At 39.8% G+C, this 144179-nt stretch overlaps 4 protein-coding genes across 8 annotated transcripts; 2 read left to right on the top strand and 2 right to left on the bottom strand.

The window, feature by feature from the left end:
* Window positions 1-70793: 70793 nt before the first annotated feature.
* NSUN3 (NOP2/Sun RNA methyltransferase 3) lies at window positions 70794-84794 on the bottom strand. Its single transcript, XM_030234580.2, has 7 exons — window positions 84679-84794; window positions 83889-83998; window positions 82998-83048; window positions 81953-82245; window positions 80524-80678; window positions 79881-80002; window positions 70794-71413 (listed from the first exon to the last, which is right to left on the bottom strand). Exons 1-7 carry the CDS (start codon window positions 84760-84762, stop codon window positions 71143-71145), a joined length of 1086 nt encoding a protein of 361 aa, XP_030090440.2. The 5' UTR covers window positions 84763-84794; the 3' UTR covers window positions 70794-71142.
* Window positions 84795-87259: 2465 nt separating this feature from the next.
* Window positions 87260-120286, bottom strand: ARL13B (ADP ribosylation factor like GTPase 13B). Of its 4 annotated transcripts, XM_030234223.2 has the most exons (12): window positions 120148-120286; window positions 117603-117775; window positions 116082-116152; window positions 114005-114254; window positions 98069-98174; window positions 95558-95760; window positions 94475-94568; window positions 93117-93333; window positions 92666-92782; window positions 92150-92218; window positions 91410-91453; window positions 87260-89385 (listed from the first exon to the last, which is right to left on the bottom strand). In XM_030234223.2, the coding sequence occupies exons 2-11, from the start codon at window positions 117659-117661 to the stop codon at window positions 91446-91448; spliced, it is 1194 nt and encodes a 397-aa protein (XP_030090083.1). In that variant the 5' UTR covers window positions 117662-117775; window positions 120148-120286; the 3' UTR covers window positions 87260-89385; window positions 91410-91445. The 4 variants fall into 4 exon arrangements, with proteins under 4 accessions (XP_030090083.1, XP_030090082.1, XP_030090084.1 ...); XM_030234222.2 differs by lacking the exon at window positions 91410-91453; XM_030234224.2 differs by lacking the exon at window positions 92150-92218.
* Window positions 100626-112077, top strand: STX19 (syntaxin 19). The gene is made up of 2 exons (XM_018916905.3): window positions 100626-101003; window positions 109053-112077. The coding sequence occupies exon 2, from the start codon at window positions 109158-109160 to the stop codon at window positions 110034-110036; it is 879 nt and encodes a 292-aa protein (XP_018772450.1). The 5' UTR covers window positions 100626-101003; window positions 109053-109157; the 3' UTR covers window positions 110037-112077.
* A 551-nt stretch (window positions 120287-120837) lies between the features above and the next one.
* On the top strand, window positions 120838-142513 carry PROS1 (protein S). 2 transcript variants are annotated; one of them, XM_030234510.2, is made up of 15 exons: window positions 120838-120957; window positions 124459-124616; window positions 125035-125059; window positions 125385-125471; window positions 126764-126886; window positions 127017-127139; window positions 128851-128976; window positions 130983-131104; window positions 132729-132847; window positions 134292-134481; window positions 135151-135318; window positions 136336-136504; window positions 136958-137106; window positions 137809-138022; window positions 140185-142513. In XM_030234510.2, the coding sequence occupies exons 1-15, from the start codon at window positions 120897-120899 to the stop codon at window positions 140328-140330; spliced, it is 1980 nt and encodes a 659-aa protein (XP_030090370.1). In that variant the 5' UTR covers window positions 120838-120896; the 3' UTR covers window positions 140331-142513. The 2 variants fall into 2 exon arrangements, with proteins under 2 accessions (XP_030090370.1, XP_050830382.1); XM_050974425.1 differs by lacking the exon at window positions 120838-120957 and adding an exon at window positions 121204-121428.
* Window positions 142514-144179: the final 1666 nt, after the last annotated feature.

The raw sequence follows: 144179 nt of genomic DNA, 5'->3' as shown, positions 1-144179 counted from the left end.
GAATGCCTAAACACTACCCCAAATTTTAGGCTAATTCTGACTTACTGAAGAACTGATTTGAGTACACAAAGGAGTACACCCATGAAAACATGAAAGAGAACTATTCCTCCCACAGCCCTGAACAGACTTTGTGATTTAAGTCAAGCCTAAAACAAACTTACACCCTTGAACTGAATGTGGCCATAATTTTAGTTTACATTGGCAGTGCCAGACTGCACACAAAATTTAGAGATAAAAAAGTTTTAAAAAGTGTGCAAAAAACCTCACAGCAAACTCAACTTTCCAAAATTCCCCAGTGGGGAGGTTGGAGACATTTTTGTGAATAAATTTGTTCATTCAGAAATGCAGATTAAAGTTAAGAAAATAACTTTTTAACCAGTGCAAGGTCAGGAGTTGGACTTTGATGATTCTTGTGGGTCCCTTCTGATTTAGGACATTCTATGACTTTAGAAAATTGAATTGAAAGAAACATCTCCCATGAGATCAAACTGGGGAAAAAAGGTGGATTTTTTTTGCAGACACCTACTGTTCCTATTCTGTGCAGGTTTTCCTATCACCAAAAGCTCAATAGTCAAGTTTATCTTTCAAAATCTAGCATCCTCTGACTGTTTTGGGGATGTTACTGTATAAAACTGTAAACAGAGCCATGAAAAAGCACTGAAAAACTTGGGAGTCCCATCACTGTAAAAATGCAGAGATCAAAATGAAAGTGACTGCTGCAAGGGAAAAAACTGTTCAGCTCATGTGAATGAAATCACATCAGGACCCAAGGGGGAGATTGATTTATTAACAACATTTAATTAAGTGAGAAGCAGAAAATTATATATTGAGACTCAATCTGGAGATGGCACTTTCTGTTTCAGTGAGGGCTTGGTTCTGTTCAGAAGTGAAGGACTCCCAGGTATCACTGGCAAGAGAAGCACTGAGCCACACTCACAAGTTCCCTTTTATCCCCCCCTTGGCACCCCACGCTCTTCCAGAGTCACCCTCTACATCCCCAACCTCACCAGGCTGTAAATTCCCTCCTGCTCAAAGAGCAGGGATTATGCCAGCAGCAGCAAGCTCAGAAATCCCTCAGGCTCTGCCCTGCCATGTACCAAACACCTGTGGCTCAGAGGCAAGCTCTGCAAGGCATGCTCAGCATCCCAAGGAAATCCCAGCCTGGCTGGCAACACATCCTGAACAGCCTCTCCTCTGAATGACCTGGACAGAAGATGTTCTGCCAAGTGAATTTTTAAGGTTTTACAAGGATGCAGTTAGCTCATTCCACTTGGGAAGGCTTTACAGACCAAAGATCTCAACCTCTGTCTGTAAACACCAGACAAAGCAAGGGGCCAGGAGTCAAAAATCCAGCCAAGCTGTTTCCAAGTTCATGTGTGCAATGCAGAAGCACTGACCTTAAAGCTAACAGCTGATAAAATTTGATGTCTTTGGCAGATTTCAAACAACATCAGTGATTATGCACAACAAATCCCATCTCAAACAAAAATAAATCAAGTGTTTGGAGCAGGGCTGCAAACTGATGACTGTTCCCTCTGCCAAGAGATATAAGGAAAGGATGTTCTGCTCCTGGCACTCCTCCAGTCTGAGCAGGCTGAGTGTCCTTCCATCACACAGCCCTGCAGGGATCAAACCAAAGGTGCCAGAGTGTCATGTCCTCCTCCAGCTCAGCTCCACCCCTACAATACAAATTACTGACACAAGATGACATCTGAGCTGAAGTATTGAAATTAGCAGCTACTCTGTGTGTGTGTGTGAAATAAAAAATTACAACATTGGGACTAAAAAGAAAAGAGGACAATGAAAAAAAAGTGCCCATCACACTCGGAAGAAAGAATAAAAAATAAACCCAAGAATGCAACAGTTCTCTGAAAATCTAAAAATGAGATGCCAGTGGGGTCTGTAAAACTCAGAATAAGGTCACAATCTGAAGGACAGTGATCACATTGCACATGCCACATAAAAGCCCTCCTTTTTAACATCAGTGTTAACTCTTAGCACTCCTGGTAACATCACTGTTTTTATACTGAGACATGAACCTGCACATTTCCCACCTGCACATACCAGATCTTGCACTGATTTTATAGGGTTTGAGTTGATTTCCTTTTATTTAGAGAAACTTGATATCTTTGTACCACTGAGTTACCCTCAGAAAGGGAAGGCATTATTTACAAATGAGACACAAATCCATCAATCTAAGGGTGCAGAACAGCTTCCATGTGCACATCTCAGAAAGCATCCACAGGTAGAAAAAAGGGAAAATAATAAATAAAAACTAGATTTGCAAAGTCAGCAGACAAAAAAAAGGGGGAAGGGAAGGGAAGGGGAAAGGGAAGGGGAAAGGGAAAGGGAAAGGGAAAGGGAAAGGGAAAGGGAAAGGGAAAGGGAAAGGGAAAGGGAAAGGGAAAGGGAAGGAAAGGGAAAGGGAACGGAAAGGGAACAGGGAAAGGGAAAGGGAAAGGGAAAGGGAAAGGGAAAGGGAAAGGGAAAGGAAGTTTACATGGTTTCTCTGAAAACAACTGAAGGGCACTGAAATGATCATATGGAAACAGAGCAGCCACTATACTGAAATGGATTTTGGAGCAAAAATTAGCTTGAGAATTATAACTGCAGTGCTGCAACTCCAGCCACTTCAAAGCAAGCACAGATTTACAGCAGCTCTCACTCCACCTCTCCTTCTTTGTAACTTTTGTAAGAGGATAATTCAGCAAAATTAAACTGATCTCTCTCACCCTTCCCTTCCATGGCTGATTCCATGAAATCATTTAATGATGCACATTATGTGAGGCACAACTGATTAACCCAGCCCTCTTCTTAAAGGTGTTTGGAGAGGCAGCCTGTGATCTTCCTAATATTTGTGCCTCCTTTGGTCCTGTTATTTAACTTTTTTTTTTTTTTCTTAATGCAGGAACACTTAAAACCCTCAGGCCTGAATGAGATCACCATTAAACAAAGACAGTAAAATCTGCTGCTCCCTCCTGTTGAGCACAACAACTGTGGTTAAACACTGATCTGGAGACATTTCTCCCAAATGCTCTTTTTAGATAAATTCAGATGGAGAGGCAACAAAAAGCTCTGTTTAAAGTGCTTATAAAGGTTAAATATGTTTTGATTGACTGCATTAAATATGTGCACCAAAAGAACTGGTTTTGACATTTCCTCTCTCTTCTGTTTGTGTCATTTTTTTTATTACAGAGTTTAACCAAAAACACATTCTATATAAGCAACCCAAATCAGAGTTTGCATCTAAATTCAAAGTTCCATGCTCCCAAGAATGAATACATTGGTCAGCCTTCAAGCCACATGCCTGGGTACATTTGAGCAGGAGATTACTTTAATGGGAAATAATACACAGCTGTCTATAACACAAAGGTTTCTTCCTTGTTTTATTTTCAATATTGAATACACTTGTGCACAGAGCTTTTTTTTTTTCTCTTTGAAGAGTTAGGAGTCATTAGTAACTTTCAATGGCACAAGATCCAGAAGATTTTCTAAGCAGTACTAAAAGCTCTTTATTGATTTATAATTATACTTAATTTAAGTTATAACATTGTCATACTGAGTTACCAGCACTGCTCCCTACAGCTTGACCAGTTAAGCAGAGGAAGGCCAAGTTTCAAAGAGAACACACTTAACCTTTGAAGCATTTCCCAGTTTCCAAAAGTTTTATCTCCAAACTCAATCCTGGTCTAAAGCACCCATTATTCATCCAGCACTCCTCCCCTCATCCCTGCTATAGAAAGTGGAATCAGGATTACATGAGAATAACAGATTTCTCCTCTGCTCTTGATGAATACAATTTTAAATAAGTCTTGTTAGCAAACAAAAAGAAAAAAATAATCTTTGGGGAGGAAGAACCTGAGAGGTGGAAATCTATCAAGCTGTTGTGCCACCTACTGTTGTGCTGCTGCCCTCCTGCAGCATTCCCTGACTTGCACTCACTCCCCAGAGACTGAATTGAGCTCCAAGCAGCAGGTTCCATTCCTCAAGTGTCACAGGCACACAGAGGGTGCAGGAGGTGGGAGCAGAAGCACTCAGGGAAAGCTCATAAACGACACAGAACATTTGCAGGCACCACAGACCAAGGAGGATTTTACCCAGCCTTTCAAGCAAACATTGCCCACAAAGTTTATTCTGTTTCAACATCATTGTAATTGCTTGTTGCAGTTGTGAACTGTCCAAATATTGCCAGAAAAAGCAATTTAAACAATAAAGCTTTATCTCTCATTTGACATCCATCAATTAATTCCTTCCATAATTGATCTCCTTCTTTTAATCAAGGCTGACTGCATAAATTTACTTCTATTTTCCATTAGCAAAAAGTGATTTATAGGATAATTCAGGCTGGATATCTCTAGTTCAATCTCCCACTGAGGCCAAGGGCAGCCATATGGTCAGATCAGGTTGTTCAGAGCTTTAATAATTTTCATCTTGAAATATTCCAGTGCTGGAGACTGCAGTTTTCCTTATATCCTGTCTGAACCCCTTGCTTCAAGCTGAACCCATCTCTTCACCATGCACTGCTGTGAATTGTGGCTCTCTCTTCCCTAAAATCTCCATAAATGTACCCCAAACTCATCTGTCCCCTTTGCTTAACAAGCCCAGCAGGAGAATTCCTCCAGCCCTTTCAGTGTCTGCCTGCTGAACCCATTCCAGGAGCTGAGCTACACTGAGTTCCACTGCTGCACAGAGCTGTGAATAAAGTATGGCAAGTTTAGAGACACCCTTGAGTTCAGAGAGATTGGCAGCACTCTGGAGATTTAACAGACAAAAAAAAAAAAAATAGGCAAGTAAAGGCAATAGAGATTCCTGGATAGAAGAAATGAAAACAAACCCTTTTCTTTGTAAGCCTTGCACACCTCAGATTAACAAAAGAGTTAATTCAAGTCAATGTGAACCAGGGTGAGATTTGTCTCTATCCTTTAAAAACAGGTAATGAGCCACACTGACAGGCTGTGGAATTTTACTGAAGTGAAAAGCAACGTGCCTAAGAAAAATGGGCAGGAAAGTGGAGCCAAGCACACATTTTCCACTAAAAATACAGAAAGGGGGAGAAAAATTCCTTTACCTTCAGAGAACAGCATCTCTGAACAAGACAGACACGAAGCAGGCAGTTGTCTGCCTGCCTGCTGTCATTGTGGGGATGGATTTGCTGCAGGTGACACCAGCTGGGGCTGGTGGGTGCAGAGAGCTGGGGCTCCACTCCCTGCCAGACACCCACCAAACACTCTCTGCTCTGGGAGGGGTTCTAGGGGCTGTCTGGCTTTCTGTGCCTGTTGGCCAAGCCAGGGGGGCAGAGCACCTCACTCAAGGGCTCTGTGCGCTGATTCCTTGGGTTTTAAGTGTTTCTGCTCTGTTTTGGTGTGCAGCTTTTAGCTTTATGTTAAGTGTTAGTAGAGTCTCTGCACAGGGTGGTGGAGACAAAACAATCCTGTTCCAGCTGGAGGCTCAAGGACAATCTCTTCAAACTTCAGGCCCAAAGCATAAACTGAAAAGAGGAGGGTGGGCAAGCAAGCAAGGAGGATGAGACTTCATCATTTGAAGCTGTTAATTAAACATTTGGCTCCTGTATGAAAATGGACTAAAACTTATAAAAATGTGAGATCTCATGACCAAGCCCTCTTCTGCTTCCATCTTGGAGCCATCTGGGCAGAGCCAGGACTGTGGCTCTGGTCCTGCCAGGGTGTGGCCTTTGAAGGCACTTCAATAAAAATCCACTTTATTCCCCTTAACTCCATCCAGCCTCTGTGCCAGCTCCTTAAGGCATCAACCTATGAGCTACCACATCTTGCTTTAAAATCCCACCAGAACACAGGAAACCATGAGACTGTAGACATTTACCTCCTTTAGGTGGAAAACTCCAAGTTTCAGGCCAGGAGCCAAGAATCACAATCCCTCTGAGGGTGGCAGCTGCTGGATTTGTGACTACCTCACATCACCACAACAGTCACTAACAGTTGCAAGGGAACAATAAATTTGGTCTGGAAGTGTTATTTAATGTGCTTACTTCCCAAAAAAAGGAATAAAATGGAAATCTTACAGATTAACTCAGTCCCTCTCACTCAGTTATGGGCTATATCTAGAGAGATATGTCAAAGAAAAGGAAGAAGAAGGGAAAAGGAAGAAGAAGGGAAAAGGAAGAAGAAGAAGGGAAAAGGAAGAAGAAGAAGGGAAAAGGGCCAAAAAAACCCCAACCCACAGGTCAAATTTCCTCCTCCTTTACAATCACTTACACCTCTTCACAAATATATCCTTGATGGCCAAGTAATTTGGTACACCACTATGAATTAGATGGCATTTACTACAGGGAGGGAGAAAGGCAGAGGAGAAGAGAGCACTCAGATATAGAAAAGGCCATCCATTTTAATAATAAAGGCAATTACTGCAAATTTTCTTGGAACAACAACATACACCACCTTCTGTTCAGGTACTCTATTGACTTATGTGCTACCTAATAGTAACTGCAAATACTTTGCTTAGTGAAGTATGCCCCAGCAGCACCTGATATTTCTGCATTCATCTTATTCACATTTTATTAAGACGATTGCCTAATCTGCCTCTTGAATAATGGCAGCACATCCCAACCGACATGGAAGACCAGGCTTTGAAATGACAAGGCTCTGGGATATTTGTTAGCTTCAATTTATTTTCCTGCACATAAAGACAATTTAAGGATAGTTCAAGGTAGGTAGGAACTTAGGAAATTTCTAGAAACTGGTTGGAAATGCCTAGTTTTCTAGCCAGAAATTATAAACTACTTTTAATTGAACATATGACTACAACAGATCCAACTTTTTGAATATTCTTGAATAATATTTTGTTTCAAGGCTGTCTTGTTAGTAAAATAAAACCAAAACCAAGAAAACCCCAGAACACTCAACAAAAGCTCTATACTTGTCAACAGTAGAGCAGGGACTTGATGATGGTATAATCTCCACACCAATTGCCTCAGTGTTTTTTTAAAGAAAAATATGAATAGTTATCCCAACATCAGCACTGAGTCACCCACTGGATACAACCCACAAGGTCACTTAGATTAAAGCTCTGCAATGCAAGCAAAGCCCTCTGAAAGAAATCATCCTTTGAGGGATCTCACAGGCTTGGGATCACACTGTACACTCCTCATTTCAATGAAGAAAGCACATGCAGCCAAACCAGCCTGATGCCCTTGCCACAACAGCTCCCACTCCAACAGGCACTGGGACAGATTTGAAAGTTTGCTTCCTCACCACGTCCCGGACAAGCAAGAGAGAGCAGAGTGCTGATCTTTGCCAGCTTGTGCCTGATTTCAGCTGATGGCCCAGGGCTGACAGACACATTGGCACATTCCATGGCACAGAGCTGGTTACATGTGTCAGTAAATTACTCCAATTTGATGAAGACACCTTCTCACCCCCTGCTGGTATAGATTCTTTCAGCTGTGCAGAATGAATTCTGTTGACTGCTTATGAAAGGTTTCATATAAAGCAACAGAAGATTAAAAAAATTGTGTTGGCACAGACTCTCAGCTCCCTGCGTGGTGCTTTATGGCCACAAATCCCATTAGCATTAATCAAAGGAAGAAGATGGGATTTCTCACACCTCTGCTCTGGGAGACAGAACCTGCTCTAAATCTGAGAATTGGAACCTCACCGAGCAGGGAGGGTGCAGGAGGGTGGGTGAAAACCTCCCCTATTCCCCGGAGCACTGAAGATTGCAGAGTTTGTTCCCCAAAGCCCTGCACACCACCAAGGTGGGAAGAGCAACAAAATCCCAGCAGAGGAGCTGAGCTGCCACAGCCCATTACCTCCTGAGCCATGCCCAAACTCCACTGAATAATTACAGCAGCACCCAGGGGCTGTACACTGCACTGCTGTGTTACAGCTCTGCCCCATAAAACTTTACAATGTATAAGGAAAAAATTAAATGCTACTGCAGGCAGGAGTATTTCTCTTCCATGCATGCCTTGGCTGAGCTTGGAAATGGATGCACCACAAATTTCCAGGAATCTGGCCAAAATCTGATACAATGGATCTCCTGAGCATGCATCCAGCAGAAGCCTTGCTTGTGAGTATTTGCAGCTGATGTTACAATCACCTGGCTATGGTAGAGCTACTGTTTATGCAGATTCTTTATACTGGAAACAGTTCCATGTGCTTATCAGCAGATGAGGCAGAAAGAAACTCCCCGCTTGCTGGAATGTATTTTAAATAAATAAACTCAAAACAACAATAAAAAAAAAATAATATTCCAGCCAAAGCTGCATTTCTGGAAAACTAGACAGTAGATCTAATTCTAATTGAGAAAATAAAAATCACACTAAGTGCCTGCCTTGTGACACGTTATATATTTTCTAAAAACTACACTTTTGTTCAAATAGTAACATTGATTTTCAGAGCTAAGCAAATAGTATTTCCCAAATACTGATTCTGGTGAATTTGGGTGTTCTTTTGTGCTGTGACATAATCACAGATCGTCCTCTTTATTTGCACATTATCTTGGAAATGCATGAGGAAAATTAGAAGCAAACACTTTTCTGTTGACTAAAGCTATTGAGCAGTGGTGTTTGCTACCTAACATGCAAAACTCAAAATTAGCTGTGTGATTATCCTGCCTTCTAAAATGAGTACACTGCATCAAAATACATAGATTTGTTCCATTTATGTTCTTTCCTCTGGAGAATATTTTTGAAAGAACAAGCATGGTTAAATAACAATTCATCCCTACCCCTGCTGTGGTATTTATGCTTTCCTACCCCTGGGCAGCAATGCTGGACCAGCTTTGTAAAATGAACTCCAGTATATACACATATTTTTGCTCATCACAGCAAATCCCAGACCAGATTTCCTGCTGCTATAAGTGGGCTTAACCTAACATTTTTCCCTCATTTACATCAGCAGGTAATTTGGGGCTGTGCTATGCACAAAAAATACAAATGTACACTCAGAAACTGATTTCTGGAAGCATTCCCGCTGAGAACATTTACCAAATGTTGGGATTCCACTGGAATTTCTGAAATCTGTCAGATTTAAGCAGCTGCTTTAATCAAATGATCCTTTGAAAAGAAGAAATGGATTGCAAAGTTTTGCTGAACAGGATACTATCACTACTGCCAATAATAATAATAACATAGTGGCCTTACACTGGAAAGAAACAGTGATATTCAGCAATTAATTTTCTGTTGTTGTATCTGAATAGATGTAAAACTTGAGCTGGGCAATGAGAAATCATCCTGCTGAAAATTGAACAAGCATCTGCTCTTGTATCAGGCCTGTTGCTAGGTTGTAATACCCATTTAATATGCATTTAACAGCTGAATTATTGCCATCAAATGCTTCCTAAGTGCCACAAAACTCACTGGGAACAGACAGATCAGTTCTCACTTCACCCAGATACACTGCTCAGCCTACCTACAACTAAATTGACCTCTTAGAGTTACCTGCACTAAACTGTTATTGATATTTGCATTCTATACTTGATGCTCTGCTTCCTGTAGAATTGTAGGTATTGGTCAGCTGGCACTGAGCCTTCCAGGAGGATGAGGAACAACTAAAGAGGTTCAGAGAGTCACAAAAAGAATCATTCCTTGAGAAGATGAGGGTAGGTTAATTGAATTGATTTTGCTTTCTAAAGAGGAAGCTGGGGGCAGAGATGATCATAGCAACTTTTGTGTTCCTGTTACCTGATCTCACAGCAGGGCCCTCTTCAGTCCAAAACACAGCAGGATGAACCATGTCCAAGGCTTTGAGCTCAAAGCACATAAATGCAGATGAGAAATAAGACCCAAATCTCAAGCTGCAAGCCCAATCAATCACAACAAATTAGTGTTTAAAGCAGCTTCTCTTTCTTTGCAAATCCTTGAATCAATATCAGGGGTTTTTTGAGTTTTTTTGGTGGTTTTTTTTTCCTTTTTTTTTTCTGGTTTCTCTTTCAAGATCACCTAATTCAGCTACAGTTCCTGGCCTCAAAGCAGTCTGTGAGAGTTCTAGGACTTCTGCTGGTAAATAAACAAAAAGTTGGTTTGGGAAAACTTAAAATTTATAAACCCACCAATCCACTGTGTGTGTATTTTGTGTGGTGACAGACTCCCAAGCAAGATCAGAGCCACACCTGGGAACTCACAGCACCTTTGGAAAGGAAATCCCCTGTTCCAAACAAAATCTCCAGAGATAAAATCAGGGTTCACATTGCAGGTAGAAAGATGCACAGAGAGGAGACACAGCTTTGACCAAGGTGAAACCCAGCTTTCCCAAAGACAGGCAAAAGTCTATCCCAAAATATGAATCAATCCAGAGTTAACACTGGTGTCATATTCACTTTTATTTTATCAGAACTGATTAGACATCCTTAGGTTGTGGTTGGAAGAATCAATGCTGTGCAAGGACAACAGAACCTTCTACGTGCCTGCACTTGAGTGTCTGGACAGTTTAAAGTACAAAACAGGAAAACCAATTGAAACTATAAAACCCCCACACCCAGTAACAGAGTTCTACCATTTCTGAGTTCAGTTTGGAAAACCCATATCTTAACCAAAGGGATCAATTGAAAACATAAACCATTGCTTCAGCAAGTACCTTTTTACCATTAATCCCAAACTGTCATAAAAGTATCATCTCCACCCTTCTGCAAAGACTGATTCTGAAAAATCAGATATTTCTATGAAATATCTTTCAAAAAGTCCCACTGCATTGGTGTGTCAAAGGACAGTGGACCAATTGCCTTTTAGGCCAATATCCCATGTGCTTTCACTTGAGTCATGAGCAAAAATTAATGATTTATTTCTCTTCTAAAGCATTTATTTTCACAGTCAAGGAAACAAGATTTGTCGTGCCAAAATGCTGATAGCGTGGAATAAATATATTTATATGTTCTTGTAATTATATTTATAGTATACCTGAGGGATTCCAACTCTGCATATAAATCCTGTCATTTTCCACACCATGCAAATAAACAATTCCATAGGGGGAATAAATGGTGTGTCCCACTACAGAGTGCTTTTCCTTAGAAGGATCAACACGGATACCACAGCGTCCTGTCAGACAGCAATGGGCAAGTTCCATCGAGCTGTGGCAAATTGTGGCTTCCTGGCTGCCTTGGCCTTGGGGCAGGGGGAAAGAAGAGGAAATGGAGAGACAGCTGAAGAACCCTGCAGCTCATTCTGCCCATTTTGCTCCTGTGCACAGTGCAAACCCACCCCAGCTCCTGAGGGAACAAGAGCAGCATCACACCTGTGGTTAAACAGGGCAGGGACAGACAAGGCTCTTTGCCTCCCCCTGAGTTTTGGGGCCAGCAAGCCTTGTTGATTTTCTGCCATGCACCATTAATCTTAACAAATTCAGCAAGGCAACTATCCATTTAAACATATGTAACTGTGAGAAGAATTAATCCTGAGTTTAATTCCATTCCCTTCCTTTGGTGGCATCGCTTCAATAGCAGCCAGGCATCCTGCATGATTTAATTGCATTTATCCTCCCAGCAACCTTGTGGAGAGGCAAACACCATTATCCCTGCTTGACAAGTGGGGATCTGAAGCACACAGAAACTGGATGACCTGTTCAAGGTCACAGAGAAATCCCTTGCAGCATAAGCACTAAATCCCAGATCTGCTGAGTCCTCTGACAGCACAATCCACTAGAACTACCTGCTACTGGTGCTGGCAATTCTTCCTGAAAGGACAAACAGCATTTGCCTTTTAATTGCCACAAACTCTTCCTTCGTGCTGAAAAGAAATCGGGCAAATTGTACAAATCAAAAATGCACTAGGAAAAAGAATCTGACCTGAAGTATTCCACACAGAACTATAAATACAAACAGAAATGAGAAATCTTTTCTACTTCATAGAGGCAGTGTTTTCTTCTTTCAAAATATAAACTTCTTGCTGGCAGCAGTGCAGCACAAAGAGATAAAACATGGCATGCCTTACATACTGGGAAAAAAAGGATTTCCTCTCTTTCTTTTTTTTCTTTACACATATTTCATCTTCCCTCTCCTTGTTTCTCCCCTTCCTTTCATGAAGGAAGATAAGTCCTGGCAGTGAAGTTACTGCCACCTGTTTCCCAGTTAATTGCTAGTAAAGGCATTTTCACCATTTCCCTAAGGATGGTGCAGCTTGGACTGAAAATATTCCAAATATTTCACGTTCAAACAGGTAAGCCCAGCTCTACAGCTGCTGGGACATGTTTTTCTCTGAGCTAACCTGTCTTCAAAAGGATCTCTCTTCACAGAGTAGCATGGGCTCAACAGAGGATTCTGGGGAGCCACACAATTTAAAGGAAAATAATGTGAATAGCAAAGAAGGTAATTGAAAAGGTAACCAGGTATGTGTGGCAGGGAAGGCAAACATGCAGAGGTGAGCTAAGTTAATTTACTGAAAGGTCAGAACAGAATCAGTCTTGTGCTCTCCTTGTGCAAGCAGAAGGGGAGCAGATACCAGGAGAAACATGCCATGCTATGCAAATAATTTGCTTTATAACTACCATAAGGAATCTGAAGCTTGTACAAAAATGTCAAAGGGAGCATAGAGAGCAAAGGAGAGGTGTGGATTAGTGAATAACTGAGGAGATGGTGACTAAATGCCACTTTGCCACTGTCCCTTCAGCTGCTCTGGAGACACTGTTTCCCTCCCACCCTTCGATCTCCCTCCTTGTAAAATTCAGCACAATTATTAGCAATGGAATCACAACAAAATAATGATGGCATGGCTGTGGAGCACATCCATTTCTGCCAGCAAAAAAGCTAAATTTGCTACCTATAAAGGAATTTCTCTAGGCATCTCACATTTCACTCTAATGGCACAGAAAAAAAGAAAAATCTGCTGAAAAATAAAAAACCCCAGTGACTTCCCTTCAATGCTGCATGATCAGTGCAATTGTACCAACCTCCCCTTCCAGCTCTTCAGATCCCTCACATAAATAGGGCCCAGAAATGCAATTTGACATGGACTAGGATGGGTGACTTCATTGGCATTTGCTGTGCACTAGTAGCCCTTGTAAAACCAGCTGAAGCAGAGGCAATGCCAGCAATGACTGTGGCTTTTTGGTGTTCAGACTTTCAAAAGTTTGCCACTGGAGGTGTGGAATCTGATGAGGGGGATTTATAAATTCTCTTAAAAAACTAAACCAAACAAAAACTAAAACTCACAACAAAAAAAGCCAAACCAACCAACCAACAACAAAAAAATCCCTGCTTTTCTATGCCCCTTTTGTGAATGGCTTTGAAATAGCTCACAGAATCAAGGAATCCATAAATAACACATTTAAAAATGAAGAAATCTTAAAACACACACACACACTCCTCCACACAGTGTCTAGATTTACTTTATTAGAAGATTGAAGCAAATAATCTTTTCCAAGGGAGTGGCTGCAAATTAAACTTGCAATTCTGAAGAATTATGAAATTCCCCAGGTGAAGAATATAAAGCTCCCCAGTGCATCCCAGTTAGCTCATTTGATCCCACATATTTCCATTAGCTGGCACTGTGGAATGTTCTCCCTCTCTCCACATGCTCCCAGAACTGCAGATTTCTGCACTTCTGGCAGGTGAGCAATCCAGATTTGGCAAATCTCTCCCCTGATGTGACATCTTTGGTGTCAACTCTTCTGCACTGCCTTGGCCAGCAGATTCCACCCACCCTGCTGCTTGATTACACCCTGGGATGGGATTTTTGCCCTAAATTGTGCAGCAGACAGGTTATCCAAGGTGAGAATCCCTCAGTTGCTATTGCATTCATCTTGGTGCTGACCTTTAAGCCTCTCTTGGTGCAGAACACACACTTTTTATGCTCATTGAGCTTTCCTTTCCAATCCAGAGGTGAAACTTTATTGTGGAGGTTGTCTCTGCACTCCAGTTTTTGTGAAAAGAAAACATAACCTTTTCCTTTTATATGGGAGAAATGTCCTGGGAAAGGGCTGTCATGCTCTTTAAACATGAAATTCCTTTTGTCCCAAATTGCTGTTGCTGCTCTCCAACATCCACTCATTTTCTTATGGAGTTTCTTTCCAAGTTCTGCAGGAAGGATAACTGAACTGTGCTTGCAAAAATGAAAAAAAAAACCCCACAAAACTCATGTTTTGTTGTTTTTTCTTGACTGAAGGCAGATGGGGGGGGAGAGAGCATATTTTATCCCTTCAAAGACTGGAGAGTCTTTTATCCATTTCTGTGTAATGCAGCTTTCTGGCCGTGTGGCACCACAAGAAAATCTAGGAGCACACTGGCAGCCTCAGAATGAAATGCTGCTTTGTAAGTCTGGTACCAATGAAACCAAAAAGGTTTTCCAAACCCCTCCTATATCACATGGTGCTTGGAAACTTCTGAGGCACATCACTCCTCCAGAAGCCCTGATATTTCCTCATGGAAGCAGCTTGCAGACTTTATTCCTTCAATTCTGCTTTTCCCTTCACTAATTCCAGGCAAAACTGAAGCCACAGCTTCTCTTCACTATGAGAATGCCCTAAAACACCCCAAAACTAAGGGAAAGGAAGGAGACTTCTACCAGGTTATTTTCAATTATTTCACCTAGATTTTTTTATGTTGAAGCAGAGCTACTTGCTCCCCTTCACTGCTATCACTGGTTTGATGTAAAAGTCCATCATGTGCTCCATAGAAAACCTTCTCAATTCTCCAGCTGCCACTGGGACATGCAAAAAAACCACCCAAAACAGCAGAAAAGAAGGCAGAAAAGCAACTAAGAAAATATAAGAATCTGGCTGGTACCTTATTAATGCCTCCTTCAAGGAACCAAACACTTGTCTCAATAAATCTCATCTGTCCTGGAGCACAGTATTTTTCAGCCTTATTATTTCCAATATTTTGCCTGCCATTTCTGAATGGTTGCTCAGAAAAAGCAGCTTGTCCTTGAGAAGCAAGAGAAAGTTGCTCTATTTTCAGTCTGAATTGCCTCCTAATATAAGCACTGAAATGCTGGGAATCATGCAAACTCTCCAGTAAAATATGGTGATAGAGTATACCTAGAAATACCTCAGCTTAATAGGTGTTGTGCCATTAACAGTGGATTTTATGCAAGTAAGCAGGTGTAAATCTGTCAGGCAGACAAAGATTTACAGTAATATCCCCAGCAGTGGATGGCTTCCATCACATTTAGGACTGTCAGGCAACTCGTGGGTTTTCCTCCATCCCTTCAGGCATGAAGGCCCTTTCATTCTGTTTAGGAGCTGGATGCTCCCCTTCAGGCATTCTGCACTGCCAGGGGAAGCTCTCCAATGCCCTGTCACTTTTTATGGATGGAACCCAGAGCTCAGGTGACTTTACACATCCTCACTTCCAAATAAGAAACTTCCCCTATGTGCTGGACATTAAACAGACAAGACCCAACCTTGTGGCACATGCATGTACAAGGTTAAAGCCCTGCCTGCACTACAGTCCCTGCATATTCCCAAAATCACAGTGGAAAAGCCCTGCTTTTCTCCCTGGGGGACAGCAGTAGGGTAAGGGTGCTGAAAACCTTTATGGCAGCTCCAAAAAGCAGCATGGAAAGTATCTATGGGATGCATCCCTAGCAGAGAAGATGATACAGGGAACAGAAATAGGGGTAGCTAGGACTCTACCATTTAAATTTGGGGTTATGGCAGGGGAAATTGATGTCAAAGACTAAAAACCCACTTTTGAAGTATGTGATTCCTTCTGCAGAGCAGAGCCTTTCACCCAAGTGCTCCTACAAACACATCAGAGCTCTGGAGGGTTTCTCCAGCATGGTGAGAGAAGCCTTTCTTGGAGTGAAAGAGAAGCTTCACACAAATCAAACTGCAATAACAAAGCAAAGCTTTAATTATACCCCACTGTTTCTGCTCTCTTTACTGTCATCAGTGGTATAATGAGCAAAATTATACGATGCACCACGGGCAACCCAACTTTTCAGCACTCATGCTCATAAAGATGAAAACCTCTGGCAATCAGTGCTAAACACAGAGCCTGACTGTGCTAATAACTGAGGTAAAGGATCTCTGTACCACAACACTCCAGATGCAGCAAATCTCAAGCCTAGAAACTCCTCAAAAGCTGAGCAATTATGGGCTTAAATCTACCTCTGATCAAGAACTTCAAAAGCACCCGGTGTCCAAAAGAAAGCCTGTTAGGTGCTTCCTGCAGAGAACCCCTTATCTGCTTCAATCCTAATTAATCCTTCCAGCTGCTTCATTTCCAGCTGGAAAAAAAACCAACAGCAGCAAAATACCTGCATCTCACGGGTCTATTCACAAAACAGCATCCTCCCCAACCAGCCAGCGTCATGCCATTCCTAAAAACTCAGTTTTGGCACAAAAGCCCATAAATAATTCACTAGCAACACATTCTAAATACCACTTACCAATTACCAGTGAAACATAGAGTACATTCAATTGCATCCTGTGGTACTGAAACTTATAACTGCAATTTCCATGTGAAAACTATCTGCAAGATAAATTCAAATACACTGAGGCAGCAACATTTAAACAAAATTAAAACACTTTGCGGTTTTCCTTCTCGCCACAAATGCTCTAATGGGCCTTCTATTTAAAGGCTTTTTCTCTATTAAATTTTCACTATTTCAAATCCTACTTTGCCCACAGCCTGCCAGGCATCTCCTGTCACCTTCACACTGCGTCCCAATGTTATTTAGCCAGGACTTATGGATTGCAAGAGGAGAAGAGGTCATCACAATCTTTAATCTTACTTTCTGCACAAAATGGGTAAATGAAAAGACAACAAATGACAGCAGCTCTGCCTCATCCCTAGAACTGGTTAGCTCCATTAGTTAATTACATTTACAATTAATAGTTTGTTCTTTATTTTGTTTTTTATAACTGTCTTAATTGAATCCTATAGTGCCTTTGTCATCCAGAGACCAGCAGCTTCTTTTCACAGCCTCAGCAACTTTGCTTCCTCTTCCTCCCCTAAAAATAGCTTTATGACAATGTTTAGAATGAGAATTCTCTGAAGTATCTTCATATTTGAAGGTGCAATTTCTCAGGAAGCTTTCGTTCCCTTTCCACTATTTTGATTCACGTGAAGAACAATTATTCAATTAATTCTCTGGCAAATAAACTCACAATTACACACACACAGAGAAATTAGATTGATTCCCTAACCATGACTCCTTCCTACCTATATTTGAAAATGTGTTTGGACAAATGGTTTGCAGTTCCTGTTGCAACCTGGAAGGAATTATTCAATCAAAAATCTCCCTGGTTTTTCTTGTTTCAGGCCCACAATTCTAAATACAGTATCAGATGCCCTAGAAAACAACTATATAGAATTTTGTGAAATTATTCACAAAAGGAAAAAAATTTTGACACATGCCTATATGAAAGACACAACTGGGGTCACATACCCAAATTAATTAAAAAAAAGCATGGCTACTCAAAACCAGTCACTCAAACATGGATATTCCATAAACATTGTTACATTCCATGTCCATTCTGCAGCATTTTTCCTGGGATGCTGCTTTTTTAAAGTGTTCCTGAGATGGAACATTTTTGCAATTTGAGCCATTTTATTGCTGTGAGGTAGACACAAAAATATGAGAACTCTCCAGTAACTTTGTGCTTTTCTCAACAGCACCACTGGAACCAGCAGATCTGCCCATAATTAAGCTAAAGTCACTGTGGGACAGACTGAAAGTCAGCATTTTCTGAACTTTATGTATGTTTTCCCCACAGTTTTGAAAATTAGAATATAAATCAATTTGAAATGTGTACACTACATGTTCTGCTACTTCACATACCTGCAATATTTTATATGGCCCTGCCTGGGTTCCCCCACAATCTGTAGGAGTGGAATCCCCTCAATTCCATGTATTTATTTGCAGAATCTCTTAATGTACGTGTTGTTGCCAAGTAACAATTTCCTTCCCTCCTTAAAACTACTTTCTCTGTTGGTCTGAAAACCTCAAGATTTAGGGGCAGGAAGGCAGGGGCAAGGAAACCATAAGAAATTAAAAACCAGGAAAACAATCCTTTCTACACCTCTGCTCACAGGAATAAAGGTTGGCACTCTCTGAGCTTTGCCAGAAAAAATTCCTTAAGGAATTTTCTCCTGTGATTCCATCCCCTGGAGCATAAATGACAGAATAAACACAGGGCAGCTGCTGGGATTTGGCATCATTTGTTGAGCTGTGTCCCTGGAAAGCTGCAGTGGCTCATGGCTGTGCCCAGGGCCCCTCAGGAGCTGCAATTTCACAGTTTGATTCCCAGCTCTGCCTTGCAGGGCTGCTGCCCTAATGAGTTTCTGGAGCTTCTCACACCCTGGGAAAGGCTCTGTCTGCTGCAGTTCCCCAGCAGGTAATGCAGAAAACATCAGTGCAAAATAAAGGCAAAGCACATCAACCCTGGGAGGGCAGGAGGAAGCACTTAGAATGCTTTGGCAGAGGTGGATTTGTCTTTTTTTTCCTCCTTGCTGCTCTGTCATTGTGTTTTTCTCTCTGCATTTTTGTTTCAGAGCACTGCCATGGTTGCTCTTACCCAGCTGAAGTGCAGGGATCACTTGGGGAGCTGGGGAACTTTGTATTTTTGCATAGGTCATGAGTGCTAATTGCAAACTGTGACTTGATGCTCTTGGAAGAGCAAGGAAATTGAAAGAACTGGGAATAAGTCAAGCAGGAAACTTCAGCTGAGGGGGAAAAATAAACAATTTCACGCACACAAGCTTTACAATAACTATGAATTCTTTCATATTTCCTCCCAAAGCCCTACAAACAATTTTCACAAGTGCCTTTTGGTCAGAGAAAGAAACTTCATACCAGGTGTAACCTCTGTAAATGCTCATCTTTTACTTTTCACAGAACTGTGTGGACATTCAAGAGACATCTTAATAAAGCAGGGATTTATGAAGTCACCTTCCAGCCACTAAAATCTCAAGAGCATTCATCCAGGACATTGACATTTTTATGTAGCCAGCAGTGAGATTATGGCTGTATGCTTGGCTTCAAATCTTTTACTTTAAAATAAAATAAATCTGAAAAAAAAAAAAAACCAAACCCAAACTTATGGATCAGCATAAGGAAAATGGTGGGTGACCACTTCATTCTTACTTTGAGATTTACTCAAAAGCCCAGAAAAAGTATTTAAGTATTATTTGGGTTAAAAAAAATAAAAAAAAAACCAAAACCAAGAGCAAAAAACCCCCCAAAAAACCAACAATAAATCCCACAGAATAAAGACTCATTTAAATAGAGCCTCATTGTGTTTTAGAGAGTGAAATGATAGAGAACAGCTTACTGTTGTACAGGTATTTCCTCTATCTCATCATCCAGCTTGCAAATAAAGAGATTTATAGTGTTATAAATACAATATATTACAGTATCTATATAAATATAGATGTTTATAGCATCAGAATTGATCTCTTAGGGAGACAACTCATACCCAGCAACTATTTCAACCTCAGGTGACTGATCTCCACCCTTTGGATCATACAGCCACATTTCATCCACTTTCCTAGCCCACAGCTCACCAAATTAGCTGCAGTTGGAGACCCTCTCATTTCATGGCAAGAGGTGCTTGGGGGAAATGTTTAACCAGGAAAATCCTGCTCAGGCTGTTCCCAGTTACCTTCTCATTCTCCATGTGCCTGGAGATGGCTTCCAAGGCTGCCCCAAAGAATTCCCAGTGCCTGGAAAGGGCATGAAGAGTCTGTAGCCCCCCCAGATCTTCTTTCTTTCCCTTCCTGACATTGGGTGTGAAGTTTTCCTGGAAAAAATTCCCACCACAGCCTTCCTAAGCTAATCTACAGCATCTTTGCAGTGGCATTGGGCAACTCCCTCAGCAACCCTGGATTCATCCCAGGGACTTGTCTACATCCCACAGGGATCACTTTGGGACAGCAGACAGCACCTCCAGGGGGAGAGGGCTCATCTCCCAGCCCTCTCCCCTCTGGAAAACAGCCCAGCTGCTCAGGGAGTGAAGTGTGGCTGTCTTTACACTGCTCTTCAATTTGATAAAGCAGGAGAGGTCAAGGGAGGCAGTTCAGAATGGATAAAGTTCTTCACTTAGCCACAAAAGCAATCACATTTATTTCTCCCTGAATTTGTCATGAAGAAGATCCAGAGGGCCTGAAGCCAGCACTGCCACTCTAAAAGCACTGCTGTGCCAAAATAAAGGCACAAAGAGCTCCCTGAGGGATATATTAGGGTCTTGTTCAAAACCTGGATATCTGCTGCTCTGCTTCTTCAAAGGTTCATCTCTTTCCCACTCCGAAAAAAAGCAGATTTGGGATTGCAAACAGGAGGAACAGCACTGGGCCAGGGGGAAAAATGGGAAGAAAATGATTAAAATAAGAGCTGTCCTCCCACTACACACAGGTAACACTCTGACAGCTTCTCCAGCTATAATGTCATATAAAAAGCATTCTGAATTAACTTCAGACCTTTTTAATTTCTGATTTCAAATTAAACTTCCTCTGAATGCCCACCCACTTCGAGAAAGACAATTTAATTAATTCCCTGAAGACATATTTGAAGAGACATGAGAGCCACCCCCTTAAGGATAGGTAATAAGTGTTCTGCCCAAAATGGGAGACAAGGAGAAAATACCCAGAGGGGATGTTAAAGCCTGGTTTGTGTCATCTCAGGTAAAGAAAAAAAAATCTTAAGGATTAAATTGTCCCAGCAGCTTTAAAGGCTGCTAAAAGATCACCTTGAACATCACTTCTGACTCCTTCAGGGACTCTGAAATGCACAGTTCTATTCATGGTAATATATTTAACAATTTTCCTGGCTTTATGGTGAAGATTCCTTGCTTTAGCCCAAGACTCAGAACTAGACAGAGGTTTTGGTAAAGATGGTATTAAAAGAGGCCAACTGCAGAAATCTCCAGGCATCCCAACACCTTCAGCACTTGGGAGTTGTCATTTACCCAGTCAGCCTGGACATCAATCTGGAGCAGAAGAAACCCCACACTCCTGATTCTGGGCATCACACAAGTCCCACTTTGCAGTTCACTGTTCTTCCATTTTTCCCATCTGATCTGGATTTTGCTTCTCCAGAACCATCAAAGCACCTCATTAAATATTCAAAGGATCACTAAGCCATCAGTCTACAGAAGGAGCCAAAACTGCATTTACTTTCTTTTCTTTAATCTCCCAGGCCTTAATTGCCATATTGACAAAAAAGAAACAGTTGTTTACCTTCTAAAGTCTCAGGAGTGCCTGCCAAATTAATCCTTTTAAGCAGTGTTTCTCCAGCTCCAGAAACAAGAAAGCAGCATGCAAAGCAGGGAGATACTCCCCTAAGAGGCAGTAAACACACACTGCCTCAAAATTAACCTTGACTATTATAACTTGTCACAGATTTCTTCTTCCCTGTTTCATAGAGCCCAGAGGTTCTTGCTTCTCAGAGCACTCAGGAGACTTTGAAACTGATGCAAAAGAAGTTTTATAACCTTGATGTGTGCAGGGGCCAAAACAGAGTCCAAGTGGTGGAGCAGACTTATCTAAGGAATGAGCCCAGAGAATCCTAAAGCATAAAGAAATTTTTTGTGTGTGTTTTAGACTCCTGGCAAATATGAAAATGACCTGCACATTGCAAACACTGTGAAAAAGTGAATTGTACTGATGAAGTCTGTGATGCAGTGTCCTAAAATCAGCCAGTACTGTACATTTTAGAGCACCAATAATTTTCCTTCCCCAGACTGAATTATCACCCACTCTGTAGATAAATTCACAGGTGTTGGAAGTTTGTATCTAAACTGACTTTTGTCTTACAGCTGAAACATTGAAACAAGTATTGCTTCCTGATAGATGATGCTAAAAATTCAGTTTGAAAAAGAAAATTCAATTTATTGCAAAAAACGAGGACAAGTGCTTTGTGCATCAGCATCAAACTGGAAGAGTGCTGATGGGCTTTAGTCACAACCCCCAATAAACTGGAAAACCCTGAAAATTTTGCAATTTTGATTCACACATTGCCCTCTGTCTGCCCTGAGGTAAACCAGGGCTCACCAGAGGGACTCTTTCCCATTTTTTCTGCAGCAGGAAACACACCCCAAATACTGAATTGAAGCAGCTGATCAATTCAAATCAAGGAGCTGCATCTTTAGGTGCAATCCAGCACACAGCATGCATGATTGCCACTTTTTTGCTGTCTGATGTCTTCCCCTTGTTGTAAGGGTCTCAGAGCCTTTATATGGCCCCCTACTGCCACCTCCAAATTTCACTGACTCACAGTTGTTTGCCCCAGGATTATTTCAGTCTAGAAGGGTTTTGAAGAGTTTTTTTGCAAAAAAATCAAGCCAAAATAAAACCTATTTTGAGAAGAAATATGCAAGAAATGAAGTTTTTGGGTGGCTAACTGGGTTCAATGGGAATAAAAGGGTACCACTAATATCTTTTATATACATTTCCTATCTATCTCTTCAGACAAGTATAATGCAGATAGTTGCTCCAACCTTACTGATTAGATAGAGTGGCAAGTGACAGTGCCCTTTTCATTTTGCCAATTCATTATGTCACTTGTCAAGAGTATTAGAAAAAGAAAAAAAAAGCAGGTTTGTAAAAATAATTTAGGAGAGCATTTCACTTCAGAGCTGCTTCCCAGGCATTAACTGATCATTCCATTCTGAAAAAGTGTATCTTTTTCTACCCCACTGCCCAAGACTGATCTTTGCTTGAGGGATAATCTCTCTGCTGGCAAACAGCAGCACTGGCCCCATTCATTGTACTTGGGATGGACCAGAGCTTGCAGAAGATAGTTTTATATTGCTAGAGTCAGACACTCAGCAGTAGCCAACAGCCCATGTGCTTGAAAGATCTGTAGCAGCAAATACATTGAATATTGGGCAGTGATGAAGAGGAAGAAATGGTAAAACTCTTCAGTGAGGACAGGCAAAACTTCCCTCCTGTTTTCTGTGTGGACTTGTGCAGCTCCAGAGTGCACACAGCTATTTGCATTCTAACCCAGCAAGCAACAGGCTAAAAATAGTGCTGAAAATCCACTCTGTGGATACTGAGCAGTGCTCCAGGAACTTTAAATTTAAGGCCATTTTTTCCCTAGCAATTATAGGCAGTGTCACAGAAAGGGAACCCAGGGCTTATCACTCCTTGCAGAGATGTTCCTGTTTGCAAGGGAAATGGTGTGCCTATAATGCATATTAATGCAGCAGCATGCCTGTGCATGCTCACTTCAGGCTCTTGGAGCCTTCCTGCCTTGATGTCTATCCCTTTGCCACAGCTGGAAATGAAATAATAAACAGCTAGAAATAAAATGAGGAAGTGGAGCTGCATTTGCCTTTCAGACATCCCCAGTGAAGACTGTCCCAGGCACTGCAAACTTTTACATTTGATCCCTGGTACCACAAGCCCTGCCCTGCACTGAGCAGCCTGGTTTAGATATGCAATGACAAACTGCAGACATGAATGCAAGGTGTAAATCAGCAGAACACGAGATCAGACTGGCAAAATGCTGCTAATGCTGAAAAAATCCACCAGCAAGCAAGATGAGCACTGGTAACACCAACCAGAACAGAGGATTGCCCTGAAAATGAGCTTTTCAGAGAGCTGCTGCTCATTCAAAACATTTCCATTTTAACATGCAAGGTAAATGGCAGCTAGAGCACCCTGTGGCACAGCAATTATTGCTGGGTTACCTGACAAAACCCAGAAATATTCCTTCACTCATGTTTCCTTTTCAGTGCATCCCCCTGACCTCTGAAAATAAGGCTGGTCTCCCCTCCAGGTTTTGAAGCAAGAGCACTTTCTAAGGAGAACAAATCCACGTCTCAAGAGACTACTGGCATCTCCCATCACACAAAGAGAGGAACAAAACCCTGAAAATAGCATCAGCACATCTCTTCAGTGACAAAACTGCTGATAGAAATGTGTTTCTTGAAGAAGAGAGTTGGTTTCTTTCATCAACAGCCTTTGTTTCTAATTACCAAGAGGAAAAAAAATACATGTGAGAAAAAAACCCCAGTTATTAAGGAAAGGTTCCCACTCAGCTTTTCAAAAGGAAGCTGTCTGGTTGGAGGATCTGGGGTACCCAAATCTTAATTTCCACAAAAAACATGCTCAGACCCCAGATCCCACACACCCCCAGCTGTTGCTGTCTTTCCTAGAGAAAAAAGAAAAGCAGAAACTCCTCAGTGCAGGAGTTGTCCTATAAAGAACACTAAAATGAAGTCTATGGGAGATGCCAACAACACCTGAAATATCATTCCTTTGTTTTCTCCATGCTCCAAAGCTACACCTCCAGGATTTTTGTGACAGGCAGTCAGTTTGTTTCCTTTAATCTCCACTTGGATCTGCACCTCAACATTTTCTCCAAAGTCTTGCCCTACTTTTAGCAGCAGCAGGGCAAAAAATCACAAAGAGAATTAAACAAGCTGTCTCTTGTGGAATCTCTAGAAAAGGAATTGTGTCCCAGCTGGGATGGAGGTACACAAGACCCAGAGAGGAAGGAGTTAGAGTTAAATAAAATACTGTAAATAGATAGATAAACAAAATAGAGTTAATAAAATACTATAAAAGGAAGGTAAAGAGGGAGGAGTTGAGCTCAACAGATACAAAACCTGAAGTCAGTCTTTGTGTGACTGTGCCTGTGTGCTATAGGCTGCTCCCAGCATCAGAAATCCTGACTGTGAGGAAAAAAATAGGAATATCCCCAAAAAAGAAACACGAATGTGAGAGAGGGTGTGGCTGTGCAAGTGAAGAGTGGCATAATTTATTTCCTCAAATGTGCAAAGTCCTGAAATATTCAGTCACAACGTGCAGACTTGAGGCTCTGTAATTGTTTGTAGTAAAATCACCCTTCTGAGGGACAGCACAGAGCACTTTTCTGAGTAGCAGGTCTTATTTCATTGACTAGAACAATTAAATTCTTCATTAAGCTACAGGCACACAGCTACCCCTGCAAATCTGAGGTTCTCAAAACTCTCTTTACCTCATAAAGAGAGTTTACTGTCATAATTTGATGACCTTTAGAAAGGCAAATGGGCACCCTGCAGTCATTTTGCTGTCAATGTCTCACCAGAAACTGTTGCCACACAACAATTTAATGTAAAATACAATGCAATTTATTGTGGCCTCTTACTCCTCTGTCCACACAGTTCACAAGTCACTTTTAAAGTGATCAGAAACATACTCTGCCTATGCTTTAATCAAAAAAGATGCTAAGAAATGCCTTTTTTTAAAAGCAGGATAAGCATTTCCAACAACAGTTCCTCTGAAAAATGAAGAAGAGGAATGAAAAAGTGCAAACTACAAACACCCAAACTGCATCTGTGACATTACTGCTTCCCTTTGTCCTTTCAAAGATTTATTGTCTTTGAAGATGCTGCCTCTCAACAGCTCACCACAGCAAGGCTGCACCATGCTGACAGCCCAGCCCAGGCTCACAGGAGAAATCAATGAGAGCTCCTGAAACATGAATTGGGTTTCCCTTGACTTTGCAGTCCCTCCCTCCAAGCCCTCATTTATCCACCAGGAAGAAGTGAGAGGCTGGAACACGTTGTGGGAGCTGTTATTTAAAAGCAAAGCACTGTTGCAGTACACCTCTTTTTAAAAGGATTATGTTCATTTGGATAGTCAGTCATGTTCCAAGCTGTTAAAATTGGTGGAATTCAGACAGCTTGCAACATTGCTATAAAAATCCCTTTCTGCTGAAAACACATTGGGAAGTTGATCCCTCTGGAGCTGGACCAGCTGGGTATTGCTTTTTCCATTTAGGATGTGCTATTTGCATTCCATTTTCCAAAACATGCCAAAAATCCAAACCAGACCTCCACAGGGGCTGTGGTGCATTGCTGGTGCTTCAAAATCCAGCTGAGTTTGCCCTAAAACAATCAATGGATCAGGGTAAGAAGTGGAAAATGAGGCAAAGAAAGACAGACAGACATATAAAATCAGCCTGCATCCCACACATGGGACTTCCAGGCAAGATTTTTTGCTCTTCCAGGCTCTTGTTTGCTTCACATGTTCCAGAAAAATCAGAATACAAGAACTCCCTCTTAATAGAATAACCAATATTGGCTACAGTGTAATATCTCTCTCCTGCTTTATTGCTGGACAAAGAAATCCACAATTGGGGGTTTTGCTAGCAGTGAGGAAAGCCAAAAAAAAAATTAAAAACCAGCAAAGAATTCCCCATAAAGTGGAATAATTACAGAGAACATTAATGAGGAAGAAAAAAAAATTCCATGAATACAACCTTACTTACAACCACCTACACATGTTCTTGAGAAGACTTTACCCAGTTTATCTTCCCTTCATGTAAAAATAAGATGTTTTACACTTCCTGAAAGCCAAAAATTAACACAGAATAGCTGCTGCCATTCTTGGCTTACCTCTGAAGCCATCAGTTCATGTAGCCACGTCCTTAAACCCATTTCAGCATTGCTGTCACCATCCAAGGCAGCACAGCATTGCAAAATTTCTCTGACTGTAATTAAACAGCTCATTTCCTTTTATTTAATCCAGAAAAGCACTAAGATGTTATTAGCAGGTGGAAGTTTTAATGCCAGTTTATTAGCAGCACTGACTGGGTGCCTGCTGGTAGTTACTGTGAAGGCCAAAAGGTTAACAAGGCTTGGCTGGGATGCAGCAGCTTGCCAGGTGTTTTCCTTGTGGCTGATGGAGCAAAGCCAAGTGAAATTATCAGTTTTTAGCCACTAGCAACTCTTCCTTGCAACGTGGAAACTTGATTTCCCCTAAATAAAAAAATTTAAAAACAAAATTTTTTTCCTTCTGTCTCTCGCTGCAAAAACTGCCACATAATTTGTAATAACTAGATCCAGCAGCAGCCAGCTTTCTCTTTGATTTCAGCAGCTTCCTCACAAAACAGGAGTACAAGGATAGTGCAGCACTTTAAAGTGACGAGGATCTGTTCAACAAAATAAAGTTTCACAGCTTTCTGAATTCTGTAAACAATATTTAAGGCACAGAACAGGTGTTAAAATTTTTCTGGAGGAGTTTTAATCACCTAATTCATATCTGTAGAGTTGTAATAAAATAACAAAAATATGATTAAATATGAGGCAAGCAGCACACATGGATAATAAAAGATATTCAGACTGTGGATTTGGACTGAATACACAGGTATTTGGTCCAAAATAAAGCAGATGGCAAACCAAACACATAAGCATCCACTTCATCTTGCAGTTCCTGTGGTTTTCTGATTGCTTTTATTTATTTTGTGTATGTAAAATTAGGCAGATGAAAGACAGAGGTGAGATTCATTGTTAGAGGGGAAAAAAACAAAACAAATTCTCTTATGCACAGCAGTGTCCTGAACAACACAGCCATCAAACCCAAGTAAATGATAATATTTGAGTTTACAGGTTGTTCCCTTGTACTTCTTCCTAGCTAGGAATACATCCTAACTACTGAGTTCACCAAAGCATGATGCTGGTCTTTTAGTATTTCAGAGGGTCCCAAAGGCCAGAGGGAAGTTCTCACCACACTGATACCAAAAGCAGCCCTGGAAAAGGTAGGATTTTACAATAAAATAGCTAATTTCAAACAGAAGACTAACCACTGTGGGCAGGGAGAGCAGGGGGATTTCTGTGCAACAGAAACATTTGAAAATTATTGTCCAGATGGATTCTGCTGCCCAAGGAGTTTGTGTCTTTGGGGGCTCTGGAGCACAAAGCATTTCAGGCAGTTTATTTGAAAGTCATTTTATTAAACTGTTCAGCCTCATTCCCTGCCTGTCCATTGTACTGCATCTCCTGTTCAGAGCCCCATCATTCTCTGAGTGCTGCTAATGACAACCAAAATCTCTGTTTCCTGCAGAAACTTCAGAGAGATAAAGCTGAAGTATATCCTTTGAACACAGGAGGTACATTAGGACAAACCTTGATTTGTAATGTGAAAACAACTCTGGGCATTTTTTCCCCAGTGTTTGTCCCTCTCCACGGTGAAAAAACACATCTTACCCTTCATACAAAGTTTGAATATTCCACTTTCCAGCCTGTCTGCTGTCTCTCATCCTGTCACTGTGTCCCTCTGGAAGAGCCCAGCTCTCCTGGCAGTTCCCACCCACTCCGTGTCTCACCAGCTGAGCTGCAGCCACCACAGCACCAGAGATTGTGCCAAAAGCCATCAGGTAAACAAAAACCACTCATCTGACCCTAAAAGGCACCCAGGGAATGCCTTTTTAGCCCTGGAGAAATCTGCACTGGCTCTTTTCCCTGACCTTGTTCACGTGTATGGAGATGGAGGTTTGCTCCATGACCCACCCAGGGCCTGAAGTGAAGCTGAGCAGAGGGAATTGCCTCCTAAATGCTCAACTCATCCTGAAACCAGGGAAGATTTTTGCAAGGTTTCCCTCTGGTTTGCAAATGTAAACAAGGCCCAGTGCATTACCATCATTATTACTATCATCTAACAGCAATATAGTAATTTAATCTAATAGCAACAGTAATATCTATTATCTATAGATTACAGATGATTATATATTATCTATAGATAATATACCTAGCTAGATCATAGACCATAATTATCTATTATCTGTAGATATTATACATAATATATAGACATTATTATTAGATTATTAACTATAGATCTTATCCTTCTTCTGAAGGAACCTCCAATTTTCCTCAGTAAGCAACTTTTTGCTGTTAAATTGTTTGAAATCCAGCAGTGGCATTATACAATGCATTTTTATTAGCACATTAGCCAAGAAATGATTCCAGAACATAACAGCTTTTCTAAAGTGGATTTAAATTATCATCAATCAATCATTCAATAAACTCTAACAGAATTTCCCCTTTTTGCACACTCTATCAAACAGCACTGGATGTTTTCCTGACTAAGGTTTATGGTGGCCAAAAGGCATCTCTGAGAAGACCATACTATCAAACTTGGCCATGGGGGAGATGGTGTGTGCTTTAAAAGGCAAAATTGTTCTTGGAGTTTATCCCCCCTCTGCTGTTATTTCATTTTTCTTCAACACTGCAGTCTTCACAAGACTGGCACATCATCATTTCTCAAAATGTATTTTGACATATCAAGTAATCACAGCCACCAGTTTTAGCAATTTAGTGAAATATATATTTATTTTTCTCAGTGTTCTTCTGCTCAGTGTTTTCCCATGGTGTTTTGCTTTTCCCCTCAATGCAGTCCAGCCCTATGGCAGCCTTCTATTCACATACAAATTGTGCTTGAGCTGCCCAGGAATCCAGCTGGCTGTGCAGCAATCCTACAGGCACTTGGCAGAGACACAGCACTCTTCCCTAACTAATCCAGAAATATTTCTCACTCTGTAAAATCATCAGGGTCCAAAGCAGAGTGAAGTGTGGATTGCAACATCCTCACTGCAGGTAGATGCTAAAATAGCCAAGGCTGTACCTGTTCTGCAGCTGAGCAGTCCAAGTGTGAGCCCTCTGACAAACACCACACAGATTTAAATTAATTCCATCTGACCCTGATGAAATGTTAAGTCAGGACAAATGCAGTAATCTTGTACTCACTCCAATTATTCTGTCATTTCAGAGCAAGGTACAGCCTTGTTTCAGCCTCTTCCTGTGAAAATAAAATGAAATCATTTCTCATTTGGAATTCTCCACAGCCTTATCACAACTTGTAATTTACAGTATAGTCTATGCCTCACTGTACCTTGGAAATTTAAATTTAGCACATGGACCTTTTATATTGGACAATAAAATGCTTCCAGCTTAGGAAAAGCTCACAAAGTAACAGGAATTGTGTTAGATAATGTGGCACAGGTCATCTAGGCTAGAAGAATCCTCTCCAAAAAGTAATTATTTATTTATATCCTTTGACTAAATGAAGTCTAGCTAGTACTGTTAAGATTTGTAACAGGACCTTGGTGCGTGGGATTCTGGGACTATGGCCTAGGAGCCCAAATTTTGTTTTAACATGTATGTTAGCACATTCACATACATGGACATATATGCATAGAGCTTACCTACCTTACCAAAAAATATTTTTATTTAAAATATTTCATTAAGATGTGTTCCTTTGTCTCTTTTTTTCTGTTTGTTTGTTTTTTGTGTAACATATCTCTAACACTCTACAACCAGGGTGTGACTTGCAAAAACAGTCAAGGGAATGTTCTATTCCTTTTGAAAAAAGAGGCCTAAGTTTGATTTTACTAAAAAATTATGGCACTAGGCTCCAGAGAAAATAGTTAGACCAAGTAGGTGAGTGATTTTAAAATCTCTCCCCTGCTGGACATAGGGAAAAATGAACAGAAGCAAGAATGATTCTCATAAAAAGTAAATAAATATATAAATATGTCTATTTCCAGAGAAGCCAAATTGCAAATTTGAAAATATTGCAAAGTGAGAAATGGGAGGGAATGTAACAGATTCAACACAGTTGGATCTAAGTAAAGAACTGGAAATCTGACAGAGAGCTTCACAAACATCTTGCAGAGAAGAATTCACCCAAGCAAGCTTGAATATGGATGCCAAGGTACAGAAAGCCAACTAAAATCATTTGGTGCAAAAGTAATAACAAAGTGTCTCAGGGAATTTCCTGGACAGCTGCCTTTCTCCAATATTTTCCAAACTTTGCCAGGAAAAACCTGAGGTTTAAGAGTTTATTTGACAGCACAGGTAAAGAAGATGAAAGTGGAAAGGGATGAGCAAAGTCTAGAAACAACATGACAGGTCAACCATGCAAGAAAATTCAGCAGCAGCCAGGTTTTGTGTAAAAATGCAACTGTCATTTATATCATTCTGCTCCTTGTCTTTTTTGTTTGTCTCCTTCCACAGGTACAGCTTGTCTTTTAGACAGCCTTGTCTCTGGAACAAGGCTTGTTATTTCACTCTGTGTTTTGTTCAGTTTCCAGTCCTTGAATGGATGAGATTCCTCACGGTATTACTTCAATATAAATGTTAAACAACAATATTATTGTTATGCTATATAGCTGATCCACATCAAGGGATTTGGAGTTGATTCATTCATCATTGTCAGGCAGACAGTTTAAATTCCATTCCAGCCCATATGCAACAGCCCAGGAATAATGTGATCACTTTTTAAGGATGTGAAAGGAAAAGGGGTCTTGGGAGCAATTCAGAATGGAAGAAGCTCACTTAAAAGCCACAGTCAAACTGGAGCTCTACAGCTTAATCTAAATTACTGTCCCAAAGACCTTTCTGCAGGACACTCCTCAGGCTGGTGTAGGAGTGAAACACTGGGGAAGGACTGGCCTGGGCTGCCCTGGACCTTCTGCCCCGGCCAAAGTCGTGGTGCCATGGGCTGGTTTCAGCTGAACAAGGTGAAAATCGTTCCCCAAAGGGACACAGTGCTGTTGCAGTAAGGTAGAACAGTTATAAAAGAAAGGCCTCATAAAATCAGGCCTGCTCTGTTAGATCAGTGGCTGGTCATTTCTTCTAGGAGAAACAGGCACTTTGCAAGTTTCCTTGTCAAAACAATCCTGGTATGAACAGTTGGTTAACACAACAATCTATTCCTGGGTGAAAAACAACTAGCACTACAAAAACATTAAATCCATCCCATGAGAATCAGTGAAGAAAATGTATAGACAATTTAAGAATGGAGAGATTTGATGGATAAGTAAAATACCTTTTACTAACCAATAGAGTAATTGGCAAGAAAGCTACTGACCAGCTGGAGTCAGACACGAGGTCTGTAAATCTGTATAGAAATGAGTTATGTGAATAAAGAAGAGGCTTTTTCCTGCATGAAGAAAATGGAATCTCACATGATTTGTTCCAATGCAGTGCCTGCTGCCACAGCAGTCAGTGACACTTTGTAGGCAGCTGGCACTGGGAGATGCTGGGTGCTGGATTTTTGGGTTCTTCCCAGCGTGGTGCTGAGACTTCCCTTGACTTGAACTCAGTGACAGCCAGCAGGGCAACCCAGCAAGAGAAGCACTGCCTTGCCAGAGAGGACATCAGGAAACAGCATCTAATTCAAGCACATTTGTCTGGGAAACAAAATACTGAGCTCTCCAGTAGGCTCCCTTGTCCCCAGCAGGACAGACTGAAAGGTTTCATCAAGCATTTCCCAGAGACCACAGGATTCTTCTGGTCCATGAATGCTTCTTCCTGCACTCACAGTAAAGCTTCAGAGCCTTTCTGCCCTGCAAGAACCTGTAGACCTCAGGTTTTCTTCTGCTTGGTATCATTTTCAAATAACCTTTCAGGAAGTCCTTCTGCTTTACCCAGTCACCACATTCCATCTGAAACAGCATCTTTGCCATCAAAATCAAACTGTATTGTGCTCCAACACAACCACCAGGCCTAGAACTGAATTAAGCTTACAGATAATCTGAAAGCAAGAACACTGAGCTTTATCTGGCTCCAATTCCACTGAAGGCCTTATTCTTACTTATCATGGCATGCAAGCCACACCACACAAAGCTCAGAATATATCACCCAAACAAGCTTAATTTCTTTCCTTAACAGCAGACTTCAAAATAGATACCAGATATAAGCAATTTGGGAATTTTTTTTTTTCTTTTTGGATTTAAATTAGTGGAGTATCTTAGCATGGCAGTCAGGGACCAAAGGCAATTTAATTGGATGAAATACAAAACCAAGGTCCTGACTCTCCATGTTCAGTGAAAAACTCAAGGGATTCTTGCAAATTTGAGCATCCAGCCTGTGTTTTCTTTAAATGCCAAAGGAGATTAAATTCTGAATATCATGTTTCACCAGGGGAGACAGATTGGGTATTAGGGAAAATTTCTTCATGGAAGGGGCTGTTAGGCACTTGAAGCTGCCTGTGTGAGTCACTGTCCCTGGAGGTTTTAAAAAGACGTGTAGATGAGGAGTTCAAGGGTGTGATTTACTGGTGGACTTGGTAGTTTGGACTTGATCTAAAAAGCCTATTCCAACCTAAAAATTCTGTGATTGTATTGACTTGCACTGTACTTCTCATTTGGAAAATTCTGTATTGCAAGTCAAAAAAAAAACCTGTGAAAGGCTGGTGGATTGCTTATGAAATTTTTCAAGCAAAAGCATGACAAATACAGCTTAAGATATCACTAAGCATTAATAGTGACAGTGGGCTCTAAAAATAAAATTAGGATAGGTAAATCTACAAGCATGATTCTAAAATGAAGTGTTTTCTCTGTACAGTGCAATGAATTTGATGCAGTGAAGCAGTTTTGCCTCTTTACAAAAAAAAATAAGAATTTTTCTCTCTGTGGCAAGTTTCATTTTTTTTTTTCTTCTTTCATTTTACCTAACAGCTGCGAGGTCAAAAAAACATTCTCCACAGAAAAAATATTTTCTTTTATTTCTAAATGCTGTACTTGCTCAGCACTTACCTTCACTTAAGAGAGAGAAGCAGCTGAGCACTCAGCAGTCCCTGAACTCCTGCATCTTTCCCATGGCTGCTGGGGTACCCAAGGGCAGGAAAACAGCCCTCTCAAATGCCTGACTAATGCACTCAGCTTGAAAGAGACACTGATGTTGTCACTGGCCTCTGGAATGTTTGCCATTGATGGGGGCAGCAGAAGGAAGACAGAGAAAAGGGCAAGGAGAGGGAGGCAGAACAGGCTGTGCTGTTGCTGTATCACCAGAAATGCAACTGTGCTGGGTTTGTTTACTAACAAAGATGTCAAATGCTCGCTGGATGCCTGGGAATTTTCATATTCTGTTCAGGGATTTGGCTGCACTCTGTCTTATGGTTGAGGAGCTTCCTGAGGCCTTAGGGCTGCAGATTTTCCTTTTTTCTTGTCCTTTTTTTCCCCCTCCTTTATTTTGCTGACTTATGTCTAGAACCAGAAGTCTAGAACTCACAAAATTATTGTTAATAAAGGCACAATAATCTTTCAAAGTAGCCTGAGAGACTTCTCCTGAGAGCCACACACAACTTTTGCATGTTCTGATGGCAACAGGGAGTCCAAGACAGGCAGTGCTGCTGGGAATTTCATCCTTCCTCCCATTGCAAGGGGTGAACTGGCAGTGAAGTAGTTCCATCTCTCTGCTGAGGCACACATTTAGGGAAGGGTTTTAAAGCCACTGGGTGAGGAAGGGAGGTAGACAACGCAGGATACAGGTACCACTGAAGTTTACGTACAATATATTTAGATTATTAACACTGAAGATGTAAGAAACTAAGTATAAAACTGCTGAGACTGATTTTGTTAATCACTATTTTTAAAAACCAGTCTCCTCTCTACACATCTCACAAAGGAATACAGCACATAATGTTTTCTGGATTTAGAAGAGAAATAAAAAGGGTTTCCTGATTCCTGCAAGTTTACTGGTCCTTTGAAGAGAAACCCAAAACAAATCAGAGAAACAAAAGTTTTCCTCCAACCAGCCCTTTTGAAAGGCCAGCTTTTTTTTTTTTTTTTTTGCCAGAGATGCTTTTTGCTCCTGCTTCAGACCTGCTTTGTTCTTCTAATTTTTTTCTTTTCAAGCTTGTCTGAAACCTCACCACAGTCCCTCACTGCGATCATGTCACCTGTGGATGCAAACAGCAGCGAGGAGGGACAAGCCCTGAAGAGGAGCCCCAGCTCCTCTCCATGCTCCCATCACGGTGATGCTCCCTTGACTGATTTGTGCCATCGCGTGGCCACAGGCAGCAAGGAACCAATTTTAAACAATTCTAAACGAGGTGGAAGTGGCACAGAAAGACAGAAGGAGCAGCGGCTGCAGGAATGCAGCATTCAGCCCTCCCTCTCCAGCAGGAGCTCTGCAGGTGACACTGCCCTGCCTCTCCACTACAGAATCAAGGGTTATAACCTTTGTGCCCCTGCCAAACGTGTTGCTGCCACAAAACCCAAACCCTGATGAATCTCCAGAGAGTTCTGCATCTCTAGTAGGTGCCTTTATATCCTGGCAGATCAGAGAGGAGCTCCATCCTGCTGGTGAGGAGGTGCTGACTGAGCACCCTGCCAAAGGAATCACGCTGATGAGCTGTCTGCAGCAAACTGCCCAGGGCCCAGCACACTGGGGTCACCTTTACACACAGCAGCAGCACAAGAAAATTACAATTTCAAAATCATTCAGACACTTAGACTAAAACAGCAGACCCAGTCTTTTCCACGAGTGGCACTCACTCAGTTTCACGGTCTCACGGCGTGGCTGAGAGGAATTTTCTGCTAGGGAGAGGCAGCCAGGCTGGAAGAGCTGATGCTCCAAACACCTGGGACTTGTGTGTGTGTGTCATAAAAAACTGATGGGCACAGGGCAGTCCCTGAGTGCCCACAGGTCAGGCTGGCCAGGCCACAAACACAACCATAAACCACAAAGACAAACCACAAACCCAAACCCCAACCACAAATATAAACCACACAATCAATCCCTGGTTCAGGGATGTCCAACAGCAGAGCCACCTCTCCTCCATCCCTGCATATAAATATTGGAGGCTGAAAGTAAGGCTTGAGCCAGAGAACAAAATGAAATACAAACAGCCTGTTGAACTACACAAAATGAAGGAGCTGGGCTTTACTTAAATATTTATTCATAGAGCTTAAAGGCAGACAAGCACCTTACAATTCTTTTGAATCCTGTGTGCCACAGACCACTAAATTTTACCAATGAGATAAGTAACTTCTGTACAGCTAAAGGATGCCATCCATAGAGGGATTCTGCCTTGATTTCAAAAACACACAGCAACTCAGGGCCCAAATATTTCTCTTGGGAGCTTGTACTCTGCACAGATAAAACTGTGCCTCATTTGAGTTTGTCAGGCTTCCTATGACTGAACTGTTGTGTCTTTCCATGTTCATTTGAAGAGCCCATTAGTAAACCACTAATTTCTCTTATGCTTTCTCTAGAGGCAGCCACATTTTGCAATCAAATCATCTCAATGCCATCTTTTTGAGACCTACACAGACTGAACTGGTTTGCATTTCACATTGTTAAAAGTCCTCTCCAGTCTCTGGATGATTTTGGAGCCTGTTTTCTACACTGGCTGTAGTTTATAACACTGGATCACAAAAGAGTTTTTCAAGAACTGAGAAAGAAACCAGAATCTTTGCCAATGCACTACACAGATAAAAATCCTTTTTTCATCACCTCCTACTCCTTAATTCTTTACCAACAGCCCAGATCTTAGCAGGTCTCTGAAACAACCTTGCATTGAAGGCTTGAGATTGTCTGATGCCAAAACATTCCCCCTTTTTGATCTGGGAGGATACAATTCCCTGTTCCAAAGCTGCCACCGCTGTTTTTCTCTCTCAGTGGTGCTCCACACTGGGCTGATTTGAAATCCATATTGCTTGAATGTGGCTTTCATGTGAGTGGAGCCCAGCTCCTTGGTGATCTTGATCTGCAAGCATCTGCCCTCAGCATTTAACATTTTGATGCCCTTTGTATCACAAGTTTTATGAACCTTAAGAGTGCTTTTACTCCCAGGTGTGGAATGCCATGGGCAGTGCTGAGATGCACCAAAAATATCACTCTGGTTTGTGGTAGTAGCTTCCCACTGGTGATTACTTCCACATTTGTCAAGTCTCAGATGAATTCAAGGCTTATTGACAAATCCAAAGACTGTTCCATCTTCAGGCAGCCATGATATTACATCAAATTTTATATCACTTTATATTTACATCAAACTTAATATTATTTTATATAATATAAAGCCTATTACAGCTTTGTGGATATCAATGCAGTCCTTAATAAAAAAGCCAAAAATCTGACTGACATTTTCCAAAAACTCTCCTCTACTTGCATTTACATTTTATCTAAAGCCATCAATTCTGTATAAATCATCTCTGTGTCACTAGCCCAGTACTGGGCCTGAGAGAGACATCCTGCTAACATGGATTTCATGCCCATATCCCCAAAGTCAGTTTGAAGCAGGAGCTCTGTGATTTCCCCAGTAACCCAGAATCTAGGGATACCAGAAAAATAGAGTTTCATGTCATTGTTTTCATCCTTGACAAGAGGATGAAAAAGCCTGGGTGTTCACCTCTCAGAGACACTGTTCAACATAATAATTAGTAATTCCTATGTATTTGCCATCTAACAGGCTAAAGATTATTAAGTTGTTATTTATTATCATTAACCTGTCTTCCTGAAGTACAAAAATGCATCTTCTGGGTCCTGAGTGCAACACATTTGAGATAGAACAAAAAATTAAGTTCTGGAATTTCATAAATTCTAACACAATTTCACTGCTACTTGTCACAGTGTTTGTCTGTATCTCTAGGCACAATATGAATTCTACAGATTTAGACTCTGAAGATTTTTCCACCTGAGGGGATTCTGAGTTGGATGGCCACTGGAAGATGAAGACCACACCAACACATCAGAGAATTCCTCTCCCCTAGCACACAAGTCCCTTTTCTCACATACAAAAAATAAAATTTACACAAACTACTGACCAACAGAGCTCTGAGCCATACAGCACTGGCCACCAGCCACAGGCTTGGTCAAAAGAAACTCAGATGAGTCAGAGAATATTAATTCCAGAACTGAAGATCTCTATCTTCCTGATGAAAATCCATGCACACCACAGCTGAGCTTAGCTGTTGAGCTAGGAAAATCACTTCTACTCAGTGACAACCCAAGCTGTTTTGCAAAATATTGACTCTTGAATTTCTTGTAAAAGCAATTTGTAATTTGATGCTGTTGTCAGAGACAAGATGGTCCTTGGGATTAGCATTACCAAGCTGCTAAAATTTGGCAGAAAGTGCATGGCTTACATAGTTTTCAAGAAATGTACTTCAACTACTTCAGGATAATAACAATTAATTCTGCAGATCAAATAGAAAAAAAATAAAATAAGCAACAGTCACTGAGTTATCAGACACAGAATTAAAAATGAACAGCCAAACCAATAAATATGAATTTCATTAACCAGCTCATGTTTCAAGGAGCAGCTGAAGAACAAAGCACCTTTGAGTCCCAAGCTCCTTAGTCAAGATGAATGAAATTGCCTCACCTTTATCTTGGAACTATCTTATCCTTTCATTTGGCTGTCATTACCTTCAAACAAATCACTCACCTGTCCCCAAATTTAAACATCATTGAAATGGATCGATAAAAAGATGGCAGAACTGAACTGATGGCATTGCTGTTCCAACCACCTTTACTGAAAGAAGCTCTGTCACAGAATCACAGAGACTCCTCCCAGAGCCAGCTGAGCCATCAGCCATGAAATCAATGCTGGATTTACATGGAGAGAACAGCATCAGTTTAAGGAAAAAAAAAAATCTGCCTAACCCACACTGAGTTTGGAAGTAGCACATAAAAATAAGAACTCACTAACCAAGGAATATGTCTTGCCTAGGATCCACTATAAATAGCATTTCAACTATACAGAAAGGGCTACAAAATTCAAGGACCATAATTCATTTATTCAACTGCTCCTGGAAAATTGCAGCTTACCACCAGATGAATATCCTGTGAAGGAATAAAAGGGGCTTTATATGGGAGGGGTTGTTCTCTATTCTGTGAAGGAGCAAAACATGCACCTTACCTGGAGATCAAAAACCTGGCAGCTAATTTGTGTCCAGCTCTGATAGTGGAACATGTTTACAGAACCTTTAAGGTACAAGGGACCTTAAAAAGTGGTGACTTCATCCTGCCTCAGTCCCAACACCAGGATCATTATATTTATTAAAGTCCAGTCCAAAATAAAAATTCTGTTGCAACCTGGGCTTAGAGAGACAAGCATCCATCTTCCACATGGAAGATCAAAACTGGAAATATCTCCAAAACCAGAAGTATCTCCAAAACCCTCAGGGAATGAAGCATGAATGCCAGGAATATTATGTTTGTTGCAGCACTGAGTCTGATTTGCCATCACATATTTAACCAGGAAGTTCCCACTGCTCTTACCTTTCATACAAAGTCACAGAAGGCAACCTTCCAGTCAGAAAAGTCTAACACAATGAAGCCTCATCCTGGACTTCATTTAATCAACTACCTGGAAACTCGTTCCAGACTGAAAAAAAACAATTCTTTTGCATTTCTGTTAGGCTTCAGCATAGCAAGTTACAAAATTCTCACAAGACACCCAATTCTGAGTGTGCTATTTGTCCATGAACTAGCCTATATTTCTCATCTGTCACAGGTCATTTAGCTCAGACAGGATGATAATAATAGAAGGAAGATGCAGGAAAGAGAACACTTACAAGTTATCATGTTGACAGCAAAGGGCACAATGCATTTGGGTTTGTTTTATCTTTTACCATAAAATACTTGTCCAGACTTTGTGCTTTGTGAAGTTTTGGATATGTCAGTGCACCTTTCTTATGGATAGGGAAGATGGCACCACAGCCTTTTCTACACCATATTCCTCTCAGGTTCATATCATATATAAATCTTATAGAAGTATATACATAAATCTTTTATGCCTGACCACTACATCTACATTAAACTTATTAATGAAAGTAATGGACAACCTTCTCTATGTTCTAATGTACTTTTAATCTTACAAAGATATACAGTTCAGATTGTTACATACAAATATTGAGTGTTTCATATGATTTATCAGGAAGCATTAAAACTTAAAGCAGTGAACTGTAAATGAAGAGTGTCCAAGAACAGAACTCTGCAGCATTTGTGCTTTCTGTTTTCCTTTCCTGTAGCTATTGTTTAATCTCTTGATCCCCTTTCTGGGCAATCAATAAAAGGCTTTCACTTATGTTTGAATGTTTTATGTTGTCTCCCTCCAAACTTCATGGAGTGCAATATATTACAGTGGGCTGTTGTCTGCATTACTGTCATAACTTACTCTCTTTTAGTGGATGCAAATTATCCTTCAGTGCCTTCTGTGAAGAGCTGAAAGAACTGATCAACCACCAAGGAGCATCCCTTCTGTGCATGGGGAGGAATTTCTTACAAGCGGGAAGGAAGAAGCAGCTTGTGCTGGGAGCCAACCTCCTGCAAAAGCAGGTTTTGGCAGAAAATAACCTGGGGGTACTGCTGGACAACACAGGGAACATGAGCCAAGCCTTCAGCAAGGAAGGCTGACAAGATCTGGGCTGCAGAAGGCTCAGGGGAGAGCTGATACTGGAGATAAATACCTGAATTATAGAATCATTTGGGTTAGAAAATGTCTTTAAGACCTTAGAGCCCAACCCTTACCTTAACACTGCTGAGTCCACTGCTAAACCATATCCTTTAAGCATCCCCAGAGATATCAAATCAACCCCTTCCCTGGGCAGCCTGCTCCAGGGTTTGATGACCCTTTTGGTGAAGAAATTTCTCCTAATATCCAATCTGAACCTCCTCTTGGGCAGCTTGAGGCCATGTCTTCTCATCCAGTAGGATGAGAAACTCATTGTTTCCCCCAGCCTGAAGGGAGGGTGCAAAGAAGACTGAACCAGGCTCTTCTCAGCAAGAGGAGATGAGCACCAGCTGAAACACAGGAGGTGCTGCCTGAACATCAGGAAACACTTTTTCACTGTGAGGGAGACCAAGCACTGACACAGGTTGATCAGAGAGGTTGCAGAGGCATTCATGGGCCTCGGAGACACATGGAAGGCATCTGGACATGGTCCTGGGCATCAGGACCATTTCACAATCCTATAAACCTGTGGGAAAATCTCTTCCTAAACACAGGTTACTGCAAATTGGCATGAGGGTTTATATCCTTCATGGTCTCACCCTGTTGCCAACTGCTGCCCTTTCCATCAGGGATGAGGGCAGAATAAAGAGAATTAGCAGAGTCCCTCAGTCTGGTTGTTACATTCAGCTTGAAGTACTTCTGGAAAATAGAAAGATGAAGATCTTCATCAGCTTTGCACATCTGGGGAAATTATTCTTTCTGAAACAGGTCTAAGCAAAGACCTGTTTTGTGTACTATACACACAACTGGGATCAACTCCCATGCATATTTCTACACATATATTTTATTACTTTTTCTCACTCAAAGATCAATAATGTTTTAAGAACTGCTTCAGTTAAGAGTGCAACTACTTTGCCTGTTGTAAATCTGGTTTGGTCATCAAAACTGGCCAACCATACAGGCTGCCTCATAGAGAGCATTTAGAGGTAAGGGTAAAAGCCACCCTCTATGAATCCCATAAGGTCTTACAGTAAGTCATATCTGACATCCCATTTGTCATCCTGAAATGCTGAGAACAGAAGACAAATAGCCCTCAAAGTTGAAGGGAATCCTTCAGACAGAACTCACTTAAAAAGTAATAAGTTAATAAAGTCATCAGGCTCATGGGCTGGGGTTTTGCTCAGACCTCTTTAAATAACTTCCTAGATAACAAAGAGAATTTAATTTTCCTGATAAAATTAGACCAATTAATCAGACAGCACAGCAAAGGATATATTTCCCTTCTATAAGAGGACAACCAGCTATGTTATGATAAAGAATTTATTAGCAAGAAGAGTTCTCCTTAGACTTCCTTGGGAAATGAAGGGCAAGCCAATAGTAAAATATTTTAAAGCTCTTTGAGGGCTTTTGGAGCACTGGTGAAATGTGCACCATCTATCAAGATTATTAAGATGAAACTATTAACCCTCTGACAGTTTAATAACCATTCTTTATGTTATAATAACACAGGGCCCCTTTGGGATCAAAGTTCCAATTTTGGAGGCACTGTCCATCATTTGTCTAGGAAACTGAACCTTTGTGTTGGGCAAAACAGCAACAGGACCAGCCTACCCTACCTTTTGCTCTCTAAACTACAGAACCTTGCAGTTCAGGTCCAGGTCCCTCTTTTTATAGAGCTTTTAGGGTAAATAGTGCCACTGGGTCAGCACAATTCTTGGGGGATTACAAATCACTGGACCAAAGGAAGAAATCTGAGAAAAGAATTAATGAAGCGTGGTCTCACAGATCTCAGCACCCCTGCAGCTCATGGAGGTTTGGACCATTTCTAGAATTGACATGTTGGGGTTCCAGACTAACATCCAACCCTGCACAGCCATCTTCAGGGTGCCAAGCCAGAGCTGCCCAAAACATTCCTACCATAACAAAGATGAGAACCATTTCTGCAGACAGTGAGTAATTAGTCCTGACAGAATGTAAAGATTCCACTGAAATCTCCCCTACAACCTCATTCATGTCCTTACAGCTACCCCACTCTCATAGTGTACTCTGTGTGCTTTGCTTTACCCTTGTGAATATTAAGGTTTACAATGAAACCAAAAACTCTGCTTCCCTAGGAAGTGGCAATGCATGATCTCCCAGCAAAGGAGCCTTTTGTAGAAATGTCATTGCAGCCAGGTTAAAGTTTCAGCCAGACTGATTTCCAAGCTGTTTCTGTAGTAAAGCAAAGGGCTTTGCTGTCAGCTTGGTTTCCTTAACCAATCCATCCTCAGCTGCCCCAGCTCAGCATTTGCAAGATAACCCTTTGAGGGGACAGTGTTCTGGTTTTGGATGGGATAGAGTTAACCTTCTTCCTAGCAGCAGGTACAGTGCTGTGTTTGGGACTTAGGATGGGAATGGTGTTGGTAACACACTGCTTTCATTGCTGCTGAGCAGTGCTGGCTCCCCACCCTGCTGGGGACAGCAAGAAGGGAGATGCACAGTTCTTTATATTTTTTCAGGGTTAAACCACGACAGACAACTCTCAAGATTCTCCTTGGATTTGGATCTGAGCTTTACCTGAACTCACAAAAAATCCAGTGTCGTTTTGGAGGCTGCGCCATACATCTTGCTTTCTTCAAGAAGGAAACAGAAATAACAAGAACACCTATACTTTTGCTCAAAAATGATATCTCAGCATTTAGATCATAGCTTTGTTTTGCTCTTACCTGTTGTCTTAGCTAGCACAAGTTCTAAGATCATTATAGTGCAAGGATTTCATATCACCAGAGCTCTATACCTCCTCAATGTTTCCCACAGGCAGCTCCTCTGAGCACTGGCTGTTCCTGGTCCTTGCAGCAGCCATCTGACTCCAGAGCCCACCAATCCACTCTTTTATACCCCTTGTGCTTATTGGCTACAGGTGTGGCCTGTTAAGATCACACCTGCTTCTAATCTGTAGTAATTGGTCCAGCTGAAACTCATTGGGGGATGAGATTACCTTCTGTACCACCTTCATTTACCCATCCTCTATCCCCCTACACTTACCTCTTCACATTTAATTTTCTGCCTCTCTTTTATCGGGGGTAGGTTGGTTTGTCCATTCAGTGTTCCAGAAATGTCTGTTCTTGAAACACTTCCTGCCCCATTTTGCAAACCAGCTGTGCCTGGACAGGCCATCCTTCAGGTGGTGTAAGAAAACACTGCCAGGCACTGAAGTGAAGCCAGTACAGCCATGGACAAAGTAAGGATACCCCTGTATTTTTATATACAAAAGCAACTTCCAGGTGTTTTCCCAGCATCAATCACTGGCAAGATCTCAGCAAAGCCTGTGCTAGCAGTCAGGGGAAGAGCTGACAACAAATAGGGGGAAGTAAAAGAAATCAAACCTGAATACTGCTGAACACCAAAAATGCCAAGGTGAGGAAGAGAGGGGGAAGGAAATGGGGACACACACAGGGCAGGAAGGATGAAATCAGAAAAATTGGGCCCAAAACCAGAGGTGATTATACTCTCTGTCTGTAATCAACAGTCCTCAAGAGGTGCCTTTTTTTCTCCTGTAATTTTTGCTGACTTGGTTTATGTTTAAATGCAGAAATGACTCCAGCTTTCATAAACATTGTGCATACCAGCATTTCTAATGTGCACTTTTGGCCCTGTGCCTAATTTGATGTAGTTCACATCTGTAACCTTGCTACTTTTTGAGAATTCAACCCTGACCTTCATCTATTCCTTCTCCAATGCAGCTCAGTTTTCTATCCTACCCTACACTTGGCAAAGTAGCATCCTGCTCCTGACTGACAGTCCTACCAGATGTCTTTGGGTGACCCCAGTACCCTTCTGCAACTGTCAACTCTTCCCAAGTTTCTAATTTAAAACATCTCCCCAAAATCTCATCAGTGTTCTGTGTCAGCAGTCTAGGAGGAAAAAAAATAGAAAATGCACTCATTTGCATAACCTTTCCTTTCTACAAGGATCTCAGTGCCTAATAAGACACTGAGGATCTTCCTCATGTCATCTTCTGTCCTCATGTTTAGGCAAGGTCAAGCTGGGCTTTCTCACTGATCTGGGATCATTTCATAAGAAGATGCTGATGTTTCTTCCTTTCCCTTCCACCCCTAGGAATTAAATGCAGCTCCCCAAAACTCTCTCCCCAGCTCATCACACTAATTATAATCAGAGTTCCTTAGAATTCCTGCAAATATAGGGATTTTCTTTTTACTGTAGTTACTGAAATCACTCCCAGAAAAACACTGCATCCCAAACTTGATGTCATGTGGGAAGTCACCTCCATCATCCAACTGGTTCATCAATGTTTTCAAATTTAATGTGAATATTCATGTTGTTCATCAGAGCTCTTGAGGACTGCTCTCTTTTGACCCAGATCATTAGGCTTCAGACAAAAAATTCCAACATAAAATTTATGCCATTGCATCCCACATTGGATGATGATGCTAAAAAATCTCCCTTTCTGTGCAGTCCACTCTCCTCACATCAGAAGTGAAGAAATCTGATGCAGTCAGTGCCTCTTTCTCTCTTTTCTCCTCTTCCAATCCCTAAGAATGTCTAGAGTTTTGCCCCTAGGATTAGAGTAAGGAAGATGAGGAAGTTTTCTGGTATTTAAAGTTTTGATGGGTTAGTTGTTTTTGTCTTTCTTTTTTCAGCATGATCTCCAAGAGTTTGTAATTTGTGCTACTCTAATTAACAAACTTGCTCTTAATTAAGTTGTGTGAGAGCTCTGGCTGTCAGCAACATGGGCACTTGTTTTAAGTTTCCTTTTATTCCAAGCTTTTAAGAAGGTGTTTTTCAACTTCAGGCAGGCATTTAAGTCACATGAAGCTCAATGGCTTTTAAGAACCTGTGCTCTTTGCTGAATACAAAAAGATTTGGAGGCATCTTTAATTAGTCTGATGAAATTGGAGCTGGAAAGAACAGATTATGCTACTTTGTCTTTCTCTAAGTGTGTGCATTTTCCATGAGAGACACACAAAAAACTGCAGAGCCCTTTTGTCCATTTGCTATCCTGATGCCTTTTAAACTCTCATGATTTATAAAGTATCTGTGGAATAGAAATCTAGACAAGGCTTTTCGAATGGGAATAAATGTTTTGCAGATTACAGAACATTAGGGCTCCAAGAAGCACACAGCAAAGACCCCACAGGCCAAAGACAAAAAAATTCACATCCCTTATGACCTCAATGCTGACCATGTCTATAGTTGAGCATCAGAGTGGTAAGAAAAAAAAAAGAAAAAAAATCCCACAACAAATCAACTTAGAAATTACTGTATATTGTTGATTAAAATAAAGAATAAAAGAGGCAAATTGGATAGAAGAGGCAGAGAACTGAAATTAGCAATCTAAAAAGAGCACTATCAAAATTACCCTGGTTTTATAAAATAATGTTTTGCAGTAAACTCCAAAGCATTTAATTTCCTGTGAAAACTTTCAGAGAGCCTGAAGGCATTGTTTGAGCAGCTGTACAATGTATCAGCTAAATGTCCTCTGAGTGAATAGATTCTCCTAGCAGAGGCACCTGCAGGATGTGTAACTTGTATTTCACACATTCTTTCAAGGCAGCCATGCAGCTCCACTGGCTCATCACTTGCATTCACAATGGACAGCTGGCATCACCCAAATGAAACATTACATTTGCTTTTGCAAATGTAATAAATAAAAATAAATTTAAAAATAAATAAAAATACAAACAAACAAATAAATAAACAAATAAAGAAACCCCACCAAAATAACCGCCCCAGGAACAATAAAAAAAAAGGGAGGAAATGTCTTGAAAGGTTCCTTTGGATTCTGAAATGCTAAATTGGACTTTCAACAAATCAAAATATGCGGCTTTTCATGTATAATGAGAACTAAGAAAACAAAACAAAAAAAAAATCACAAACCCTTGCAATACCCCAGAATTCCAAATAGATGAGCTTGCCAAACCAGGAAGCTTGAAGAGGGAAGTATAATTATCTTAAGTGTCTGCTTCATTAGCAGCCCACGAAGCAACAGGGAAGTTAACCATATGTTGCACTTTGCTGAGGGAGAGGAGAGAACAAAACCAAAAAAGCCTGACACAGTCTCCTAAGCATCTGCTGAGTTCTGCAGGGTGAAAATCCTCCCCTTGCTTGTGTGAGTGGAAACACATCTTTTGATTTTTAGATGTGGTCGTGGACTTGACAGGACACAAGTCCCAGTCTCCTGTCTGAGCTCACCCAGTTATGATGGTGCAGACACCACAGAACCTTGTTCTTTTTAAATCCTGTTTACCTGCATGGCTGAGATTTGTTACATTATAAGTTCTTAATGTGGAGAATTATACACAAACAGGATGTGGGAAGCCCCACCAGTCCCAGGGTCGTCATGTCCAAGGCTCACTTGGCAATAAGCAAACTTGCAGCAGGACAGATCTCAGCCAGCAGCTCTGACTTACCTCAAGTCCTTCCCACTCTGGAAAATGCTGCCTGAAAAATTTCAACGCCAAGGGAGTTCTGGACTCAGTTTGGTGTTGTAGAATAATTCTCAAATTCCTTCCTTACCTCTGTGCCAGCAAAAAGAATAAAACTTCTCTCCAAGATTCTTTGGTGGAAGAAAGATTTATGACTATAAAGGACAGGATTAACTGATTACACCAAGCCATGCAGCTTTCATATATTGAAGGCATTTCCCTTCTTTTGATGGACAGGAACCATGAGACAACAAGAGATCTAAAATCATGGAATGACTCAAGTGGACATGTCTGTGCAAGAGAAAGTATCATTTAACAGGCAGCCTGATGAAAAGCACAATTGCATCCACAGTGAACAGAAGACACAGTCCAACTACCTCTTATCCAGGTGTTTCAGTGCTTTTCTTTTTCTTACTTTCTTGTTATAATACTTCAAATGCAAAAGTGTATCTATCATTTTTTTCCAAGAAATATTAGTGACCATTTCTTGCTGTGCTCCCTTTGCCCTGCTCATTATTATTTGATATCTCCTCATCAGGGCACCTTTTGTGATCTCATCTCGAATCCAGAACTTGGAGTTAAACACTGTTTCCTTCTCCAGTAAGTGATCCCTTGAAACTCATATTTACCCTTCTAACCTCAATCCCATCAAAAACACTGGAGTGGGGTGATGAGGGAAACTGGACTGAAGCTAGACTCAGTCTAGCATTCAAGAATAAATGTTGCAGGCAAGCTTAGAAATGTGATGCTCTCAGAAAAATTAATTTTTAAATTTTTTAAAATATATTTTAAAAAATATTGGGTTTTTTAATTTTTGGATGTCTGACAAAATTATTTTTAAGCAGCACCTTTAAAATTAATGAGAAGCACATACTGGAAATATTTAACAGCCCAATAAGAGTTATGCTTCTCTCCTCTGGATTTTCAATGGAGCATGGAATCCAAACCCACTTTGTGCCTTGAATAAAACTTCAGTATTATTCAAAATGCTGAGGTCTGTGGAAATCTTGGTGCCTTATTCCTCTCACTTCTGCTGGCCACATTTATCAGTGGGTAAAGAGACTTGTGGCTGCATGGATCCAGCAGTTCTCAGCTAATGCAGATGTAATTTCCTGATATTGTGAAGAACTGCTAATTGTTGTTATCTCTCCCTTTGGTGCTATTAAGAAAAGGTTTAAACTGCTTCAAACTTCTGGACTGGTGAATCTCTTTTAAAAGCCACTTATTTAATCCTGGAAACATCAGGGAAATGCTACCAATGATAAAGTCCTGCTGTTAAAATAAATATTGAATTCTGGTTTGCATCTGTATTTATTTTTAATGCAAACTGCTAAGGATTTGTTCAGCAGTGGGAGTCTATTTATCTGCATAATGCATGCTCTTGTTTACACATTATCACTTGTTAAGTGTTATGTCTGCACATAAACAGACAAAAGAAAAAGCTGGACTGAAACCACATGAATCTGACAGGGGAACACTCTTGACAGAACAGACAAGGTTATGGGCTCTTAGCACACCCTTTCATCAATTGCCAAGTGATGACAATAGCCAGAATTTTATTAAGGCTTGCAAAAGGCTCTGCAGCACTCTGCTCTTAATCAATATGGTGCAAATGTTTGCATAAATAACATAAAATCCTACACAGGCTGACTCTCAGAACAAATCAGGCCAGAAGACAGGGAGAAGAAATGGAGTTTCCAACCACTAAGAGAGAAACCACTGCATTTGAGCAGCTAAGCCCATGTCTAACCCTGTCTTGCCATGACATTTTTGGGATGAGATTTTCTAGCACATTTATTATTGATATCAGACTTTTGAAATCCATGTCTGACTTGACTGAGTCAACATTTTGCCCACATTTAAAACAGAATTCTGAATTTTCAGGAGGCCACTTATACCTGGATGCAGCCACAGCATCATGCCTTTCATGCAGGTGATAATAAATCATTCAACAGGCACCTTTCATGGCTGAGTGTGACCACTTCCAGTAGCATGAAATTCCTCATTTCATACAAATTTTCAAGGTAAAAGTATTAATTAGGATTAAAGATCTGCTCTTAGTCTCAAAGGAAGAGATTTAATTGATACTTCTGTAGCTGGAAAATAGACATTCTAATTTATACATAATCATCACTTTTCATCATGTATTCTGCTAAATTCATTGTTATTTATGGGCAAACTACAAAGCATAGCACTGAACATTCTGTTAGGCTTTGCTGAGAATCTATTTTCATACAGAGTTTTTTCCATCACCCCAACAACCCAACCCAAGTCTGAAATGAGCAGTAGTGATACTTTCATTTGAATTATCTAACCCTATTTCAAATTTTACATCAAGTACTGGCTTCTTTTCTTTTTATATGTAGCTCTTTTTTTAAGTCTGAAAAATAGTCTTCTGTTTACCAGGGAAAAATAAACATAATCTTGCTCCAAGGCAAAAACAAATAGCACAGTTTTGTGGAATACAATAAATACAGCTTGAAAGAAGCATCTGAATGAATTTGTATAAATGGCCACCTCACCATGAACTGCAGTGTGACAGGGTTATGATCTCCAAATCTTGCATTTCCCTTCCTTCAAGCACTGCCAGCCTGAGCTCCTTGTCCTGGCTGAAGTGACAGAACCAGAAAGCAGAATTAGTGCAATTTCTCTACCAGCTATCCCATTTCACATGGAAAAAACTCTTTTAAATCCCAAGGAAAGAAATGGGCATCAAATTTATGTCCCTCAGGTACTAACTCAGTAAATAACTTCCAGTGGACTCTTTTTGTCCATTCAGGGAGGGCATTTACTATTTTAAGTCTGCTAAACAGGAGATTTCTCACTTTTCTCTTGAAAATGATAATTCCTTTTTGGTCAGTTCTCAGAAAGCTTTATTAATAAGTGATTTATTACTGTGTAGCAATCCTGTGTTAACAATTACATCATGTTAAGCCCTTAAGTGCCTATTAAATACAACAACCAACATCCTGCAGACATGGAGACATGGGCACATCCTTTACAGCCTTCAGCTGTGTGAGTACAGAGCATTAACTGCAGAGCAGAACGTTTCTGTGTGAGGCAGCAGATGGGAGCTCAGTGCTCTGTGTTTTCTGCTCTCAAAAGGAGTTTTCAAATCTAAAAAATTTCCTCCTCTTGGGGGAAAATCTACAAACCACCTGGAGGAATGCAAAGCCTGTAGCAAAATCTAAGTGCAAGAGGGGCTGATGTGCCCCCCTCACCCTTGCAGCTCCCTGCAGGTAGGATGGGTCCTTCCAGCTCTCCCACATGGATGCTGGAGCCTTGGTGGGTGCTCTCCAATCTCCTGGGGAAAAACAGGAGCTGAACCCCAGGCACTGCTGCCCTTCTCTCTTCTGTATTGGCTGGACTGGCTTTGGTTATCAGTGGAGAGAAATTATGGAGATCTGCTGATTGCTACATTCCCAGACTGCCTGAGATGTTTTTACCATTTTCATTCTCTCCCCTCATAAACCAGTCTAATCCTAATCTCTTTTAGTGCTGGGCTCTCCACAGAACAAAGGGCAGGGAAAGATCTCATAGATTCACTTAATAACCACTTAATAACCACTTTCTCCCTAACATTAGGAATGGGTGAAGCTGAGGTTGAAAAACCTGTCACTTTTCTGGATTCATCCCACATTCCTAGATTCTTTGCCAGTTTTATTAATTGAAGATTTTTTTTTATACAGATTCATTTGACAGGGTCTTTGCTTTACTGTTTCTTCTGCCTCATTAGCATTTGAGAGACATTTGATGATAAAGTCTTATTATATCCATCACAGGCATTGCAAAATCTGACATTTCCTGGATGATCAGATGGGAATTAACTTTGGAGCACATTGTGATGGGCAGCACATCATCATATCTGAAGCTGACAGGCTTCACATATAGGAATCCTTTCTGGCACACATTTGCCACCTCTGGTGACACCAGTAAATTTAAGCAGCCAAATTTTGGCCTTTACCTGGCTAAGGAGGCAAAAGGCCAGATTTTGAGCATGGAAAGCAGAGCTCAGGCCAGCCCCTCACAGCTCCCTGTGCTTCTTGTGTGCCATGGGACACCTCCAGACCCCTGCTTTCCATGGGGCCCTGCAGGGAGAAGCCCCAGGCCCCAAGGAAGAGCCCAGCTGTGCAGGAGGGCAGAGGCCTGAGCACCTTGCACAGCTGGGAATGCACACCATGCCCTCACCTTCCTGGGGAATGCATCTGTGGACATTTCAAATACTGATGGCACCTGCAACATCCTTGAACAGCCTCCCAAGCTGGAAGTGAAACCCATCTGCTTTGTGTTCCATCCTCTGCCCAAAGAATTGCCAGTGGGCTTCACACCTGCCTCTTCTCTGTAAATATTTTATTCCCAGGCAAGTCAGGTTGTTTCTTTTTCTTTCACTGTTTTAGAATGCTTTTGAGCAAAAATGCACAGAAAGAAAACCTACTTTAGATGATCACAGCAACAGAAATATGGTCAATTCAGGGAAGCTGTGCAAGGAATCCTAGTGCATCACTGCACTGGATGATCCAAGTGCTTGCAGCTTTTATATTTTCCTAAGTTTGTATCAGTTGTTTGTAGATTTATAATTTAAAACCACTACAGATAAGAATAAGTCAGTGCAAACACATGAAAGCAGTTACAATAGCAGAGAACAATGGAAAAGCAAAAAAGCAATTACTGGGTTGTTGGCTTTGGCACGTGTTTGAGAAATGTTTAATGCCATCACATCTCAAAATTACATGTAGCTAACCCCTACACTGAATGAAAAATCCAGAAATATCCAGCATCAGCTTCAATAACTGCTGCTACTGTGCAAACATATCTATACAGAAGCACACAAATTATTTAAGCAACATTACCTTAGAGTTTAATGTGTTTGCATTTCTTGCTGCAGGCACACCACAAGGCTGCTATCATAAAATATCCCACACCTACCAATTCCTTCCCACCAGCTGGGTAGTCCCTTGAATTCCAATCATGTAGGAAACCTCCATGTTGAAGATGCTACTCATTTCTTCCTTATGATTCCATATTTCTGCTTGTGACATGAGCAGCAGAAAAATCTCCCACCACAAACTGTAGCTCCTCCAGGCTGGATCAACACAGTACTTCCCTCTACTCCAGATCAAAATTTGCTTTGTTTTATTATTTCATGTGTTTGCTGATGTTAGTTTAAGGTAGTTTCAGCACTAAAGTAGTTCCTACAGTTAAAACTTATTATGTCAGGACTAAAAATTCATGAACCATAAGCTACAAAATTGACTACAATAAATGCAGAAGCAAGTGGCACTTGAAAATTATCTTGGTGAATCATCTAAATCTGCCACCCCAACACATTTGACAGATTTTCATATATTTGTCTCATTTACTATAGATCAATCATTCTGAAGTAAAAGCATCAGGAAAGACAGAGACCCAAACATGAATGATCAACTTGAAAATTACCATGGGAAATTACACCAAATGATTATGTTTGTACAAATTTCAGTTGAAAATACATCCATTAACAAGTCAGATTGGGCTACTATATGGTGGTCACTGTATCTATGGATCATTTAGGGGGATCTTCAAGCTTCTCATCTACCAGTGAGAAAAAAAGGAAATTTACCACATGAAAAGCCAGGATAAATGAAGCTGTTGAAAGGCTTTCTTACAGAATTTGAAGCTTGATTCTGATGACCTTGGAACAGAATTCCAGAAATCACAGAAGATTTGCTGGCCTGAGCAATTTTACCTGGATCCTTCTCTGGGCTTAACCTAAAGCATCCAAGCCTCTCACATATGGGAGCAGCAATTCATCCAGAAATAGCCATTTGTTGCTGACAGCCAAAAATACTATGCAATAAACAGAATTCTTTGAAATTCTTGAAAAAAAAAAAAAAACCCAGAAAAAACCAGAATCTGCACTGGGTTTATACAACTCAAGTCACAAGCTCTGTGAAACAGCTTCTGATTTACAGCAACTGGGAACAGAACCAGGAGAAAACATCTTTACAGTAAACCCCTCAGACCACTAAGTGCAGCTAACAGAGCCATACAGGAGCAAAACAGGGATAAATCATGCTCATGTTGTGGATCTCAGTAAAAACAGATCCTGCTTCACTCCATGACTTCTCCCCACCAGGTGCAGATATGGATGAATTCCATGATAACCACTCCAATGCACTGATCCATGTGAAGGTAATGCCAATTCTTTGAGGGGTCTGGCTTTTTGGGTGTTTTGTTTTGATTTTTGGCTTTTAGATTAGTTCCTTAGGCTTCCCTATTTCTCTAAAGCAGCAGCTTTAGCAGCTCAGCCACCACTGCTAAGACAAAGTGGTTGTTGAGAGGAGCCTGAGGAAGAAAGAGGTGTGCTGCTTCCTGAAATGCAATCAGTTCTGGGGAATCAATACTACCAAAACAAAACAGGAACTTGGTAATAGACAGCCTTGATTCAGAAGGGCAGATCAAGTGATGATTACACTTTTTAGGTCCATTCTTTGGATAAGCAGACCACTTTAACTTGTGCCAGAGGTGAGTCTATAAAGGCACTTATCTGCTAGAATTAGCTCAAACCAGACTGAAATCCCCTCATAATAAACAGCTGAACTCCTAAGTGCATTACAGTCCCCAGAAAGGAAGGAAAAGGGCTGGAAAGAGAAAACAATATCTGTTTCTGGGTACACCATGAGCCATTGAAAACATAATAATCCTTCTCTGACACCACTGCACGCTGGAAGGATTTGGGGTTTCTATCATTCAGTCAAACTGGAATCACTCAACTCAGGTTGATCTGAAACACAGTTCAGTGCTCCAATAGGCAGAAATTCAATATATAGAAAATGCAGTAAAACCACAGATGGATGAAGAGAAATAAGCATCTCCTTCACAAGGTAAGTAAAGGGTGACAAAACAGACAAAATCTTGTGGATAGAATAACTGGGGCATCCATTGGATTCATGTTGTCAGCATATCTTTTACCAGCACTAGTCCCACCCACCAGCTGATCATCAATTTATTTTAATTGTGAGGGGCAGAGGTGACAGATTCAGCTGTCACATTTCTCAGAACAGACATCTTTCCTTAAAAATAGTCAGCAGAATCATCCACCAGTGCATATGGCCTTTCTTCAAGCAACATTTCCCTCTGTGCACGAAACATGAGAGAAGCAACAGAATCAGGACACTGCAAAAAAAAAAAAAAATAAATCCAGGGTTCTCAAAGAGCAAAGATACTTTTGGAAAGCAAATATTCTTTATCTTGTAGGTATTACTTTAAAAAAAAAGAAAAAGAAAGAATGCACTTAGCACCTTATTTTAGGGAAATTATACATGTGCAACATAAATGTGAGAGTGCACACAGAGAGAGCAGAGAAAAGCATTGGGAAGTTTTCTGAAATCAGGGCAGATTTTGCAACAGAGTAGAAATTCTTAAAACAGAAATCATAAATAGTAGGAGCCTCAGCATTACTGTCCCTACCAAACAGTCACTTCCACAGGTGACAAAAGCCACACAACCTGCTTTTGCTGCTGAGTGAAGGAGTCCAAGGGGTCAAAGAGCACCCCTGCAGCTCCCAAAATATGCTCAGTGACCTCCCTGGCTGCTCCTGCAGATAAGGCCCAAGTGCTCAGGGAGAACACAGTGCCTTTAAATCTTTTTTTGCTGGTACAGTGTAAATGTCTGCACTCTCTGCTTTGCTGGTGTCCTGAAGATGAACCTGGCCAGGATAATTGACTCTCAATCTTCCTGATATAGTTACTGAAAATAACTTCATCTAATGTAATCTCTTTATTACTACTGTAAAACACTTTACTCCTCCTGCAGGTCACAGGCAGAAGGGTGAGCTCTTTGAATGCCTAGCATGGTCTCAGGAACACAAAACTCCAGCAAGCACTAATAGAGCTTCATATATAATCAGCACTGCTCTCAGCTGCAAGGAAATCTGATTTACATCAGGCTACCACTGCAGCAAAGCCATGAAAGGTCCTGCAGAGATGCAGAGCTCCAATAAATTCAGGCACCATTTCAGAAATTAAACTGAGGGTCACATTCTGCTCCTGGTAAGGCTGCAGAAATGGCCCTGCATTCAGTGGAGTTGTTCTTGATTTATGCCATACCTGGAAGCATAACCTGGCCATCAGTCTCCTGAACCAGTTTTCATTCTCTAGAGAACTTTGAAATATTTCTAAGGTTGTTATTTTAAAGCTTGCAGTAACCAACAACAGAATAGGAACTTTTGGAAGGAAAATATTTCCTCCTCCCTAATGAGGGTGTTAAAAGCAGGTCTCCCTTGTGTGGCTCACAAACATGCAAAACCTTGCTGAAAGTAGGAAGTAAAAGCAAAATCTGCAGGAGTCTGATGGGCCATAAACCATAATTTTTTTAGATGAATAGTCAACTTCCACCACTGATGTTAGGAAGAAGAAAAAGACCAAAAAAACCACCCCCTCCCCAACTAAAACTCCACCCCCAATTCCTACAGCCACCACCAACAGAGACGCTTGGGAGTGGCTGTGCAGTGTGCAGGAGTGGGAAGAGACTGAAAAGCTCAGTAGCTGAAATGCCGAACTAACCAGGAATGTTAATCCTTACACTCATTTTATGGTCTGAAGTTTACAAACTTTATAGTCTGGAGCAACAGCAGCAGTTGGTTGCCACCAGTCTATTGTTTACAATAGCTGGCACCTTATCAATGCATCAGTTAGATTCAGATAAACCACCAGGCAAGGCTATTTTAAAAAACCCAAAACACAAAAAGGAAAAGAAAAATCCTTTTTCTGCTGTACATCCTTGTGGAATAGGAAAAGCAAGGAAGAAGAGCAGATTGCTGCCTGGAGAGCAGAAGTTTTTATGTCACCATCCCAGCTGAGCCCTTGTTTTGCAGAAGTGGGACAGGTCTGTGTCCTCTGCTGGTGCTGAGAACTGAAACAACCTCAGAGGGGCAGCCTGCAGCAAAACAAGGTCAAAGCTGCATTAGGATCCATCCAGAGCATTTGGCTGTTACACTGATAGGGCCACTTCTCATTTCCAGCCAGAGCCAAACTCAGAGAGCCATTAGAGGTTGCTCTGGTGCCATCCAGCCTTCCCTGGGAAAGGCAAACCTCCTTGCTCCAGCCACTTTCATCTGTAACACTCCACCCTCAGGACTCAACCTCCCTTTGACACTTGGGGCTTGGGGCTGGGGCTTGGGTCTTCTCATCAGAGATAAAACAATTGGGAAGTCAAACAAACAGGCAAACAAACACCATCACCTCTTCAGAGGTCAGAGCTTATCCAACACCCAGGGGAAAGGAAGCCACACAATGTGTGACTCATTTTATGTTTACTGTTCTAGTGCAGTGCCCATCTACAGGTGATGCTGGGCTGTACCTAATATTGATTTGTGCTGGATGTTTTGATCTTAACCCATTAGTCAGAGGAAGGAAAGCCAACATTTATGTCAGACACAGCAGAGCAAGAGACCTCCACTCCCTGTGTTACAAATCACAATGCAATTAAAATGATTCATCATAAGTGATCCCCAGAAGAGCCAAAGGAAAAAATAGAAGTATTCCCACAGAGGCACTAGGAAACTGCTGTGCCAGGGCATACATGCAATATGTTTTAATCAATATTTAATATTATTATTTTTATGGTATACCTGAACAGAAACATATTAAACCCACTCAATACTACAGCAGGAGTTCAATCAGAAGGGGGCAAAGCTCAAACTAAACTTTGTTCCTATCATAAGACATTATCAAATGACACATAAAGAAAAAAAAATGTATTGAAAACACACACTGCATGCAGACTGGAAAAAAAAAATATTTAGGTGTAATCTAAAATGGACAAAAATAGTTTTTCCTGAAGACAACAAAGCCATAAAGCAAGATCAATTATAACAGTGTAGCCTGAAATAATTTTTTGAGTAATATGATTCAGAAAAATCCTGTCCTTACAATGACACTTTGGAAAGGAACAATTACACCTTAACAGAACAGCGCAAAGGCAGGGAGGGGAGCCCAAAGCATGCTGGGTCTTTAGGTGGAAGGAGTAGGAAAAGTGATCAACCCCAGACTAATTTTAATGAGGAAACAGATTTTTTTTCACATTCACAAACCAGAATTGAAAATGGGGAGAGATGGAAGCTTTACCTGACCCTCAGTAAAATATGTCTTCTCAACATAAACTGAGCCCAGTTTCAAGGAAATTACCACAAAAATAACATGGGTAACCGTGAGCATGGCCAGGAGTGCTGGCTGGTAAAACCAGAAAGATTATAGAAGCAAGACACCATGCTAGTAATTGTTCATTAAAAAAACATAAAGATGGAAAGAGGCTGAAAATGAAAACACAAAAGAAGAAGGATCTAATAAACACAGGAGGAAGAGAATATCCGAAGGAAACCTCACAGGAAAACCTTGTTCAGATACAAATCTCCCCTCATTTCAGCAACTGGGTTTCAAGAACCATCTGGCATCTACAAATGGCAACCTCTCCAGCCACAGAATTTCAAGGACAAAGTGCCAACATTCTGATGCCAATCCTGTCTTTTATTATCTTAATAATATCCAACATCTTAATCCATCTAAGGTAATCGGATATGAACACACAGCCTTGTATTGATCCACACAAGGCTAAATTGATGTTTACTATACACCTGGCTGACAAGCAATTTTTTTCTGACCTTTTTGTTCATGGAAAAGTACAACTGTCTCTCACATTCAGTATTCCCTCATCCTGCAAATTACAGAGAGCCTACGGATAAATTGATTTAAGATGCCTAAAAGAGCTGCTGGTGGCTCTCAAACCACTACTTATAATGTTCTGCCTCCCCACTGAAAGAGTTAGGATTAAACATGGGGTGTCACTGATGCTAAATAAGTTTCTTTTTATCAGGTTGAAGGTAATAAACTGCATGGAACCCTTTCAAACCAATCTGTCAGAGTGCAATAGGCACAGGTTTTATTTCCCTCCACCAAGTAAGTGCTTGCTGTACTTGCAGCCATCTGTCTTGCATTCCTTGCAGAAGCAATTTCCCCCTTCTACCTTTGAAAATAGCCCAGAGAGCTCCTGTCAGCACTGGGGTGACATTGGCCCATGGGTCTGAGACAGGCAGCTTTCCTGCAGCTCTGCTTTAAGCAGAAGGAAAAATGAGGATGGAAAACCAGAGGATGTCAGTGGGAGGAGTTAAATAGGAGTGGTGGGGAACAAGGGGCTTGGTAAAGGGGCAGTGAGTAATTTGGGAAGGACCATCCCAAGTGGTTTGAGGGATGTAACCTCACAAAGGTGAGTTTTCCACAGGTCTCAGGCAGGCAGGATGCAGCCAGGGGAAGGAAGAGCACTGGCCTGGCTGTGTGGGGCAAAAGTCCTACAGGAATTGCTCCATTTTGACTCCTGCCCTCGAGCATCTCTCTCAGAGGAGGGCTGTAGCAAGCAGGGGAAGAGAGAAGGGCGATGCTGCTCTCTCCTCCCAGGCTCTGTGAGGCAATTACAGCTACTTGGAATTACAATTAGCACTAAAGTGAACCCAGCTCAGTGCAGGTGAGGCTCCCACCTCTCCATCTGGATTTAGTCCAATGCTTCTAAGACAGAAGGCAGATGGTTTTTAGCTTAATTCTCTGACAAAAGCAGAACCTTTAAAAACGATGCTGTGTAAGAGCCCTGCAAGAGATTTGTTTATAAGCACTTTGCTAAATAGCACTGCTTACTGTTTGGAGAAAACAGCATTTGTGAACTGTTCTCACCTTTCAAAGGCAGGGCACCTGCTGCAGTCAAAATTCTTCTTATTGTTGTTTCATTATTTCTGCAGACAGAGGACAGAACATTGAATAGTAAATGATGAAGCAGCCTAAATAAAGATGAGCTAACTCTGACAAAAAAGAGCAGCAGAATACCATTTACTGAAGCAGTAGCCATGCACAGTTGCTTGTGCACAAAGTTCATTGGGGACAAGTTTTTTCAGTCACCACTGCAAATTAGCAAAGACTTCTTGTTCTGATGAAGGGCAAGAAAGTCACAGATTATCAAAACAGAAAGGAACAGCTCTTCTTTCCCAAAGTGCCAAACCCTCTCACATTTACACATCAAAGTTGATGTCTAAAATCAGTGTCGTTTCCTTGATTCAGCCAGTCCTGGATCACACATGATGTGTTTGATTTTCTGAAAGGCAAAGCACATATGTTCAATCATTGATGGATATGAAGCACATACAAATGTATATTAGAAACAAGGAAGTAAAGAGCTCCAGCTCAGATGGAAATCACATCTCAAGCTGAGATCTGTATATTTGATTCTATACATCCAAAATGTATAAATAGTTAAAAATCAAGATTTGGTCAGTAAGCTTCTTAAATTTGTATTGCAAATTCCTGTTTATAGGGTGACTCCTTCAGTGAGGAACTTTGGCTCCATATAGAAAATTTCATTCAATGTTTATGCTCCTGTGTTTTAAAAGCAGGACATGCATACTCATCTTTTTCTTAGACATACATGACTGCTTTCATTGTCTTTTGACTTCCTGGCTTCAATTTACAAATTTTCTGACAAGATGTTTTAGTAAAATAATCCTATTCCAATTTAGCAAATGAATTATCCATTATCACACTTGAGTAGAGCAGACTGAGATCAAGAATACCTAAAAGCCTGTGAGCAACTCTACCTCAAAGCAGTTTATCCTCTTTCCTAACTTGATTTAGCATGGTTAGTTCAGAATCCAGAAAAGAGCCACATGAAAACAGATCCTGATGGGGGAATAGCTGTGCATATCCATGTCCTCCTAAAAAAAACTTAACCAACCAGGAAAAAAAAATTCCAAAACAACAAAACAAACCCAAAAATTAATAGTTGAAGGAGTAGAAGAGCCTCTCAGGCTCTGTGTTTGTGTCCACTCCCAAACAGGCCAGCTGTCCTTTACTGATAACCTGCCTAAGCATTGCTTTTCTAGAGCAGGTGAAATAAGCTGCAAAAATAAAGTGTATTTGTCACACTGCTGCTAAACTTTAATTTGTTACCTGTGTGAAATCAATTGTTCAGATCTTTAGGAGGTGTGTGTGGAGGCAAAAAAGGTTAATTCTTTCTGTGCCCTTACTTAGAAGGCTTCTGTATATTTAGAGAACAACCATTTAGCTAATTGCTTTCATCATCCTGAGCTTGAAGGATCAGAGACCCACAGAAAACAGTGGGGGAACAGCAAACTCAGAGACAGCTGTCAAACCTGATACAGCTGGAAAAGGACAAGGGTGTTTAATCAAAGCCAGGAATGTGCAGGTACAGGACAATGTTCAGACTTTAAAGATAAAGTCTGAACATTTCTTTGGCATGACAAATTGGACATCACTAGCCTGCATTTTTCTGACTTTGGAATCATCATCTGAATTAGGCTGTTCTCTCAAGATGAAAATTCTGCTTGCTCTCTGCTCTCTCAAACAGGAATTCTCATCTCATTGGATAGCAGGATTCATTGGATATGTTGCATTCTTAACCACAGACAGAAAGGTTTTTCTTTCCATGCAATGGGATAATCTGGGGGCAGATCCAAGAAAAAAAAATTAAAAATCATCTCATTCCAGCAGTGCTCACCTACTTCTACATCAAGAGGAATATGTGTATTTCCCAACAAATATTCAGATGTGGAGCTGTGGGTCAGAATCCAATAATGTCAGACCTTGCAGAAACACCAGAAAAGGAGGACAAAAGGTGGAAATTGCCCAAGAAAGCCCCACACAGTGAATGGTTTGACCTCAAAACTTTGACTTCTGGTGTTTCTCTCCCAACTCCATATTTATCTGCAGCCCTGCAAAATTTTTGGATGAAGGGAAATAAAGGCATGACTCAAAATATTCTGCCCAGCAATCTGCTGTGGGAAAAAAAACCCAAAATAAACAAAAAAACAAACAAAAAAAAAAAAACAAAAAAAAAAAAAAAAAAAGCCATGTGTATTTCTGGTAGTAAAGAGTAAGTGTACTAATAATGATTTTTTATATATTGTTCATACCCAGAATGCACAAGAATTTTAATAACTTTAGTGAACAGAAGTCAAAACCAGGACCAGATGGAAAAGAGACTAAGGAAATTCAGCACCTATAGCAATTTTATATCAAAATGAAGACTGTTATACCTCAAACACCAAAAAATCCACAGAGTTCACAACTCTCAGCCTAGTCAAAAGAAATAAACACCAACAATGAGCAGCACATCTCTGACCCTCATCTGAACCTGAAATGTTTCAGATTTCTCTAATTAATGCCATTTTGTACCAATCAATACATTTGTATTATCAGAAAAGCAGACCTGCTAGAATTACAATGTAAAAATACCCAACACCACTAAAATTAATCCATCACTGAATATGTGAGTATAAATACCAATTCAACCACTGCTTATTTTATCATTTCTCCAGGAATCTTTTTAAAGTCCTCTTTCAGTCACAGGGTTTGTCCACATGAATCAGAATCACACAAAATTTCACCTGTTTGGAATATTAAAAAACCCCAAACAAATAATGAAAATAAATTGACCTAATAAACATACCTTAACCAACAGAAGAGATTTTTTCAATTAATAGGCACAAATGCTCTTTTCAAGTAAGCAGCAATGCTCAGTAAACACCATCCTTGTCAAAAGTATTTTTTTTTTTTGCATTTTATGCCTCTGTTCATAACAGGATTTCAGCAAACTACAAGAAGGAAGTACTTGACTTCTTTGTGGAAGGTTTTGTGCAATCTAAAAAAAGGGTAATTGGACAATAAAATGCCTTAGAAATACCATGGATTTGTGCTGAAATTATTGTGAAAAAATCCGGGGCATTTGTCAGCTAGAATATTGCTTTAAAATTGTGTTAAAACATCCTACAGGAACAAATATCACAGATATTATTTCTATTAAACACTACAGCATGGCCCAGTTTAAGACTGGAGCTTTTCCATTAATAAGGAGTTACCTGCAGTTGTATTTGACCCTATGAGGGCCATCTGCAATCAATACTTCATATGTTTTTAACCTTTATATGTTACATCTATAATGTTATTTTAAATTATTTATTTATTAATATGTGTACTAAAAAAATCTCTGTATTTCTAGTCCCATATTTTGGGCTATGTTACACCCAACAGCAACCACCAGGGGCAAACAGTTTTACATCAGATGAAAAGAGGGAGTCAAAACTATTTTACCTACAGTGGCTGAAAGAGTATTTAATAATTATAAATTTTGGCTGATTCAAAGCATGCTTTAAAAAAAAAAAAAAAAAAGAGGTGGGATGAGCATCACCATCAATGGTAAACAACAAAGAGCAATAGCAAAGTACTCAAATTTATCTGAAGCAATAAATCAAAACCTTCTAAATAGCAATGAACAAAACAATCCCAAAAAACCCCACAGAAATACAATACCAGAACTTAAACAAAGTAATTTATGGGAGAATATTTGTAGCATATTTCCAAAGCACTGCAGTAGGAAAATTCATGAATAATATTAGGAGCATTTATGTGATCCACTTTCCTCCTGTACAGTGTTTGTCCAACATAATGAGATCTGGATTGGCTGAATATAATACAAATTTGAGAGTGTTATACTGGAAACTGATCGTGCATGTTAGGAGGGGGGGAAAAGGCAAATGGAGCATTTTTAATGCATAAAATGGCATGTGTGAATATTGACACTCAGCTGCACTAATACAGGTTATTGCTACTGAATTAACAATGCTCACAAATTTACAGCCAGAGAAATCCCATGGATTACACTTGCATCTTCTGTGTAAATATGTTTTTAACATTTGTTTCCATTCAGGTCAAGGCCATGACATTCTAATTTCATTGGAAAAATGCAAGTCCCACTCTTTGAGGCAGGCAGTGTGGGAGAACTATGACCCACAGAAGATGGGTTTGCTTTATTCTCCAAAATTGAAGTGAAAATTACATTTGTGTCATTACATTTTAATATGGTCTCCCATGAATATACATACCAATATACATCTCTCTTTATCTATATATATATATATATATAAAACTTATTACCATTCCAGACACTAAAAGTTGAGGTTTACAGCTGCAGGAATTCAAATAGGATTAAACAGAAATTTTACTTGTTTGCAAGCCGTGCATGAATTTTGAGCAGCAGTTTTCACCAGGCAGAGAGCATAAAAGTCTCTTCCATTCTGACAAGAAAGCCAGAAAATATTAGGTAGGATAGGATGGGTAGGAAGGACTGCAAAATTTCGTGTTTTTATGAAATTCATGCCTTTTTATGCCTGATCCTGCTTCGTTCATTATAAAATAATCCATTAAATAGTGTAAAGCAGTTGCAGGTATTCCAGCTAAACTTTACCTTTGCTTTTCCCACACAAGTCTACACAATATTTTTATTAAAATTCCCCACATCAGATCAATGAGATTTTCCTCCTCCACCAGTTGTGTACCTGAGGAATTGTCCTACAGAACTGAAACTTTGTCCATTTGGAGCATTAAGTTTAACATTTTCCAAGTGCTGAAATGATTTTGAAGGCCCAAGGAAGTGCACAGGACTTTGACAGAGTCACTTAGGCACTGTTAACCTCTCAGACAGACGAAAGGGATCATGTAAAGAAGGAAAGGGAATTCCCATTTTCCTTTTAATTCAAGAGAGAATGTGCTTTCCTGGGAAGTTTTTATACAATCCTTCTTTTACAGCCTATTTCAGAAACAGCACAATTCCTGCTTTCTTTTCCTCAACAGAAAGAAAAAGAAGAAACTTTAGATTTAAGAATTTTAAGATACTTCTCCCTAACATAGGTTTGTTCCTTTCCAGATGTTCCTCTTACTCAAAGTCTATGAAGAAAAATCAATAATCAAACAGGCTCAATAAAACAGACAAAACAAAACATAACCAAGTTTTATGGTAAAGAACGTGCAGCTTGCATATTGTTAGAAGTTCCACATCTACAAATTTATGCAAATGAGACCATTAAAAAGGGAGAAACCCAGAAGTTCAGAGTTCTATTCCCAATACTCTTAAGACTCTTTTTTTCAAAGTTTTCTGCCACTTAAAAACACCTGGAAATAACTAGAAAATTGGTGTTCCAGCCATTACTATAATTACCTTAATTTTCTTTTTACTAGATCTTCTAGATAGCTGTTGCACTCCACAGTACTTTTTTTCCAGCATGGGAAATCTCAGCTCAAAATCCATTTTACATGTAATTTTCTATTTCATGGGTCAAGCATCAATAACTTTAAAAAGCAGCTCATATCTTAGACTAAAGCAAAGCTGAGTTCAGAAGCTAAAGCAATTTGTAATCTGCAAAAAAAAAAAAAAAAAAATTAAAAAAAGAAGGTAGGTTTTTGTCAGCAAGCCAGGCATCTGTGCTTTGGGGTTGATGTTTTGGGGTTTTTTTTGGTGGTGGTTTTTGTTTTTGTTGTTGTTGGTTTTTTTTTTTTTATTTGGTGTTGGGTTTTGGGGTTTTTTTTCAAAGAAAGAATATTTTATACAATTTTTGTTTAACAACTTCCCCATATTCTAATCTTTGTCATCTCTGGATATCACAGTGTATTGCCAAGAGCCACTGTGACATCTGCTAGGGAGGGCAGAAATAATTTGCAGGTTACTGACAGCTGCTGTGGATTGCCAGACTGTCATTTGAGAGTGTACATGGAATAAAAATGTGTGGTAAAAAGCTTTCTCCATCCCCACCCTCTGCTATTAAAGTATTGCACATTCTCAGCAAAACCAGTGAATCCTCTAAGCACTAAATAGCCTTGGAACTTAGAAAATAAATTCCCAGATCAGCTGTCCTCTAAAAATTGGTGGAGTCGAGTCAGAACTTTCCAAAAATGTGAATTGCAGCAGGGAGGCTCAGGGTGGGAATCAGGAAGAATTTCTTCACTGAGAGGGGTGTCAAGCACTGGAACAGATTTTTCAGGGAGGTGGTGGAGTCACCATCCTAAAAGTGTCCAAGAAGTGACTGGATGTGGCACTCAGTTTAATCAAAGTTTGGAATCCATGATCTTGGAGGTCTTTTCCAGCTTCAGTGATTCTGGGGCTCTGTGGAAGTTGGCCAATGCTACTGGGGCAAGCATGGTTCTGTCCTCCAAGATCTGTATGGCTCACATGTGTGCATCATCATCAGGAGACAGATGAAAAAAAGAAATCCCAGAGACTTTGAGGGTAAACCAACAACTAAGTCTTAAATCCAGTCTCCAATGAGTCTTAAATCTGGTTTTGGGTAAGGCAATGGGAAGATTGGATTTTTGATGGCACTTAGGCCTACACTAATTGCTTTAAAAAAATCACAGCAGAAGCAAATTGCCAAAGGAAATCAAGAGAAATAGAAAAAGGAGCCAAGAACTGAACTGTGTCCCTGAGCCTCTCTACAAAGCCTCTGTGGTGGTTTACACGTGCTGGACAAGGAATGATGCTGAGGTGCACAGCTGAGCACTTGGAACTCAGCTCCACCTGAAACTGCTTTCAGCACTGGAATTCAAGGTCTGCAATCTCCTGAGAAGCAGGAGAGAAACATGAATCCCAGCTTGGCAGTTCAGGTCAATTTTGTATCTATAATTTCACACAAACAAACAACCCCTCTCAAGCAAAATAAAAACCAACAAAGCAAAATATCCTGCTACTTCCATATTTTAAATAAACAACACAACCAAACCTGAAAACATGAAGATGGTGAAAACCAGCCCACCAAAACCAGTTAATTCTCATGTCCTAGGTCAGTGCTGTTTTCCAGGAGTGCTGGAAGGGACTGGGCACAAGAGGGCTGTTTGTGCATTGAGATGAGGCTGTTCAATGGCTTTGTCACCCCCATGCAGCACAGCCACTTAACACCACCAGAAAGAAGGACTCTTCAATATCCTGGCACTGCCTGTGCTTCAGCAAAAGCTGGAAATGCTCCTGTGTACACCCAGCTAAGCAAAGAGCTGACAAGCCTTTGCACAATCCAATTGCAGGAGCTGTAAGTGCAGGCAGCACAAAGTGTAAGAGTGTTGTACAGCAAGGCCTGCTGAATTGTGTACTCACAGCTACATCCTAAAAGTTTTAGTTGCACTGCAAACTTCTTGTTTGAGTCTTCTGCAAACCCTGCTCCTGCTCTGAACTGGGAATGTGCTGCTCTCCAGCATACTTCATGGTGAGGAAAGGAAGCTGAGTGAGAACGTCAGCCTGGCAGGTCATCCCATTTCCACTGTGCACACGTTGGAAGCTGCTCTGAATCCAGAGCTTTCAATGCATAACCAGCAAGGTTCACAGCCACTAAAATATGGCTCATGCATTGTGCATTTTCTTTATAAAGAGGTCGAGGACAATGGGTTCTGCAGGAAACAGGCATCTTACCTCCATTCAAAACATTTCCCAATTAAAACATGAGTTAATACACTCATCTCATTAATTTTTTTTGTTTGTTTGTACCTTGCTGATTGAGTGAGTCACTATCCAAAGAGCTGCTTTTCAAAAGGGACCTTTCTTAGTCTCTGGTGCTGCAGACTGCTCTGTTATGTACTAACCCACTGATCCATACTGCCTTCAATTTTCTTTGATGCTTTCTAGTTTTTAAGTGCTGTAGCATAATGTTAGCCTTGCAAGTGCAGCATCTATTTCTACCACAGTTACCTCCTGCAATTTATCTGGGCAAATTTTTCAAAGGCAGTACTATACACGTGGAGACGTTCTGCATGCATCCTGTGCCCCTAATAAATTTAAAAATTGGTAGATAAATAAATGCCAACCTTTAAATTCTGTTTTGAAGGCAGATCACATTATCTCATCAGCTGGAGACTACATCAATGGTCGTGACTTCACCACTTTATAAAACACTCTCTGAACCTCGGATGAGGAGCACGTTACACACAAAAAATGGTGTGTGCAGGAAATATCCATTGTATATCTACAAAATGGGCCATATCCCAGTGCCATTAAAATTGATGGGAGTTTTGCCATTGCCTTCAATGGGATCAGCAGCAGTATATAAAGATGGATTGGCTCTGAGCGGGCACACTGGCGCTTTATGGGCGTGACAATATAAAAGCCCTGTTGAAGTAATGGAATGAATTATAACAGCACTGGGGATGTCAATTTGCTTTCTTCTACCTTCACTTGCTGTACAAGGAACATTAAACATTTCCCTGGTTAGACACAGAATCATAAAAATTACAGATAAAAAAGTACTATTAAGTCTACTTCCCACCAATACAAAATTACTCCTCCTTGTACCTTTTCTAATCCTCTCCGCAGCCCTGTTTTACACCACTCAAATGTTCTGGCATGTTCTCTTCCCTGTAAAGAATCATTCCATCAGCTACTTAATCACATATTCAGACAAGATAGATAGATTTTTTCCTAGAGTAATCAACAAAGCAAAATACCCTCCTAAAAAGAAAAGAAAAAAACAATATACATATATATCTGAATTTGTTCTTAGCATTTTATTCCACTTTGGGACAATTAGAAAATATTTTTTGAGAACTGTATCAGTGACAATTTTCCCTGCTTTTTATGGCCCACCACAACCAAATGCAGGGAGGAGGAGCTGCTCATTTGTTAGTGGTCGGAAGGTTCTCAATAAGGCTGAAATCCCTGGGCTCCTCTCCCACCTTTTCCCTACTGCCTCATCACACTTTTGGGCTTCACCTTGATTTGGTTAGGGTAGAGAGCACCCAGTCTCCTCTGTTTTTTAGGGTAGGATGTTCAATAAGGACCCAGTACATTAAGGAGGAAGAAGTAGATCTAAAAGATGTGCTGTGTTTTGAGACACCCTCCGATCAAGCAACCTCGAGCAGGTTACAATAAATATTACAACAGCACTTATTCTGAGACAGAGGTTTAGCCAAATGACATCAAAAGGTGGTTTGAAAGCCATTCCTAGGTTCTCACTGAAGATGTGTGACTCTAAAGATCTCCCCAGCAGCAAAGGAATTTACTGGAGACAGGGGAAGAATCAGCAGGAGTCGTGTCAGAGCCCATCCCCAACACAAATGCTGCTGTACAAGAATTACCCAAGAGCAGCACAGGGGACTGAGACACAGCAACGTCAACCCAAAGCTCTGACACTGCATGCAAACAAGCCCCTTGTCTGGTCTGAGTGCTTTATTTGATTTGCCTTGTCAGAGGCAAGGTCAGGCCAAATGCTTGTGGTCCTTAAAGATGAAAGCCTCATGTCAGGGAAGCATCATTTTGGAGAGAACAAGGTGACAGTGTCACTGACCAGCTGAAGTGCTGGCTCCATTCAAATTTGGATTTCTGTGCTGCCTCCTAGTGCCTTTATCTTAAAAAAAATAGTTCTGCAGCAACTCCTGTGGACCTGTCACTATAGGATTATTACCTGTTTAGGGTTTAGGCAGCAGATCCACTTCTTTTTCCTCTGAGCCCACAAAGGGTCACATCACCACACCATGTGCAAAGGGCCATCTCAGAGTGGAGCAGCAGAAAACACTGATGGGAAGAACCAACTTGGACACAGCTGTAGGGAGCAGAAATTCCTCAGTGGAGTACAAAAAACTGACCCTGGTTTATGTTCCATCTCTCCCTCTCAAGAGCAGCTGTGACTTTTTGATCCATTTTGTTTTGATGGCACACAAAACATTTTTGAGCTGGAGCTGCAGAAAGTGCATGATGCTTGACCCTGCTGAAAACTATGTAAAGCTACTAAGAAAATAAAAACTTCCAAGGTCAGAAGGCCTTGACCTCAAGTCATAGGATGCAGACAGGAAGCTCAAACAAGGAAAACATTTTCTGACAAATGATAAACACAAGTCTTTAGTCAGGAATCACGTAATGGGGTGACATCTAAGAGCTGTGACCAGTGACTGTGTGTGCCCTGTATGCTCTGGCCCAGGTTTGGCAAACAGAAAACTCCAAATTTCACTTTTCCCTGGAAGTTAAGAGACTACCAGCATGTGCTGCTCCAATTTCCCCTGGAACAAAGAATCTCATTTATAGCCAATACTGCATAATGGTTCATCAGCTTACAAGTTCTACTACAGCCAGGCCTGAGTCTCAGATTTTTCTCCCACTCACCAAATAAACTTTTCTGCTAGGAACATCTACCAGTACAGCTATTTGGTAAGAAGCAGATAAACATGTTTGATTTAAATGCTTATAGCTAAGTTAAAGACCCTGCAAATTTAAAGCAATCCCACTGCAGTTTTCACAACTGATGTCCTCAATTCTCCTTCTAAGACAGTCAAATGAAGTGAGGGGATCCTCCCAGCCCAGTACCTGTGGCTCTCCCACCACTCTCCCCCAGAGGAACTGTCCCCTCTCCACTCACAGAACTTTTCCTGCACAGGCTGCAGCACCGCTGCTCTTCCATGCTAAAAGCCACACTATGTCACATTTTTCACCCACTGCTGTAGTCCTGATCTTTTCATTTTGCCCCTCCTTCAACCTTCTCTTCCCACATCTTACTGAGACAGCCAAGAGTTCATTAGTCCCCTGGTCAGCTGCATCAGCCCACACACATTGTGTAATCTGTTTTTCCACTTCACTCCCCAGTGGAGAATGCTTTTGACAAGCCATAATTGAACTGTGTCAGATGCCACTGAATAAAGGAAAAAATTTGGTAAATACTGAAATTGCCTTTAGATAAGGCTTTCCAATTTCTTATTGTGCCAACCCCCTGAAACAGGGAAGTGACTTTTTGGGTGTTGGAAAAGGGAATGGCAGAAGAGCATGAGAGCAACTGAACTCCAGAGCTCTCTGCAGCCTCTGAGGTGCTGGCACTGGTGTGTGCTACACATACAGCTGTGGGCAGTTTCATTAGAGATCATGAAGATTTCTCTGGGACTCCCCAATCCAACAAAATTGGTCATTTTCCTGCCCTCATCTTGCTTGGGGCTGCAATTTCTTCTATGATAGAAAGACTGACTTATTTTCCATGCCATCTCCATCAGCATTGCTCAGAAAAGAGGAAGGACATGGAAAGGAATTAAATTACAATTACCTGGCTGCAAAAAAAAAAGTGTAGAAAGGAAAAATGTTGCAGCCTTGTAATGAAGAGGAATAAAAGTCAGAAGTATCCAAGGGATACTTGAATGGACAAGAAGCCTTTCAAGAAGTGCATTTGAGGGGATAGTACTTGCCAAAATGTGCAAATTTTGCCCCTCACCTCTACAGGCCTGCCTCCATCCTTTCTGCTTTTCCCTTTTCACTCCACATGTGCTCACCAAATTCCTGTTACCAGCCAGAACTGATTAGAAGAAAAAAAAACAACTCCACAGCACTCTGGAACAGAGTACAAATCAGAATTAATCAAGTACAAACAAAAGTAAGTATCACTTATTAATCAGCCTTGTTTTTACCTCTCTTGTCGGTGCATTTTTCGACTGGTTGGGACTGGAAAGGGACTCCAGAAGATCAGCAAAAGGTTATGCAGAACTCAGAGCACCTTTTAGACACAGGTCTATAACAGCTCACAGGAATTTGCCCATCTGCTGAGACTGAGTTCAGCTTTCAAGGGTCTCTTTGTTCTTCCTGTGATTTCCCAGTCCACGTCCTCCTCAACCATCCAATTCAAGCACATATTTCAATTCCATCCCTGAGCAAGATACATTCTTGCCTTTCCATTTCAATTTCCACAGGGCAAATGAAACTGATGGGAAGCATTTTGCCAAAGGTATGGTTATTTCACCCAGCAGCCTGACATGACTCCAAATCTGGATATTACATTTAATGTTCCTGGGACAGATGCTGTCAGGCTTTTTCACAGTATCCTCTGCATACTCAAACTGCATCCACTTTACAGCCTCTCAAGTTTTCAGAGACATTGCTGGCAATTTAACACTGCAGGGCCACCTCAAACATTTTTCATCCCAAAGCAGAGGAAAGGGTAACTGTGAAAGCTCACACAGCAAAGGGTGAGGTTTCAGAATCTCTGATGTATTTGTTTGCCTCAGCAGAAGGTACAGCAGTGTTCTGAGGGCAAACTGTGTGATAGACACATAAAATATACTGAATGTTTGCAAACTGAAGCTAGGCAGATTTGGATTTGATATTAAAAGCAAATTCTTTACAGTGAGAGTAATGGGACACTGGAACAGGTTGCCCAGAGAAGGTGTGGATGCCCCATCCCTGAAGGTGTTTAATTTAAGGTTGGATGGGACTCAGCAATCTGGTCTAGTGGAAGGTGTCCCTATCCACAGCAAGGAAGTTGGAACTTGATAATCTTTAAGGTCCCTTCCAACCCAAACCATTCTGTGATTCTGCGAAATTAAAAAATGTACAATGTCACAGATCCCCATTTCCACAGGAGCTACCTCTGTTCTTTAAACCACTGTTTTTAAAAGCAGTGATTATCATGTTCCATCTGGGAAAGAACCCTTGGGGATGAAAGGGTTCCACTGTGCTTCAAGACAAGCACAGGCTGGAATGTATGCACCATTACTCTTCCAATTCATATTTTTGCAAGCTCAAAATAGAAGAATATTAATAAATTAAAATAAAAAAAGCTGGTGTTGATCTAACTGCTGACCTTTTCATCTATAAACACAAGACACCTTTGTTTTTTTTAAGCAAACAACTTAGCAAATATGAAAGCTGTTCTGCCAGTACTTGAAGATGACACTGTACATACAAATCTGTTCTTGCAGAAACAGAGATTTCTAGATGTGTTTAGAGAGAATGCAGGATTTCCATGACTTCAGACCACTGAAAACCATTTATTTAAAAACATATTGTATTAGAACCAAGTTAGTAAATAAAAAAACCAAAACCAGTGCAAAACTCTACCACATTAAGCCTTCAAATTCTAGAATCCAAATCCCTTTAAAAGCATCACCTTAAAAACAATGCTAATTTCCTAAGGGCTTCTCAGAAGCTCACAAGCCCATCCTGGAAGGCACATTCAGTATTTTAAGGTAAATTTCTTGCTTCCTTTTGATCAGGAAACTGCAACACTCTAAATTCAATTGCCTTGGGTGTGTTCACATACACAGACTGTATTTAAATCAATATTAATTTATCATCCACTGCTCATAAGCAACAGGCATCAGCTGGAGGACACTTTCTTTAATTTAGCCACATACATGGGACCCCACGCTCTCCCCTTCTCTGGGAGAACCAGCAGTTCATGCTGCTGCATTCCACTGAGAAAAGTGAATTCCTGGGAAACACCTCTGGCCATCCCACTTATATCCACAGGCATCACATTCCTGCAGGAGCTCAGGATGAGACTGATCACATCACTGTTTTCTGCCCTGGAGAGGGTGCAGGTGGAATAGACCAAGGAACCACCAGGACGCAGGGCTTGAACAGCAGACCTGCAGAGAACAGGAAAAAGGGGGAAAAATCAACATCATAAGTGACATACTGCTAGTGGGAGAATGTGCAGACCTATAAATCCAAAGTATAAATAAATATGACCAAAATAACATTAAAAAATGTCTTGTCTTTAAGTTCAGGAAACCACCCACAACACAATTTTGCTTTTCATTTATTATTGTATTCTCAGTTAGCTGAAGGTATTTTTTACACCACAGTGACAAGTAGAAAGCAGCTTCCATTCAGAATATACATCAACATCCCTGTGCTGAGCACTGCTGTGAAAATGCTGCAATTGCACACAGAATGGGTTACCCCACATCAAAAGGGCCTGTCAGACACTTGGCAAGATGCTTGTGTGAACCTGCAGTAACAGCCTGAATTAATGACTGGGCTGTAATTTTAGAAACATTCCTGCTAATTCTGCAATTTATGGAGGATTTGGGGGTGTCACTGAAGCCTTAAAAACCTCATTTTTTAAGGATCATATATTTATGTGCCCTTCACTTATTAACCTGTTGACAATTTTTGACTAAACAAAGGTAAAATAGTGGCTTAAAGCCTGAAAACTTCACAACTACTGTTGGGTGGAGGGAACAGAGGCTCTTTACCACTGAAAGTGAATTTGAATAAACTGTTTATTTCCCACTACAAGATCTGCCAAGTCCTTACTCAGACACATGAAATACAACATATGAGTACAGAAATGAGATCTGCAAGTTGTGTTCACCTACTCCAAATTAAAAGAGTAAGGAGAAAATTCAAAAATCTTGCACCACAGAAGTATTCTTCAAACCTGGTACCACCACATTTCTAAAAGGAAGCTACACAAAAGGTTCATTTGCTATTAAAACACTGTCTGAAGATAAATCCCATTAAATCATGCATTTTGGAGCCATTTTTGGCTCAAAGACTGAACTGTAAGCTGATATACAAACAGATACTACAGGAAAATACCACATTAAATACAACTGTTCCCTCAATAAGATTTCTTTTATTTAATACCAAGAAAACCAGAACAGGTGAATGGTGTAAATGACACTGAATAATCAGAGACGAAACTGGAAAAAAATATCCTGGGACAAATAAAAAGAAGAAAAGAAACAACCATCTCCTCAAACCAGATGAGATGAGCAGCCCCCAAATGCAGAAAGTCTGATTCCAAATCTAAATAAACAAAGACAATGCCATGGAAACAGTAATTCCTCCAGAAACAAGCTGAGGACTTCCCAAGGGTGATAGCTGATCAAAAACAGTTGAGAAAGGAAAGAAGAAAATACAAGGGGGTGAAGAGATAAACCATTTTAACAGAATTGAAGCTTTTTGGGAAAAAAATCAATAAATAACAGTTTCAGCACAAGGAGGATCAAAGCTGATCACAGCTTTCAAAGCTGCTCTGAAAGTTCTGTCCAAAATAATATGGGAAGACCAGACAATGATAAGACCAGGTGAAAACTCTGAGAATTACACCAAACACAGTTCTCTTGGGAGCATACACATGACCTTGAGTCTTGATTATGATAACAGTGATCCAAGTATGTATTAATAACCACAGTGCAGCCACATATATGGATTTAACTGCTAAATTCAAGCAAAGCAGGGATGTGCAACCTTGCCTTCTCATGGACACCAAACCAGCAAGAGAGCCTGATGAGATCTCTTTGCCTCACTCCCATTTGGGGAAATTAAAAATCACTTCCCCCCCCGATATATTGGATTTTACTTTTTATCTTTCACATTAGAACTCAAAGAGAACAGAGCTGAAGTCTAAATGGGCTCTCATGAAGTCGAGCTGATCTTCAGATTTTTATCAGAATCCACCCACATAACTCATTTTTGACAGACTTTCCCCTGCCAGCTACACCTTTTCCATGCATGCAGGAGTGCCAAGCCCTGAGGGCAGCCAGCAAGCTTGGGAACGTTTCAATGTGACAATTGAGATGTACTTTTAGCAAACCTGAGAATTTTACTCAGAGAAGCAGATAATGGCAACAACTTTCCTTCCTCTAAGACAGCGTTTAGACAAGAGAGAAAATTCTTTCATCATGTAAAAGTGGGAAAGGTAAAAGATAAAAAAGTAGATGTAGCTACAGGTTACAAGGTTAAAATCCTGGACACTTGCTAAATGTCCTTTTCTTCCCATATGGAAAGCAAGAACCCATTAAGACATTTTCAAGGGCACCATGCTCCTCCAGCTGAGTCCATCAGAGGAAAGAGCAGCACAGGCCTCTGAAGGGAAACTTGAAAATCTCACCTCAAAACCCCCTTGTATCTAAACCTCAACTTGTGAATCTTCACTGGCCCATGACCCAAAAAGGTCAGCCTGCTCAGTGCAGCTCTCTTTATTTTCAACCTACAGCAGGAATTAAAATATCTGAGGAGAATTACTTGAGGCAGCAAGGTTAATCAATGTATCTATCCATCTTGTCAAGTGCAGCAACAGTTGTTTCAGTGCCTGTGCTCAAAGTCAATGCCCCCAGCTCTGATTAAGCCGTGCCTGCCTTCTGATAAACCTGCAGGGAGCTGCAAAATTCCATGTGAGGAAGTGCTGGGCTCAAAGTGACATGGGGTGACACTGAGCTGGGCCAGCAGAGCCACAGAGTTTGGTCCTCTCCTCATCAGCAGTACAGAGAATTCATTCAGGACAGGATTTGATCATCAGGGAATTTGTTCAAATATATTTAACCAACTTCCTCTCTAATCACTGGAGGGAAACAAGCTCATCCAAGGGCTAGGCTGGAGATGAAGCACAACTTAGTCCTACTGTAACTCCACCATCCAGGAATTCACAACTCTCTTTCATTGGGAATCTTAATTATCCACTCTTAGCTGAAGGAATTCAGTGTCTGTTGCTTTGTGGCTCCCAAAACTAGGAAGTCGAATCTAGAATGATTAAGATGCCAAAATATTTTTTCACCTTCCTCTTATTACAATGTTAAAAAAACCCCACATTATTTAAAAGTAGTTAATCTGCAGTTCTTTTTCTTTTGGTGGCACACATTACATTTGTTTATTAAAGAGCTAAAACTTTCAGCTGATATAAACATCTAGTTAATATCCTAATTCTATTTCAGGTACATGTATTTCCTGTATTGAATTTTGCAATCTTACAGGCACTACTACTGCAAAGTTTCAGACTTCACATGAAGAGATCTCAGAACACACATTAAGAGCCTGGGAAAATTTTTCTGGAGCCTTTGTCTGTCTACCTCATTCCACAAGTTCTGTAAAACAAATTAACACATGCAGATTGCTCCCCTCAAAACGAGACTTTAAAGCACTAACAAAAAACAAGTAAAACTATTTTATTTATATCTATATCTATATATATATATATATATATATATTTTACATTTAGATTTTTTTCAGGGTATGTCTCTGGGTACAGGTTCATATTGTACTGTGGAACTCAGAGGTACAACAGCTGCAGTAATCTATCCTCACTCCTTGTATTACAAGAGTACCAAAAAGACTTTGGAAAGAATATATTATTTCAAAGTAGGTTTTTTTTTTGTTTGTTTGGGTTTTTTTGGTATATTTCTCAATATTTACTAAAATAGGGAAAACAAAAAAGCATTACTGTTATTAATATCTCAGAGGGAAAAAAATTATCATGCTAAAGTCACATGACAAACCCAAAAAACTCTTCCATGCAACTAATAGGTAGTTAGCCAGGACTTAAAAAGGATTTTTCCCACTGACAGAGAAAAGTCTTGGTGCCTCAAATATCCTTTCAAAATAGGGCAGACACAAAAATATGTATTTCACACTACAGGTAGCACCTGCTTGTCCAGCCTATCCTCTGGCACGTGGGTTTATGCTGCATGCCATGGGAAGGGGCAGCATTAATTATGTTAATAATTCAACCATTTGCTGTATTAAAGGGAAAAGATGACACGATTTTAGGGCAATTTTAAACTAACACAACACTTCAACAGTGCCATCTTTTGGCAACTACTATGTACTTCTGCTCAGCAGGCAAGATAATTCTTATCACAATAAAAAATGCCAATTCTATTCTTTTTATTGACTAAAAATATCCACATTACCTTTTGCCTCTCACAAGAGACCAGATACTTTGTGGCAACATGACCTGCATGTTAAAGGTTTTGCTTTTATTTCTTTGAACCTGGACAAAATAATAAAGAAAATCCTTCAGGGTCAAAATACCAATTTTTTTTAATACTTTGTGACGGGCAGTGACAGTAGTTCAAGCACTCCCTCTGCTCCTCTCTAAGTAAACTTTGCTCCTGTGGAGAAACATTGCAGCTCAGAATAACAGGAGGATCATGAAAATCGACTGCCTTTTCAACATTTAATTGAATTATAAACAAAAGGAGACACAGACATCAAAACCCCTCAACCAAATCCAGTCTGTTCTACCCTAGACAAAAATTTATCCTGAAAATCCTGATAAGCAACATTTCTGTTGCAAATAATTATAAATTATTCGAAAGCAAAGGCAAAAAACTAGCTAGAATTACTGATCTTTCTCCTTTAATGCATGTTGACTTCTGGAATATTCATTCTGTTAAAACAGGAATATGAAACAGCCCAGGAGGGAGAATGAAGGACCTTTGAAGCCCACTGAAGAAAACTTTAGTGGTTATCCTTACAGCTCATAAAACACTCAGAGAAAGGACTGAAGGTGGAATTAATGCAAAATTTGTGCCTGAATTCAAATATGTGATCCCAAAAAGTTGCTGAGCAGCTAATTTGTTCAGTCATACAGTTATTTATATATTCAATAAACCTGGCTTGGCAACATATCCTAAGGGACTTGATCTATAAGTTATTCACAGGGTGCTTCCACACTTAAAATCAGAAACCAATTATTTTAAGATAAAACATGATGGAACACCTGGTGGAATACCTGCAGCCAGAGCAGGGACCACAGCATTCACAATTTGTGAAGAAATTCCAAGCAGCCATGTAAAATACCTCCAGCAACCCAAGCAAAAGTGTTTTGGGGAATGGCACAGCACAAACACACACGAGGTATTCAGCTTCTGTAGGACAGAAAGTGGCTAAAGAATTCTATCATCCACACAACCCACAGCACATTTGCTGGTCCAACAGCTGGAATTCCCAAAAATTCCCAGTGGACCTAATTGAGAAGATGGTTTTGGACAATAAAAGGATTAACTGGGCAGCTACAGAGGAGCAGAAGGAAAAATTCCAAGGGAAAGAGCTGAAGATGTGATGAAGCAATTCCCAGCACAATTTACTCCACACAGCAGAAATGGTGACATATGCTAAATACATGGTAGTGTATTTATAAACACAATTTTTGCATTCACTCTATAACCACAAAAAAGCCCAGCTAAGAGCACACAATTTCTCTGCTGTGGAAAACTCCACAATTCAGTGAGAATACAGAGCTGTTTAATTACTCAGAGATGCTGTGTATAGAAGAGTTCCAGCAGTCTGAATGCCTTTGCTGAGTTTTCTAAAATGTATTCTGTTGGATTTCTTTTCTGCTGAGCCCTAACACAAGTTCCTTTCAGCTGCAGAAACCAGTCTAAGAATAAATACAACACCCATAACAGTTTAACCACTACATAATTGGGCATTCAAGCTTAGCCCAAAATTTAATTTCTCTCTGAGAACTGATAACATTGGTAAATTTGCTTCTGGGAACCACTGTATTTTGTGTAAGCATTTAGCATCAGGAAGTGAATATTTCTTTTGTTTTTAACTTTGCAATTTGTTTTCTGCACGAACACTCCAAATGCTAACAAGATTTGCAATGTGTTCTTGGATTAGAGCACTCAGCAGGGATGCTCTGGTTTGGGTATGAACAATCATTACAATCTCAATTTCCTTCAAATCAGTGGTGCCCTCATTGCTTAGAACATTTGCTGTTCAGCATTTATATCACTTATTTACATTTCAGATTTTATGCAGGCTGCAGGAAGAAAATGGTTCCATCAGCTTTTTCCAGATCTTCTGAAGCCTCTATGTACCTAATTAATTACATTGTGTGGATGGGTTGTATTGCAAACCCTACTTTTCCTTCCTTAACTTCCCTCTTTGATGACCCAGCTTCCTCAGAAACAGATCCATAAGAACAAATTAGAGGGGAAGCATTTACTTCATTAAGGAGGGAATCTTAAATTTTAGGCTGCTGCTTGACAGAAATAAAAATAGAACTCCACTTTGCTTTTCATTCTTCTCATTTTTATGCTACACTTAATCCTCCTGGTAAACTGAAATAATGCTTGGTACCTCTAGCTTCACTTTCAAATCACAGGATGGCTGAGGTTGGAAGGGACCTAAAGATCATGGATTTCCAGTTCAATCCCCAACTATCCCAAATTGCACTGAGCCCTGCCCAACCTGGCCTTGGGCACTGCCAGGGATCCAGGGGCAGCCACAGCTCCTCTGGGCACCTTGTGCCAGGGCCTGCCCACCCTCACAGGCAAGAATTTTTTCCTACTGTCCCATCTAAACCTACTCCCCCTCAGTTTGAAGCCATTCCCCCTGTCCTGTCACTCCATGCTCTTATAATGTATTTCTTACATTACTCTCAATGAAACTGCTGGGATTCAGCCTTACACTTGTTTTTGGTTACAGATACAGGAATCAAGGTCAGGAACACCTGGGAGCATCAAGCACCAGGTAACCTGAATCAACGAACCAGAGAGAGCCCTGCAGGAGCTGGCTCATCTAAAAAGCAGTACAGCTTTTCTTTTTTTTTTACAGTAATATTCATGGAGGCTCAGCCCTCCTGAATATTACTGGAAGTACTGGAGAAGGGATTCAAATTCAACTTTTTAATTATAATTATGCACTCTAGTCATTAAACAGAGGCTTGAATAGGGAAGCATTCCAGAATTTTAGCTCTAATGCACTTATCACAAACCCATTCAGTCTTTTGTGATCTTGCTTTATCATTTCCTTTTTCCCCTTTCACATGGGATCTGAGATGTCTCTAGAACTGGGAATTCATTCTAAAGTGATCAGGTAAATAGAACAATAACCAGGCAGTAGACAGCTATCCTTTAAGTATTTTACCCAATAACCCAATCAATAACCCAATCAATAACCCTTATATCCTTTACCAATAGCCCTTCTATCCAATAACCCTTATAAACTCTAACTCTTGAAAGTAACCATAATTTTACTACCACTTGTATAGCAAAGGTATTTTACTAATTTATATAGCAAAGGTATTTTGTCTTTACAAATTCTTATTACTGTTGCTAAAGTAAAGAACATTTCCAACAGAAAGTTCTCTCTCTATTTAGGAATAATTCAATTAAATCTGATTTGGGCTGACAGGAATGTATTTTTTATTAAAAAAAAAAAAAAAAAAAAAACAACACAACAAAAAAACAAGGTTTCTGCTGTCATGAATTCTCCAGGATTACAACGTGGAATGATTTATGCAAATTCTCAAAATTTCTCTGCATGATGTATGCTTCCTTTTGCTACAGGTTCACAAATTGGATTTTCCATGTCAGATATTGAGAAGGGAAAACTGGAACAGGTCAGTGTTTTAAATGTGATTGATTTCTTCAAAGGAAATGGATGACATGATGCATTACTGCAATAAGATCCTCATATTTCTGTTATAAATCACAGGCTTCTGCCAGGCCTTTTTCAACTGGAAGTCTTGCTAAACTATCTTGAACTGCAATGGGAACTTCCCATCAAAATTTTCCTTTTTTTTTAATAATATGTTATTTTTCCCTCAATTTGCTTTGACAGATGGACTTCGGGCATGACTGTTACTCCACAAATAACATTCAAGGTTTTATTCTAGAAGGTTTTATTGAAAAGTCACTCTCTTTTTTTTTTTCCCATGAGAAAAACTGTGCAGTTTGAAATGCTTCACAAATATCAGCCCATAGCTGGTAGCATTAAAATGTGTAATACACAACAGCCTGGCTTTGGATTACTGGGGGCATGTTCTCAAAACCAAACAATCCTCTCTTTCCCCCACCAAACCTCACATTCTTTTACTTTTTTACCCTGCCAGTTAGGACTGGGAGCCTTTCTGTGCTACAAACAATCAATATAGAATATATCTAAACCTATTTTAGCTGTGTCCACCTAAAATATTGTGATTTTACACCAGGCTCTTGTGAGTCATCTGCAAAAGGACACTCCTGAGAGTGAGTTAAGAGGACCAAGGCCTCACTGATGATATCACCCACAGATATTTCCACATCCTCATTATCTCAGACCCACTGGTTATTCTATTCTATTCTATTCTATTCTATTCTATTCTATTCTATTCTATTCTATTCTATTCTATTCTATTCTATTCTATTCTATTCTATTCTATTCTATTCTATTCTATTCTATTCTATTCTATTCTATTCTATTCTATTCTATATCCCAACCACATATTCCTGACATTATTTCCAGAGGAGGAATCCTGGGTTGGTTTATTAAATCTTGCTCCCATGTAATTTTTATTAATTACAGGAAGTTCCTTTAACTTTTTTCACTTCTCACCTTAGAAGCTGGAATTGCAGGGAGGACAACTCCTTCCTTTGCATGAGCCTGAGCACAGCTTGCTGAGGGTCAGCTGAGAAAAGCCAACTTCTGTCATTTGAACAAGGAGCATCAACCAGGACCTAAACAATTAATAAAATCAAAATTTTAAAAGATCTCAACAAAGATGGTCACTTTTTGAACACCATGTGCCAAAATATATTCAGTTTTCTTTTGCAAATATTAAGAACATTTTATTTTCCATTTTGAGGGCTAAATGATCCCACTGCTATTTTTAAATGTTCTTACAGGGTTAGCAGCTGGGGAGATAAAAACATTAGTGCTCTGAAAGTAAAACCTACCTGAAGAGCTCCCTCTTGTTCTCCTCCCCTTCCTAATTACACATCATGCAAAGATTACAGCTACAAGGTCTTCAGAATTCACTCCTAACATCATCCAACACAGGAATAAATGCACAACAAGCTTTAGGAAGTGTTTCCTGAGGCTCTACAAATCCTGTAGATTACTTTATTCCCCTTGATAGGTCAGGTGTTGTTGGGGGGGACCAGGAAAAAAAAATTAAAAAAAGAACATGAAAAAGACAGCAGCCGAGAAAGAAGAAGAATCAGAATGCAGAAATATAATTTGCCAATAATAATGTTACCTTGTCATAAAATTCAGGCTGAAGATCACCAATCTGTCTACCATCCAGTTTAGAGACTGTCACCAACTTAAGGAAAGGATCTGGGATGAAGGATTCTATTGTCTGCTCCAACCATCTTGATCTCAAATCATCATATTCATTACAGTGAAAATGACCTTAGAAAATTAAGGAAAAACCACACAAACAAACAAACAAAGAGAAGTAAAAAACCCAAAGATAAGTCTCTATATATTTTTTTCTGTTTTGTTTTCACAAATACAAGGAGTTAGACCCATTTTGGAAGTTCTACTGCATTGCCATGACTACCATGGAGTTTACACCTTATGTGCCTGTGTTATTACACTCTTTAGAATACTACTGAATTTTTACAAACCTGAATAAATTTCAACATGCTCCTACAGAGCAAACTCCAAATATTTACTAGCAAATCCTTCTGTAGCAATAGCACAGTAAAACAAACTTTAATCATGACCCATATCCAAAGAGTGAGTGCCTTCCTGGGCTCACTGAGCCACCATCTACACAAAGTACATGCCCCATATTATTAAACTGCCTTTTAAAAAAATAAAGTATCAATTTTTTTTCTATCTTAAGGCGTATCTTAGCATTCAGTGAAGTATATTAAAAATCAAATTCTTCACATCTCCCATTCAGCAACACCTTGGTCTCTTCAGAAGCAGACAGAGGGTAAAGTGTTGGGTTTTCTTTCTTTAAACCTTCTGAAAGGACAATTCCTATTTAATTTACTTCACTAGCATCACCCCATTCCTATAGAAGAGGGAGAAAAACCAGCTGTAATCAGCTGGTGCAGGTGGTTATAGTAATGGTCTCATCAGCAGGAGCACAAGGTGCTGTGAACAGTTTGAAATGATTATTACCCAAGCCAGCAAATGAACTGGGAAACAGCAATCCCTGCTTGATTTAACTCCTTGGCCCAAGCTGCTGCTTGCTACTACTCTGATCATCTCAGAATCCTCCTCCAACCAATCCCTTACCATAAGCCTTCTCTCTCTGCCCAGATTTCACATTTCAAGACTGCATCTTGCATAATTTCTTAAGCTCTGCTTTACATCAGCACACTTAAATTTACCTGTAGTATTAGCACAGTACTGACAAAAGAGGCAACAGAGGAGAAGGAAAAAAAAAAGTAAAAATGACAAGAATAAGATTGCTGATTACTTACATCCCTGTGCCAACAAATTGATATGGCTTTAAGTAACTTCTGGAGAGGTAGTAGTTGAGAAAAAAATCCACAAAGCTACCCCACTTCTGCCTGTCACTCTGCACTAACCTATATTAAAGACTGCATTTTTAATGCTTAAAAGGCAAACAGATTTCCTGAAATCCTTATTAAACAGCACAGAACTAGGTGGAATACAAACTGCTGTTTGTTTTTTTTTTTCCCTGCCCCAGCACCTGGCTCCATTACCTGGACAGGCACACTGCAGGATAGCTACAGATTTGCCCCCTGGTGCAGCACAGAGATCCAGAACATCCTCCCCATCCTTCACCTCCAAGGCCAGCACGGGCAGCAGTGAGGCAGCATTCAGCAGGTAATACTCCTTCAGCCTGCCAGGCTGGTGTTTCTGTGCAGGGAATCTGCCAGGAGCTGTCCTGGTGTAACACCTGAAGGCTGTAGGGAGGTAGGGCAGGGCTGCGGGGAAGGCAGGATGGTATCCCTGCTCAGCCAGGCTGCTCTCCAGGCCAGGGCTCTGGCTGAACCTGTGAAAAATGACCAGATAATATTGGCTTTCACATTTATGTATTAGCTTATGCATGTTGTTAGTGATTAGTTAGTTATTAGTATTTAGAAATACTATCAATTATAACTCTTTTTAGCTGAATATAATATCATATCATATATCAGCTTAAGTATGCACTGTGTTGCTCATAAAATAGTAGTGTAATTAATATCAATATATTACTTATGGAAATAATAGTGTGATTAATGTATTGTATTATAGACCTCAGAAAAACATAAGATGTGAAAAAGGCTTTTGTGTAACTTAAACAGTGCAGGGCTATCCACTGACCAACCTGTCCAAGTGATAAGATAACCCTGACACAAACCACAGCACCAGAGGACAATTAGAGATACCATGTTAAATTTAACGAGGACATACTAAACCCTTATCAGAGGATGTGAAACAGCAGGATGGAAACACAAGAAGAAATAAAAGGTATTGACCTGACACCCAGGATGTCATGCAGATAAGCCAGTGTGTAAAGAAGTTGAACAAAGGAGTTCCCAAAACATCCGAAAGTTAGCAAGAATGTTTGAATAACATAAGAAACATATGAATATGCATGTACTTCAGCAATGTAACAATATGAAGATAACACTGTTTGCATACACAGAAGTATTCTCTGGCTGTTGGCCAGGAGCACCCCAGAGCTAGAAATACTGTCCTTCTTTGTCCTATTATTATTAAACTCTGAAAAATTCTACAAACTGAGTTGTGTTTTTCACAAACCTGTTCAGCAGCACAGCGTGCTGCCAGCACCACGGCGAGGTCAGCACATCCCTAGGGTGAGAAAAGGAAAAGCCATTCAATAACCCATCAAATAAAACAGTGTAGGAAGCCTTCACATACAATCTCACTATTGGATAATTCTGGTGTAATCAGGAATTCATCACTTTGAGGGTGAAATTAATCATTTTGGTTAGAAAAGTACACAAGAAAATAATTTTAATAGGAAATCAAGCCACTGTTTTTTTCTAATTATTGCATTTAAAACACCAATTTCTTCTGAAACAAAACATTCTCCATTTTTTTTTACTTTGTGTAGGAGATATAAATGATGAAGCATAATGGTTTTCCTGACTATAAAGTACTTCCCTGGGAACAAAGAATTGCTGTATTATTAGCTGTAAACAACAAAAATAATCACACACACATTGGCTTTACAATGCCCATTCCAGCCCACACTAAAATACCGTTTTTACAAGTTTTCTTTTTTACATTTTGTGTTCTGCAAACACTGGGCCAGTAAAACTTAAATCAATGGATATTTTTGGAAGACAGCAGTGGTAGTGATAGAAACATGCTTGTTTGTATTTCAGTTAGCTCCTTCTTACATGGATTTCCCCCCTTTCTGCTTGAATTCCTATTAGTAATTTTTCATTTAATCTCAAAAAAAAATATTCCTCAGGAGAATTCACTGCCTAAAGCAGAAAAACACATTGATCCAATCGAACAGCTTTTAAGTTGACTCAATTATACTAATGCTATGCATCGATACTTTTCGTTTTTTAGTAATGAAGTTCTTTAGAAGCTGTGTGACCAGGACCCAAATTTAGTGACAGCCTGGGCCACACGTGTCATTACTAATTCAATTCCTTATCTTTCCATCTCTCTACGAACCTGACACTGCTCCATGCATCTCCCAGCTCTGCCGTGTACTGCTTCTCGAAGTGATCCAGAACCACCTGGCAGATCCGCTTCTGGAGCTTCCCTTTTGCCTTCTTTTCCAGCTTCAGAGAAAGCAAGAAAAAAGAAAAGCAGTAAAGCCAAACTAACTCTCACTAGAATGAATAAAAAACATCTTACTAATTACATCAATTTATCAGTGCTATTGGAATGCTCAAATATTAGAGCACATCTCTACATGACCAAGATGGAACAGACATTTCAGAGAGCAGAGGAGTTAAGCTACAGCACACTCTTCGTCCCTGCTTGGCTGGTTAATAAAAACTCTCCGTGTCCACTGTGTTGATAATCCAGGGCTTCCTGGCACTCTGATGGAGTTTACCCTACGAAAGGAAGGGATAGAGCTTTTGGTTTCTAAGCAATCCCCGAGGGCAAACACTGAATTTCCCTCCCTCGGTGCACCCAGCATCCGCCCCGTCCCACGGCGCTCCTTCCAAGAACAGCATCGGGGCGGAGCTCGGGCCCCAGGCCGGCCGGGGGGCCGGGAACGCTCTGTCAGTGCCGGGGCAGCTGCCGGCCGAGGTACAGAAACCAGGGCACACTCGGTGGTGGCAGGAGGGACACGGGCAGCGCCAAGGGGACGGGCGGGCTCTCTCCCGGCTATTCCCTCGTACGGCCCGCGCAGGAAGCGGCCGGGCCCTCCCGCCGCGCTTCCGGCCCCGGCTCTCCCGGCCTGGCTCCAGCTCCAGCCCCGGCCCCGGCCCCGGCCCCGGCCCCTTCTCACCTGGCCCGGGTCCTGCCCGGCCGCCCGGCCCAGCCCCAGCGCGGCCCCAGCGCGGCGAGCGAGCGGCAGCGCCGGGCCCCGCATGGCCCCGGCTGCCCGGGGCGGGGCGGGGCGGCTGCGGCCCGGCCCCCGCGCTCGGTGCCGCTGCTGCCGGGGCACGGCTGGGAATCGGAGTTCTTTACAGTGCTACAGAACGTAAAGGGGCAGGAAGGGACCTGAAAGATCAGCTGCTCCCAAGCCTTCGGCCAGGGGTGCGGACACAACCCTCTGCAGGATGCTCAAGCCCCCATCGAGCCTGGCTTTGAACGCTGCCACGATTAAGGCATCCTACAACTTCCTTGGGCACCTCGTCCCCGTGTCTCTACTCTCACACTAAAAAAAAAAACCAACAACCAAACTCCCTCCCCCCCAAACTTCCTAATTTTTGGCTGCCTTTTTTTTTTTTTTTCCTTTTTCTTTACTGTGGGAACCTTACTTGTCATCTCAACTCCTCTGCCTCATTAGCCAAACCAGGATTAGACAGCACCTGGGCTCTCGCTTAATCAATTTACAAAAGTAATCCTCATCCCAGTACTGGAGGGTCTGATGGCATCCACACCCCCCCCAAAATCAGGTCTCTGCTTGTGCCTCACCAGGCCTTTTTTCCCATCTGGCCCGGGCTTTAGAAGTGCTACTCAGCTCAACACCGGAGATCAGCTCCAGTTTAACCTGCTGCTGCTGCCTTGAAAAACTGCTGGAGGCTTGAGAATTAATTATTCATTATGACAGAAATTTCTGTCACACGCTTTCAAATCAAACATTCTCTGGAATCAGGAGGACACTGCACCCCAGTTCAGCTGTCCCTGGTTAAGCAGCACTAAAATTGGAGGCTGCTCCCATCTGATCCCTTTGTCTGGACAGAACTCGAGACCTGCAAACTGCTCCTCCAGGGAAGGGCATTCTGCAATCACTGTGTCCTAGCAAAACAAAACAAATCCCCACAAGCCCTTTAGTGCCCATTTGCCAGCTCTCTTGCTAAGATCAAGCCCTGTGGAAGCAGCAGACTTGTTTAAGAGTGGTTTTAATTAAAGCTTCTGCAGGCTGAACCCAGCCTCTGAAATCCAGACTGGAAAGGGGTGCAAAGGTAAAGGCAGGAGTGCTGTTGTATGGATAAATATTTGAGTTTCAGGCACCAGCTAATGAAGACTAAGCGGTTTTACTCACCTCATGCAGATTAGCTTGAAAGCTGATTTAAAATGCTTCTATCAGGGTTGTGACAAAGGGCCTGGAGGCAAAACAGAGACCTCAGAAGGAAACCTGAAGGGCTTTTTGATAAGTGAGTTTTACCGACAGACACAGAACAAAACTGGTATAAAGAGTAGTTCTCTGTGGTTGTAATTCTGCCAAGGCCAGCACCATACCAGAAAATGTACACAAGAACTAAATTTTACTGTAACAGTACAACAAAAAAAGTCTGCTGAATGAGTCACCTTCCCCTAAATCTATGGCTGTATTCCACTATAGGACAGATAGTGGCATGTGTCTGACCCTAGACTTCCACCAAAGAAAGGACTCCAGTTCATCAGCACCACCACCATCACTGCCAAACTGCAAACAGCAATAATGCACCTTGTACCTCTCTTATGTGCTACTACCTCAAATTACATTTACAACAGGCTCCATTAGTTATTCCATTTACAAATTAAATACTGTGGGTATGTCCTATTCAAAATAGTAAAGTATTTCAAATTGAAATAAAACCCAGGAGCCAAGAAGCTAACATGATGGCAAAGTTATTGGACAAGCATCCTGAAGTTACAGTACTAAACTTCCCACTAAAATACTGGAATGTATTACTGAAAAAAATACTTCTTGAATCTTATTTAAAGGGAAAAAAAAAGAATCAATGTTGTTTACCTTGTTATGGTCCAGCAATCTTTTCCAATCTCACACCAGAGACCTAATGGATACCAAATATGTCTATTTTTAATACTTTTGATTTGAAAACCTTAAATCTATGAGTAAGGTCTTTCTGTGGATTCTAGGATGTAACTAAAAGGGGAAACAACAGAACAACTTGAAGCACTCAGTCTCTCACATTAATTCAGTATATGAACATTACTATTCCTTCTTAGAATACACTTAAACTTACCTTTAAAATATTTTGTGTAAATTGTATCCAAGACATTATACATAGAATATGCAAAATGTTCTGCTTAAATAGTGAATTTTTGTGTTCTTACCACTCCTGTATTTAAGTACAAATACTCTTAGTGCATGGACTGATACATTTCAAAAGTGATGCTATGGATGACAAAACACCTGGCAAAATCTAATCCGTGCTCTCAGTTTACAGCTGCACAACTTTAATCTCTCAAATTTTAAGTGCACTATTAAAGCTCTTTATTGGTAGACATATACACCCAACTTATTGCCAATCTATCAGTATATTCTAAATTTGATCACATTTCTCCTGCAAAAACATGCAAAGATTCTGTCTATAAGGACTCTATTTCATACATTTTAGAAATGTGAGACTTACAGCCCTTAAATATTTATAGCCTAGACTTACTTCCACAAAATTGTAAATACAGGAAACATGTTGATGCTTTGCATTAGTTTTATTCTATACATAAATGTCATCTTGAGCAAATAAAAAGTCATAGCAGTATAAATTACTGGGAAAAAAAACCCCAGCATAGTAAATAATTACAAAGCATAGTAACAAAACAAAAACTTATAAAACATTTTTGAGTACATTGGTCACATACTGGTAAAATTTATTTTAAAAGCAAAAATCAAAAATTATATATATGTCAACACACACAACACACAAAACAAACAGTTCATATATAAGCATTAACATTTCACTTTCTCAAATTTTGTTACCACAGCAGTATTTAGCTTTATTTTAAATAAAGACTTCCATGATTTATTTTAGGAAAGAGGGAAAACAAAAGTATAATACATTCCTAGAAATTGAAGCTGTAAAAAAGTAAGTCTGCAAAAGTAGAGCCTTTAAGCCAAAAACTTAAGTGGTAACAGAGCTAGTGTTAGTAAAGTGAAGATTGCACATACACATTTTTGTGCAACCTCCCCTGCACTTAGTATTGTGTTGTCTGAAGGGAAAATGACCAAATCCTGAGAATAATTCAACTGAATCATGTTCTACTATTAGAATACAACAGAAGTATTCTCATGCTGGTAGTCACATAGAAATTGTTTCCTCCTTTCTCTAAACTAGCATACACAGAGGAATAAATCTCTCTACCTATTCCAAACTTAGTAACCTTAAGAGTGATTCCACCATACTCTTTAAAAATCTTAAATTATTTCATTTTAATATGGCAGATGTTTGTGCAACTCCTTGCTGCAAGGGGTGCATGGCAAGGTTTTCCAAAATCAAAGTGCTAAACATGTAACACACCACATTGTTTCAACATCTAAACTCCTTTGGTAAAACCACATTATTGATGACAGACCATAATATAAAATTATCAAATGCTGCTCCTCCAAAAAAACCCCTGAATGGGGGCTTCGTCCTGTCTGTCATTAAGTGGCAGAACAATGAACCTTTACAAATACACTACTGGTTGTCTCCAGTGTTAATAGTAAAAACATTTAAACAGGAATATAACAAATTGAAACCCTTCTTGTTTAGGTATCACTTGTATGTGATTTTCAACACATTACATGGAAGTTTTAAAGAAATCCTTAAAAACCCAGGGTTTCTTCAGTTTGCAAGATGATATTTTAGTATAACTGAGATTAAAAACTGAGGGAGGTCCTCTGCATACTGGTTGATTCAGTTTCCTATCAAAACTGATGATTTAATTAGTGCAAATTTCCCACTATGTGATTTTTTTTGTTTGTTGTAGTAGACAATACAGTGTTCACTCTATTTTTTCCATAGAATTTATTTCCTATGCCAAACTCAGTTAACAAAACAAAGAAAACAACAGGTAAGAAAACTTCCAGATAGTTCAAATAACATTATTTTGTATAAAATGTATTTAATTTTTTTATCGTACCCTCTGCTTCAGATTGCCAGAAATATTAAATATGTAATATAATACCTAAGAAAATGTATTGGTACTGTAAAAGAAATACAAGAGTCAAATACACTTTATTTTTATACACTTGACTATCAGCTTTATAATGCTCCCTAGGTATCATTTCACTGGTAGTAGGTACACAGCTCCACTCAAACTTTTAACTCGTTTTATAAAAAGGTAGAAAAATATATTCAATATTTGTTTAACCTTTCTATATTCACCCTATCATACAGGAATCTTATAAAATGCTTTAGAATAATTTATTCCCTGAAAAAATACCAACACCTGCACAGCACCTGGAGAAAGGTCTCGGTGGGAATGTACAATCCAGTATTATGGGATCTTGAAGGTGTTTTTCTTCAGGTTTTCAACCATGTCTTTTCACAAGTAAACCAAATAAATCCTGAAGAAGAGCTGGTGATGTGAAAAGTAAATTATAAAGTCCGACCATTAAGTACAACAGGATGAACTCCATGTTTAATTGTCATATGCTGATAAAATGTCACATAAAAAAATTTCCTTCAAGGGTAAAAAAAAAAAAAAAAGATAGGATTTTTAATTTATGGGTTTTTTTTAAAATTCTCTTTGTGCTCCAGTTAAGCAATGACATCATGGGTATCACTGTTGGGTCTTTGGCGTAGAGTCAGCGGGGGCAAAGGCTTTCCATAGAAATCTGTGGAAGAAATTCCAGAGCAGAAAAACACATCAATCTGTCACCTACCACCTTCCTGGCTCAAAGAATGTTTACTAAATTCTTACTTCCTTAATGAAAGCCAGGTATTCTATGAGTTTAGAGCTAATTCCTCCAAGCAAACTTTCAAACCTAGTGCTAATTAATGTCTAGAGATGGACTGGCCAAACGAGGGTTTAATTACATTTTGTTATACATGCATCAGCATTTGCAAGATCTAGCCCAAAGGGGATCTGTAAACATCCCTAAAAATGGGAAAGGAGAAATTCAAAGTGTACAATAACACTGAAAAAATGAAACACTGAACTTTCTACGTTGATGTATTCAAGACTGCACTACAACATACTTTTAAATGACAGTCATACTGAGTAGAATCCAAAATTTTGAAACCATTATGGCATTTATCTTCCAAGCTAAAATAACTTTCGAAAAGAACTATTTCAGAATTTTTAGATAAAACTGCAGCATTTCCTTTAGTCAATAAAGGAATTTAAAGTGGTAAAATGTACAAGACAAAGTTAAATAAGTACATACGAAGAGAGTAACAAGTGTTCTCAAACATTTGTAATGGATGTAAAGTAAAAAAACCATGCAGACTGGAACATGCAAAGCACTTCACAAACAAAAAATATGGAAGATGGTAAGAGGAAAGAGGTAGCAATGAAGAAAAAAATAAAAGCAGCTTTTTGAAGCATTCAAATCTCAATTCTGTTTATACAGACCACCTCTTGCCCAAGAAAGCCTTGATGGCCTGCCAACACAAAATTTAGTTTTAATAAATCATCGTTTTCCAAGAAGAATATATCCCACTTGTCCTACAGATGCAATAACTTCTGTTAGAATTGCATTCCTGAGCTAAGATTAACAAAAGCAAACAAACTGGACTACACTACTTTAAAAATATATGGACCTGTCTGTAGGATTGAGGTTTTAATTATCCTTAGATTTAGTCAGCAAAATGAGAACACTTTTATGTTATTGTCATAAATATTTTGATTTCACTAGCAGTAGTTACAGCAGCAAGAAAACTGCAACAAATGATTCAAAGGTTTATGAAAATCAGTCCACTGGATGGTTTTATTCATCCATTTTTTGAGGTCTGGCAGTGCACTATAGGACTGGCAAAGAATTTTGCCTCCTATAATGAAAGAGGTTTAACATTCTTGCACATGTGTCCTCCTAAATGACAATAAACAGGCACTCATCACCTCACATTGTGACAAAATTTTTAGCATGACTGGAAAAATTGCAGTCTTCAGTGAACAGAAGTGTGTAATTACAAGGTTTGAATGTCTGAAAAAGCTTTTAAACCCACCTTTGAATTTTGGACAAAGGTGGGGGAATGAAAAAAAAAAAATCAACACTGATTTATTTCTCTGCTGAAGGGACAAATGGGCAAGGCCAGGTGGGAAATTAAATCAGTGCAGGATGGACATGGCAGTGCTGGGTTAACAGTGGAACTCAAGGATCTTAAGGGTCCTTTCCAAACTCAGTAATTCTCTGATTCTATGGATCTCAAATTGACAAAGTTAAAACCCCACAGCTTTAAGCAAAGAAATAAATAAATTAATTATATTTTTGGAGATCAGGACCTAGCTAAAGGTTTGACAGTGCTGAGCTATGAATGTGAAGATCTTTGCTCATTTATAAATAGTGTTTTCCTAACAGCAGTTTTCTTGCTAGCATTGCCAGTGTGAATCTTGTGAGCGGTTCAAAATTCCTGGAAATAAGAATAATTCTCCCAAAGAGTAGGCAATGCCTTGAATTCAGCTATAAATTCTGAGTACTTCAAGTTTGCTCTTACACCTCTGGTCCAGAGACATTTTCCCTACCAACATATTTGCCATTTTCAGCTTCCAAAATTATTTAATAATTGTACTTATTTAACAAATCAACGCCTAGCTTAGGCAGGTTTTTTCCTCTTTGCCCCCCCATGCTCTTCCTACAGAATGCAACACCTCCATTAGCACAGATAAAAATTGAGTTCCTTTTCTTCCCCTCCCTACCTCTTCATATGGCTTTCATTTCTTGTCACCTTCTCTCTATTTGCCTTTAAAAAAAAAGAGTAAGATGGGTTTAGGATCAACATTACAAATCACATTTTAAGCACATGAATTTCCTTCCTGTGAGAAATATTTTGGGTTTAGAAATCTTATTTCCCCCTCAGGCATCTTTTAGTTCTCTGGCAGAAAAGCTCCGTGTTCTTGTGTTCCAGATGTCTCCAAATTCACTTTTCAAAATTTGAAAAATAAAAATGAAAGAAAAATGAAGAATCTATTATCTCAAATTCAAAAATGTACTATTGACATATGAAAAAGTCTTCCACAATCTTCTAAAAATAGAAAATAGTAATTATTAAAGCAAGAAATCAAGACTGCTTACTGGACCTTGATATTTCCAGTTAAAAATTTTCATTTTAAATGCAGTTTGTATTTGGCCCCATTACTCTTTGCAATGTGTCACTTTATAATTTTTACGTGCAAATAACTTCAGATTATTAACAACTTCTGATATCCCATGCCACTTTATGAGGAAATTGGAGAGAACTCATTGTTTTTCTTAATAAAAAAATCAGACTTGAAAAAATCAAAAAGATGCTTTGTATTAAGCAAAAGGGAAAGCTTTTGGTCAATGAAAATTGGAATTTAGAAATGAAAAACAGACAAAGAATGAAGTAAATGTAGAAGTGAATGGACAATGGAGAATGGTTTTAAAAAGGTACAAAACTTCAAATACTTTCAATTACCAGGATGATGTGTTTCACCAAGAGGCTCAAGTTTTCCAAGTCTATTAAGTTTGGGAGTTCCCCATCCAACTACAGGAAAACAAAAACTGTCAGAGCATTCCATGGCTGCACTGGATTATTCTGAGCTGTACAGACCCCACATCTCCTTGGGAGGAATCAAAGCATTTGGAAATGCCCAAGCTCTGCATTACACTGCATCCATGGTGAAGAATGATGAAACACTTTAAAAATAAACTGCTTTACCTTAAAAATACTGCTATTTTTAACCATTTCAGTGAGTAATCTATTTCTGGCTCTTTTTTTGGGAAAATTTTGTTCTCCCCATTGAATAGGCCAAATTAATACTGCTGGAAGCTCATATCATGAAGTGAGAAACAGCATTAAAGATTTTCTAGAGAGGAAGGTTTAGTAGCTCCTCTCTGTATGAAAAGCAGTCCAGTTTCATCATTCACAGGTGAGACTTTTAAAGGATTACCAACTGCAAATTGAGACATCAATCACTGTTTTTACACTTACCTGGTGGAAGGGCTGCTGGTGGTGTAGGATTCTTGGGAATAGAGTCCTCTGCATTAACAGGTTCTACTCTGTGGCCCCTTTTTAATTTTGGTTTTTTACTTTTTTTCTTATTGTTATCTACATCCAACAGAAAAAATACCCATTACATATCCTACAGTTATATTCAAGTAATATCCTACATAAGATTCTAATACAATTGTTGGGGAGCTACATCAGAGCTTTCAATCCAAACGTAGACATAAAATTATGGGAAATGTAAATCACACATTTTGCTATAGAAAATAAACTGTGGGCATAAAATACATGCAAACTCTATGTCTCCATGAAGAAATTCAACTTATATAACCTATTCCTGCATTTTTGTGTTCCCAATAGATGACACTGGTATGTGGTATCAAGGAAGAAGCATGTGAAAAATCACATGAAATGATTTAAAAGGCAGCAGTTTTACCTGAGTCAAGGCATTCTGAGGCTTGTTGGTCACTCTCTTCTGCATGCTGCAAAAGCTGGGCAGTTGTGGAATTGCACCTTTCCAGCCTGCTGTCATTTGTGTTTTGGCTACTGCTACTTGATAAGTGGTCCTGCTCTGCTTGGGATTTCAAGACAATTGAAGCCTTTTCAGTCTCCAACTTTTGTCTCTTCTTTTCCTTTTCCAGCTGTTTTTCATTCTAACAAAAAGGACAAGATTTTTTTTTAAATGACTTCTAATGCTATAAAGTGACTAGTAAGACAAAGTTTATTAAAAAATTAAAATATTCCCCAAATATCTTACATTTAGCATTGAATTGATTTTCAAATAGACAAAGAAATTAAATTTCCAATATCTTATTTAGAGGAAGGGAGGAGGAATTATAAAACCAAAGGGTCTTTAGATTTTTTGCCTGCTTTCTTGCTTTATTTTTGGTCCTACTAAAAAAAAAAAAAAAAAAAAAATTCAACCTTCTACTTTCTTTCTCCTCAATTACTTTTTTTATGCGTTAGTTTTAAAAAATATAGATCCACAGAGCCAAAGTCTCCAGAAAATGTTATTCCACTTTGGATAAATACCTATTATGGCATACAGCCTCTATGACTGGCTGCTTCACAATTCTGAATCACTAAATCACCATCTCTGCAATATTCACAGCTGCACCTTTATTTTCTTGTTTTTGATGTTATTGCTAAATGGATTATTGTGCATGTAGCTGCCCTGACATGTTCTGTGGATATGGGTGCTTTTGTCTTGGAAAAAAGCAAATGTTTGAATTACTTGCTGGAAAAGTTTACGTGTTTCTTTAGATTGTGTTATCTCCAGGCAACTGAATAAAAAAAAATGAACTCAGAAATGTAGCTTTCGGAAACTTAATTATGAATGTGATTTTCATATTTCAAAGTTAATAAAAAAAATTCTCAAGAGTCTATTTTCAACTGAAAAGAGGTTATGCTCACAAATCTGAATAACTGAAGAAGTCAGGAAGATTTGATATGACTAACCACATCACTAAAACACCTTTGAAGAAACTAATAGACCTTGACTATTTTCCACTTCTGAATCCCAGGAGTTTAATTAGGAAATGTTTTTAGTCATGTGTTTACATTTATTTTACTGTGTCTACAATTTGTTCCCTAATCAATAATATGGGTTTTCTTATCACGAAAACATTGATTCAATGCACAGAAAACAAGGCTGCCAAGATTAAAGTAAGAATTTAAAAAGTGCTGTGCAGACAGAATTAGAACAACTCTTTCAAATGACCATTTTTCTCATTCCCTCTCAGACATTTGTTAGTGTATATCTTAACAGACCTAGATTTCCACATATTCTCCTACCTCAGAGATTACAGCAGATATAGGCTGGAAGGGGTTTCCACATTTCCCAGGCTCAGGGTCTTCCTCTTCAGGTGCATTTCCTTCTTCTTTTTCCCTTTGGCATTGTTGTTGGGTTTGTGTTGTTTCAGTGGTTTTGGTGTTTGTTTTTGGGGGCAAGGGAAGGGAGAAGAGGGAGAATGAATAAAATATTATGAAGAAGCCATAAATTTTATAGAGAACCATGCCAGCCCTCCTCACTACACCTCTCAGTCTGGCATAAACCCAAAATAATCCAACGTGGTCAGGAGGTTTTGTGTGTGCAGAGACACGTGGCAGATTAGAAGCAAACCAATTTTTTAGAAATTTGTGAAATATATATGAAGACCATGTCAAGTTGCAGCTGTTTAAAATATACTTTAGTAATTTACTTGCTTATTTAAGCCAAAACATCCAGAATATAGTCTAAGATACTTCCCAGCTACTTCTCATAGTAACTGAGACTCAAAATTCTCTGTCTATATAAGATAGAGAGAGGACAGGGGTGCTCAGCAAGTATTTAAAGAATGCCCCAGTAAAATGATTCACATCAGCTTTTCACAGGCACCACAGCAGGCTGCTAAAGACCAGAAAGGGATTTGAGGGGGAGTAATAAATCAGTTACCCTGCTTTCCCTCACTGCATCTTTAGTTTCTTCATGCCTCACCTGTTGGATATCCTGCAGTTTATTAAGCATAGGATTGAATAAATTTTTGTATCTAGTCTTTGATACTCACATATGGATTAAAGAGTCTAACTTAGTACTTCATTTTAGAAGGTAACTTAAGATTAAATCACAGGAATTATTTTTTAGGTCAGCCTTCTGTGAAGTTATATTAGTAAGGCCAAATTTATCCCACAACTACCTTGCATTTCTCATTCATAGTACATTTCCAGCATGCAGCAAATCAAATAAAGGGGATGAAGAGGCAAAAACTTCAAGAAAGACTTTTGGCTTGTGAGCTTTAAATCCTGGATAGCCTGGTTCCCATAAGATCTAGGCACAGGAATGACTCAAGTATCTCAGAGAAGGGAGGAAGGGCTGGAGTAGGGATCACAGGAGAATACCTCTCCTCCCGTATCCTCCTGACTCGCTCAGCTCGTTCCAGTTTCTTCTGCTCCTCAAGTGCCTTTTGCTCTGTAGTGTCTCTCTGGATCCTCTCACTTAAGGCATCATAATCTTTTGCTATGATATGGAGAAGCCAAAATAATCCCTTTTTGATTGATTTGTCAATCTTTTTCCCACAGCCCATGATTGCTGAGCAAGGCTCCTGTAAATACATGGAAAAGGAGGGAAAAATGTAAATACATAGAAAAGGAGGGGAAAATCTACAGTTCAAAACACATTCCTTGACTGGAAACAAGAAATTACCTGAACAATTACTGTTGACTGTGAAGCTTGTAAAACACTGAGAATTATGGGTTATAGATAGTCCATGCTAGATTTATCAATCAAAATGGAAAAATCTGAGATGAAAGAGAATCAGCTTTGCTTCAGTTCATGAAAAAAAGTTCAACATGTTCATAAGCACCTCGGGGGTAAATAAAATCTCCTGTGAATTTGACAGAAAAGCTGTCAAACCAATTTTTTACATCAGAACAGGCACTGCAATTCAACTGGAGTAATACTTTTTGTCATTATACTCTCAGCAGCAAGTGAGAGAAACATGATCTAGGCAAATCTGTTGAAAGAGAAATGCAAACCTCATTGAGAAAATACTTCTGAAATAGTTCTGAAAACAAATCTGGTAAGAAAACATTGAAGGACCAAGAGTGCCTCTCTTGAGATTAAAGCACTTCAGGGAGATAGGATAATAGCCTTCGAAAACAGAAGGTGAAACTGCAAATAGGAAAATAATAATTTCTTCTTAATTTTTCACGTCAGGAGGATAAGTAAAATAGGCTTTAATTGGGACAAACGAAGCAGGGCTTGATTCAAGCTGGAAACATGGAAAAGATGTTCTCTCAAGATCTCCCAGGAACTGTTTTCAAAAATGTTTTGGAGCACTGTAAGTGTCTTTTAAAACATTCTCTGAATAACAACTGAATAGAGCCAGCTCTGTAGAGCATGCATGACATGTAGAGATGATATTTCACATTGATGGTGTTCAGCATTTGTGTTTATGAAGATTAGAGGAGATTCTTCAATGCCAACATCTGAAAAACTCTCAGTGCTCTCTCCATCTGACAAGGATTTAAATGGCACCACAGTCAGATATGGAATGTACAATTTACAACAGAAAAAAATAAATCTGACCAGTTATGTTTAAATTAAGGTTCAAATATGAGTCTTTTTTACTATGGAACCCTGCAATACTCTCCAGCAGAACCTACTCAGGAAGGAGATGTATAGAAGATGTGTACAACTTGTTTCTCTGAGAAAACTGAGATCAAACACTGGTCAGCACTGGGGCAATGTTCTTCTCAGTTTGCACCAAGATTATTGTTGCTGCAGTTTGGTTGCAAAATATAAAAATTTAGAAATATGGAATATGCAGACATATTGAATAAGAAAAAGAGGAAGGTCATTCTCACTGACTCTGTCCAACAGCAATACAAATTACTCCTTCCTTTTGCTTTAATCCTTTGTGGGGAAATTTAAAGATTTCATGGAAAACTAACTGTAAGAATAAGAAGCAACAAAAGGTTTTCTGGTCATTGCCTAACTTTCTGTCTTGTTTCACAATGCCTCTCTTTAACTGACCCCAGGAGTCCTCCTACTGAAGGAATTTGGGACCACATTTATCTTTGAAGAGCCTGGTAAAAAAGGTGTCCATTAGAGTATGAAATAGTCTTAAGAGTGTGTGATCTGGTGTCTTTCCTAATTACACACAAAATATAAATAAAGAACAAGAACAGCATGTCAGAAATTAAACAATTCAGATGCATTGGAATATACTGGTATGTTTCAGGTTGTTTTTTACTGAATATTTCTCAAGAAAATATTTTTGGCACAGAAATTCCTTGGGAAAAAAAGGATGAACTTGCAGTTTTAATTTTTATGATTGCTATATGTGCATAGTGCAAAGAGCACTAACTGAAGAAAAACACTCAGATAATCATGACATAATAAACAGAGCTATGCCCTGTTCTAACTCAGCTATTAGAGAAAATAATAGCAGGATGTAGTGCTCTATAAATTTTGCAAATCTTCCTAATGAATTAAAATTATTTTTTAATTTCAAAACCCAAAGCTTAAATGGTTTTGCAAAACTGCCTTCTTATCTTGGTTAATAACACCATAACCCTCATTATCTTTCAAAATGTTTTTTATTGCCATCAGAAAAAGACTGTGGAAGTAAAGCTCTAAGACACTGGCAGATTAAAACAAAGGCCTAAAGAAAAACTTCAGGGACTACTAATTCGGATATATTATCTGAAATATTGACCAGTATTAAGCAGCTTTCATCAAGATTTCTGTTTTGGCTTCCCCCACAATGACTTCCTGCTAGGTTTTTTCTTAACAGGACAATGAATACTACATCTAAATTTCAGTTTTATGCCACGTAGCCTCATTTCCTACCTTAATGGAAGCTTTACACAGATTTGAGAAAATACAGCATCTTAAAATCTACTCACAATTTGACAGAGACACTTGTGTTCATTAACCAGCCTTTCCAGAGATAAGGACTCGATCACATCTGCTTCTGACAGAGCTCCTTCTCTGTCCTGCTTATTTGCCAGCCTGGAGGGAAGATCAAAAGAAACACTCAGCATCCTGCTACAAGACAGGCTCTTACATCTCCAAAAGCTGAGCTGGTGACAAAACTAGAAAGAAAGGGAAGACTGAGAAAGGAAAGATGAAATTCCTTGTTTCAGCTTTAATTATTTCTTCTACTCAATGAGCATGTTAGTCTATGCACCATTTTCATCAGATACTAACGTTAGATAATCACCAAGGTGCTCAGTAATAAATTAATGTTATTTCTAGAGAAAGCAATCATATTTACAGTTAAGAAAATGGAGATAAAAGACCATCCTGCTTTACATCTTGGAGCCTCTGGAGGAAAGTTCACAGTTTTGCAACTTCCCAAACTATGAGCATTTCCTTGTTTAAAAGTGCTTTGGGATCATCTCAGCTCTGCCTGTTACCCAGCATTTCTCTCTGATACTTAACAATGTTTTGAACTTGCTCTTCCTGAGTAAAACTTAAAGAGCAGAGGGAAGAACTTGCATGAATGGCTCTAAAAACATATTTTATTAAATAGAGAAAAGCAAAAGACTCCCACATAACTCACAAAATAAGTATTGTGTAAGATGAAGATCATTGTCTTGTCACTTATAAATGGTAGGAACAGGACTCTAGAAGACAGACATTCATTTAGGAGTATAAAATTACAATCCAACCTTATTTTGCACTTTCTACAACATTAATAATCCAAGCTAAGTGTTGCACAGCATTACAAAATATTAAATTTGTACTTGCTTCTCTCTAATAAAGGAATTCCATTAAAATAATGTTCCTCTGAAATTTAGCAACATTTCAATGACATGAGAACTCCGATTCAATTTTCTGGATAAGAAGACAAATATTTGGCATCCATGAGCTCGGGGGCAGAAGGTCTTGGAACCAGACATCATAGCCTTCCTCCTGAAATCTCTGGTCATTATCATTAACCCAAATGGCTTTTAGAGAACTTAGACCAAAGCCTGAACTTTGAATTTATGTTAATTCTTTGCTGGGAAGGAACAGTGGTAAGAATTCACTCCATGGTTACCAGACCTTGTCAGCACTTTAATTTGATCAAAGACCTTACTTGTCCCTATTCCCCAGAATCCCAGTATGAGAGCTTCAATTCCTGATTATTTTTCTCCCAAGAGATTTTTCAGCATCAAAAACATTAGGAAAAAAGCTGTGTTGCATCTACAGCCCAAAAACCCACATTCCTTGTCACCATTACCCTCATGAGCTGTGATTCATTATCTGATCTTTCATCTTCCTTTTCAAGAAGAATTTGTTTATGAAGGAGACCATAGAAAAGCAGCTTCTCAAATGTCCAGTCCTCTCAATCTTCACCATTCTTAACTATTTGTGGTCCACACCATTCAAACCATTCACTTATTTATCATCAACCTGGGGATAAAAATCCCTATGTCCTACTGATAATCAGAACTTTGCTGGCTTGGCCTGCAGAGCTGGTAAGAGCATAAAGCTCTTCCCTGCCCTTCCTTGATAATGAATTCCCACTTCTTAAAGAGAGGATTTCTACAGTGCTTTGTATGATTTAGTGCAGGGATTCCCTAATTGCTGTTCAATGCATATACAGAACCTGTGGTATATTTTCAATATGTTTATAATACTCTGGCACTGCTTCTTTTCACCAAACAGCTAGAACAAGACTAGTCCTCTCAGTATTTAGCTATGAAACCAAAGCTAAACCAGGGAGAAACTGAGATGCAATGCAAAAAAGTAACTAAAAAACTGGAAAAAAATTACCTCTTTTTTATTTCTCCCCCACATAACCTATTTTGTTACAGTCTGAAAGTCCTACTGTGCTGCCTCTCAGTCTCAAAAAGCATTCCTCAGCAGTGCTGTCAATTCATCTACAGCTAATTGAAGGAAATATTTCTGAGCAGTGTTTGTTGCCACAGCCTATTCCTCTCTCACCTGAAGATTAAATAACTGCACTATTTGCACTATTTTTACTCTGCACAGCTTACAAAGCACAGCTGAAGCAGAATGAAATGCTGGTAAGCTGCATAGCTCAGTGGCGGTTTGACACTAACATCCCACAGCTCGCAGTAGCTGCTGATTTTTAACCTCTAACACCTTGGAAGGTGTCATATTTGTCTTTCTGGTCAATTAGCTTCCACTTTCTCTGCAGCAAGACTGACAAAAACATGGCTGAGGTAGCTGGAAAAGCAGCTGTCTCTGCCTATCCTCCCCAGGAACTGAAGTGGTTTTGCTGAGGTCCATCTACTGCTGGACACCCCTGCCCATTTCAGACTTTAGGTCAAACTTCTAAACGTACTTCAAGTATTTTCAAGATATTGTAGTAAAATGCATGATCTGCAGGGGCTTTTTTAATCCCCATGAACAGATGCACCTACCCTCAATAATTCCTTTTCCCTCCATGCTTTGGTGCAGAAGAAAGCAAAGCCTGCAGTTACACTTGTGCTTCCAAGGTAGGCAGTGCTCCACTTGCAGCTTCTAAAGAGCTGCTCCAAGGCACTTCCTGCTGCTGGGCACTGCGAGGGATCCGCCTCCCAGCAGGGCTGGCTTTCAAACAGGCACAACCAGATTCCCCAGGCACAAAGTAATCAATTTGCCTGTCTCCTGCAGTTGCAGAAGGCAGTTTCTCTCTCACTCCACCTACCACTCCTGAGGATGATCACATTTGGACGAGGATAGAAGAATTTAAAGCAGGAGGAATGAAGGAAATACTTAATGGAATGTTACTCAAGACAAGTTGCCTAGGGAATATTCTGGAAAAATGTTTTTTGGGATTATACTGAAGCTTAACCTCAGGAGTTCCTGTGTAAAGGGTAAAAGCCACCAGCACAAGATTCAGAGGTAAATACTCTTCTCTTACTTAATGTTTCTAAATTTGCAAATATCAGAAAAAGGCTTTGTAGTGGGATTTAGAAGTGTCGAGACATAAAAATAATAGATATCTGCCTTGCAAAGAGTTAGGTATTTCTGTGGGTGAATATGGACTCAGAGCTCTGCTGCTCTTGCACAGGAACACCAGGGTTTGAGGCAAGTTTTATGCAAAAAAAACCCTTCTTTTGGGAATACATCAGTTTTCTTAAAAGACAGACCTTGATTTTATTTTTCCAAATCAGCTGAGCTTCATCTATAGCAATTTTCCATGTTTAAAAACCTGTAGGAGGTATATATCAAAACACACTTGAAAGCACAGCAGAGTGGCTGTTAGTTTATCATATTAAGTTTGCTGAGTAAGAAGCTTTCATCTATAAAATCATGCTTGGCTTGTTTCAGTTTCACATGAAGTATATATGAATTGTCTTAGTGTAACAAACGTACCTCATGCAAGAAATAAAGAGAAAGTTGGCACCTACTGCTTTTAGATCAAGTAGGATTTTTCTAAGCAACTGGAGAGCTTTTCAACTTTAAGAGTCAGGGGAAACAATGTGGAAAGGGAGTGTTATGTGTGCATTGGCACAACTGACATCTACAGCTCAGGGACAATATTTCTCTTAGAAGCCACTTCTGCCAGAGAAAAACAAAGTCTGAATGCTATGGAAGTTCCTTGACCTGTCTTTAAAAACTCAATTACTGAGCAAAGAGGGGGGAAAAAACCCCAACAGAAACCAAACTGGTATTAAAAGTTTACTCTGCAATACAAAATCTGTAAAAATGTCTCAGATGCTACTTTTGGGGTTATATTTATTTAGAATCAGTGATCACAACCCCAAAATTTTGTGTCAGATCTGCATAGTGTCCATCAAAATTAATGAAGAGCAAAGCATCCCTAAGGTCAAAATATTACAGCATCAGAACAATCTCCATGATTGGGAGCTACTATGGGAAAATGAATCTTTATGAGAATGGTTTACCTACGATCAAGATTAGTCTTCAAGGCTACTTCAAGAAGTCATAGCTTTAAGGGATGGAATTAGCTGGGAAAACAAAGCCAGAACCGTTGAAATTAACTACAGTCTAAACAAGGGGAAAGAACAATGCCATATTCTTCACTCTACAGTGAATCTTCTATTTTAAAAATGCTGCTCTACCCTTTTTCCCTTTGGAATTTTTATCCCTCATCCATTAACCTTTATCTTGAGCAATCCTGTGGACAGCCATCACAAGGATGTTTTATTCCAAAGAAGTGAGGCCTCAGCAGATGCAGCCTGAAAAACTTTGTCTCTTTATGCTTTGCTTATTTTAACATCCACGAAAGTCGAACTCCTGACCTACACACAGGCAAAAATAAATTACTTGTCTGCTTGTTTTGCTTGTTCCTTCTTCTTCAATTATTGGCAATTCACGAGGTTTTTGAGGAAGTCATGGAAAATATAATAATTCATACTTTTAACAGACAAATAGAAGAACAGACCAAGAATTTAAGTGGCTCATGGAAGGCACTCTTGATGAAGTTCTGAGCCTGCTCTATCAGATGATTTTTTGCAGACTGCCTTCCAAATGGAAGTGTTCAAAGATCTTCAAGCACATTCTTCTTTAGCATTTTAAGCCCCTGCCCCTTCTGGGCTGCTGACAACAATGACAAACCTGTCAGTAAATTCTGATGGTTAACATGTGGCTCCTTCTCAAATTACGAGACTTAATTTCAATTTATGCCTTCAATTCTCATGCAAAACAATACTTTGACTATTATGGTTAACTGTAATTAGAAAAAGGTGAATAAAGTGCTACAAGATTATTGACCTGCTTTCTTGCAACTTCAGGGAGCTATAGGAGACATTTCAGTAAGTCAACACTTTCCCTAGACAGTTCCTCCAGGTCACTTTTAAATAAGAGAACAGTTAAAACTAAGATTCTAAACTCCTGTTTGCAATATCTCTAGGCAACTTTAGTCTCCTATTAGCTTTTGAACTGGTCATAAGAACAGCAATTATAATTTGTTTCATTTTCTTAAGTGGCCTCATTCTCACCACAGGTCTGAATCATATTCCTATTTACTGAAAACGTTTCCTGACACACTGCTCTGCTATCAGTTCAATCCCACCTCTTAGTCAAACAGGCTGCAGCCAATGATGTCTGAGCTCACCTAAAGCAAGTTATGTTCAGCTTCCAGATGTGTAATTCCAAAACAAATGACAATAAGTGACATGACAATATATTTTTGGACAAGATTAAAAAAAAAAAAAAAAAGTGAATTGGTTTTTTATACTCTATTTCACCTTGATATATCAAACCATAGGCAAATTCAGTATAGTCAAATTGCCTGTATGTTTTTAAAAAAAAACTACCTTACATTTATTACAGGTGAGTTCCAAGGCTGTGATAGGCAGCTTTGTGGTCTGACAGAGATGAAATGGGAATGTAAAGCAGATGAGATGGTGCACAGCACAAATTCTGAGTCTGCACTTCTACTGTCAGGAAGACAAATCTCTCACACCATTTAAGAGCCATAGAAAGCTGTTAAGTATGAATTCAAACTACATATCCTATTAAATGGAAACAATTCCACCTGTACTTTATCCTACTGGAGCCCTTTCTCTTGCTTCTGTTTTATTTTCAAGTACTGCTTCCAAATATATCAATATTTGGACATTAATGAAGTGATCTTGGGCAAAGAAGATCATGACTTTCCTTCTAGGGTTCTGTGACCTCTAGGTTTGTGAGGATTCCTAAAGAACACTACTGACAGCAAATCTCTGGTTAAACAGGTGAAAAAAAACCTCCATCAAAACATGAAGTTCTTACCAATTACAGAGAATTAGCTGCAGACTAAGTGACTTGCAGAGTGAGGTCATTGTTTTGTCAGTGAGGTGCAGTGTCCATCACCCTCACTGGGAACTATGTCAGTGCAAAAGCATGAACTCTTCACCTTCTATAACCCAAAGTATCAGCAGGAATGTCTGTAGACATGGAAATGCTGGGAGATGCTTTTCCTCAAATCTACATCTGCAGCCACACAATCATAACAAAGATGTCAAAACTCCAAGGAACAAGCTCAGATTTGCAGCTGATTCACTCTTTGTATCTTTGAACCAAATACTTCAAAAATAGCAAAACACCAGTGCAACACAGATATATCTCCTACAACATGACTGTGTTACAGATTTGTGGTTAAAGGCTCAAGATTATCTTGAGTCTCTTCTCCCTCTCTCAATGTCTCTTGAAAAACTCACTCCAGAACAGCATGATTTGGCTCCACTTTTCCAGCAACTTTGGCCTAATTCTTCCCCACATTATGACTTTTTTAAATACTCAGGTCTGCTTTACTGTATTTGTATTTCTTGGTTTTACTTAATATCCACATTTCTCCACCTCCCACAATCCATTTCACATTAATTAGAGAATTCCCAAGCTATCTTGCTTCAAATGCAGCATTTCTATTCTTGCACATTCTGGTAATTTTGGTTTCCCTGGGGAAGTCTTGTGGCAGTTTTTACACAGTGATAGGACAAGGCTGAAGTGTTTTATATGTAAGAGGAAAGATTTACATCACACATTGGGACAAAATTCTTTGCTATGAAGGTGGGGAGGCTCTGGCACAGGTTGCCCAGAGAGAAGTTGTGATGATTCACTTTGCTGAAACTGTTACTGATTTTGCTCTATCATCTCATCTGTGGCATATTTTTAGGCAGGGGAAGCTCTCTGCCTTTGGTATTTTCTTGTTGAACCACTCCCACACTTTCCACAAACAGAAACTTGAATGTACAACTATATTTAAGTATGTTTTTCCAAGGTCTTATCTCACAACAGAGATGCTTAAGAGGATGTTTTCATCCAACCACCTTGTGTTTTATAATCCTTGGTTTAATAAGTATGTTTGTTTACAAGGTATTTAAGTTAAATGAAACTATACAAACAAAGGAGAAACTAAATGTATCTTACAGCAAGATGTCCTACTTCAGTGACCTTAGATTCATCTCTGAGTAACACGGCAAGATTTCAAAACACCAAACAAGTGCCTTCTTACCTTGTGAGAACATGAGAGAGCACAAACTGAATTTCAACTCAAAACACCAGCTTTCCCCAAAGACTAATGTAAGGATTTTAAAGTATGTCCATTTAAATAGTATTTGTGTCTCACTAATTTTTTTGTTGCTAACTTAATACATTTATGCAGTAATCTAGCTCCAGAGTATGACTCCAAGATTTACTCATTGCCATTGTGCTCAGAAAAAAGTTAGATGGGTTTCTTGGCACCACATGACAGAGCTGTAATGTAATTCCACTGCAGCTTGGAAATGAGTAAGAAATAATAATAATTAAAAAAAAAATGTTTAGGATTACATGTAACATGAAATTCCCTTGGGACTCAATGCCTGAAAGTCTACCCAATGCCCTTAACTGACTCATAGTTAGGGGTCAGGAAAACAAGCCTACTCTTATTTTTGGTGCAATCATTTAAAAAAAACCAAACAAAAAAACCCTCCCAAAACCAAAAAAACACACTAACAAACAAAAATCCAGCAGTTTCAGCAGAGGCAAAGAAGGCAGCATGAGCCAGAACACAGATCATAGATACCAAAGAGCTCTTAAAGAGAGGATTCTGTTCCTTGATTGCCTGCAAGTCCTCTTCTCTAGAAGATACAAAACCCAAGGTGAGGTGGCAAATTGTATCAAAGATCAAATAGAAACAGAGCCTTTGCTGACAGGCATTTTAATCAAAGTGCTGAATAACTAAGAAATAGTGAACAAAAGCAGAAATTAAAATTAACAGGAGGCTTTGGTAATTTGGGGACCGGGGAAGAAATAAAAAAATCCAACGAAGCCAAATTAGAAGACATTAAACCCAAGTACAACCAGAAACAAGAGAATTCCATACAATTAACTTTCCTACTTCACATATCTAATTATATCTTTTAACTTAATGTAGCCCAAATCTTATTTTTGGATGTTGGCTCCATGTTTCCTGAGTCTACTGATAAATTTATCACACAGGTGGAAGAACATTCTATGTGGTTGCTTTGCAATTAAGCGAGTGGACCTTTCAACTTACCTTTTTTTTTCAAATGCAGAAGATAATATAAAAAATTTAGTTTCTGTCAAACTCATTATCTTTGAGTTCTAGACATATTTTATCATGATGACAGATTCTAATGGTGGTCCAGCTACCAGGATCTATTATTCCCCTAGTCAGTGTGCTGAGGTAATTGTCTTTATCAAGACTTCCCCAGTCACACATGGCATCTGTTTAAATGGAGAGATTCACATAACCCTGTTCCTGAGAAGCAACACAGTCAGGTTATCACAAGGCAAAGAGTCTTGCAATACCCTTAAAATATATTTGACAAGGATGTGAAAATTGCATTTCTGAATCTGCCAACTATATATAACTGTAGATGGCTATAGATAAAGATGCTTCAAGAAGAACAAACTTAATTACCAAGGGGTTTGCATACTGATAACTGCAATGGGCAGTGAATGTAGGGACCACACTAAGTCACTGGAGTGCTTTCAGTCCACATATTCCATAGAATGGGCATTTTCTCCCTTTACTGACAAAAACTTCAAGGAAAGTGAAGTGCTTTCATCTCAATCAAAAGAAAAACAGGATGTGCCCCTATATACAAACACGTAGGACAAAACAAGGACTCAGTAAATGAACAGAGCTTGTTGTGGAACACTCAAGAAGCCAAGCCAACAATTTCCAAGGTTATCTCTGTCATGAAGACATCCTCATTTCTTTGAAACCAGCGTGTGTTCCAATTGCCAGTATAATCAAGCACAATTATTGGCAAGCCTGTTCAGTAGCAGGCTTTGAAGGCAAGCCCAACAGTTGAGAAGATATGAAACTAAGATTCAATTGCTTGCATTCCAGTCTTTTGTGAGACTGATCTTTAAACAAGAAAAAAAAACCCTCCAGTATTTTCTGCAACAATATATGCAGATTTATTTTGCAGTTCTGTGGTTCCTCCCTCCAGCCCAAGGAACACAGGCTATTTCGAGAGCAATGCACCAGTTCTCTTGGACACAAGAAATTCTTGTCACCTCACAGCATAAGCATTAATGGTGCCCTTAGAACTTGCTTGTAATCCCAGGTTTGCCCAGCCCTGCTAAATTACCATGGGTCAGCAGATGTGTGAGGCTGGACTAGAACAGATTTTCAGGTCACTTCTCTGAAGCCCTGTTTAGCAGCCCTGGGTCCTTTCACATGCCCCAGGCTGAACTTTCCCTGTTGGTGGTGCCAAGCAGCTCTGGAACATTCCTGAAAAATGTTATCTGGGAGAAACTGCCTGACTTCTGCCATGGGGACATCCACTGAAAAGTTCAGTAGTGGAGAAGCATTACTGTCATGAAATAAACACATTTTGCATTTTCCTCACCCCAGGGTAACACTCTCCAATAAATAACTTGCAAACTTGTCTGATCACAAGTCTTCTCTTCATGTGAATCAACAAACACTAAATTCAAATATTAAGGCATTAAGAGGAAAAAAAAAGCAGTAAGGAAAATCTGCACTAGGGTAGAATATCAACATTTTTCTCATGACTGACCTCTGAAGCATTTCACATTTTGTTTTTCAGCTAATCCTCCTGCAGAAAGCCAGATTTAAGTCTGTGAAGATGTGTTCACACTGCTCAACTCCATAACTTATACAAAGAAAATCTATTTAGAGATTTTAAATATTCATAGGAGAGCAGAGATACCTCAACAGTATCATTTGGAATTGTTCAAAGAGAAGAAAATCATTTGCATATTGACAGGCTACTGGATGGACCCTTTGCAGTTTCTAGAAATGCATCTTTTGGCTACCATTAAGAAATCCTACATTTGCTTGCTAAGAAAAAATAAAATCTGTAGAATCAGGGTTTAATAAGTTGCACCTATTTAATGCTTCTATTTCAGAAAACAGCCCTAAAAGCTCTGAAAGAGCCAGAAGATACCACTGCGCTGTTTAACCTTTATGCTTGAACAGCCCTTTGAAAGCCACACATCTGATTGAACCAGAAGACCCTAAGTAAAAAATCCCATAATCTTCTAGCCCTGAACATGTTACTTCTTACTGAAATCTTCCCTTCTTGATCACAGTCCAAGGAAATCATTTATGTAGCGTTTGAGAAAAATACCTTCTTCCCTGTGATTAAAAATAGCTGAACTTAGTTTCCATTGGGCGTGTTTTAGAAAATATCTTGCTCTTAATTATCTCTCCAGTAAAGCTTGCGCAACAGCTAGGGAATAAAACAAAACTGTATCTGCTTTCTGTTAAATAAGAAACAGCACTGAATTGTAGCCCACTGTGGTTCATAATGCATGTTTGCATCAATTTTATAAAGAATGTAAATGACAGTGTAAGAACAGATAACAGTAATTCAAAAAGGCTTAGAAAATCTTTATGCTGCATTAGTGATATGGATTCAACTTCATAAAAACTTAAACATAAAAATTAATTTATTTTCATGCTAAATTATTAGAGTTCTTAAATTATGAGAATTCTGTTCTGTTTTCTTGTAGCTGCTTCAGTTACTGTCAAACTCCCCGGGCAAGGAAAATGGAGAAAGGTTTTTGAGAGTGGCCAAATTAATAATCTTAATGCGCGCCAGAATGCTGATTCTTTACAAAGTCTGTCTCATCATCTCAAAAACTGCAATATTTCCTTCTGAGAATCCAAAAATGGCACAGCCACAATCACTTCTATTTCCAGAAAGATCTATAGGTTGATTAGTTTTCATCAAGTAAAGAGTAACGAGAAAATAACTGGAGTTACTTCTCTTTTCCTCCCCAAAATAAAAGTCCTCTGTACGTTTCCCTAGTCTAAGTTCTATGCGCTGCAACACAAATACCCCAAAAAAGACCTTGGCCTGCAAATCACAACTTGTTCAGAACACCCCCCATTCCTACTCATTGCTACTTTTACTTTGGTGCAGAGGGAAAATGTTCATGTTCTTGAAAAGCTCCAAAACTACTTTTCATATATACATATAACCACTAACATTGATTGTTGTTACATTTTGATTACAGTGCAATGAAACAAACCAAACAAAAAAGATACTGGAATTAACTTCCTGTGTTGCAAGAAGAGAGAAAAAAAAAAAAAAACAGCAAAGAATCCTGACCACAAAAACGATGAGAGACCGTCTGCAAGAGCTCAGACTGAGGGCTAAGGAACTACAGATGGGTGGGGAAAACAATGGGGCAACTGTACAAGAAGAGGAGCAGGAGGAGTTTGAACAGCAGGCCATTATTTATGAAAAGGAGCCCATAACTGAAAGGCACTTGCACGAAATCCAGAAGCTTCAGAACGATATTAATAACCTGGTGGAAGAAGTCAATAAATTCAGCCAACAACAAAAAAGCCTCGTGTCTTCAATGAGAAGATTCAGCGTTCTCAAAAAGGAATCGAACATAGCGAGGGAGATCAAACTGCAAGCAGAACACGTCCGCAGAGGTTTGGATGAGCTGTCCAAAACAGTGAGGAAAGCTGAGAACGAGCAGGGCCCGGCCAGAGCCACGGTGAGGATCCTGGCGGCCCAGCACGCCTTCCTGTCCCACCGCTACCTGCAGGCCATGCTCTCCTACAACGAGGCCATCACCGCCAAGCAGGACAAGTGCAGGACCTTCATCCTCCGCCAGCTTGAGGTGGCTGGGAAAGAGGTGTCTGAGGAGGAGGTCAATGATATGCTCCAGCAAGGAAAATGGGAGATTTTCAATGAAAATCTGCTCACTGAAGTCAAGATTACTAAAGCTCAGCTGTCAGAGATTGAGCAGAGACACAAAGAACTGGTCAATCTGGAGAACCAGATCAAAGATGTGAAAGAACTCTTTATCCAGATCTCACTTCTGGTGGAGGAGCAAGGGCAGATGATCAACAACATAGAAATCTACATGAACAACGCTCAAGAATATACTCAAGCATCTAAAGAAAAGTTTGGGCTTGCAGTCAGGTATAAAAGAAGAAACCCTTGCAAAGCAATTTGCTGCTGGTGTTGTCCGTGCTGCAGATGACACCAGAAATGAACTGTTTGAAATATCAGTGGTTCCTCCACACCAAACTGATCTTGGAAAGCACTCTTGGGAGTGCTCAACTGCTTCAACTGCTCACTTCTCAACTGCTCACTTCTCTTCCCATTTTCCCTTCAGCAGAGCTCTCAGGAAAAACTGCATCCGTCTTTCAAGACAGAGTAAAGAATTTTATGGTTTTCACAGAAACACGTGAACTACGGGAAAGGATCAAAGGATGAAAGTGACATGTTTTTTGGTTCTTAGAAACTTCTTCAAAGTTTAGAAGTTCTAAAGTTTAGTTTGGTTGTTCAAACTAAAACAGTGTGGCAACAAGCTCCCTGTGCTGTTGGGAGGCATTGAAAATATTGTTAATCTCAAAGACAGGATTCATAAAAAGGTTTTACTTACTTTTCACAAAATAATAATAAGTATTTTTAATTGTCTTGTGGTTTTTTAGCATTTATATTTACTTGCTCAAATTCTAAACAGTTTTTTTCCCCAGGAATCTAAAATTCTACTAAACAAATCTCCACACATAAAGCAGACACCATTAGTAACAATCCAGAATGGGATGCCTAAACCAAACAAGAGGTCAGAAAACTTATGAGGAATGTTTCAATACTACATCTGTAGGAAAACTTCATAAACTTTTCATAATTGACACAGAGATATTTATATTATTCAGCTCTACAGGCAGAGACCTACCAGGATAGGGGAATATGATCCTTAATTACACACTCACAAGGCACATTCTTAATGCTGCTTATCCTACCTAAATACACAATCACATTTGCAGTCTCACTTTTGCTAGCACAAAAATTATTGAGAAAATAGAACTCCATCCTTACACCCCCTACTCCTCCCCCATAATCTAGAAGCAGAAAATTATTTAGGGTGGAAGGAACCTCTTGCAACCAATAGCTCTCCATGCAATTGAACAGACAATAGCAATGTAACTGAGACAAAAAAGTTTTTTCCAAAAAGAAATTTTTAACAAAAATCCACACTAAAACCAAACAGCACACCAGAAATGTATTCCTGAACTGCTTTGTGCTGTGCAAAGACATTTTATTTGGATAGTCAGAGAAGGCAGAAAAAACTGCACTGCAATTCAGCAAGTGAACTGGATGTCTTTAGTTGCACGTAGTGGGGAAAAAAAATAATCTACAATCAAAGTCATTTTCACATTGTGGCATTTAGAAATAGTTGGATTCCTTCCATCCCAGATAAAAACTGCAACAGAAATTAACTGCTATCAAAATACAATCAAAGCTCTGAACCTTAAAGTAAAAAATACTATTTACACAGTAGCAACAAAAAATAAACTTAGATGATGACATCACTGAAAAGATTTCATTAAATCCTCTCCCCTAACTGCATATATTAAAAATACCTTCATATTCCAAGGGCAGAGTAGAAATTAGCCAATAAACAAGAGCTGTACTTCCAATAGTGGAGTAAAACTCAAGTTTTCAAAAATCAAGTTTTAATATGTAGGAAAAGAGCTGGCTGAATTTATTTCCAGATGTAAATTGGTAAGAAACAGGCAAAACATAAAACACACTGAAGGAGAACTGGAAAGTGAGAAAGACTTGTGGAAAACTTTTCCTTGATAAGGGGGTACTATTAACTGAAAATAAATAGCATGAAATAATAGTATGAGCTACAGTTTACACTGAATTTGATATTGAGCATTCAGAATTATTAGCAGCAGAAATTTGCAGTAATCATTGAAGTAACTTTCCAGTGTTTTCAGTAGTCACATAAATATGCAGAAAACCAAACAAAACCCAGCTGCAAATGTTCTATGAAGAAAAGTGAAACATTAATAGCTATAATCCCTTATCACCAAAATAACAGGTAGAAAGTAGCTTTCTCCTGACAAAATACCTGCCCAAAAAATCTCCTTGGTATAAAATATCAGTCACAGCACATGGACTTGCATTTCCTCTTGCACATGCTCCATGTCAACTTAAATTAAAAAAACCCACAAACAAAACAAACACTCCAAAAAAACACAACTAATCCCAAACAAAACCAGCATTTGCCTGCTAATATGATGTCTGTGTGCTCCTTTCTGATAAAATAAAGGACAAAAATAATCCTAAGTGAAGAAAAGTTAAACTTGTATATGTCTTGAGGATGCTGCCAGAAGAATTTACCCATAAACATAAATAAAGGGATAACACTGAACAATAAAAAACCCCAAAGGACAAGTTTAACATCTCTAAGTAATCTATACCAAGAGACAGTAAAAGACAATACTATCACATTTGAGGAAAATTGTCTTAAAATGATTCTGTGACACCTCATGGGCAGCAATAAATAACAACCAGGGAGAGCAGCAATTAAATTTGTACAAAGTATCACACTGAACATCAGATTTCTCATAGTCCCATATTTCTGTAAGGTAGAGTATTTAGCACCAATTTTATGTCCACATTGTGCAATTCAGCCTATTCTGCATATATTAAAATGCACTAATTAAAAAACGTAGCAAGGTATTAGGGAACTTATTGCTACATGGGTAGCAAGTATCTCATTATTAAAAAAAAAGCAAAACCAAAAAACCCACAAATGAAATCTGAACATTAAAATTAATATAATATTAAAAATGCTAACTTTCAGCATAAATTTGGAAATCTGACAATACAGGAGAGTTCTTAACTCAAGAGGCAGGCTCACATGGGAGCATAAACCAAAGAACTACTGGATCCCTCCACAGAATTGGGATACTGCAAAAGCAAATTCGGATCAAAGGCTTGAAATTGAATCTAATAAAAGGTAATATCATCAACAAACTTTGTTTAGCCACCATTAGAGCAATTAATAAATACATTCTGCCTTCTGATTAGCTACTGATAGAGATCAAAAAGCAGTATCAAGATCCAGGGGAGTGAATGAGTTCTCTGCAGGTCCAGTCAGCCAAACAAATATAACACCATTATAGGATTATAGAGATTTCTACCCCCCCAAAAAAAAACAGGCAACAAAACCAAAATACAACCTCAAACCCCCCCATAAAGTTGTATTTAATTAAAAACCACAGCACAGCTTTCCACAGTCACAGCTGCATTTTCATTTGAGTTAAACTAAGCTGGCTTTATTGCCTTGCCTGTGCCAGTAACATGGAGAGCAGTGAAAGGTAAAATCTAATCTATTTTCAACATAGACACCATTACTTTGCTGAACTACCCTACACTTCATCAACACAATTATCCAGGCTTAGCTTCAAATCAGCAGAGCATCACAACTTCTTAAAAATAAGAGGTCTATCCTCTTACCTGTACAGATTCTTTATGATAGCACAGGGATGTTGTGCAATTTATGCTTTATGGAGGTCTTATGCTCACCAAACATAAAGATATTGACTTAAAAAAACATTTTAAACTTTCAGAGTTTATTTTTTAACTTCAAAAGCATATTTGTTAGCAAATATTTTTGGTGTGGAATTTAAAAAAATATGTTCTTTCCAATATTTTTACAAACCTTATTAAACAGAGAAAAATCAGGTGCCCAAAACAATTAAAGCAAGCTTCCTTTAATGAGACTTTATTGATCATATATCAGCAGCACCATGTTTTAAGTGAAAAAGATATTTATTGCTGAGAGATCACCCTATTGCTGAGTATAATCAAGCATTTACCATTTAATTAATGGATGTAGGCATAAGTAGCAACAATATTTTTGCATCATGTTGCCACACCAAATTTGTAAAGCCTTTTAACCTAGCATTTCAAGTAACATTAGAATTTTAAAGCATTAATCCCACCTTGTTATTTTTCCATAGCTAATAAAAAAGGAGAGAAATAAATATCCCTGAGAAGGATAAAATAAAACATAAATCCATGAAGCTAATTGCAATATTGGTTAGTGCTAAAGTTACAGCATTATTAGTCATAAAAATAGTTCCTTAGGTCTAAATTCACCCAATTTCACATTATTAGGAGAACATTTGTTATGCTACTTACACTAACACAGGTTTTCCTGATATCTTAGGGCTTTTTAACACTTCTATCATGGCTTGTTTTGTTTCTTCCATTCTTTCAATGTCACTGGAATCCACCACAAATATGACCCCATAGGACTCAGCGTAATAATTCCTCCAGATATTCCGGATTCGTTTTCCACCTCCTAAATCAAAGATGGTGACTTCAAAGCGTCCCTGTTTAAGATTAATTTTGGAAAACCCAACTGTTGGAGCCACATCTTCAGGAGACTCTGTCAAAGAAGAAAGCCTTCAGTTTAAAGACGATTTTATTGAGGGATTTGTGTAGCAAAATTCACATTTTAAAAACATGGAGCAAAACCTCCTTGTTAAATATTGCTGACCACATTTTTGCTTATGTGAAGATTTCCCCTCTCCTCGGGGAATTATAAATTAACTAGTCTCTCAGCTAGTTATTTTACATTAATTTAGACAGGAGCACTGGGAGAGTGGGAAGGGAGGAGAAAACAGAGGGGCCCAAAAGGCAGATTTTAGTATTTCACACCACAGTTCCATTGCAGTGGTGGTTACTGTACTGCATTTTCACTTCCACTCATTTCCATGACAGTAATTAAACTTTGAGAAGCAAAAAAACCAAACCAGTCAATGCACTATGACCTGGGAACCCTTGTGCTCTGCCAAATTTATATTTTATCCTTCACGGTTGCCAAAACAGCTTCAGAAGTTCAAACTGACAGGCTGAGGTGAAATGACTGAAACCATGTTCTTCTGAGATATAAATTACTTGATTCCCTTTATTCAAGGTCAGGTTTTAGCCTTTGTTTGCTTATTTTTATTTGCTGCTTTTTTTTCTAATTTGCCCTGCAATATGCTAAAAAATGACAGATTTCTATTTAATACTTTTTGCTTCCTGTCTCCCTTTCCTGAGGGCAAAGAAAGTCTGGCCTCGCCTCACACCACTAAGCTGTGCCTGCAGGGCTGAGATAATTGGATCTCTGTTTTCTGCAGCTGGGGAGCACAAGGCAGGAGAAACATGGAAAATACAGCTTATTGAGAAGAAAAAAAATGAAGGCCTGCCTAAAAGCACTGAGCTCTGAGGAGCAGTGCAGAAACTGAGTCCTCACCAGCCTTCTGCTCCTACCCTTAAGACAGCCAAGATGGGCATTCAGAACATTTAAGCCCTGAGGAACATTCAAGGAAATCAGAGCTATCTTTTCCTTGAGTTTCCCTTTAGAAATACACATCTTTATCTCACTTGTTTCCCCTGAAAAATAGGAATTTTAGAAATAACTGTTAACATTCAGAGGGTAAAGATAGTAAAGGTGGTATTCAGATAGAATGGAAGGCTAAATTATGAAACACTCCTGTTTTCAGGGCAAAGATGGAAGAATAGGAGAGAATACTCATGATTTTATTTGTGCTTTAGCAAGTCTGTGAACTTACATAACACAAGTAAACAAACTCGAGGTGGAGTCTCTAAGTCTGCCAAAAAACTACTAAGTAAACTCCTGTTCTTGCACAAGATGAAAGTTATTTAAAAAGACAATCCCACAAGTGGAGGAAAACAATACAGAATTTTTGTTTTCCTAAGTTTTATCTCAAATTACATCCTGCTTGCATGTGCCAGGGCAGAGTACCCTTAAAAATTGAGTGGTCTCTTAATGGCAATTTTATTTATCATCATTTTCTCATGATAAATAATGACAAAAAATATGTAACACTAGGACCATCCTTAATGTTATACATACCAATTTCCTTTTTTTGGACTTTACATATACTTACTTATAATACTGATTTTTATATAAAGTTTACTGCTGTATGCACATTACTGGAATCGTCACCTGAAAGCAACTTCAGCACATGCAGACAAGGAAAAAAAGAGAAAATAATCAAGTCCAATGACTCTATTGTCCATTGTAGAGTTTTTATTAAAATGTGATATATATGGTATTTGGATGGTACAACCACCAACATTTTGTTTCAACAAGATGGGAGGGAGAGATACAGTAAGAGATGAAACAATATTTTCAGATTTAAATGATTGAAAATTGGGAATGATACTCTCAGTGCTCCATTTGGATTATAAATTAATCACTTACCTCCTTGAATTCCTCGGACTGTAGCAGTTTTCCCAGCATTATCAAGACCCACCATTATTAGTGTCACCTTCCTCCATAAGGAGAAAAAAAACAGAAAGATTTTTTTTTTTCCCTCTAGATACACATCATTTACTCTATTTTTTTTTTAAACACATGCACAGCAAATTTACCACCAAATAACAGAAAGAAGAGGTATCAAAATTCTGAGGCATTGTTGTGTGTCTGGTGTTTAATATGTCCAGTGATCTGATTAGACAGAACAGCGGAACAAGGTAGGAAATTAAAACTCTCCTATCATGGTCTAAGTTTCACATAAGACAATGATTCTGCTTTCAACTTGATACTTGCCAGCTGCAATTTAATTTCACAGTACTGTAAATTTTATTTGGTGTGGTCATGGTCCCTTTAACAATTTCTGTAATTGCAGTTCCATTCCCCTGAATTTTTACCATCTCTCTGCCTCAAAGTTTGTCCTGTATTAGAAAATTATTTCTGTCTCCATCAGTGTGTCTGAACAACACCTGTGTAGACAACACCAGTGCTGGAAATATGTGGGATTTACCATGCCTTTGTTTCTAGACTGTAAATGTGCAGGTGGTGCTAGGAATGCACAATTTATTAGCTAACTGGTATACAGTTATTATTTTCCCAGGACAGGATTTTAAAAGCCACGGGAAAATCTTATTCATGTGTGTATACCTCAGTTCTTCTTCCTGTTCACAAAGACTCAGTGGTCAAATCCATTTGCTTAATTTTATGCCCCCTTAAGTGAAGGAATTCTAAAAAAAATTATTATTTGCAGACTTGAAACAATACTATCAAATATGAAGTAATACTATCAAACATGAAGTATAATTTATACAAGTTCTTTCAGAAGAGCAAGAAACCTCTGAGAAAAGAACCCAAAAATTAAACTGTACTTTAGAATCTCAAAAGCTGGAAGAGTAAGGCAAAAACCAAACAAACTTTACTTTGAGCAGCTTAGAGGCTTTCTGTGATAGAGTGACCAGAGCAGTGGACAAAGGAAGGACTAGAGATATAATTTATCATGACTTCTGTCCCAGTTGGAGAGATGGGTTCAGTGGATGGAGTAGCAGGTAGATAAGGACAGTCACAGCCTGAGGGCAGTGGTGACAGCTCGGGGCCCCAATGGACACCAGTGACCAGCAGTGCCCCTCAGAGGTCCATACTGGGACCAGTGCTATTGAATATCTCCATTAATGAGCTAGAAAAGGTGCTGAGGGCATCCTCAGCAAGTTTGCAGGTGAGTGGTGAGGCTGACACACCTGAAGGATGGGAAGGCACCCAGAGGGAACTGCAGAAGCTCAAGAAATGGCCCATGGGAATATCAGGAAGTTTAGTAAGACCAAGTACAAGTGCTGGGTCAGGGTATCAGCACATGGGGAGAAAGAACTTGGGGTGCTGGTGGGTGAGAGGCTGGACATGATACATTGAATATGAAACAATGTATAAAACACAGTTTGGGAAGGTGAGAAATGTAAAATACTTTCCCATGTTTACCTGACAGGTTCCCTCCACCGTTTCAACCAGTTGCAGCAATTGGCCATTAGATTGAACATCCCTCTTCAACAGCCATCCAGAGCCACCCAAGCTGCAGGAATGATGTGGGCAGGCCAGAGCAACCCAAGGAGACTGACAGAGAGACTTCAGAGCCAAGGTCTTTCTTGTCACTCCTAAAAAGAAAAAGAAAAAAAAAGGGACCAAAAAAAAAACTAGTTAGGCACTCTGTAGAAAGAAGTCAGCAGCCTCCTGTTCAGTGTGTTATGTTCAGTCTTGTTATCTTTCCCTTTTCCACCCTCACACACACTTCATCCACCCCCTCTTACAGATCTGTGCAGCCACCACACACTGCTTATCCCAAATAATAATGCCAGGCAGCAGCACAGAAGGAAACTTGTAAGTTAGAGGAACAAGACACATCCAGCTACAAAATTTCAATGCTTGTCTCACCAACACATGCCACAGCCCTGCTGACTGACAGAGAATAAGGACCAATTTCAAGCATGAGTAAAACTTACAAGAATATAACAGGATAAAGCATTAAAAGCAAACAAAGAACATCCCTACCTGCTAAGTGTATTCATTTAAGTGTCAATTTCTTTTGCACAAAAAGATCCCAGAGCAAGGAAGCTGTGGCTCTCTAGTGAGTATTTTGAGGAACTGGCAAAGATAACTAGTGAATGTCACTAAATTAAACAGAAGTACCAAGTAGTGCCATCATTCCACTCTTCAAGCAGAAAGAAACAATATTCCTCTTTTTGACAATTACTACAGCAGGTCTCCCAAAGCTTGCATCTTAAAACCTGCTTCATATTTTAAATTATAGCTAACCTCAAACTAAGGTAACTTTAAATGACGGCAAAAAGTGAATAATTAAAGACCATAGCAATCCTGATCAACTGTGATGGCTTAGATAATTTATAGAGGTAGGAACTGAACTCCTCCTGATCCTATGAAGTTCATTTTCAAGGATGCTTTTGCATGGACCTGCTGTCATTCAGTGTCAGAAACAGGTCAGGTTTCATCCAAAGCAGAGACAACAGCTACTCTTTAAACATTTATGTTCCATTATCCTCAAGAATTTGAGAGGAGCTTCTCCATGGGAGAGCTGAGTGTATGAAGAGTAGAGAAGTTCCTAAAAAGAGCAAGATGATTACAACTGTTACAAGTATTAAAATCAAGCTCTAAAGAATACAAAATCATTAAAAAAAAAAACCCAAAAAAACAAAAGCCCACATGCAGTGGGCTGTAGTGCCTCAACCCACAATCAAGTCTGAACAAAGCTCACTTTGAGAACAGAGCCACAGAAATTTCTAGGAGGAAAAAATGTAACAGCTCAGTGAACAAAATGCTCCATTGTAATTGTGTCAAATGACATAAATGTAGCATTTTCAGAGCCTGAGCACCTCCATAGAGCAATTCCCATCCCATTATACAAAGACTATCTTTGCAAACTGTCACAAAATTGCTCTTGAGCCTATATATGGCCCAGAGCATTCGGATGGAATTCATGAGATGAAGAGAATTTATTCAAGAGTGAAAAGCAGAGAGCAGCTATGCCCTAGCACAAGAATCTTATTTAAATACAAAACTATAAAAGGGGGTGGGCAGGAATTGCCAAATTAGATAAAAATTTTCAGAAACAAATCATTCTAGGAGGAAAGGACATTCAACACTGCTGAAAATGTTATGGTAGGGAGGCAAATCCCATTCTGCTATGCCAATTTGGAGAGACTGGATCTCTGAAAAATGTACAGAACATATGTCAGGTATTTTATAGGGTGCACTAACAACATCCCAAACCTGTTCCAGATATTATATCTGTCAGCTTGCTGAGGTCAAACAAAACCAACAGGCCCAGAAACCTGTCAAACATAGCAGTGAAGCCTGCACACCATTCAGCAGAGTACATTTAGTACATCACCTTCACTAGAGGCTTTTACAATACAGAATTTATTTCAGCCACATCAAACTTTCACGTTCTTGGAAACACAGCTAAACAAATCATTTAGAGCTGACCCTCCTCACAGAATTTAATTATTTAACTTCCTGCTGTAATGTTCCTTGTCTGAATGTCAGTTATTCGGGCACTTCACAGTGTTATATTTTGAACAGCAAACCGAGTGACTGAGCAGCAAAGTAGCTGAAAATTCAGCAAAAATTTGTGAACACCATCCTCTCTGCCAGAACTGTAGTTGAGAGCTAAATAAGGTGCAACAACTGTGACGTCCTGAAAGCCCGAAGCACTCAAATCTTTGTGCGGAACAGCTTTAGGACCACCACACTTTCTCTAAAGAGTTGTAACTACAAGTCCAGCAGTTCAGAGAGCATCTGCACTTTCCGGCCACGTTCCCAACTTTCCTTTCCCGTTTCCAATAGAGCAGCAACTCAAAAATCCCGCACGTGTCACTTGCTCCTCTCTCCCACTGTGGAAGCACTTTTTTAGCTTGTAAACCAAACGCTTTCTACAAAATCCGCTCTCTGAGAAGAAGAGAGTGAGCCCTCTGGCTGCCGAGTCCCCCGGGCCCTTCCCCGCCCCGCTCACCGCTGCCTCCGCCGAGGCCCCGCAGCTCAACGGCTGCGCGCGGCCCGGAGCGCTCCGCCACGCACGGCCCGGCCCCGCCACGGCGGCGGCGGCCCGCGGGGACCGGCGTCAGCTGCGGGCTGCGCTGGGCCGCTCCCGGTGAGGCGCTCCTCGGGCGGGGCCGCGCCGGGAGCTCGGCGGCCGCGGAGACGCCGCACCGAGCCCGTCACCCCGGGAGACGGCCGACGGCGGCCGGCATGGGACACACTTAATGGCGCGCACGCAGACGCCAGGAGGCGGGGTCGCGGCCGACCAATAGGAAGGGGCGCTTCGCCCGGTGCCGGCGGAGGATTGACCAATCAGCGGCGAGGACCCGCGCCCCGGCCCCCCCGGGCGCCGTCCGGGAGTAAACGCTGGAGCCGGGACGGCCCCGCAGCCATGGGGGGCAATGGGCAATGCCCGCCCCGTCCTGCCCCGCTCCGCTCTCGCCGGCGCGGGGCCCTGCCCGCCGTGCGCCCCCCGCTCCCGCCGGGGATGCCCGCGGAGCCCGCCGTGTGCTGCCGCCGTCTCCGCGGGGCGGGCCAGGCGCGACCCGCCCGCGCCCCCGCGGCGCTGTCCCCGGCGCCCTGGTGACGCTCCCGCAGGGCAGAGCTGCCCGGACACGGCCCAGCCTCCCCCCCCCCCGCGCCGCCGCCCCTCCCTCCCGCCCCCACAGCCTCGCCCGGCCCCGCTGAGCAGCAGCCGCGCAGTCCCGGCCGCCCCCGGTAGCGATGAGGCCGCGGTGCCTCCCGCTGCTGGCGCTGGCCATCGCCCTGGCCGAGGCGGCGACCTGTGAGTGAGGCGAGGCGAGGCGGGGCGGGGGGACGCGCGGGGCCGGGTGCGGGGCGAGGGGCGGCCCGCAGCGCTGCCGGGACTGCCGGGGGCATCGCGGCCGCTGCGCTCGGGTGCGCGCAGCCCCTCGGTTCTCCCGGGGGCTCGGCAGCGGTTCCTGCGGGCCGGCCGAGCTGGGACTAGGGGCTGTGAGCGGCTCAGCCGCCCACGGGAAGGTGTCTGCACAGGGAGCTTGGTTCCCTTGCAAGGACGGCCCTCGGGAGATCGAGGTGTGCTCGGAAAAGTGGCTGTATTGTGCCGTCTGGCCAGCGGCACTCACCCAGTTTGTAAGTTCAGACCTCTCAGGCTAAGAGCTACGTGCTCTCAGATAAAAAAGGAAAAAATAAAGTATTCCGTCTTTGACACAAAAGTCTTTGAGCTTAATAGTGGAAGAAGACAGTGTGGCTGAAAGCAGCAGAATTGCAGCTCAAAGTAAGCGTGTTTCTGACCTGTTTTACTAATGATTAAACTGGCAGAACAGAAACCGAATGTTTACTATTCTGAAAGGTGCTGGGGTATCTGACTTGGGAAGGGAGCAGTATCAAAAGATGAAAGTTCATTTTGTTACGTTTTTAACACGTCCTAAAAATAAACCTTCTAATAAATATTTCATAATGATCTTTTCTCCTGTTTTCGTCACGTTTTTGGTTCCATTTATCTTCTCCACTACATATCTTGTCATTTTTCTTAACATCAGGAAATGAGCTGTCCTGCTCATCCAAAATTTCTGTGGTCCATATTTCCAGTTTTCTTTGCCTGGCTCTGAACAGTGCCAGGGATTTCTGGAATGGCAGGGGAGGAAAGGGGGCAGAAGAGAAACCAGCTTTTAAGTGCAGCTCATACCTTCAATAGTCATAAAGTTGTCTCTGCAAGCCTCAGTGCAGGTGGATTTGGTCAAACAACAGGTGAGGGACGCATTTTGGAGAAGGTGCAGGTAAATATTAGTGGCCAATTTTATTTTGGTGGCTGCATAATGCCACTGAGGAGCTTTTCAGGATACTGTTGTCACTGGAGTGTTAGAGCTGTGCAAACAAGGTTGTGCCACTTCCTACAGTGGTGTCACTTTTTATTCAGTTTTATTCAGCTGCTTTCCTTGGCTGGGGTCTTGGGTAAGCAGCTCTAAGTTATGTTTAAGTGGCTGACTTTAAGCAGGTTTATGGTTGCATCTATATGACAGAACAGCTGTAAGAAACCACTGAATCTCATCCTCTCCCACATTTTTTTTTCTTTTTAAGTAGCATCACTTTTAGATGCTTGATAAGCATTCACTACACAGTGGCTGCACACCACCTCTGGAAATTGTTGGGCTCTGGACTTGCACAAGGTTTCAGTGATCACCACATGAAGCAGCTCGAGTGCATTGAGGGTTAACTTGGTTTGGCAGGGTCAGAAATGGGCTGGAGTTTCCTGTAATCAGACTGGTAGCAGCAGCAGTCAGGATTTTTTGTTTTTAATAAAGGTCCTATCATAATCTTTGTAATTAAAACACAGATGAATAGACACACTGCTAATTCTGTGCAAGGGGATTGAAATATTTGCACTAAGAAAACATGGAATTTGCTCTGAGTTATGTGTTTTATTTACAGTCAGAAGTTACAGGAAATCAGCTTGGGAGAAGGATAAACTGCTCTGATGTAGGGGAAAAGACTTGTTCCCATTGCCCCACTGTACTGAAAACATGAAGTAGAAGGTGTTACATCTGTTTGTAGACAACAGAAAATTAATTGTCTTTTATTTACTTTAAAATCATGTGAAAATGACAGTGATGCCGCTAAAGGTCAACATCTTTGTGGGGGGTAGAGATCTCCCATGGAAATAAACCAGCAGCTATAATACAGAATTTTCCTATTTCTGTTGTCCCTCCTTTTGCCTCAGTACAAATGGTCTTTCTGCATCTTTCTTATTCATGAGAAATAAAGCATTTAGGTTAATTAATTGAACTTCTTTCATTTCTAAGCAACTTGCTTGTTTCTCTCCGAGATGGAGGTGTGCTATAAAACCTTGGAGGTGAGCTGTACATCCACCTTATGCTCAGGAAATCTTATTTGCTACCTTACCAGGATGATTCGTTTTACCAGAAGGAAAGCAAATAGATTAGTTTGTAGTTACAAGCTCAGCCCATGTCAGATTCACTCAGGAGGCTGTAACACAAAGGTTTCATCAGGTCATTGCCCAACACTGCAGCACTTCAGAATGTTCCCTGTCACTTAGTAGAGACCTTTAATGTGTTTAGGATGGTGTGGTTTTAGTTAAATGTTAAATTTGTCCCTTTCCAAGCCCTGGGCCTCATTAGTTGCTCTTTCTAGTCAGCTTCCTTAATTTTTTTCTTTCCTTTTAGTGCTGAGAAGCTGGGAGCTCTTCTCTGGCACTTGGCTGCTGGTGTGGCTCATGAAGGTGTTCTGGCTTTGAGGAATTGTCACAGGCAGTACTGGATGGACTTGGTGTGCTTGAATGGCTCTTTTCTGTGGAGCTGGGATGAATATGTATGGCCACCAGACCTGATGTGCACTGCAGGTGTCACAGCCCTCACACAGCTGGGCAGCTCTGAAAGGTTAAGTTGTGCAGAGGCTGAGGAGAGGAAAGTGTGGTGTACTCCAGTTAACATCTGTCATCTGCACTCTTTAGCCCAATCAGCTGGACTTCTTCCAGCTGGGCTCATCCATTTTTCTCTTGATCACAAGCTGCATCCAAAAATGAAACCAGGCAGTCTAATTTAGAGGCTGTTCCTGGAGTGTTGTGTGCTCTGCAAAGAACATTGAAGCAGACATCTTTCATTTTTAGTGTCATTTCTCAATGCTCACCACTTGTTAAAAGTCACTAAAATGACAATAACCAGATACATGAAAATTAAGTAATGACTCATGCTGGCTCTGAAACATAAAAGCTGGCTGGGATTGTTTTACCTTGTAAAATGTGGATGTGTTTATAGATTGTCCCCCTTGATATTCCCAGGATAGCATTCTCACCTTTGTCTTGCTCTTCACTGTTCTGGAAAATAAAATGACATTTATGTTAATAACATATAACAGGTAGCCTGAATTTGTAAAACATAATTTTGCTCTCACATAAATTTAATAGGGTCAGAATATTTACTTGCAGATCACTGAAACTGGTAGTATAATCAGCTTGTTTTATCTACTTGTTGCTTACATATCTTGCTTTGTAATAACCATAACAAATAAATCTTGTCCTGAGTATGACATGTAAATTATGCTACAGGCATGGATGCTATTAGGGATTAATAGCACAGATTAAGGATTTTTTGATCAGAAACAGCTCCCACATACAGAATCCTAGAATGTCTTCCTCACATACTTCAAAACAATAGCAAACATCAACTCCTGACTAAGCATTTAATTCAGAATTTTGTATTAAATTCTCACATTTTCTCAGTGTTCACAGCATTTTTCAGCTGTTGCAAAAAGAGATCAATAATAACAGAGATGCTTTGTTTCTCCCAAGTTTTATCCCAGCAGTATGCCTCTCAGTTCCTGCTGAGGAAACGCCGAGCAAACTCTTTCATGGAAGAAAGTAAGAAGGGAAATCTAGAAAGAGAATGCATTGAAGAATTATGCAATAGGGAAGAAGCCAGGGAAATCTTTGAAAATAATCCTGAAACTGTAAGTATTTCATGAGTATGACATAGATAGTAGTTCTTTGCAGAGGGAAAGACAGAAGCACATGGAATTCACAGCTCCCAGTAACAACAACACTGGGCAAGATTGTTCCATTTAAAGAGACAATTTTCAAAGTAGTTTTGACACCCAATTCATTTGCATTGCCTTCATTTTGCAAGTGTCCAACTCAGTACAGTATTTTAATCTCTCCACTGAGTCTTGTGTGTATTACATAATCTGCTTTAGCCCAACCTACTGTCATATAGAAAACCAGGCCTATATTCTGTTACTCAAAGTAACTCTTTTCTTCCTTTGTAGTTATAATACAAATATACTTCAGAATATATTCAGTGATGTGTTTTGCTGTTATTTTACCTATTTGAAATTTTTCTTAGCCGTTCTTTTTCTTTTCTTTCTGCAGGAATATTTTTATCCCAAATATTTAAGTAAGTACAAAATAAAACCCTAAACAAGTATAGTGTATGAGTCAGTGATGCTCTCATTTGGGTAATGCTGGTTTAGTTTTTCTGCCCCTAGCACTGGGATGATTTCCATGCTGATTATAGTGCAGAGAATGTCCTGTGTGCTGAGATCCTCACAGAGGCACTCTGAAGGTTGGGCTGTCATCAGCTGTCCTTAACATGCCCAGACCAGTTTTGCAATTCAGCTGTGAGAACAGGCTCTTTGAAGATGCCATGCAGCAAGTGGTGTAATTTCAGTGTAAATGAGTTGTTTAGACCCTGAGCTGACTGTGTGGCTTTGCATTTGCAGGCTGCCTTGCCTCCCATCGAGCAGGGGTGTTCAGGGTGGCTGCAGTCACTCCAGACTCTCCAGCTGACCTGAGGGCTTGTGTCAAGGGTAAGTGGTGATGTTGGAACACACAGTGGCTAAAAAGCATTTCACAGGGACACAAAAAGAGACAAAAAACGGTTTTCCTCAGGCAAACTCAATAATCAAAACCATAAATTGACCAAAAAATGTGAGGTGAGACAGAGCATTTCCAGACAAAGCAGTTTAAGTGACTGCTTTTAACTTCATAAAGATAAAGGAACACAATTGACTGCAACATGGAAGGCAGAGTTCTTCTGCAAACAGAATTGTTCTACACCAACCCAGCAATATTCCCCAGTGTGTCTTCTGTACTCTTCCACATCTTTAGTAGTTATGCCAAACCATTTGCCTCTAGCAAGTCATCTTCTGTCAGGTAGAGTAAGAGAGTCTCTTGTTAATTGTCATTTCTGCCTTCTCTATGGCCTGTAGTTACATTACCTGCTGAAAATTTCAAAATTAAAAATAAAAAAAAAAAAAAAAAAGAAAAAATCATCCAAATACTATCTGGAACACAGTCCTTGATTCCAAACAGAATGTCACAAAGCATGAAACTTGGGATGTTTCTCAAATGTTTGATTTAATGCCTATGCATTCACAGGCCCAGCATGAATTCTGTTCTTTCTAGTAAATTCATAGGAAGCCATTTTTACCATATTTCCTACTGTCACAGCTTAAACATCTCTCTAAACCTCCTACAGCCTGGTTATATCAAAGAAACTTCCAGTTAGTTTGAATAATACTTATCCTTAACCACTTGACACTGTTCTTATCATTGAAAGCAATGGAAGGCAAAAAAAGTCCTTAATAATTACACTATACATGGTCATGGCTGTGCATATGCTCATGGCTGAACATGTTTTCCAGATCAGTTTGTAATAGTGCAGTAAATTACCAGTTTGTCTGACCACTCTTAAACAGAGAAACTCAACTGTCTTATCTTGAGCTCTTGAAACTTGGAACTTTCTAGTGAAATTTGTGATAGTATGATGGAGCAGAGCACTGTTCTTTAAAAACTGAAATACATCTTTGAAATATAATAATATAAAGTCTGGTCACATCTTGCAGGGATTAGCTTAGCAAGTAATTTGTCTTCTAGTTGTTTTCTGCCTGAAAAAGAAAAAGTACTGGTGGCTTTGTATGTTCTTACTAAGGAAATCTTGCTGACAGAACAAGTGGTAAGATTGTTGTGGGGGTGCTTCATGTTATACATCAAGACCTTTCCTATTTCATGACCTGTAGAAAGAGAAGAAAGACTAAAGTGATTCTCAAGGAGAAATAACCCCAAATAACAAGGATCTCCCATGTTTTCCATCCCACAGAAATTTCAAACCAGTGCAGCCCCCTGCCATGCCATAAAGATGGATATAAGGATTGCATAGATGGACAAGCCAAGTATACCTGTGTCTGTAAAGCAGGATGGAGAGGAGAGAACTGTGAGGAAGGTACAGTCTTCAATTTCATGGCATGCTGGTTCTCAGAAGCACAATTACATTTCTACCATTGAATAGGATTTGCAGCTGGTCAGCTGATGCCTCCCTGTCAGCAGAGAGTTTGATTCCCTTTTCTTTACAGATATAAATGAATGTGAAGACTTCAATGGAGGTTGCAGCCAACGCTGTTCCAATTTCCCTGGGAGCTTCCGTTGCCTGTGTGAAGATGGCTACTTCATGCATTCCAACAAAAGGGATTGTGGAGGTAGGGAGACTTCAGGAGAACATCTTTCCATGCCACCACAGTGCCTGCTGACCAGGGAGAGGGAAGGGTTTGATCCAATAATTCCATAAATGCTCTTGCCTTGCCTCTGAAAAATCCAACCCTAGTTTAGTTTGGCTTTTCGTTCCTTACACACTGCAGGCATTTGGGCAGCCAAATAATGAACTGGATCAAGAAGCAAGGAAAGGAAGAGGGAATGGCTATAGAAGAGATTCTGCTTCATTACTGGAGCTCCATAAAGCTCATTTAGGTCTCACACCAGTTTCACATATCCTTTAAGCACCCTGAAACAAGAATCTAAATGATACAAATAGCTGATATTGTTACCATGGAAATTCTCTCTGGTAAATACTGATTTAGGCTCAATCACTCCTAATTAGCCATGCTGCTCTTTCTGCAGTTTTAAGTTCATTGGGGAAGAAATTATTAATGAATAAAAAAAATCTCTTAATGGAGAGAAAAATTTTTCTTTGATTCACCCAGCACAATTTTTCTGTGCATGCTTGTGTTTGCTGTTGGCCATGACCTACATGCTTCATCCCATTCCAAATAAAGACTGTGTATTGACATAATAAGCAGTTCCTACTGCATTTTTAGAAAAAATTACAACTTCATTCCATTTTAATGGAACAACAGTTTTGGGTGATGTCAGATTTTTTTTTTTTTTGTCCAAAGACATGCCAGAATGACAGAAGACTGTGGGTTTATGAAAAAGGGCAAGCAGATAAATTGGTTAGAAGTTTTGTAATTCTTGGAAAGATACTGGAAAATCTTGTAAACAAGTAATTAACCATAAAAATAGACTAATATACCTTAGTGCCCCGAGTGTCAGTGTAATCATTTGATAAACTGCACTCAAGTATTTTATTACATGCAACTACAGAGTTAAACACCCAGGAATTTGGAATATTCTTATTAACTGTAGAAGAGTAGTCTGAATTCAGGGCAGCTTTGACTTAGTACAGTTCCAGGACTCCAAGCAAGGCAGTGGCAGAATCTCCTGTGCAGCACCATTTCCACAACTTTTACAAAACCACAGAGAAAACCAGAAAACCCTGCATTCATGAGTGGGAGTGAAGTAATGCCAGGATCTGATATTTTTCTGTCTCAAAGTCACTTAGTAAGATTGATACTATATCCTGAATCCCACTGTCACATCTACATTGGGAAAATGACATTGACAAATTGAAAACAAGACAGAAGATAGACACTGAAATGGGGATAGAGAGAGACAGTAAGGGTCTTGAATACCTCTCAGCATAGCCAATTAAAAGAAAACTGACATGAATTGATTGTAGCATGGAAGAACCTCTGATTGGATTATCTCTTGTCTTTCTGGGTGTCTTTTTCTAAGATGGAATTTTACTAGGCAGTCTGGTGTAGCTTATGGGAACTCTGTAGCCTGATTCTCTCTCTGCCTTCCTAGACATGCATCCCTTTCCCTGTTACCCTCATGAAGGGATGGGAAAGAGAGGCAGGCAGAGAATTTTTTCACTTGGGGGCATGCAGAAGTGTCTTTTCCAGCCCTCTGCAAATCTTTCTGGCTGTAGCTCTAGTCTGCTGTGACAGTATGGTAGAGTTACCAAGAAATCGTGCCAACCTCACTCAGTTTGCACTGTTTTGGATAAGGTTGGGAAGAAAAATGGTGTGCAAGAGTGAGAGTTGTTTTTTAATAACTTGTTTGTGTTTCTAGATATAAATGAATGTGTGCTACATCCAAACATCTGTGGGACAGCCATCTGTAAAAACACCCAGGGGAGATATGAGTGTGAATGTCCAGAAGGCTACACATATAATTCAACTTCCAAGAACTGTGAAGGTGGGTCCTTGTCCCCAGCTCCCCCTTTTTCATCTCTTTCATCATCCCCCTCCCCTTTTTTTAATCCACTGCTATACCAAACTCAGCTCCTCATCTACCAGTGCATTTCTGAATCTTCACATTCTTTATTAAATTAATTGTTGTCAGGCTGTATTACATGACAGCATGGCAGTTATCTAAAGTTTTTTTTAATGTTTTTTTCTCAAATGTCAAATAAAACTATTTCTAAATATCCAGAGAAAGAACTGTGAAAAAAGGAGCTGCTCCAAAAGAACTTTTCCTGAAATGACAGTCTGGAACTAAAAATTTCCAAAGTTCTGTAACAATTATAGCAAAGTTGAGAAGTATTGATAACTTGCATACAAAGACCATAACTTACCCAGTGTTGAAAGTGTTTGCATATTTGTCTTAGAATATGTTCTATTTCTCTGTGCTTGTTAAAGTTTCTGTTTACTGCACATCAGAAATTAAATTTCAGTTGTAAACAGATATGAAAGCTCTTCGAGTTTTACAATGAAGATGAATATTCTACACTGTCAGTTTAAAGAAAATCTATCAGTGACTGGTTTTGATTTTAAAAGCTGCCTTGTATTACTGCTCAAAAGGACACAAAAGCAGCTTCTTGCTGGCCATGAATCTTTTGCTCCATGGCTTTTCCTGCAGGTCTTTAGTGCCAAAGCTCTGCACAGTGGCAGTGTTTACATATCCAGGTGTCAGGTCTTTGTCCACTTACTATGGGATTAAAACACTACTGACAATTTTCTGTTCCTGCATGCACTAAAGTGAGAAAAAGTTCACAGTAATTAATTTTTACTCCTCTTAGGGGTTTCTTCAGATAAATCCAATTTGATGCAACCCATGTAAGTGCTGTGTTTCTACTGGGACATGGATTCAGGAGGTTGCAGGATGACGACATTCCAACGGGGAAAGTCTTACCTCCCTAGCAGGAGGATTATGCTGCTAAGCTTTTAGACCTTGTTGTAACCACATTAAATGAGTCACCAAATCCTGTCTAAGGACAGGATTGTGCAGCCTGACAGGAATGTAGCCTTACAGAAATACTAAATGACATGAGCTTTTCATTGTCATATTGCTCGTAGGTGGCTAAACTCAATTATGCTTATTAGGAAAATTGAATTTACATACATTTATGCACAGCTATCTCTGTGATGACAGGTACTATTAGACTGAAGAACAGAGCAGGGTTTGTTACATTTTTCATTACCTCTCTTCCTCCAAGCAACAGAAAAAAAAAAAAAAAAAGTATTTTAGTCCTAAAAACCCCCAGATTTAAATGAATGCATTGGTACAAAATTTTTTCTTCCCACTAGAAGGGCTATTTGTTTCAGAATAAACATTGCAGTTGCTTTAATCTGAAGTCCAAGTCACCCTAATTGGAGTGTCTTGTCAAGGTGAGATTTTGCTTCTATATTAGAAATGAAAAATTTACATTGGCCATTTAAACAGCCTTTCATTTCTAAATTACTTATTTTACACAACCTACTAAATAAAAAATGAAATACTTTTATTGATTTAGCTTAAATCACAGCTCAAATCAGACTGTTCTCCACAAGTAGATGCTATCTGAACCTTAGGCATGATGAGATTATTGTATCTTATTTTAAAAGGTATTTTGCTCTGAGATTATTTGGGTTTATATTAATAAAGCACATACTTTCTTCACATATTTGCCCTACATACTTTTAATAATTGGAGTTCTCATTGTGTCTTACAAGGAAAGCAAGAGATCTGACACAGAATGGGATTTGTGCCATCTGTGGTAGCAATTTATGAGGTCTCTCACTATTCAGCCACCTTGTGCCTCAGATATCAGACAAATTGTCTCCAGCTCTGAACTCTAGGCCTCTATCATATTACTAAATCACCTTTTGGATTCATGTTATTCCAGAGAACCTCTCTTGTCTGTTATTCCATTAATTTGTGTTAGTTTTTCAGTCTGTGCCATGAAAAAAAAAAAAAAGTCTGTCTGCTTTGATTTCCCCTAGATATTGATGAATGTGCTGAAAATATTTGTGCTCAACTCTGTGTGAACTCACCAGGAAGTTACAGCTGCTATTGTGATGGCAAGAAAGGGTTCAAGCTCTCTAAGGACATGAAGAATTGTGAGGTAAATTGTGCTATGTAAAATTCCATGTGGAAAAATGGCAAAGTTTGGTATTTCTTGATGAGAGGATAGCTAGATTAAGGAAAATAGGAAGGTTTTTGAGAACTGATTAAAAATTCCTGAGAAAATGCTGGGGATTCTGATCTATGGTTTGGCTCACAAAGCAGCACAGATTTGGATGCCATTCAGTTCATGCATGCTCATTTACAGGAGTCCTGTCAAAAGCAGCTTGCTTTAGCCAGGCATCTTTATTCCCTGCTGCTTCCAAAATAAGCCTCAGCTTTCTCCTATCAAACAAATAATTCTTGTTCAGCCCACTCAGAGACAGAATGTTCCTTTTGTCCATATGTTCCCAAGTTTTCCTTAGGCTGTGCAAAAGTTTTCGCTCACTGTTTCAGAATTACTCTGTTTGGATTGAAAAAAACCCTGGATTGTTTTTCACAGTTCTCATCTGCCATAGCTTAAGGAAAAGAACTCAGTAATACTTGCCAATTGGAGAACATCTTGCAGCCAAAATGGGCTGCTCTTGATCAGTTTGAAAATTTACACTTCTTAGGAGTAGGAAGTTTGAAACTCCAGAGAACTGGGATTCAAGGATTGAAGTCCAAGGATTTTTTTTTTAAGTCGTTCTCTGTATACTTTGAAAAGTTCAGGCAGTCTGAGATGTCATGTGAAGTGAGCTCAGATAACTGCCAACAATAAAACACTTCTAACAACAATAAAACACTTCTAACAGAGTATAACAAAATTTGGCTTAAACTGCAGGAGCGAGATCTGACAAAAGTTCCAGGATCTGTGTATTAGGTCTTGTTTGTACTTTCTGAAATTTAATGAACAGCACTTGGCAGTCATTCTGTTTCATTTTGCTCATCCTTGAAATGGTGAGATGTAATGAGACTGGAGGATGCTCTTATTTTCGGTACTGTTGTTCAACAACGATTAATTCTCTATTTAGAAGTTAGTTTCATGCCTTTTAATTGGGTAAAAAAAAAATCAGTCAGCTGAAAATATATTTAATCTAAGGACTAGTGACACCAGCAGCCTTAAAATGAAGTAGCCATAAAATTCAAGTAGAGCACCTGTACATTTAATGGAACTGCTGCATCAGGCATAGCAAAGTCAGAGTGGAAGACAGTCACAGAATGTTTTGAGGAATTTAAATTTGATCACAGTGGCTTTGAGACTCCTACTTGTCCATAAGCACTGTGATTCTTTAATTTCTCTTTTACACAGCTCTGGTCTGTTCCCTTCTAACACCTGAGCAGGTTTAGATTCTGCAGAACTTTAATAACAGATCTTTATAGTTTCCTAGAAGGTGGGTGTCATAAATCCCTGGTGAAAGAAAAGTGCTTGATGGAAAACTGGAATTCTTAATTCAAAAACTAAGTATTTAAATATTAGTTTCAGTCCACCAGAACTGTGTGTCAACCTGGATAATCCTCCAGCAGTTTAAATAAGGGATATTTCAAGCAAAAGCAAAACCACACCATTTCATTTGTACATAGGTATTCAAGTTTAAAAAAACCAAAAAAAACCCAGAGATAAGTCATTACTTTAAAAATAAAAAAGTCTAGCTGGCAACAACAGGAGCTGCTTCTTAACAGATTTTTTTCTCTACCATTTTCAGTCTGTTACTGAGTGTATCCCACTGAATCTTGAAAAGAATTATCAACTGCTTTACCTGGCAGAGCAATTTATTGGAATTCCTGTTCTCTACCTAAAGTTCAAACTGCCAAATGTCACAAGGTAAGCATTTGCTATTGATAAAAGTATGCATTGGAATGACATTTGTTTCCATTAATTTTCTGAGGGTTTTGGAAGAATGCATTGCACGCCTAAATTTTATGACCATCTCCCCCTTGGATAAGATACCTTTACATGATGAATGAATGAATAAACAGGAAGGCATTTAGAATTATCAACATAAAATTCACAAGTGATATGCAAATAGTTACAGTATGACTTCCAGTTGTACATGGGAATGGCTTTAGTTTGGTTGTTGCTGCCCCTTCACCCCTGCTCTGGGAAGAAGCTGAGACATGCTCTGCCCATCCTGCTGAGCAACAGAGTCAGGCCATTGCCCCCCTGCCCCTCCCTGGGCTTCCTTTCACCCACAGAGTGTCACAAGGACGCCCACAGAGCACAGTACCTTGTCTGGGACCAGCTGGATGATTTTCTTTACAGCTGTCAGAGCGATTGCCCTTGGCACTGACCCCTTTGTTGCTCTTGGACCTCTTTGCTGCAGCAGCCAAAATTGCAGCGTTCCCTGCCTTAGTGACCAAACGACTGGAAGGTAACAGCAGCAGCAGCTGTGGAGCTGGTGATCCCCAGAGCCTCAGAACCGTACAGATGGACATAAATACTGAGAACTCTGCCCTCTGCCGCTGTTCCAAGTTGACCGGGCGCTAATGCTGTCCTGGAAGAGCTTTCAGAGATGATAGATGTTTGAAGCCCGGTGTAAATACAGAGCGGGTTTGGGTGCGTCTGGCGAGGGACAGCCCCATCTAGGGGACATAGAGCAGCACTGCGAGGGACAGCGACCCACTTCTGAGTTACAGCTGCCTTGGCAAACCCCAGCTTCCAAGTGCTTTGCTTTCACCTTTAATCTGCTTTGTCTAGTTCCAAAAACTGTTTTTTACTCTACTGCTACTCTCCTCTACTGCGCAGTAAATTCCAGCTTTGCTACATACACACACTCAACCTAGATCCAGCCAACAAATCCTCAGATGAGAGAACGGCCCAAGAAAGGCAGAGCAAATTCCTAGGTTATAATTCTTCCAGGACAACACTTGGCAACCCAGCTGTACTGAAGCACATAATAAATTTTCTATTTTGTCTGCATTGCATCCCTGCAAAATAGAATAGGAATATTACATCTTTCTTCTTACTCAGGGGACTGGGATATCCTTCACAAGTAAAGCTCAGAGTGAATTTGGGAACTGTACCAAGGTTCTTTCAAATCCCAGGTCAGAGTGCTAACCTGAAAACTTCCCACTGGATTTGAGTGAACAAGGCTTATGTTCCATTCTGCTTTTGACTAACTGTGCAAAAAATCACAACTGCTCAGATTTCGAGACACCAAAAGTTACTATCTATGAACCTTTCTCTGACCCTATTAATGAGTTATCCTAGGCTGTACAGTATTTCACCTTTCCTGTCTTCTTATTAAGATTCCTTCTTCACAACTCAGATTTACAGCAGAGTTTGATTTCCGGACGTACGACACAGAGGGAGTGATCCTGTATGCAGAATCCCTGGACAACTCAGCGTGGATCTTGCTTGCTCTTAGGGATGGGAAGATTGAGATTCAATTCAAGAATGAGTTTGGAACAAAAGTCACCAGTGGAGGCAAGGCCATTAATGATGGACTGTGGCATATAGTAAGTTAGATTTCATTCTCCCATTCACTTCCTTATACTCACTGTGGAAAGATGCTGATAAATAAAGTAGGGAGAAACTGAGCTAAACTAAACTACTAAAAGGCTTAAAATGATGCACTCAAACCCCAGGTTTAAAAAGCAGCCGAGAAATGCACAGGAATGCCTTGCATCAGGAAATTCTGCTACCTTTTAACAATCAAAGAGAAGATAATTACCTCTAGCTATCAACATAGCAATCATTAATTTTAAACATGAAAAGGAAAGTGGCAGGATATTCAAAACTGTGATTGCATGGTCAAGTGTACAGTTATTGGATACTTTGTGTTTAGAGTGAGTTTTACATCTGCTGAACCAAAAATTCATCTCTCTTTTCAAGCCTTTACACCTGAGATGAAAAGCCTTTCTCACACAATCTATAGAGCACACCACATTTTTAATGTCAGTTGGATTTTGTTTGTTACCCTCCTGTGAATGTCCCTAGATATGGACAGCTTTCCTGCATCAGGTTTAAACACAGCTTAAGTAGTGACTGCACTAAAACTCTTTTACAAGGTAGATATTTAAAGAAACATTAGTCATGCTTCATCTGGCTTATGTAATTATTAAAAAATATAATGTAGGCTACATTTTTGTATGTGTGTATATGTAATTATTTGTATTTTATTCCAGATATCAGTTGAAGAATTAGAACACAGCATCAGTGTAAAAATAGCTAAAGAGGCTGTGATGAGTATTAACAGCCCAGGAACTCTGTTTAAACAATCCCAGGGTTTCTTGGAAACCAAGGTGTACATTGCAGGATTGCCTCGCAGAGTGGGAGGTGCTCTTGTTAAACAGGTAATTAAATAATAATAAGACTGACATTGATTGATCATGCTCTGTTCAGTTGTGTAGTCCTGGAAGTCACAGAAGAAGCAAGCCTGGCATGGAACCCTTTTAGAAAATGAAAATGTGCTTATTAAACCACTGTTTTGAAAATAAACATGTATGAAGCTTTTCAGTCTGCCTTCAGTAAGGCTTCACTTGTAAAACCACAGCACTTGTGATCTAATCTTTGAGGATTCTGTAGCCTGTTTCCTAATATGGCTTCAAAATTCCCTAAATTACCAGCACTGCTGCTGCTGAGAATGCATTTCAGGGTGATTCATGTCCTGGTCCTGGCTTTTGCTAAGCTCTGAATAAGTGCAGCATTCACTGTGCAGGCAGCACAGTGAGCTTTCATTTTCACAAGGTTTTACAACAGCCCAGGCTGGACAAGGCCCATGATTCTTTCAGTGTCCCAGCCTCAAGAATGGCCATAGTCAAATTGTTGCAACTTTCTTCTTTACAGTCCAGGAGCCTTCAAACTAATTGGCAATCAACAGAGTGTTTAGATTAAAAAAAAAAATTAAAAAATCAATTTTGCTTAAAAGCAAAGCAGAGAAAAAATCATGGAACAATACAATAACATCCCTTTATCCAATATAAAAGAATTCCAGAAATGTCTTTGTACTTTGGTATAAAGGTAAAGCTTTGAACAAGGAGCATTGCTAGTGGTCATTTTCTTTCAGCTACAGAAAATCTGCTGTCCTTTTGTCTAGGTGACAACACAAGCTTTTAAAGTAGAAGCAGTCTCTAGTTGTCCAGACCCCTGGGAGCAAAGTGGGTAATGCTGAACCATAAATACCTTTTGAAAGCTGAGGTACCAAATGCCTGCTGCTTGGTTTTCTCCCAGCATCACTTCTGTAACCTATAGCATTGTTAAGACTGGTATTGCCTACATAGAAATAAGCTGATATGGAAAATAATGCCTCATTATTAACATTTTAACCCCAATTTTGGACTCAAACCCCCAATGCTGTCATTCTGGTGTAGATTAACCCTCGTCTGGATGGTTGTATCCGGGCCTGGAACTTGATGAACCAGGGACATTCAGGAGTAAATGAAGTTATTCAAGAAAAACAAAGCAAACACTGTTTAGTATCAGTGGGGAGAGGATCCTTCTACCCTGGCACTGGAATGGCAGCATTCCAGATAAACTATGGTAAGTATTTTTTCTATTCCTGTGGTTTTTGTTGGACTGAGTTATGGAACTGGTGAAATTTTAAAAGAAAGACAATTTTAAAAGGCACACAAACAAAGCAATACACTTCTGCATCCACCAGTGATTCCCTTAACTTCTGTTAGGAATCTGCTTGAATAAGGATTCTGATCACAGTAGTGTTATCTGTTCAGTGTCTGGAGTGCTTTACATTCAGAAGTTTATTTGCAAAGGTTGGCCACTGTTGAAGACCCAGCATTAAAAGTTAGTTGGTTTTGTTATCTTTTTGTCTTATCTGCTTTCGTTTCTTTAGAATTATAGTTCTTTCTATATGTTGAAAAAATTAGCACTAATTTTTCCACAGTAGGGAAAAGATTTAAATACTAATTTTTAACCCCATATTAATTTTTCATCAGCAGGTGGATTTACTAATTTCAATTATTCTCTTTAAAACAGATAATCTTGACAGTGCTGAAGATTGGCTAATAAATGTGACTCTGACTATTCGCCCATCCACAGACACTGGTGTTATGTTTGCCTTGGTTTCTAATGAAACAGTGCCTCTTGCATTGTCCATAGTGGACTCTAACTCCTCTGACTCACAGGTGATCTTACAATTCTCCTAGCAGATGCCAGGTGAAAAATCAAACTAAAAAAAAGCTACTCACACACTTGCAGTGCAGCTGGTAGCCTCAGTATTTTGAAAATTGGATTGTGTAATAATGTGAAAAAATATCTGTCTTTTAATGATTGCTGCAGCAGTGACTAAGCACTAATCACTCATACCAGGGAGATTACATTATGTAGTCTGAGCTCAGATCCATCCCATCATGTTTTCTTTAACCTTTCCTTCCAAATGCACAGAGCAGAAAGGGAACTATGAGCACTGTATACAGTAAGGGCATCATGTTAGTTCCAAATTATAAACTGATTTTGTTGTCCTTAAGTTTTCATTTACATCAGCCATCCCAAGCTAGAGCATAATTATACACCATAGTTAATGCAGTTTTTTTTTTCCAAAAATAAGAACCTCTAGTGAACGCTTGGGTACCTTTAAAACTGTTGGTGAAACAGGATTTCACCTCAGAACTGTAGCCAGAGCTGTTCCTTGTAAAACATTCTCACTTATAAATTTAAGAATGGCATTCATCATCTGAAATGATGGTTACACATCAGCTTTTCCAGCTGAAGGTACCAGTATTTAATATTTTCTTCTACTTGCAAATACAAAGTGCACTAGAACCAAGTGTAATGATTTATTAAAGTTGCATTTGACATCTTTGGTGATCTACCATTCTTCCATCTAGAAAATCACTGTGACCATTGGGAACATCATTGTTGCACAGCTGGAATCAAAGAAGTTATGCACCCCCAGAAGAGTGCAGGTTGGACTTCTAGTGACCAAACAGGAGCTTGAATTGGCTGTTGATTCACACACTGACAGGAGCAACTCTGAGCAACTCTCAACTCTGCATCAAGCAATGATGGCAAATGTTGTCACCTACCTGGGTGGTGTGCCAGGTGAGACCTGTTTCTTTTCATTAATTTCATTATTTCTACAAGCCTGATTGTATTCAGCCTTACCCATGCTAGGAGAAGCCTACAATTATTTAAAAAAAAAAAAAAAGAAAGAAAAAAAAAAGGGGGGGTGGTTCCCCTTAGGTGCCTCGTGTTTCCTCCAGTCATTTCAGCTTTGGAGGCAGCCAGCTTTTTAACAGTAGCAGTATTTGGACATTAAGGCATAGCTCTCTAGGGGTTTGAATTTGGAAAATGTCTTGATTTTTGAGCTGGGTGAGCATTGCACGTTTCTGAAATGCCACCATCTGGCACAGCTGAGGAACTGCATCAAAAATGTAGGAAAAGCAGGCATTTGTAAATAATCCAAGTGTCAGAAGTGCAGAATGGGAAGTCAGGAATATGGTTTCAACAATTAAACTCTGAGCCAGAGATGACTGGCAATCTTTATGAGACAGAGAATGCATTGAAACAGCAAATATTTTGATCAAAGCAAGCTTCAAGTTAACATTATTGAGAGATAATGTCAACATTATCCTTATCACAAGGATGATTTTGTCCAGAAAGTGTGCACATACTTCTGTATGAATAGTTTGACTTCAGGCTGAATCAAGAAGAAAAAGAACATTGCCCAGGTGAGAAATAATCAAAACCTGAATTATAACTTGAAAATTGCTAGAGGAAAGGTGCCATGGTTATAGTGTTGCTACTTATAGAGCTTTTCTGTATCCTGTTATTATTTTGTGGAGAATGAATCACAATTCCTAAGAAAATGCTACAAATTTGACTGACATGTCTTGAATTGCCAAGGAATGAGTCAGTATTTACTTAGTACAGGTGAGTCAGCAGTTTAACAGAGCCACAGTAACCAAGGTTCCAGTCATTTCTTGGGCCTCTTCATCTATGTGATGCTTAAATGATTCTCTTTTAGTACACTGCCAGCCACAGAAAAATTGACATCTGGAGAATGAAGGGCTTTGCATTATTCAGGCATCCCAAAGAGATAAGAAGCAAGTATTAGTTACTTGCTGCTCCTTAATCTCAGTTTTCTGTCATCTCTGTCTTTAAGTTTTAAAAGCTATCTTAAACTTGCAAATTAACACAATAAAACAAACCAACAAAACCCTCAAAAAAACCAAGCCTCTGCATTCAAAAATCCCATGAATTTCATGAAGACCCTTTTCTGTCAGCCCTTTCCACAAACCAGTAACAGTGGTGGCAGTATTCCCCTGTTATTCCAGCACAACCTGTGCAGGTTAAATGAAACTTCCATGGTTCTGTGACAGCAGTGTTTTCCTCACTGGGGGGAAAAAAGCAGAAAGGAGCAATTATATAGGACTCTGTGCAATGCTTCAGCTTACAGCAAAATAAAATCATGACAAAACAGCATTTCTGGTTCCTAAGATAACCAAATCTATCACCTAAGGAGGGATGTGGTGATTAACACCTGAAAAAAGAGGGTGCTTTTGATAACAGCCCCTAATCACCCTCATTCTAATTGCTGAAGGTGCCTGCATGCCTTAGGTCTACCTTGTAAGAAGCCAGTTGTACCCTAAGACTTGTCAGCAATGCCTGCTTGATTTTGTGCTTAACATATTGTTTCCTGCAAACATCCATGATCTGATACTAAGCCAAAAAAACCCTAAACAAGCAGCAGATAAAGGGAGTCTTTCACAGAGAATTCACTTGGAAGCAGCAGTGAGGAAGTAGGAAAATGTGGGAATTTCCCAGGGGTGCCTCAAGTGAGAAGCTGCAGATTGGAATCTAGAGTAGCTTCCTGGCAAAAGCAAGGCAGTTCTTTGTGTGACCTCTGAGCCCAGAAACAGCTGTTTGTAGCTCAGGACAAGAACAGTGGGCTCCAGGAAACAAACTCTTGTTGTTAATACAGGAAAAGCTACTATGGAAAACATTCCTGGAGTTCAGTTTCTGGATGGAAGCAGCCTTCTAATGCATGTTTAACATTTTACTGGCCTTTCTCAGCTTTGCTGATTCGATCTTGATCTTAAAGAAAAGGGAGAACAACTCAAGTGTTTCTGCCAAATCGCTCCTTTTCTCCCATGACTAAATAATGGATGGGGAGTGGAGTATTCCCCATGTTTTGACTGACCTGAAAAATCCATAGGAATTTGCATGTCTTGGCCTAATGAACTGAATGTGTTTCTGTGCAGATGTTCCTCTGGGTGCTACACCAGTGACTGCTTTTTATAATGGCTGCATGGAGGTGAAGGTCAATAACAGACAGCTGGATCTGGATGAAGCCATTTCCAAACACAACGACATCAGATCTCACTCGTGCCCACTGATCATGCAATAACTGTTCAGATCTTAATTTAACTTTTTTGTCTTTCAGATGTAATTTGTGTAATTAGTCTCATGCCATAATGGAACTTGCATTATTTCATGCAAGATGTGCCAGGGAAATAAGCAGCAGCGTGGTTTTCTATATAGAATGGAGGGAAAAAACCTTCTCTGTTCAGCTGGAAAGAGACAATCAATTTCAAAATTTTGTAAAACATTCTTTTATATATCAGTGGGAAATCTTAAAGCTCGATTTATCTTTCGTGTTCATGCTATGTCCTTTGACATATTTAGCTTGGACAGAAAATTTAGGAATTTCTGTTTAGAAAGAATTTTACATCTTCTATTTCATATATCAGCACAAAGTTACAAGTTGCAGATAATTTTAATGTATTAGAATCTAAATGAAACCAGACTTACTAAACGTTGTCAAGTGTAACATGCAAAGAAAAATCTCTACAGGTTTTGTAATATGTGCTTTTGGTAAAGGAAAAATATCCTGGAATCTATAGCCCAAACTCTCTGTGAATATGTTTACAGGTTGTATCTACGATGGTAAAACAGCTTCAAAATGGAAGTGTTTCTTTAGGTAGCTCAGTGTTTGAAAACAGTTTTGGTAATACTGGACCAGCTTTAATTTGTCTGTCTTTAGAACTAGCTTTAGAGTTTGAAAAGAGTTCTGGATCAGGTCAGGTCATTTACTTTCAACGTGGCTAAAACACACCCCAGGTAATTTTGAAAAACAGAGGAAATGGCTTGAAGGAAGGAGCTCTGCATCACAGGACATCAAACTGGAATTTGCTGAGTAAAACCAAGGAATTGCAGCAAATACTTCTTCCATCAAACCTAGCACTGTTCAACATAAGCACAGTCTGATGATCCATCATATTCCCTTTATTTAGGGTAACCTTGCCTTCAGGGAGCTCCAGAACAGATTTATTTGTGAGCCCTGTTGCCATTGAAAGCCTGAATTTTGCCAGTAACCTCAGAATGTAAAGCCACATTCTGCTCAGCCAACTGTAATAAACCAACAGGTAATTAGAAAAGTATTGCTTTCCTCAGGTGTGCTGATTTTGAGCATTTCCAATATTTCTTTAACATCCTTTGAGTGTTCTTTCCACTTCCAAGCTCATTTTCACAGCACCAGAAGCCTCCCTGTGCAGCTCACCTGGTGGTTTTGTTAACCCCAAACCAAATAAATAGCAAGAGAATTGCTGTGAGGTATAAATATATCCTCTCATCCATCAAGCAGAGGCATTTATCTGCCAGCATTCCTGACCCCAGCTCTGCTGTCTTCACTTGAGACACTGAAGTGGATGTCCAGTAGGATGGATTGTGACAATATTCATTTGGAGGACTGCCTTTCTCCAGGGATATTCTGAGTGACATCAGGGAGGTTTCTTCCAGTGTTAAATGCAAGGGTTAGTGCAGAACCTGAGCCCCTCTGTGTTATTACTGCTTTGGCTGAATTTCTTGGTAACTTCAGTTCCCACTTGGGTAGTGCAATGCAGGATTTGCTCCCAACTTTCACGCAGTTCAGCCCAGCTAGAAGCTGATAACCAGGGGCTCAGTGCCATTAACACAAGGTCATTTTTCTAGGATGGCATGGAAAACAAGCTTGGAATTCTGACTCCATGGAGGGGAAATCCTTTCCTGCAGTCACCCTTCCCTGTTCTTCCACCGTACCAGCACACACACTCTGCATGCAGGTATTAGTTGGAGAATAACTTGACTGAAACAAGCAGGTTTTGCATGCAAGGCAGAGCTGAATTGAGACTTTTGACATCAAATAAACACATGAACACTTTATTTATCTCTGTGGCACCCGTTAATCTTGGAAAGCCCCTGGGTCAGACTGCCTCATACAGAAAGCACAGAAGGTAAGAGATGAGGAACACAAAGCAAAGAGTCATCAGTGTTCTAAGTGCTTCTGGCCTGCAGGAGCAGAAGAAAAGATTTTTTGCTGTTGTTTTCTAGAGGTTTTTTTTTAGGTTTTGTTTGTTTAAATATAATAAATTGTATAGAAATGAAAAGAAAAACCAATCACTTTGTCACACAGACACTATTTCTCTTTGTTTTCATGGAGTAATACTTTAGGGTTTTGTAGTTAATAATGAAAGCTCTGCACTTCTTTTTTAATGTAAAAGTGCCTCCCTATTGGAAGAATTCAATAAAGCAGCATTTGCAAGTTTCTTTTCATTTGAAATTGTATTTGCATATTTTTGTTCCTTTTTGCTGTGCAAGGTTTGTTCTAGTAGTCTAATGCCTTACTCAGGAGATTGTGATCACCTTCAGCATCAAAGGAAGAACTGGCTCCAATTAACGTGCTACCCAAACGGGCATCCATACTATCTAGATAATTAAATTAATTAATTGTTTAATAGTACCTGAGGAAATTAGACTTTGCTTAAAACTACATGTGGAAACAAAGAAGATCAGGGCAAGTAACCAATTCCTGTGTTTTCTCCTTCATCAGATGTATTTCATTGTATTTTAAGGCATAATCATTTCAGCAAGGGCCATTCAGGGTTTATTCAGAACAGCTGGAGCTGCTCTGCATTTTCAGCTCCTGTGCACTTGTGCTACAACTCCACATGTCCCAATTTCCTTCAAAGTGAAACACAGTCCTGAAATTGGTCCTCAATTACAGTACAGCAGTTTAGTTTACATGCTTTAATGCCTGCATGTTTTCTGGTGCATTGAGGGCCCTTGATACCCAAGATTGGCTCTAGGTCATCTTCAAAGAAAGGGAGGCCACACTCACTTATGTCATTTTAGTCCTGCCTGTCACTCACTGGTGATAATTGTCCTTTAGTGTCATTCATCATATGTACACACTTAGTATTTTATTGCCTCAGAAACCTTTTTATATCAAAAGTACCGCCCTGATTTGGGCACAATTTCACACTTGATCTCTCAGAAATAGATGTATCCCCACACCCCAAAAAAAGAAATACAAGGAAAACCATAACAGCTATTACCCAGTGGATAAGTAATGCACCACTTTCTGAATAAGAACTAAGGTACTGAGATGTTCATGCTTTTGAAAAATGCTTTCAGCCCACAAAATAGCTGTACCCTCCTTGGTACACTGGGCACATCCTTCTGCTCGAGGGGCAGCTAAATTTCAGTAGGAATATGTGAACAAGCAGCTAAACTGTAAACGGGCTGGTGTGTTGCTTACAGGCACTGAGTGGATCAACTGAGTGAGTGTGAATTGATGCAACTCAGCACTTAATTATGTGACTGTGAAAAAAAAGGGTTTTTGTGGGTTTTTTTTTTTCAGGAATTCCTAGTATCTCAACAAATAAGGAAAAAAGTCAGAAACTCAACCCTCCTTAGTGCAGTGGCTTCTATCCACTCTAGCTGAGCACTGGGGGAGGGAGACACACAAGGAACCAAAATGACCATTCAAAAATAATGCTAAACTTCAAACAACCTCCCCTCCAACCCTAAACACACACCAGCAACCCTAAACACAAAAAGCACCAGCAATATTACCACCCTGCATGAGGAAACTGAGCAGGTGTGAGGGGTACAGAACTGGGGAGGAATATTTTTAGAATTCATCAGATTCATCATCTACAATTCAGTATATTTAAATATTTTAATATTTAAAATATTAAAAATCTTCATTACAAGGACATAAGACACATGCTAAGCTACATGTGAATTAAGTTTTGGGTAACTTACAATACCAAATAAAGATGGCTTTGCTTAAAACATGCCCCAAGAAAGAGCAGTTGATCTATAAAACAATATTTCTCACTACCACTCAGCAATATCTTACCTTTCCAGCAATGTTTTTTATTCCCCTTCTTGATTTCCATCACCCAGAACTCAGCTCACAGAACACCTCACCAAG

Source organism: Serinus canaria, chromosome 1, assembly GCF_022539315.1.
Source record: "Serinus canaria isolate serCan28SL12 chromosome 1, serCan2020, whole genome shotgun sequence".
NCBI lineage: Eukaryota > Metazoa > Chordata > Aves > Passeriformes > Fringillidae > Serinus > Serinus canaria.
The sequence above is the reverse complement of the archived record's forward strand: the minus strand, read 5'-3'. Positions and strand labels throughout refer to the sequence as shown.

Bases quoted from the DNA above. Each gene is read 5' to 3' on its own strand.
- NSUN3 (XM_030234580.2), bottom strand. From the start codon at position 84,762: ATGCGGGGCCCGGCGCTGCCGCTCGCTCGCCGCGCTGGGGCCGCGCTG. The intron at 80,003-80,523 runs GTAACATTATTA...TTAATTGTTTAG, and splicing joins AGCCTGAATTTTATGACAAG to GTCCTGGTTGATGCTCCTTG. The intron at 71,414-79,880 runs GTGAGAAGTGAA...TGTTCTCTGCAG, and splicing joins CTGCAATTCCAGCTTCTAAG to GTCTGCTGTTCAAGCCCTGC.
- STX19 (XM_018916905.3), top strand. From the start codon at position 109,158: ATGAGAGACCGTCTGCAAGAGCTCAGACTGAGGGCTAAGGAACTACAG.
- ARL13B (XM_030234222.2), bottom strand. From the start codon at position 117,661: ATGTTCAATCTAATGGCCAATTGCTGCAACTGGTTGAAACGGTGGAGG. The intron at 116,153-117,602 runs GTAAACATGGGA...CTCCTTATGGAG, and splicing joins CGGTGGAGGGAACCTGTCAG to GAAGGTGACACTAATAATGG. The intron at 95,761-98,068 runs GTGAGTAGATTT...ATGTATTTACAG, and splicing joins ACAAGTGTCTCTGTCAAATT to GAGCCTTGCTCAGCAATCAT.
- PROS1 (XM_030234510.2), top strand. From the start codon at position 120,897: ATGAGGCCGCGGTGCCTCCCGCTGCTGGCGCTGGCCATCGCCCTGGCC. The intron at 136,505-136,957 runs GTAAGTATTTTT...TCTTTAAAACAG, and splicing joins AGCATTCCAGATAAACTATG to ATAATCTTGACAGTGCTGAA. The intron at 137,107-137,808 runs GTGATCTTACAA...TCTTCCATCTAG, and splicing joins CTAACTCCTCTGACTCACAG to AAAATCACTGTGACCATTGG.